Source organism: Triturus cristatus, chromosome 5_1, assembly GCF_964204655.1.
Source record: "Triturus cristatus chromosome 5_1, aTriCri1.1, whole genome shotgun sequence".
Lineage (NCBI taxonomy): Eukaryota > Metazoa > Chordata > Amphibia > Caudata > Salamandridae > Triturus > Triturus cristatus.
Window position 1 is genome coordinate 15,927,847 of NC_140587.1, and position 144,179 is coordinate 16,072,025.

Here is a 144,179-nt window from a genome sequence, read left to right on the forward strand (position 1 = left end):
TGATATGCACTTCAATCATGAAGTCAATATCAACTAGCAAGATCTATGTAGACTTGCTACAACACAACCACGAGAATCTCTAAAAGATCGAGTACTTTACATTCCCACGTATGTGAATTATATTCACTACGCTGCATGCAACTTCACCAGCGGATACTTTTGAGTATACACCATCCTTCTGACGCTCAAATCCTGGCGTAAAACTACCCTATGAATATGGCCACGGCGCCGACTGCTTCCTTTCTATAATAGTAGTAATCTCGATATATACATAAACATCACCGCGCCAACGTTTAGCGCGTAATAACCACCACTAACATCACATTAGCACTAATTAGGAAGGACTCTTACGAGACAGTCTGTCTCCCGTTTCTTTGAGCACCATGTTTATATAACTTTTTCCGGTAACTTTATTGAAGGTCATTTTGTCAAACATACAAAAATTCTAAACGAACCTTGACTTTGACGCTTCAGAGACTCCCGTGAGCACCATGGTAACACTACACAGGGCGCCTCCGCGTCATCTCTCGGCCTCAATGATCTTTTTGTGATTACCATGACTACCACTTACGGAACGTCATCACGTCACTCTCCGGCGTCTCAGAACCGCCCCGATCTGGTATTCATCGTCTTTGAGGATTATACTTAAAAGGCATTTTTTCTCCCCCCTTTAACAATCCCGGCGCTGTACGGAGGAGGGGTAGGTTACCACACCCAGGGCGAACGAGCACTTGTAAGTACTTATCCGCTATGGAGAGGCTAGCGTCCTCTCTTTTTAATTGACCGACACCAGGTAGACTTATTTTCGATCTCCTTTAGTTTCTCTTTCTGCCACCTCCGAGACGCTGACGGACCCCTTTCCCTACACTCTAAGGGTATGCTATATTTGTCCTCTGGTACTCCATCTGTGCTTATGATATGCTCTTCCATTCCTTTGATAGCATTTGAAATATGCACAGGGTGTTATCTTAGGAGTTGTTTGTGACACAGGTTGCTGGCCGCTTTTGGGGATGTTTTTTTTTTTTTTTTTTGTATGGCACACGATCTCGTTAGATTGGCTAAACAAAACTTCACTTGCACCCCACGTAGCGGTCCCCTGCACCTTGTTTTAAAAGATTTTTTACGGCATGAAGTTATTCTTCCTGCATGTGAACTATTGAAGCATGCCTGTTGTGAAGGAACACTTGTTGTGCTATAGTGCAGTGAACTCACAACATGTTATGAATTATGATTACGATAGATGCCGTGTTTTTCTTTCCCCTTTTTTTCTGTCCATGTGTGTGTTCGTCCTTGTGTTTACCTTACCAGGTTGGGTTTAGGTTTCCTAAAAGAAGGAGTACCTACCAGCGCGAGGACGCTATATCCCCTTACTATTAAGGTACCATAGGTTCACAGCACTGTATTTCACTGGAACCTGTTTCAAGAATTCACAGTTTTTACACTCACTTTTGATTTGGTCCTGACGAAGCGCTATTGGATCCCTTATGGACCCCACTCTGAAGCGCGAAACATGTTGACCCCATATCAGTAGGACTTTCACCCCTTATCCACTCCTTATCCTGAGAGCAGCAGTTAATTTTATACCTGCCCTCATTATTTTGTTTCATGAGGAGCCCCAGGATTATTTTTAATCTTTACTAGTCAGAGCCGTGAATAAAGGTCTTGGTCTCTACCTAGTAGTTTTAACGCACCACTCACTTTCTTCATAGATAGGCCCACACACCCCCATGCACAACTGCGGCGTCTCCAACAAAAGATCTCCGACAAAGAGCCCTCTTGCGGGGCCAGTGGGGGACTGCAGCGCCACCCCCACGAGGAGCAACGCCCCATGATGAAGCAGGACACTCGAAAGGGTGTGTGAGGGCACTATATTTCAAAGGAGAAATTCCTCACACTCATTTAGCCCGACCATAACTAGAACACACACAACCGTTTCTCTCTAATCTTTAGGAACAGCTACCCTCTCAATATTAACACGTGATTTTGAGGGAGCATGGGTACTGGACCTATTCTCAAATTATGCTCCCGGTCCCCCATTCTTTATGTAGTATGACATATCTGAATACCTTCTCGATGGAATCAAAGTAAAAAACTGAAAGCATTTCCTACTGAGGAGACTGCAGTAAATGAGGAATTTAGGAAACCTCATAACAAATAAATCTCCTAAGATGGCCACTAGAGACAAAAGAGCCCAAATGCAGCACAAATATCACCTAGATGTAGCCCACATGTAGCCCAATGACATAAATTTGCAAAACACTTATTTTTTGTGTTTTTGTAGTTTTATATACTGCAGACTTGTCAGGGATTGGAGTGCTTTACATGAGCATTGGTTACATCACACAAGATCAAATTCATTTTGGTTGTAGACATCGGGAGATTAAGTGATTTGACCAGAATCACAGTATGTTGAGCTGAAGCAGAAAGTCCAACCTGGTTCCCCAGTTGCAAAGTCTGCAGCTCTGGAAGTAACACCACATCCTCTCCCCTAAGTGCAACATTTAATCAAGTGGTCAACTGGATAAAAAAACATAAAGATAACAAATAATTTAAAAGTGCTTTGTCGCTATTTGAAAACTCAGAAAATATGTCCTCATTTTAGTGTTTTAGAGCACTAACCATAATTTTGATGCAAATAAGACCCTCTCATATATGTAATTTCTAAAGGAAATGCTCTAGGTATTACAGTTTTGATTACATCAAGATGACGTCAGGCGTTCCACACTTTTGTAATAAATATAGAATGTTAGCAATCTAGTTGTTCATTAGGACACTGATGAGAGGCAGAGGCCAGGGGCACGGACTCGGAAAACTGAAGGCAGGTAGGAGGGTGCAGAGGCAACAATTTGATCACACTAGGCAGGCAGGAAGGGCAGTGGCAGCACAACAGACTATGGAGGGCAGTGGAAAGGGGGGCAGGGGCTAAAAACCAACAATACAGGACTGGCAAGAGAGGCTGTGGAAATATAATAGACCATTGTGGGCAGAAGGAAGAGGCAGTGGTAGTACAACCATACATGCCAACAGACCCGATTCAGCCAGGAAACGTCCAATGTTTTTAAGCTCAGATGGGCTTTATTTGATCTGTCTTCTGTCTACAATCTCCTCTTTTTCAATGTAACTCAAAGGGAAAATCAATACCCCAGTTTTTGTTTCAAAATCTCCCTCTTACCAAGTTCAAAATGTTCGCAAGTATGGTACATTGGATCATGGAAGGCTGGAGGAATTGGGGTAGGGACATGGACTCGGATAACAGAGGACAGGAGGGACATGGGGAGGTGCACCAAACTGACCCTAAAGGGCAGGCATCAGGGTTTGCAGCAGCACAAAACACCACACAGGGCATGCGGGACGGGAGTGCAGCACAACAATCCATAGAAAGCAATAGGGAGGGGACAGGACCATGCACATGGACAACAGAGAACAGAGGGGAAAGAGGCAATGGTAGCTAGCTGACCATAATGGACAGACAGGAAAGAAATCTGCAGCATAACATATATCATAAAGGGCAGGAGGGAGGGATCAGGGGCATTACAATGTGACAGACAAGCCAGGAGGGAGGGAATAGGGGTCTGCACATGGAAACAGAGGGCTGGGGGCAAGGGGGCAGGGCAGGAGCAGCAAGATGACCATGGAGGTCAGGCAGGATGGGCACTAGAAACAAGCCACACCATGGAGAGCAACAGTGAGACTATGATGGCATACACACAGACCATGGAGGGAAGGTGGGAGGGGGTCAGGGGCAGCTAGCTGACCACACAGGGAATGTGGGAGGGGCAGTGGCAGCACAGAAGACCATGCATGGCAAGTGGGAGGGTTAGTGGCAGCACAATGGCTATGATGGGCAAGAAGGAGGGTGCAGGGGCATGCACAAAGGACCATGGAGGATAGAAGGGAGGGTCAGGACCTGGTCACAGACAAGAGAGTTCAGGGGAAGGGGCCTCACAACAGGCCACGCGGGGCAGGCAGTGGGAGCAGTTGCAGCACAACAGACCAGGGAGGGCAGAAGGGTGTGGCAGTAAAATGGACCATGGAGGACAGGAGGAAGGAGATAGGGGCATGGCATGTGGACAGGCAGGGTGGAGGTGGCAGGGACAGGTTACAGTCATCTGACAATGCTAGGCAGGTGGGAGGGGAGTGGCAGCTCAACAGAACACTCAGAGTAGATAGGAGTGGCAAGTCTATGGAACATGGTGGGCAAAAAGGATGGAGCAGGGGCATGCACAAAGACATCGGAGGGCAGGGGGAAAGAGAATAGGGGCAGCAGGCTAAGCACTGAGGTTAAGCAGGAGGTCAATGATGGGGCATAGAATTGGGAAATGGAGGGCAGGAGGAGTGGACTGGTACATCATGCTAAATGGAGGGCAGTGGCAGCACATCAGACCATGTATGGCAGGAGGGAGGAGGCTAGTCAATGGATTCAGACAACAGAGGATAGGGAGGAGGTGGATGGGCCAGCAAGCTAACTGTTCAGAGAAGGTGGGTATTAGGAACTTTATTGTTTTTAAAATGTGTGACTGTGTGAACTACTTAAAATATGAACAAGTATACAGCATAATCTCACTTTTATTCAGGAAGAAGAGGACGTTTGTAACTGACTCCAGGCTCACTTGGCAGAAACACCCACTGACCCTTTACCCGCATCGCAAAATGTAATGGCCGTGAAAAGGATAGGTGAACGCAGTCTTATATAGAACATAGTCCTGAGAGCATGATTGAAAAAGAAAACTAGATATAGTGTATGATATAAACTATACACCAAAATGTGTGATATAAGATGAACCAGGACGTGAAATATAATATGTAATACATTGTGCGCAATGACAGATTCATTGGAGAGCGCGAGATAGCACAGGCACTAGCGCGTGCTATGCGATATGCGCCTTGGAGTGTAATATACACAGGGCAGTGTTGTGTAACCTAACTAGTCTCTAAAGTTGTAATATAAAATGTGTGCTGTGGAGTGTAACGTTGCATATGCACTGTGACAAAGATATGGATCCCAGATTGTAATATGTATGGCATTGCGCTGTGTGTTATAACATAGGCATCGAGGAAGGCACGTTAGATGGGGCAATATAACGCATGCCTATGCAAGTGTGGCATGACATATTCACGGGGTGGTGTTACAGTGCACATGGGCGAGAGAGTGTCATAGCATACGCACTAGCTGGTGGAATACAACACAGAGGGATGTGGTACTCCGTGGGCACTGGTGGGTGTAACACAGCATTGGACTCAGCCAGGAGCACGCTGTGACTCTCAAGTGAGGTATGTCTACTTTCCAGAGAGTAAAATAAAAAGTATTTCACATCCGGCGGTGGATGTGTGTTTTATTAACCGTGAGGGGGGTTTCTTGCATAGTTTTTGTCGAATGTTTGTCAAATCCCCTTTGAATGGCTTGGTGTGCGTGTGTATTAAATGTGCCCGTCAATAGCTACCCATGTTTGTATAAATAAACGACAAGGACTTGGAGAGTACCCACCCGCGGGGGGGGCGGGATTAGGCACGGTAGGGTGTCTGACACGTCAGAGCTTCACTAGCGGTGTAAATACATTCCATGTGGATTCCTCGAATGCATAGTCGCCTTTTAATTAATATCACGCAAATCGTCATGTTGATAGGTACATACGGTTTGTCCAGCATGTCTTAGGTGTTTCTATAAATATATTTAAAGTTTTTTAAAATAAAAAACAAAGGCCAGCCCCGGGGGATGGGGTCCCTGGGGCCATAATTGGCCTGAGGTGGGGGGCAACGCAGCCCCCCTCCTAAAGAAATTCAACAAACAAAATTAGGGGGCAGGGCCTGGGGGATGGGGTCCCCATGGCCAAAAAATTAGAAAAAGAAGGGGGGCTGTGTGGCCCCCTGGCGAGTTGTAAGTTGGGGAATTAATTCCCCTTCAATACTGAGGGTCCCTGAGGGCCAACTAGCCCAACAGGTATCTCCAGTATTAAACATATTTAAAATTTACAGAAACACACACTCACTGGATGATGTAATCAGTGATGTCATCAGTGATGTTGTTTCAGATGTCATCAGTGATGTCATCAGTGATGTCACTGACCATGTCATGAGTGATGTAATATGTGACGTCATCGGCAGTGCATTGCGGGGGCGCGAGTTATAGTTAGCTGAACTAACTATAACGGGGGAATTTCTAGGGTTTTGTACGAGGGAAATGTCCAGCTAACTATAACGCCCCTGAAACCTATGTTTTTTTCAGTGAATTTCTAAGGTTTTTTAAATGCCAATTCCTAACTATAACGCCAATGAAACCTATGGTTTTTTCAGTGAATTTCAAAGGTTTTTTAAATGCTAATTCCTAACTATATCAGGCCTGAAACCTATGGTTTTTTCAGTGAATTTCAAAGGTTTTGTAAATGACAATTTTGAATGTATTAATTGTTATACTGATTTTTTTTATACTGATTTACTATATTTTTTAAACTATTTATTTTTAGATATATTGTTTTTTAATTACATTATAATTACATTATACATTACAATACAAAATATACTTTCTCAGAATGAATTACTTTAGTTTAAATACTTGGCAAATAGGCAACAGACTTTTAAGTACAGTAGTTACAGTTGTTGCAATGGGCAACACAATTTCAAACACAAAGCAATAGCTCAATGTGAACTTCTAGTGAAATGCAATTAGTTACTTTATGGATTACTTTTCTAACCACAGGACTGGATCCTAGATTCAGTCCTTGGACATCTCCTGTAAACAGTTGAGTAAAAGCGCTTTGGTTACAGTAGTGATTTTTAAGGAATATTATTGTATTTTAAAAGTTGACAGAAATTTTTTCACATAGAAACACCAATGTTATCCTATGGCAGAAAATTCACTTAGCAGGTAAGTAGTGTTATCGTTACTTTTTCTTACTCAGTGGTTGATCCTGGTTCCAACACTGGTGCATCTCCTGTAAACAGTTGAAAGAATGTGTTTAAGTCATACAGACGATTTTTTAGGAATATTTTTAGTTTTTGAAAATAGACACTTAGAAACTTTTCTGGTGAAAACCACACAATGGATTCCTATGGAAGGAAATACAAGTAACTGGTAAGTACGCTTAGAATTAATTTTCAGGGTCAGTTCTGGGCTAAAAGATGCAGCTCTGGGTTCTCTCCTGATAACAGGTGAGTAAATCGGAATTCGTAGTTCGGCTGATTTTAGAGGAATATTTGTACGTTTCAAAAATGGACACTGAAAATTTTCTGGTGGAAACCACACAATGGATTCCTATGGAAGGAAATACAAGTTACTGGTAAGTACGCTTAGAATTACTCTTCAGGGTCAGTGCTGGGCCAAAAGATGCAGCCCTGTGTTCTCTCCTGATAACAGGTGAGTAGATCGGAATTCGTAGTTCGGCTGATTTTAGAGGAATATTTGTACGTTTCAAAATTGACACTTAGAACATTTTCTGCTGAAAACCACACAATGGATTCCTATGGAAGGAAATACAAGTTACTGGTAAGTACGCTTAGAATTACTTTTCAGGGTCAGTGCTGGGCTAAAAGATGCAGCACTGGGTTCTACTCTGATTACAGGTGAGTAAATCGGAATTCGTAGTTCGGCTGATTTTAGAGGAATATTTGTACATTTCAAAAATGGACACTTAGAAAATGTTCTGGTGAAAACCACACAATCCAGAGGTTCACTAGGGGCCAACTAGCCCACCAAGTACCTCCAGTATGCGTCAGGTTGCTGTGTTGCAGAGCGGTGTTCAGAGACCATGCCCCTTTTTACAACACTCTGCAACGCAGCGCCATGGCGCTTCCTGGAGGTACCTGGTGGGCTAGTTGGCCCCGAGGGGAATTCTGGATTGAACAGGAATAAATTCCCTAAATTAAAACGTGCCACAGGGCGTGTTTGCACACATATCACCTCAGGCCCCGCCCCCTACCTTCACCACTGTGCAAACGCACCCTGTGGCGTGTTTTAAGTTGGGGGATTAAGTCTCCTTGAATCCTGAGGTCCCCTGGCGGCCAACTTGCCCACCAGGTACCTCCAGTATACTCCAGGGAGCTGCATTGCAGAGAGGTGTTCACAGGCCATGCCCCTTTTTGCAACACTCTGCAACGCAGCTCCGTGGCGCTTACTGGAGGTACCTGGTAGGCTAGTTGACCCGTAGGGGACCTTTCGATTGAAGAGGAATGAATTCCCCAACTTAAAACGCGCCACAGGGCATGTTTGCACAGTATCACCTCAGGCCCCGCCCCGTACCTCCACCACTGTGCAAACGTGCCCCGTGGTGCGTTTTAAGTTGGGGGATTAAGTCCCCTTGAATCCTGAGGTCCCCTAGCGGCCAACTAGGCCACCAGGTACCTCCAGTAAGCGCCACGGAGCTGCGTTGCAGAGAGGTGTAAAAAGGGGTGTGGCCTCATTACACCTCTCTGCAACGCAGCCCCCTGGCGCATACTGGAGGTTCCTGGTGGCGTGGCCCCCCTCCCACATGGACAAGTTGCCCCGGGGGGTGGCGGTCCCTGGGGCTGGGGGGGCCTGAGAACCCCATCACAAATACTTTCAAGCCCCGGGTGGTAGCGGTCCCCGGGGCTGGGGGGCTGCGAGCCCCCCCACCCATTTTCTATAAGCCCCATGGAGTGGTGGTCCCCGGGGCTGGGGGGGCCGTGAGCCCCCGCATATAGTATTTCTGAGCCCCCGGGGATGGCGGTCCCCGGGGCAGTGTGGGGGGGATTGGGACCCCCCCACACTTTTTTATTTCTGCCCCCGGGATTTGGCCCCCCCGGGGGCCAATTACCAAAGAAGCGCGGGAGCCCCGCGCTTCTTTTTTTTATTTTCGGATAAAATTCGCGCTGGGTGCGTGAATCTCGCCGAATTTTTTGGGCCCTGGGGGTCCTTGTGGGACCCCCTGAGCAGGCCTAGGGGGTCAGGGTGTTTCGGCACTGCCCCTTGTCGCGTATTGCGCCTTTGTTTTTGTGCTTTCTTGTGCCTCGATTCTACCGAGGCACAAGATGGCTGCAAACACTTCCTGATTCAGAGTGTTGGCAGCCAATTAGCATTCAGCTCGTGCTCGGGAGGGTTCGCAGAGGGTGCGGGGAGGATCCGCGGATCCTCCCCGGCCATAGATATATATGTACTTTTGCTTCTAATTTTCTCAGGAACTCCTTAACGGATTTACACCATTTAAGCAAAAGGCACGAGTCTGAACTGAGGACTACCTCTTTGCCAAATTTGGTGTAATTCCATTCAGCAGTTCGGGCTGTAGCTGCGACAACAGGTCCTATGGGAAATTGCATGGCGAAAATGCATTTTGGGACCCCCCTTTTTTCTCGGCCCCCGCTTGACAAATCACCATGAAACTTTCAGGGTAGGAGCAGAGCGGAGCTGGCCAACAGTTTGGAAAATGTCGAGAAGATTCATCAACCGGCGCCAAAGATATTCCCAATAGAATGTTACGGATAATATATATATATTACCTACTGGCGGTCGCCAGTAGGTAGTTATAGTTAGGATGGTAACAATAAATAGTGGGGGAGGGCCGAAGGGAAATATTTTTAATGACCCTAGGGTTACTAATCCCTAAACCTTACATATTATAACAAAAAGAAGTAACCTAGGTCAAACAATCAGAGCCTAATAATGTTGAAAACATATTAAGAGAGAAAAAGCACATGTGAGTAATACCATCAATGTTGAATCCCATCAGCCACTGTGAATAGCGGTTATCATCATATGGAATTCGTCCACACACAATACTCTTACGTTAGAGATATGTGTAGTGTGTGAAACCAGGGACAAACAAACAGATTCATAGAATTATTTTACCCTGGTATGTTATGATGTCGCTACTGATGAGTTGAAGGTGGCTATAGGTTTCGAAGCAGTGCAAAAACAAACAAAAGTGTGTGCAAATGTTAAAAACAACTACTGAGTCAGTCCCACAATTTTATTCATGACTGACCGAGTGATGTGGTTAAAAACAGTGCAAAAAGCAGTTCGAAAAAATAACTGCTATTGTCCCAGAGGTGGTCTACATGTTTCAGCCATTGTGATTGAATGTCAATCTGGCTTTCGTCAGGACCGATTATATATGCTACTGCTAAATAATGTATTAATCCAAACAGTGAAAAGGAAAAGGAAAAAATACGACCTACTTGCGTGGTAGTATTGAAACACTCCCGACTATGCGTGGAGTGAGTTACAAATCCTAGAAACAGAAAAAGGATTGTCAATCATCAGAAATTTACTGGAAAAACAACAATGAAAATCAACAACGTGGTGCACAGGCTTTTGCTCAAAATTGATATGTAGATACTATATACATGGTTCAGGCTCTCGTTGTCAGTTAAACTAACTGTAGTGTAACAGACATTTAAAACAACTTAATTGTCGAGATAGGAGACACCAATTAATATAATCAATCGGTGTTCCGGCTTACCCCTCAATGTAGGGGGTCACGCCTCACCCCACCTGGCATCCGCTCAGATGTATACTGATCTGCATACTGTGCCACTTCCTATAGAGCCTCGCATGACAACTCTGTTTACCTATTGTAAGAAAGCTACTCACACCTCTTTACATTATAGTATCATTTGTAATGAGATGCGATTACGAACATTCAGGGACTTCCATACAGATTGCTGTTTTCAAGTAAAAACTATTACTTTAGACACAGCACGTAGTACTCGGACATGTTTATGAGCACGGATGACTCTTCATCCGAGCCGAGATTGAGAAAGTACTGACAACTGACACGCAACTCCAAATACCAGGAGCCTTTGCAGATACTGACGAGTGCGTCATCAAGACGCGCATCTATTTATGAGCGCCATACACAAACATCGGTGCCTCCCCGTCCAGCTCATTTCAGCCGGAGGTACCGACGGAAAGGTAAGCGCTCCTTTTGTGCAATTCTTTTGTTAAAACTTTAACTATGACACCTTAATACCGCCTCAGCATGCCGCCCCGTATGTGAAAAATCGTCTCAGTTTACCCTTGAGACACATCCACTGGCACTTTAATAGGCCGGGATATTTACACAAACGCCGCCGCTACTGAGCTTTTAATAATCATAGTTCAGACAACTGTAGTCCTTTACCAGTCGGTTTGTTTTTGGCCATGTTGCTATCGTTTGGATATAAGTACAGAGATAACATTTTATTTTGAGACCAGCAACTATTGCTAGGTATATACATCACAGCATCCGTTTGTTTCAATACAGAGCGGGGCCTCGTTCATCTGAGCGGATGCCAGGTGGGGTGAGGCGTGACCCCCTACATTGAGGGGTAAGCAGGAACACCGATTGATTATATTAATTGGTGTCTCCCATCTCGACAATTAAGTTGTTTTAAATGTCTGTTACACTACAGTTAGTTTAACTGACAACGAGAGCCTGAACCATGTATATAGTATCTACATATCAATTTTGAGCAAAAGCCTGTGCACCACGTTGTTGATTTTCATTGTTGTTTTTCCAGTAAATTTCTGATGATTGACAATCCTTTTTCTGTTTCTAGGATTTGTAACTCACTCCACGCATAGTCGGGAGTGTTTCAATACTACCACGCAAGTAGGTCGTATTTTTTCCTTTTCCTTTTCACTGTTTGGATTAATACATTATTTAGCAGTAGCATATATAATCGGTCCTGACGAAAGCCAGATTGACATTCAATCACAATGGCTGAAACATGTAGACCACCTCTGGGACAATAGCAGTTATTTTTTCGAACTGCTTTTTGCACTGTTTTTAACCACATCACTCGGTCAGTCATGAATAAAATTGTGGGACTGACTCAGTAGTTGTTTTTAACATTTGCACACACTTTTGTTTGTTTTTGCACTGCTTCTAAACCTATAGCCACCTTCAACTCATCAGTAGCGACATCATAACATACCAGGGTAAAATAATTCTATGAATCTGTTTGTTTGTCCCTGGTTTCACACACTACACATATCTCTAACGTAAGAGTATTGTGTGTGGACGAATTCCATATGATGATAACCGCTATTCACAGTGGCTGATGGGATTCAACATTGATGGTATTACTCACATGTGCTTTTTCTCTCTTAATATGTTTTCAACATTATTAGGCTCTGATTGTTTGACCTAGGTTACTTCTATTTGTTATAAGTTATAGTTAGGACCCATAGGAAATCCGCAACATTCTATTCCCAATAAGTCTGACGCCGGTTGACGAATCCTCGTGAAATTTTCCAAACTTTTGGCCAGCTCCGCTCCGCTCCTACCCTGAAAATGTTGTGGTGATTCTAATTGGCTGTCGAGTGTCTCTCTACATTCGAAACCAGGAACTGTTGGCGGCCATTTTCTGCCTCGGTAGAAGCGAGGCTGAAAAAGCAAGGGGAATAAGTGTGTAAAACATATAAAGGGGGCAGATTTGAAATACTCTGACCCTCTAGAGGTGCTTAGGGGGTCCCAGAAGGACCCCCTGGGGCCCCCTTTTTTGAAGGAAAAAGAAACAGCGAAATGCGCGCGCGGTGCGCGGATCCACAGATTTTTTTTTAAAAAAGACTAGAAATCATTGGTTGTATGACTACTTTGTACACTGAAAGGTAGGGTGTATATTTCTGTTTTTTAAAGGTATGATTCTTATTGGTTAACAAAAACAGATTGTAAGGAACACTATATATGATTAGCTGATATGTTGAAAAGTGAAGCCCACTTCCTCTCTTGTGTAGGAACATTGTGTGCTGAGCTTGTGACCTGTGTGCTCAGTGCAGTGTTCCATGACCTGTTTCTATGGTAATAGGCAGAAGGCAGATTGGGGGAAGGGTTGAAATGTATTTCAGTTGGAAAGGGTTGAAATGTCTAACCAATATAAATGTGTGTTTGCTTTTGAGTTTATGTGTGAAGGATTGTGATTTGATGTTTACATGTATATGTGTGGAAAATGAAAGGGAAACTTTTCCTTTCTTTGTTTTTGCTGAGAGGTGCACAGTGCAGAGATTCTGTAAAAGAAAATATGGTGAGTGACTGATATACTTCTTAATCTACAAAAGAACTTGAAAGATGAGTTATTTAATTGTGAGGGGATGTATGTAGACTATTTTGATTTTAATCAGACTAATGTATTTCTCCTGCTAAAGTGTAGGGAGTACTTTTTTTCTCTACAATCTTATTCACAGTGTGTGTGTATGTAGAAACCATTCTGTGATAAGTATTTGTGTTTTTCATGTGTTTGCAGACAGATAACTGCTGTTTTTATATTTTGGTAGAATTAGAAACCAGTCATTGTTTATGAATTTGTGAAATGAGTTATGTTATGTTTCTATACTAAAATGTAGTACTTCTTCTAGATGAAGAAATGTGTTTTGGTATAGTGCAAGGGATAGTGTTGTTTGTCTAGAATCACACAGTGAGTATGTGTGCATTTGGGAACCACTGTGAGAGAAGCAGTTGGTAACATTGTGTATTTTCTGACAGATAACTGTTTTAACCTGTCATGTTGTGAAGTTTATTAGAATTAGAAGACAGTTATGGCTTAGGATTTGATTAAATGAGTCAGGCTTTGACAGAAAAGTGCAGTCCTGAAATATGTAGATTGTGTGCAGTTCCCTTACCACTTGCACTGAAGTGAATGAGTTTTGGTAAACTCCTAGGGATAGTGGTGCTTGTCTAGAATCACAGTGTGAGTTAGTGTGTATTTGGGATCACTGTGAGAGAAGCATTTGGTGACATCATGTATTTGCTGACAGATAACTTATTTAAAACCTGTCATGTTGTGAAATTTTAGTAGCATTAGAATCCAGTCTTTGCTTATGCGTTGATTAAATGAGTCATGCTTTGACACTGATGTGCTGTACTTAAATATGTAGATTGTGTACAGTACCATTAACTCTTCTAGACTAGTGAATGAGTTTTGGTAAACTCCTAGGATAGTGTTGATTGTCTAAAATCACACTGTGAGTCTGTGTGCATTTGGGTAAGGATTGCGAGAGAAGCATTTGGTAATATCGTGTATTTGCTGACAGATAACTGTTTTAAAACCGGTCATTTTGTCAAGTTTTAGTAGCATTATCAATCAATCAATCAAAGGCATTTATAAAGCGCACTACTCACCCGGAGGGTCTCAAGGCGCTGGGGGGGGGGGGGGGGGTCCGCTACTGCTCGAACAGCCAGGTCTTGAGCTTCTTCCTGAAGGAGAGGTGGTCTTGGGTCAGGCGTAGTTCGGTGGGGAGGGCGTTCCAAGTCTTGGCGGCCAGGTGGGAGAAGGATCTACCTCCTGTAGTCGCTCTGTGGATGCGGGGGACGGCTGCGAGGGCGAGACTGGTCGAGCGGAGGTGGCGTTTGGGAGCGTAGAAGTTGAGGCGGCTGTTGAGGTAGGTCGGGCCTTGGTTGTGTAGGGCTTTGTGTGCGTGGGTGAGGAGCCGGAAGGTGATTCTTTTGTTGATCGGGAGCCAGTGCAGGTCTCTCAGGTGTCTGGAGATGTGAGTTCGTCTGGGGACGTCGAGGATGAGTCTCGCCGAGGCGTTCTGGATCCGCTGGAGTCTCTTCTGGAGCTTGGCGGTGGTACCGGCGTAGAGGGCGTTGCCGTAGTCCAGTCGACTGGTGACGAGGGCCTGGGTGACTGTTTTCCTGGTCTCGGTGGGGATCCACCGGAAGATCTTACGTAGCATGCGCAGGATGTTGAAACAGGACGAGGAGACGGCGTTGACTTGTCTGGTCATGGAGAGGGAGGAGTCCAGGATGAAGCCCAGGTTGCGTGCGTGGTCTGTCGGTTTGGGTGCGTTGCCCAGGGCAGGGGGCCACCAGGAGTCGTCCCAGGCGGAGGGTGAGGAGCCCAGGATGAGGACTTCCGTCTTGTCTGTGTTCAGTTTCAGGCGGCTGGTCGTCATCCACTCGGCCACGTTTTTCATCCCTTCGTGTAGGTTGGCTCTGGCGGTGGCGGGGTCGTTGGTCAGGGAGAGGATCAGCTGGGTGTCATCGGCGTAGGAGATGATGTTCAGGTTGTGTTGGCGTGCGATGGCCGCAAGGGGGCTCATGTAGACATTGAAGAGGGTGGGGCTGAGCGAGGAGCCCTGAGGGACGCCGCAGGTGACTTCCGTGGCTTCTGATCTGAACGGGGGCAGGCGGACTCTCTGTGTCCTTCCGGTGAGGAAGGAGATGATCCATTCCAGTGCCTTCTCCTTGATCCCGACGTTGCTGAGGCGCTGCACTAGGGTGCGGTGGCAGACAGTGTCGAATGCCGCGGAGAGGTCCAGGAGGATGAGGGCCGCTGTTTCTCCGTTGTCCAACAGGGTTCGGATGTCGTCTGTGGCAGCGATGAGGGCGGTCTCGGTGCTGTGGTTGGCCCGGAAGCCTGACTGGGAAGGGTCGAGGGAACCAGTCGTCTCGAGGAAGGCTGCCAGTTGCTTGTTGATGGTCTTCTCGATGACTTTGGCTGGAAACGGGAGGAGCGAGATGGGGCGGTAGTTCTTGAGTTCGGTGGGGTCCGCCGTTGGTTTCTTTAGTAGAGCGCTGAGTTCGGCGTGCTTCCAGCTCTCAGGGAAGGTGGCGGTGTTGAGGGAGGTGTTGATGATGTCCCGCAGGTGGGGTGCGATGACAGCGTCGGCCTTGTTGAAGATGTGGTGAGGGCAGGGGTCGGTTGGGGAACCGGAGTGGATGGAGTTCATCGTGCTGATGGTGTCTTCGAGGGTGATCGGTGTCCAGGCGTTGAGGGTGGTGGTGGGGGGCGTTGGTTTGGTCGTGGGGAGCGTTGGTTGTGTTCTGAAGCTGTTGTGTATGTCAGCGATCTTGTTGTGGAAGTAGGAGGCGAGGGAGTTGCAGAGGTCTTGCGATGGGGTGATGTCGTTGGTTCCGGCGTTGGGGTTGGAGAGCTCTCTGACGATGTTGAAGAGTTCCTTGCTGTTGTGTGCGTTGTTGTCCAACCGGTCCTTGAATGCTGTTTTCTTGGTGGCGTGGATCAGTTGATGGTGCCTTCGGGTGGCGAGCTTGAGGGTAGTCATGTTGTCCGGCGTTGGGTCTCTTCTCCATGCTTTCTCGAGGGCTCGGCAGTTCTTCTTGGAGCTCTTGAGTTCGTCGGTGAACCAAGGGGCCTTCTTGCTTCCGGGTCTGCTGGGTGGGGTCCTCAGAGGGGCGAGCTCGTCCGCGCAGGTGGAGATCCATTTCGTGAGGTTGTCGGCGGCTTGGCTGGGGTTCGGTGAGCTGGCGGGAGGGTGCTGGCTCAGGGATGTGGTGAGTTGTTCGGCTGTGATCTTGTTCCAGCTTCTTCGTGCGGCCTGTTGCTGGTGGTGGTGGACCGTGGTTCTTTTGAAGGTGAAGTGGATGCAGCTGTGGTCCGTCCAGTGGAGTCCAGTGGCGTGGCTGAAGGAGATGTCTTTGCTGGACGAGAAGATGGCGTCGAGTGTGTGTCCGGCGAGGTGGGTGGGGGTGGTCACCAGCTGCTTGAGTCCGAGGGTGGCGAGGTTGTCAAGCAGGGTGGTGGTGTTGCGGTCGTTGTTGTTCTCCAGGTGGAAGTTGATGTCCCCGAGGAGGATGTAGTCGGCCGAGGGGAGGGCGTGCGGGCTGATGAAGTCGGCGATGTCTTCGCTGAATTGAGTGCGTGGTCCCGGGGGTCGGTAGATCAGGGTGCCTCTGAGGGTGGTCTTGGGGTCGGTGTGGATCTGGAAGTGCAGGTGTTCGGCGGATGTCAGGGTGTTGTCGGCGTTGGTCGAGATACGGATGGTGTCTCTGTGGATGATGGCGATGCCTCCTCCAGTCTGGTTGTCGCGGTCTCTCCGGATGATCTTGTAGCCCTCTGGGACGGCGATGGCGATGTCGGGCGCTGAGGAGTCGTTCATCCAGGTTTCCGTGAGGAAGGCAACGTCAGGAGCTGTGGTGTCGAGGAGGTTCCAGAGTTGAACGGCGTGTCTGTGGACGGAGCGGGTGTTGAGCAGGATGCACTTGAGGTGGTTGCTGCTGGTGTTCGGCTTGGCGGGTGCTGGTGCGGGGCAGGTCCGGATGCAGGTGAACTTGCAGGTGAGGCAGCTGAAGGGTCCGTGGGTGCGTCTCGGAGTGGCTCGGTAGCACCCGGGGGTTCGGCCGGTGTTGAGTGCGTTGAGGGTGGCGGCATCGTAGGTCCTGCGGGGGGGCTGGCAGGCGCGGGGGCCAGGGGGTCTGGCGCTGGGCGCGGTCCAGGCGCGGACGGGCGCAGACGGGCTTACCTTTGGCGCACCTTCGGCGCTCATTCGGTGCTCCCGCTGCGCGCGTCCGCTGCGCGGTCGCTCTGGGGGCGTCATAAGAGGGGAGCCGGGAGGGAGGGTCTGCGGGGAGGCGGGGAGCGCGGGAACCAATCGGCGGGCGGGGGGGCGGGGTCTCGTGGGCAGCGGTGGGAAACCAGGGGGCTCGGTGGCGGCGCTTGGCGGCCCTGTGGCGGCTGGGGCGGCGCTCGGCGGCCCTGTGGTGGCTCAGGCGGCAGGCGGCAGCAGGAGGTCCAGCAGGTAAGGAGCAGGCGGGAGGTGTGTGAGCGACCAGGCCGAGGGCACAGTGGTCACACCTGGGACGGGGGAGAGGGTCCCCTTAAGAGGGGAGCCGGGAGGGAGGGTCTGCGGGGAGGCGGGGAGCGCGGGAACCAATCGGCGGGCGGGGGGGCGGGGTCTCGTGGGCAGCGGCGGGAAACCAGGGGGCTCGGTGGCGGCGCTTGGCGGCCCTGTGGCGGCTGGGGCGGCGCTCGGCGGCCCTGTGGTGGCTCAGGCGGCAGGCGGCAGCAGGAGGTCCAGCAGGTAAGGAGCAGGCGGGAGGTGTGTGAGCGACCAGGCCGAGGGCACAGTGGTCACACCTGGGACGGGGGAGAGGGTCCCCTTAAGAGGGGAGCCGGGAGGGAGGGTCTGCGGGGAGGCGGGGAGCGCGGGAACCAATCGGCGGGCGGGGGGGCGGGGTCTCGTGGGCAGCGGCGGGAAACCAGGGGGCTCGGTGGCGGCGCTTGGCGGCCCTGTGGCGGCTGGGGCGGCGCTCGGCGGCCCTGTGGTGGCTCAGGCGGCAGGCGGCAGCAGGAGGTCCAGCAGGTAAGGAGCAGGCGGGAGGTGTGTGAGCGACCAGGCCGAGGGCACAGTGGTCACACCTGGGACGGGGGAGAGGGTCCCCTTAAGAGGGGAGCCGGGAGGGAGGGTCTGCGGGGAGGCGGGGAGCGCGGGAACCAATCGGCGGGCGGGGGGGCGGGGTCTCGTGGGCAGCGGCGGGAAACCAGGGGGCTCGGTGGCGGCGCTTGGCGGCCCTGTGGCGGCTGGGGCGGCGCTCGGCGGCCCTGTGGTGGCTCAGGCGGCAGGCGGCAGCAGGAGGTCCAGCAGGTAAGGAGCAGGCGGGAGGTGTGTGAGCGACCAGGCCGAGGGCACAGTGGTCACACCTGGGACGGGGGAGAGGGTCCCCTTAAGAGGGGAGCCGGGAGGGAGGGTCTGCGGGGAGGCGGGGAGCGCGGGAACCAATCGGCGGGCGGGGGGGCGGGGTCTCGTGGGCAGCGGCGGGAAACCAGGGGGCTCGGTGGCGGCGCTTGGCGGCCCTGTGGCGGCTGGGGCGGCGCTCGGCGGCCCTGTGGTGGCTCAGGCGGCAGGCGGCAGCAGGAGGTCCAGCAGGTAAGGAGCAGGCGGGAGGTGTGTGAGCGACCAGGCCGAGGGCACAGTGGTCACACCTGGGACGGGGGAGAGGGTCCCCTTAAGAGGGGAGCCGGGAGGGAGGGTCTGCGGGGAGGCGGGGAGCGCGGGAACCAATCGGCGGGCGGGGGGGCGGGGTCTCGTGGGCAGCGGCGGGAAACCAGGGGGCTCGGTGGCGGCGCTTGGCGGCCCTGTGGCGGCTGGGGCGGCGCTCGGCGGCCCTGTGGTGGCTCAGGCGGCAGGCGGCAGCAGGAGGTCCAGCAGGTAAGGAGCAGGCGGGAGGTGTGTGAGCGACCAGGCTGAGGGCACAGTGGTCACACCTGGGACGGGGGAGAGGGTCCCCTTAAGAGGGGAGCCGGGAGGGAGGGTCTGCGGGGAGGCGGGGAGCGCGGGAACCAATCGGCGGGCGGGGGGGCGGGGTCTCGTGGGCAGCGGCGGGAAACCAGGGGGCTCGGTGGCGGCGCTTGGCGGCCCTGTGGCGGCTGGGGCGGCGCTCGGCGGCCCTGTGGTGGCTCAGGCGGCAGGCGGCAGCAGGAGGTCCAGCAGGTAAGGAGCAGGCGGGAGGTGTGTGAGCGACCAGGCCGAGGGCACAGTGGTCACACCTGGGACGGGGGAGAGGGTCCCCTTAAGAGGGGAGCCGGGAGGGAGGGTCTGCGGGGAGGCGGGGAGCGCGGGAACCAATCGGCGGGCGGGGGGGCGGGGTCTCGTGGGCAGCGGCGGGAAACCAGGGGGCTCGGTGGCGGCGCTTGGCGGCCCTGTGGCGGCTGGGGCGGCGCTCGGCGGCCCTGTGGTGGCTCAGGCGGCAGGCGGCAGCAGGAGGTCCAGCAGGTAAGGAGCAGGCGGGAGGTGTGTGAGCGACCAGGCCGAGGGCACAGTGGTCACCAGCCAGTCTTTGTTTATGCTTTGATTAAATGAGTCAGGCTTTGACACAAAAGTGCAGCCCTGAAATATGAAGATTGTGTGCAGTTCCCTTACCACTTCCACAGTAGTGAATGATTTTTGGTAAACTTCTAGGTATGGTTGTTGTTGTTGTCTAGAATCACACTGTGAGTCTGTGTGCATTTGGGAACAACTGTGAGAAAAGCATTTGGTAACATTGTGTCATTTTTTTAGCAGACATGTTGTCAAGTTTTAGTAGCATTAGAAGGCAGTCTTTGCTTATGCATTGATAAAATGAGTCAGGGTTTGACACTAAGGTGCAGTACCATGTACTATTCTCTTCACTGTTGCAGAACTGAAAATTTAAAAGTTTTACCTAAGCACTGTCCTAGAAGTAGTCTGATTATTTAGTCAGTTTCTAAGTACCAAATAGATTGCTTCCAATGTCTATGCAGTATGCTTGTAGTGTTCTAACATACTATGCACTTTTCTTTTACACCTTCAATTCCCTAGTCAGTATCCATACAGTTCCAGGAAACACCCTGTCACTCCCTTTGCAGTCCTCTAGTGACCCATTCAACACCATGTACTAATCCATTCACTGTGCCAAAACCCAAACACTGATAAATTCACCAAGACACTCTCTTTCCAGTACTCTAATGGTTCAGTCACTGCCTAAGTATTCATGCACTGAGCCAGGCCTTAGCACATGGACTTCTTCAAACCCCTATCCACTATGCATGCAGTCCTCTAACCACCTACACACTTGTCTTTCACACTTTCAATTCCCCAGTCAGTATCCATACACTTCCAGCAAACACCCTGTCACTCCCCTTGCACTCCTCTAGTGATCTTATTAAGCATCATATACTAATCCATTCACTGCGCCAAACCCTAATAAATTCACCCAGGCACTCTCCTTGCAGTACTCTAATCATTCAGTCAGTACCCAAGTACTCATGCAGTGAGCCAGGCCTTAGCACATGGACCGCTTCAAACCCCTATCCACTATGCATGCAGTCCTCTAACCACCTACACAATTGTCTTTCACACCTTCAATTCCCTAATCAGTATCCATACACTTCCAGGAAACACCCTGTCACTCCCTTTGCAGTCCTCTAGTGACCCATTAAGCATCATGTACTAATCCATTCACTATGCAAAAACTCAAACACTTATAAATTCACCAAGATACTATCTTTGCAGTACTCTAATCATTCAGTCAGTGCCTAAGTATTCATGCACTGAGCCAGGCCTTAGCACATGGACTGCTTGAAACCCCTATGCACTATGCATGCAGTCTTCTAACCACCTAGACACTTGTATTTCACACTTTCAATTTCCTAGTCAGTATCCATACAGTCCAGCAAACATCTTGTCACTGCCTTTGCACTCCTCTAGTGACCCATTCAGTACCAAGTACTAATCCATTCCCTGTGCAAAAAGCCTACCACTTATAAATTCACCCAGACACTCTCCTTACTGTACTCTAATCATTCAGTCAATACCCAAGTAGTCATGCAGTGAGCCAGGCCTTAGCACATGGACTGCTTTAAATGCCTATGCAGTATGGATGAAGTCCTGTAATCACCTACATAGTTGTGTTTCACACCTTCAATTCCCTAGTTAGTATTTATACTTTTCTAGAAAACACCCTGTCACTCACCCAGTGTGTCTCCTTATAATACTGTATTCATTTAGTCAGTTAGCATGTAGAGTTTTAGTGAGGTAGGCTTTAGGGCAGAGGTCTTCAAACTTTTGTAGGTTGAGCCCCCCCAACTGAATTTTTTGAAATGTCGGGCCCCCCCACCACCTGACAGAAATTTTTGGTATCTTGTACACTACATAATTGACTGCCACCCGCATATCCCGGGCCATATCCGGCAAATAATGTTCAACGCAATGGGAGTTTAGTGAACTGTAGGTTTGTGAGTGGGTGTGGTTAATGACAGGCTTATTACACAGCTCAAAACAAACAAAATGTTCCAAGATAAAATGTGTGCAAATTGTTTTTACTAGGATGCTTTGTTTTACACATGACGAATTGATAATAACACCACCAACATTAATGTGACGGGTGTGCCTGTTTTTCACCACAGAGACGGTCAATCTGTGGATGGATTTTTGCTACTGCCGACGGTGAGTGTAAAAATTCAGGACAAAGGGTCAAAATTCAGGACACAAATTCAGGACAGGAGGTCAAAATTCAGGACAAAACTTCAGGACAATAGGTACATTTTACAGACACATCAGAGGAGGTCACGCCATAGTATATAAGTAAGCCTAGCCAAATCCAAACATATTCAACCATTTGCAAACCTATCCATCACGTATTCTTCCATCTATCATTTCACTCAACCATTCCTTCATCCATCCTTTCACTCATCCATCATCCATCCATCCACCCTTTCACCCATCTGTACACTCATCCATTCATTCTTCTACCCATCCATTCACTCATCCATCCATCCATTTACCCTTTCACCCATCCAGCCATCCTTTCACTTACTCATCCATCCACCCAGTCACTCATCCTTCCACCCATCCACCCTTTCAGTCATCCATCCTCCCTTTCCCTCTCATCGACCCTTTCACTTAGCCATCCTTCCTTCCATCCATCCAGCCACCCATCCATCTACTCATCCACTCATTAATCCATCCATTGACCCTATCACTCATCCATCCTTTCTCTCATCCATCTATCCTTTCACTCCTTCACTCATCTATTCATCCTTTTATCCATCTACCCTCCCTTTCACTTACTCATCCATCCTTACATCCACCCTTTCACTCATCCTTCCATCCATTCACCCTTGCACTTATCAATTCATCAATCCATCCAACATTTCACTCATCCATCCACCCACTCACTCATCATCCACCTTTTCACCCATTCATCCTTTCACTCATCCATCCTTTCACTCATCCATCCACCCTTTTACCCATCCAGCTACCCTTCCACCCATACATTCAGCTATTTACCTTTTCTCTCATCCATCCTTCCACTCACTCATCAATCCATCCATCCTCTCTCATTCTCCATCTATTCAATCTTTCATTCATCCATTCACCCTTTCACTAATTCATCCAGCCATCCACCCATCCCTTCACTCACTCGCCCACCTTTTCATATTAATTTTGAGCTGAGCCTTTTTGAGAAGAGGCCCATCAAGAACTTCACCCTCGCTGCAGGAGCCATTCCAGGACTGGGACAAGATCCACCAGGGTGGGCACAGGGGTGGGCATGCAGATTTCAAGTATTCCAGGGAGGGGTAGGGCTCCTCACCCCCTCCTGGACAAGACAACGAGAAGACAGGCTCTCTTTCCAAAATGTTAGTTTTGCCATCCCCCACTGTGATGTACAGAACTTAAAGGAGATACTCCAAGAGAACTAATTTAACTGATTGTCCTCCATACTTTGTTTAATCAGTGTGGGTGCGATTGTGCCATTTCATTATTTTATTCCAATTATAGACTGCATGTTTGCAGAACCGAGGTTTGCTTACAATTTAGTGACAGTAATTAAGCTCTGTGAAGAGAACCACGTGCTGCCTCGGGGTAATCAGGGCCGTTTGGGGCCCTGGGCAGAAAGGGAATGTGTGAGGCCCCTCTAAATTGCAGAGACGCATTTAGGGCTGTTTGCATCTGAATAGATGCCCCTGCGCCTGAAGCTGCAGCCCCTCCCTCTCAGTCACCTTCAAGCACCTCTTAACAGCTCATCAAGGGCTGAAGGTGTGAGGGTTGCCATCCCGCTGTGTTCAAAACCTCCGTCTTATCAGCCATCAGATTTTCGTGTGGAGTGAGCCCCCCCCCCCCCCCCCCGGGATGGTAGCGCGCACCCCCTGGGGGGCGCGCCCCACAGATTGAAGAACACTGCTTTAGGGCATGAACTGCTTCAAAGTAGTATGCACTATGCATGTAGTGTTTTAACCATCGTCACACTTGTGGTTCAGGGACATAGTTTCTTAGTCAGTATTTATATAAAATGTGTTTGTACAGTAATGGAATAGTAATTTTGAAAGTTATTAATATACATTTATTTGTGATTCTTTTTTACAGATACAGAATAGGAGTGTTTCTCATCTGTTTGCACTCTTCTCGTGCAAGATTGTTTGGATGAAGGGTCCTTAGGTGTTTCATCATACTTGCCGTGCCGTACGAGTATTTCTTGTTAGGATCCCCTCGTGACAGAAATCTTTTGCAAATCTTGCACGTGACCAAGGTGGCATTGGTCTTTGTTTGCCCCTTGGGAAAAGTAAAAAATTTCCTCACCACTGAAGAAAAACGTTGTGGACGTGGTGCCTTCTGCAAAAAAAATTCCTCAGATTCGGTTGATATTTTAAAGCGGCAACATTTACAGGTTTTGTAAGTTAAACTTATAACATTTTGTTAGCTGTATGCATTTTATATATCTGTGATTTGTTTCTTGTGGTATTTTGTTGAGAATAGCATGTTGTTTTTTTTTTAACAATCTTTCTGATTTTCCAGGTCTGTCGTCGACATCTATGGTCCCCACAGGAGTGTTCCACCTTGTTGTTTTGTATTATTTTTGATACATTTTGTTTATTAGTTTATCGTTCATATATATGTTAATTAAAAAGTAAAGTTTGAAAATAGTTTATCGTTTTCATATTTATGATTATAAAAAATAAAGTTTGAAAAAAAAATTAATAACGTTTTTGGTTGTTCTCTTAATTGCTGTGTGACTCTTTCTTGTTCTTATTACTGTTATTTGATGGAGTCCACCATAGTGTTAAATTTTGTGGAACTTATCGCTGGAATACTGGTGATATCTGCAGTTTGCACCAACTTCTGAATAGTGTGTTAGATTTATCTCAACTTTACTTCCGTTAAAGTGCTGATAATGAAATGGAGACTAGCCGTTTCCGTGCAAAAAGACACGAGGTGCACCTATCCGATTAATTCTAAATACTAAAATCCTGTATTGAATTGCACTGAGGTATTGGCTGCACTTACAGTGTACACACAAAGGGCCTTATGTAGGTGGGCTGGCATTTACCACTTCATAAATACCGAATCATACCGATTCGGTATTTATGAAGTGGTAAATGCAATGTAGGTAATGAGTCGGTAAATATTACCGATTCGGAAAAATTCGGTAATTACAGAATCGGTATTTACCGATTCGGTAATGAGGCATACCTTCCCATTGATGGGAAGGTATGCCTCATTACCGAATCGGTAAATACCGATTCGGTAATGGGGAGCACATGCAAGGGTGGCAGGGTGTCACATTGACACCCTGTTGCACCCCTGATTCGGCCATGTGTGCACATGTGGCGCACATACATTCCCTAAGGGCATGTATGTCTGCCACATTGCACACTTAAACGTGCTCAAAAATGCTTTTTTTCACCTATTCGTCATTTACCACCAACCTTTAGTTGGTGGTAAATAACGAATCCCCACACCCACCACACACTCCCCCTACATCTCATTTCATGATTCGGTATTTACCGAATCGGTAAATTTACCGAATCGGTAATATTACCGATTCGCTAATTTTACCGATTCGGTAAATACCGAATCATGAAATTCTCCCCCTACATCTCAAAAGCCAAAATACCGGTCGGTAACGGTATAATTACCGAAAATCGGCCGAAAATCGGCTTGGCTTCCTACATGAGGCCCCTAATCTATTAAGAAATCTTATTGTATTTATATTGATTGGGAATAGTGCATCAGGTGCTGGATCTTGACGAGATACACTGCTCAGTTTGTATATTGTTCTGCACACGAAAAAAAACACATCACAACTTTCACACCAATTGCAATACGAAACAAATTCCGGCGATAAGACACGTTAGCAACAGGGATTTTACACCTGCTTTCTGCTGGCGTTAAGCAGGACAACTACCTGCACCATGAAAGGGAATACAGCCAAGAGCCACACCAGAACACCCACAGGTGCCATAGAGTCAATGAGCATGATACAGGGATACCCATGAGGGCCAGAAGACTCATCTCAACAACTCCAGGATCGCCAATGCCCCCCAAACCCACATCTTAGCAAGTGTGTCACTGTGGTCATTGTCTTAGCATGATAGGCACGAGCCCTGCAACATCACAGTGTGCTGTCACCTCAGCGTTGGCAGTGAGCATGGACGTGTAGCTATGCACGCATCCTCCTGCATGCACAACTGGCGTGTGCTGGTCTGGGGCTCACAGGTCAGTGCAGGGGTGTGCCTATCCGGCAAGGGGAACGGGGTGTCTCGGACAAGTCCGTGTACAGGAAGTGCGGTAAGTGTGTCTCTGTGTTCTGGTGTGGCCTGCTAAAAGAGCCGCAGCAGTCGATGTTGTAAAGTGGCATGTACCACCTCCAAACGGCACTGTGATGGTGTAGTTGGAATGTAGCAGGACATGCGCAAATAGGAATTACAAATGTGTGCCGTACAAGAGCACGAGATACAACAGCGCACCTTACAAAAGTGTGGGGGCTCGTGGGAAGGAGGAGCAGCCATTTGGCAACATAACACACAGTGAACTCGGCCATGTGCCACATGCTGGGCATCTCATCCATGCTGACCGCGGTCGCAGACATCCCACAACACCAACGACTGGCCTTTGTACACATCCTGTATGAATGCAGCGTGGTTTTCACTTCTATGCTCGTTCAGTGGTGTGATGTTGGTGGGTTGTGTGACTTGTGCTCCTTGTTGGTGTGTTTCATTTTGGCCATTGTAAGTCTATATGTGTGTTGTACTTAATTGTGCATGTGTGCCATTCTGCCCATCTCCCCCTCTCCGCCCACTCCCTGCTTCTTCCTCTTCCTGGTGCTGTTGTGTCTATAACTTTGTGGCTCCACACATAAATACATGTAAAGAATAAATTAGAATAGTTCCTTGATTCCTTCTCTCTATTGGTTTCTTTTTAATTTACCATATAAACCGTTTTTTTAATATTCAACAACACATAGAAGTCAGAAGTGCAACGTATTCTATCAACACACTTTCTAGAACATTCTACAACACGTGCAGGTTAAAAGTTCATCAATTTTTTAAAACATTTAACGACACGTGCAGGTTAAAAGTTCAGGATTGTTTTAAGTTCGAACAGTGCCTTCCAAATGCAAGTAGCAAGTGTGGTTGAGCCGAGCAAATTTTATCCTATGATATGTACTCCACGTTGAAACTGCTATTTCTTAACCAATCACAAAGATGCTTTTCCACAAAACTAATGTGCACCCTACTTTTAAAAAATAATGCTTTTCATGATATCTTTAGAGAGAAGTTAGAGATAGGAATTAGCATTTAAAACACCTTTGAAATTCACTGAAAAAATCATAGGTTTCATGCACATTATAGTTCGGAATTGGCATTTAAAAAACCTTTGAAATTCACTGAAAAAACCATAGGTTTCAGTCACGTTATAGTTAGGAATTAGCATTTAAAAAACCTTAGAAATTCACTGAAAAAACCATAGGTTTCAGGTGCGTTATAGTTAGCTGGACATTTCCCTCGTACAAAACCCTAGAAATCCCCCTGTTATAGTTATTCAGCTAACTATAACTCGCGCCCCCGCAATGCACTGCTGATGACGTCACATATTACATCACTCATGACATGGTCAGTGACATCAATGATCACATCTCAAATGACATCACTGATGACATCACTGATGACATCATCCATTGAGTATGTTTTTTTGAACAGTTTTAATATGTTTAATATATATAGGGAAAGGCCTGTTGAAGAATAAGTGGGTGTACAAGTGACTGAATGGATGATTTTCTAGGTGCGTAACTGACTCTATAAGTGAGTCATTAAATGTATCTTACTGCAGACTCTTGACTAAACTGTGTGAATGTCTGTATGTGTCTATGTGTTGGTGTATAATTGGCTGCATGGTTTTGTGAATAGCTATATGAGTGTCTATATGGGTTATTGATTGGTTGTCTGAGTATCTGTATGGGTGCCTGAGTGTTTGTGTGGGTAGGGTGTGTGTGACTCTGTGACTAGATGTGTGAGTGGGTGATTCAGTGGGTGCATGGTTTTAAGAGTGCATCTGTGATGGACTGTATGGTTGGGTGACTGTATGTAAGGGTGTGTTAGTGATGGAATGTATATCTCAGTTGTACATGTGTCAGTAACTACATATGTGAAACACAGTGTATATGTGTTAAGAGTATATAACTATCTATATGTGAGTGTGTGTGATTTTGGGAGTGGCAGTATGCGCCATAGTGCAAGGATATCTGTGTCATGTGCTGTTTGTTTTTCTGCAGGAAGACACAGAATTTGTTAGTATTTTTATGAGTAAGTGAACTTGAGTGTGTTTAACTGAATAGGTGAGTAAATTGGACTGTGATTAGTTATTTGCATGACTGACTAGATGTGTCAGTACCTCAATGGATGATTGGCGGTGTGTGAGTGTCTATATAGGTGTATAAATGCACAGAGTGACTGTAAGTATGAGTGACTGTACAGGTGAGTGAGTGGACATGTATGCAGACCTAAAAGTCAATGAGTGGGTGTGTAGTTATTGGTATTGGAGTATCTATGGTTGTCAAAATGGCCGTCTGAAATTTTGAGTCGGTGTATCAAAGGTTATATTAGGGTGTGAGAAGGTGCACTAATTTGTCACATGGTTGACGTCATCAGTGATGTCATCAGTGATGTCATTTGATATGTCATCAGTGATGTCATCAGTGATGTCACTGACCATGTCATGAGTGATGTAATATGTGACGTCATCAGCAGTGCATTGCGGGGGCGCGAGTTATAGTTAGCTGAACTAACTATAACAGGGGAATTTCTAGGGTTTTGTACGAGGGAAATGTCCAGCTAACTATAACGCCCCTGAAACCTATGTTTTTTTTAGTGAATTTCTAAGGTTTTTTAAATGCTAATTCCTAACTAGAACATGCCTGAAACCTATGGTTTTTCAGTGAATATATATATAATATATATTTATAAAAATGTATTTGTCATATTATTACATTAAAAAAATTGTAAATTATAATTTCAATTTAAATTATTAGTTCAATCATATTTTAAAATTAAATATATGTAAATAAATAAGTATAATAATATATATGTGTGTTTTACTTTGTTTCACTGCATTGGTGACTTCTTAGTGCAAGTTCCTCAGTACATATCTGAAATGAGCGTGTCAGTCCCTTTTTGACTACGGCTTTGCATATTTAATGGAGTATGTTTGTATATGAGTGGCTCTCTACTGACTCTCTCTCTGTGTATGGAGGAAGCTGCATGAAATGACTATTAGGTGTATTACAGAGTATTGGGGTATGTAACTCTGTGTGCAACTGCCTCCATGATACATACTTACATAACAGCTCTACATGTGTCTGGGAGTGAATGCAGAAGTGCCTATGTGCATGTCTAACTGGGTGTGTGAGAGGCTGTATCCTTTTGGAGTTCGCTATCTTAGTTTCAGAACAGCTGTGAGAATGGATCTATAACTAGATGAATGAGTCTGTAAGGGCAGATGTGAGTCACTGAAAAGAGGCAGTATGTATCCTATGTTTTAAATACATGGCTCATTGCCTATGGGCTACAAGCAGACTACCTAAGAGATGACTTACATATAGTGGGACAGGACTTTTTAGATTTGGGAACTTGTTTGAAATGTGAACTATGCCTCCGACTAAACCTGGCCATAGAGGCTGTGCAGTAGCAGGCCTGAGATATGTTCAAAGGGTAAGTGGTCCGCAGGGCAGACTTCTTGGTGTCAGTATCTCAGAACATACATGAAGGAGAAAGCCAATCCCTATTTGACTGTGTCTTTGTACATTTAAGGGACTGTGCTGGTATATGAGTGGTTCTCCTCTGACTCTATACATCTCTAAATGTGTATGGAGGGAACTGCATAGATTGGTTATTGGTGTGGTACAGAGAATTGGGGTATGTAACTCCGTGGGCAGATGCATGCATGAACCGTAATTAAATTAGAGCTCTACGTGTGTCTGTGAGGTAATGTAACAAAATTGATGTACCCCTGATCGGCACATTTGATTTCTATATACGTCCCTAGTAAATGGTTCTAGGTGCACCCTTGGCCTTAATATTAAACGCCACCACTGACCTGGAGCACTCATTGTGCCACCCATTGCAGTATCCCTGCAACACCTAGCATTGTAGCTTGGCTGTGCAGTTTTTAAACTGGCAATTCAACCTGGCTAAATAGCCCTTCTGACAGGCCTAAACTTTCCCTTTAAATATTATTAGGTATTCCCTAAGGTAGGCATTATTGTCCGAAAGGCAGGGTGCACAGAATTTAAAATAGGGCAGATAGAAATGTAATGTTACCTTACAGTGAAAAAGCCCAAAGATCTACTTTCACTGTAACATGGCTGAATGTCCCATAAGAAAACACTGAATTACATTATTACATTTAATAGTGCTAATTTCAGTATGGTAGCAGCAGGGTACACAGGAAATGCTGCAAAGTGGGTAGGGCTACCCCAGGGAACTTCTACCTCATTTGTTGTGGAAGGTCCAGGTGTCACCTCCATCCACTCTCAGAAATAAATTAGGCCTGGGCGTAGTTCGTGGAGCTTTGCTACGCGGAACTCCGCAAAGTTACAAAAACTCAGCGAAGTTACGCGAGTGGCGGAGTGCAGTGCAAACTGCAGTTTTTGCTGGTATTCCGGCAGCTCGGGTAGAAATTCTATCCAAGCTGCAGCTCGGGCTTGTGAACTTGCTGTTTGCGATTGCGAACTTACCATTCGCGATCGGGGAAAAAACTCCACTGCACATCACGAAGCGGTGTTTTCTGCACTCCGCGAGCTACGCTGAGTGCGGAGTGCAGAAAACTCCGGCAACCCCGTGAACAAAGCGAAGTTTACCGCCCAGGCCTAGAAATAATAAGCTTGATCCATGAAACGCCCTCAAAAATATGGGAAGAGCAAAATACCAGGAAGGGATCATCGATATGAAAAGAGAGTCGGGGAGAGCAGAGGTGGTCTGACACCACAGCATTTCTTTCAGTTGAGAGGGTGAAGACCAAGGAATGTGTATAGGCTTTGTGTCTTTTTCGATTGTACCTCAGTAGTGGGAAGGCACCAGCTACATAAAATATCTGAAACCGCTCTGAAACACCAGCCAGCATCCTTAAACAAAGTGATGTGGTCAGGGCTGGACTGGGCAGCGAAACCAGCCATGGCAAACTGCTCGGCCAGGCTCCCTGGGGGTGGAGTGGGGGTGCGGCTGAGCTGTTTTCTCGAGACGGTTTTGCTGATTTTGTTACAGGGAGCCGATGTTGCAGGCCCCTGGTAACAAAAAAGTCTCCCTAGAGGGCTAAAACCAGCCCCCACCCTAGCGGCCCACCTTGGAAATGCCCGGTGTCCGCTACGGCCTTTCCGGCCCTGGCTGTGGTGGAATCTTGGAAAGCTGTGCTGTGAAGGATGGGGATGGAAAGAGTTTTTGCCTCAAGGGGTAGTTAAGACTCCTCACTAGCTGTTTGACACTTGTCTGGATCATACATGTGGACGAGATGTTTCTTGAAAATATTATAAACGTCTTCTGGGAATACAGCTCTAGGAGATAAGGAAGGCGCTGACTTGAGGCGTTATAAGTGTCTGGCTTATTGTATTCCCAGCTATGCCTCCCAAGCAGTAGTTCCTCTAAGTCACTTAGTAATTTGCGTCAGTTCCTGTACATTAAATCTGCAATGTAAGAGGAGGGGTTAAAAGAACCTACATGCAGTCTCAAATTTGTGGAAGAAAATGTTGCAGAGAGTGAGGTTTTATTTAATTTGTGCTTTTATAGTGCTGCATGATGACCTGTTGGTACTTTGCTTAAAAACAGGGGAGATGATTAATATTTAATGTGAAAGTGATGATCCGTGGAATGATTGATAAGCCCATCTAAAGAAGATTGACAAGGATTTAGTCTGTTGGTGATCAATACAAGCACATCACCTTGATTTCCTGTACTCTGTGGGTGTCCAAAGTGGTTGGTTACCAAAGATTGATCTTTGGGGCTATGAAAATATTCCAGAAATAGATGCAAATATTGAAGGCAAGCGCATTGAGACCCTCACGGGTGAGTAGATGTGTTTTACCAACGCTGATTGATTGACTGATTGACGCTCTCACAGTCAAACCTAAAACACCATAGGATATTTTAATACCCAAATAGAGATATTGCATTGGCTTGCAACAGATATGTGACCTTCTACTTCTGGTAATGCCCAGATACCCACTCCAAGTCTGTTCGGCCTTAAAACCAACATAAAAAACAGGGAAAACGTGTCAGAGTGGGCGAGCCAATCAATTAACAGGGAGAGCCGGGCCAGAGTCATGCCAATGGTCTAGCTCAACTCTAGGAGCCCATTGCCCTGTAACTCACGCCACAAACACCATGTTACAATATGAAGAGCTGTCTTCAATATTCAATAAAGTAAACTTCTTTAACACACAAAAGCGTTTCACTTTAGTATGTTGGATTATTTGAAAATGATTTATTAAGAAGTGAGAATTTTTGAAAATGCGCTAAGAAATAATCCTGCTCCCGCCCTGATGACAGTGCTATCAGTGAGGAATGAGGCAGGGGCTCACAGGATGCTGATCTGGGGCCGGATTTGAACCCTGCTCCCAAGACACATGGATGGCAGCCATAACTGTGAGGCTCATCACCTCCCGTGGAAGCGTGGCTTGTTTGGCGCTTGAGGCCCAAAGAGGACCTTGAGCTGATCCAGAAACAAGCATCAAGTTTCAGCCTTGCTCGAGCTGCAGCAGCTCTCCCACCTCTGTTCAGGAGAGACCCATTCAACAAGGATGAAAATTGCATTAAACATCCTACACGGAGTATGGATGCACGGGAAGTATGCAGGCTGGCAGAAAGTGAACCAGATGTCTTATGGGAACAGTAAGAGGGTGACCCGGGACAGTAAACTAAAAAGAAAAAACATATTCACACCACTTTTAGATTGACACATTTTAACTTTTTACTACTTCTAAACTTTCATTTTTAGGTCTCGCCTAGCATTGCAGTGCATGCGTTGCTTGCTTTGCGAGGCATGTGGTATACACTATAGCTGGAAGCTTTGTGGAAGCTCCGCCCACTCTCTGTCCATATTTTTCATTGGCTTGTCTCTTAAATGCTGCCTTTGAATTGGTTGTAGACTTGTTAGTGCCTCCTTATGACGAGCATGTCGTCATTTGTGTTGTTCCATGGCTACTGGCCCCTTTACTGCCAGCACTATTTTCATCCTGTGCCTCCTCCCCCTCCCGCAGTCTGTGCCCTCCCCGTTCATGCCTTCTCGCTCCCTGCCCTCCACCTGCACTCCAGTTTTCAATGCAATAGGTCTTGTATAATTGTGAGCCCTGTTGCATTGCAAATGCTTGTGTTCTGTTCCTAGTACATCCAATTGAAATGAGTGTTGCTAGTTTCAGAGCAGCTTGGTGCCATGGCAGATTTTGTTAAGGCTGGGAGAGGAGCTGCTGTCAGTTCTCCAAGGGGAAGCAGGGTTCAAAATCTACAGCTAGGCACTTTCCAAAAACAGGGTCAGTTTTCACTGCGAAAATGTGGTGTGACCATGTTGAGTTTTGGGCAGTTGCATGTCATGGGCACCAGGCCTACCCACACAAGTGGGGTACAATTTTTCTCAGAAGACTTTGGGGAACGCGGGGTGTGTGAAATTTTGAGGATTCACGCAGAATCCAGAACTTTCCACCACAGAAATGTGAGGAAAATGTGTTTTTTGGACATATTTTTAGGTTTGCAAGGGATTCTGGGTAACAGATCCAGGTCATGTGTGACCTCCTGAAGCTGTGACCTCAGGCTGTGTAGTCAGCAGAACTTGCAAGTAAATGGAAAACTAAGAGCCCCGGAGACTGTTTGCTAAAAGCCAGGAGTGGCTGACGGGGTCACATGACGGGTGCTAGGTTGTTGTGCAGCACGAGGAAGCAGTTATACATATATTTACAGTACTGCTGTTTCCTCCGCTTGGCGTAAAACACAAACTATGCTGAAAATGCAATAATATCACCTATGTGTCCTCGTGAAGACTGGATCATAGATCGGTATGAGTGAAATGCCTTGATGGGCATGGATTCACTCATCCTTCCGTTGCTTCCCTGGGAAATGGATCCAAAAATACACAATCCCGGGAGTGGTGCGCGCGCCCCACATGAGATGTGTTTTCAATTATCACGACTGTGTCTGGGCACGATAATTGAAACCACACGGCCTATTGGTGTCTATTACGCGCACCAAGCACTTAATAGACACCAATAGGCCGTGGGCAGAGCAACGCGCCCGCCTTTGACCAATTGCGTGCAGTCTTTTATAAAAAGACGCATGCAAAGGCCAATAGGGTAGCACAAAAGGAATCGCACATGCACAAGAGTGTGCAATTCCTAGGTCAGTGCTAAATCCCCGTTTTTCGCCTACTAAATGTCTCGCTGCGCGAGCACTGCAGCGCAGTGCAACGCAGGCGCGAGACCTAAAAAAACACTGATGCGATCCTTAAAAGCTATATAAATATAAAGAGGTGACTTACTCCAGCTCCATTATATATCGATAAACTATGGACAACATGGGAGTCTTCAGAAATTAAGTCATAGGAAAGCACGTGTATCAATCCCCAAGGGCAGAGGAAAAAAACCTGAACAATGATAGAAAAGAGTGAAGAAGTTAAGCATCAAAGCTAAAAACCTACAATTACAGGTATGCAGTCTTCCCACTACAAAGTATAATGCAGTGGATCTAATGAGAAGTGTAATGCTGTAGAATGAAGCTGGGATAACTTACGTAATGTTTTTTAAAGAGGTATGTAGCCACAAAAGAAAAAAAGGCATTGAGGATCGATCGATATAGAGGTTTAACCTACCTATATTTACATAGGTTTATTCAAGCACGATGATTTAAAAAGGTTTGAACTTTGAGTTACTAACCATTTGTGCTACATTTCATTTGAATTGTACTTTTTCTCTACTGTGTCTTTATGGCTGACGTTGAAATCCCACCGCATAGTAGGGTGGCCGCCCGCAATCATTTGCAGATGTATGGCGTCACCTTGGAAGGTATGGCTGTTGTTTTTGTGGTGAGTGCTGAAGCTGCGTTCCCATTTGAGCTCTTCTACGCATGGGTTATGTTTCCTGTGGTTAATGCAGCTACTAATACATTTCATGTTTACACTCTCACTGCCGTGCCTATGGACTACACTCAATATAGGACGCTAGAGATCCCTATTACTGATTGGCAGCATCTGGTTTGGGTTGATGGCGCCCTTCCCCAATCGGTAACGGCGGTTCGGTTAGGTCCTTTGTCTATTCCCGTGGCCACGTGGCTGGTTTTGGCCGGTTACACACTGCATCTGTGCTTTCTGCAAGTCACTTTAGCTGAGTTACGTGTACTCTACGCCTCTTTAGTTGGAGTACATAGGGGCTTTAGTGCAATATGCTACAAGCAACATCCAGGTGGGGGCACCTGGTGCTGCGGCGCAACCAGTTGGACCGGCCGGGATGAAAATTAATCCCGTCATGGTGAATTCGGTTGTGGGCAAGCTGCCCCAAGATAAGGAGATATGCCTTTTTGAATACAAAAAGAAACAAACGACAGACCGAGGTCCAGCTCCACCAATCCACATGTACCAAAAATAATACGATGGTGCAACACTCTTCCTGCACCCGTCGTTCAAGGGTGCGAATTGCAGCTAGAATTTTTCAAAAGAAGATGGAAGGTGCACTCTTAGCCAAGTCAAACACGTGAATAATTTATTCCGGAAATATTTAAGTATTTCCAGAATAAATTACTCACGTGTTTGACTTGGCTAAGAGTGCACCTTCCATCTTCTTTTGAAAAATTCTGATATGACTTTTTGGCCTGCTGAGAAATTTACCAACTGGAAGCAGTGTTTCACAACACGACTCCTGTTGAAAAGCACAGGATTTTGACAATTGGTTTGCAGAAAGACTTAATACCAGAGGTACCAGATTGTGAGACCTGTGGTAGAATATTTGTGGCAGTCTATGCTAAGTGCTTCAGCACTCCGTCCATGGCTGTCCTGCCCTCCGTGATTAAACGTGTACAAGATGAATACGGTGCGGAGGCGGCTGTTGAATTGGGAATGAGACTCGTTGGAGTGTTTGACGTAGTTTCCTTGCTAATGTTAAGGGAGATGCGGTGAACTTCCAGGTGCCTAATGCTTTACGCGATATCCCCGATGCCGATAAACCCAGGCGGTTACCGAAAATCATTGCGGTGGCTTAGAAGACCGTTGGCCGCAATACAGGGGGCAAAGTCTAATAAAGATGATCGCCCGAATTTTCCAAAGCAGAATTGGAAAAAAATAAAAAGCAGGGAAAACAGCAACAGAAACAGGGGTCACGTCCTGCGTCGCCAATACCTGTGTCTACTGAGCGCACATATGATTTGCGCGACTGCGCTAATATTAAGTCACCTAATCGTTTTCAGGTTCCTGACCAACGTTCTCCTCGCTCTTTACAGGATACATCGGTCTTACCAACCGGTGGAGGAGACCACGGCAGAGGCCGGGGTGCCCAACAAAGCCGTGAGCAGCCCTGCCAGACGGAGGGTAAAGGCAAGCAAGACGACTTTCCACGTCAACAACCCCAGTTTCAGAAGAAGAAAGTTGCCACTTTATCAGTGAGGGATGCCACGGATAGTGAGAACACAGCTTCGGAACCCGACATGGGTGCTGACGCTGTTAGCGCTAGCAAAGGGGATAATGGACGGAGCGTTTGAGCGAATAAAACTCTCACCCATTGTCAACTGATCTGGGTTTAATCCATCATCATTTTTTAGCTCACTCCAACACCCCAGGTCAGGCATGGCCATTTGCAAATTATTCTGACCCCGTGCCTCATGGGAACAGTCCAGCCCGAACTGCCAAGCCATGTTTTCCCTTTTACGGAAACAAGCATCCTGGGGCCAGTTTCGGGTTCATAACCCTCATCAGCCAGGCTATCTTGAATCCAGTGGCAAAGTGAGCAAGGGACCCACGTCTGGGCATACCCTGCGAACTAAGGGCGAACAAAGCGATAGCAAAGGGGATGCTGGACGGAGCATTTGAGCAAATGAAACACTCACCCCCAGTCAACGGATCTGAGTTTAATCTATCATCATTCTTTAGCTCACTCCACCACCTCAGTTCAGACATGGCCACATGCAAATCAGTCGGACCCTGTGCCTCATGGGAACAGTCCAGCCCGAACTGCCAAGCCATGTCTTCCCTGGACCGGAAACATATACATAGGAGAAGATTATATTGCGATCGCAAACACTGTTTTTTTGCTATTCGCAGTGTTTGCGACCTCAAAATAGCTTGATACATATTTTCCTGTGTGTTTTATACTTGTTTTCCAGACAGGAGATCTGGATCCACTTTTGACGATTCAGAACTTATTTGGGGGGTTTCTTTTTCAATTATCTTTTTCTGGCTGTAGTTCAGGCAGAGCCTTTGTGCCAGGTGATGGCTTTCACAGCAGTAACAATAGTGTTGACTCCAAGCAGAAGTATCCAAAGCAAGGACACAAGGAAGCATGAGATCTCAGCACCTGGATGTCATTAGAGCCCAGCCCTAAAAACCATTAAAAGGAGGATCACAAACTTAAAAACCACTGTATGTGCACGTAAACATCTATGTAGCATGCTTTAAAATCATACTCTTTATTCTATGCGATCAGTCAAATACTCCTAAACCGCACCACAAACAATCTGTTTGCCATATCCTGAAGCACCTTGTTTGATTCCTGCAGTTCTTATTTGAATATTAAAATAACATGTGCCTTTATTCAAAATTGATTTTAATGGTATTCATTTATAAACAGCTTAGCTTAATCATGCAGTTATCTGTGTACAAACTATATTTGTCTATGTGCTTAGCTTGAAATGCGTCATACATGTTCCATCCCCATTACAAGATGACCACCACCCTACCACTGCCTGGTGTCCCTTTTTTCTTCATACCTGGTTAAATAAAGACCTGCTTCACACTGTTTATCTGGCTGACGGTCAAATTGTACATCCTCTCTTCTATATAGCCCTTGGCCGCCTATACAGCAGAATTTATGTTCTATGTTGCCGGTGGCCAGGTAAATAGTCTCTTCCTTAGACATTACTGACTTCCACAGATAAATATAGATCATGTATTGACCTGCAGCATCCTTTTCTTCTTCTTCCTTCATTTGATCAGTCAGTACCAGTTTCTTTTGAATTTTGAAGATGGAAGACATATTTTGTAGAGAGGCTGATGACAGGAATGCTTTTTAGTTTGGCTACTCTTGGTGCGCTTGGATGGGCTATTAGTATATCATTTTGGTCGTCTAGTTCACCTGCTAAGGATGTCATCCTTTAGTCGTGGTACAGGGTGTGTTGATAACCAGTGTATGCAAGTGCTTCATCTCATCTTAAGGTTAAACTTGTCAATTAAAAGATACTGATAAGTTATTGACCGTACATAGGAATAGGTCAGACAGCCCATATCATATTGTTAGGTCTCGCCTACGCAGCGCGCATGTGCTGAATAGGAGGAGACCTTTACCCATCAGTTCCTGTTTTCGCCCAAAGACGTGCACGCGTTCCATTGCCTTCAACGGCAACGCAGGCCCGTCTGGCGATTTCCTTGCGGGAGCGAGCGGCAGCGCCATATGTTATCAATTATCGTGCCTTGCCGCTCGCTCCCGCAAGGGAATCGCGCTGGACCCCTCCTCTCTCCCCTTCCCCTGCTGCCGCGCGATGCGCGCACGCTTTTGCTTGTTTATTTTTTGATACCTGCTTCTTCACTTGCTTTCACACTTTTCCCACTCATTTGTCTTTGTCCCGTGACACACTCTTACACCATTTTCCAGCTTTTTCATCCTTACTCACTCACACACTCCCATACTTTCGCTGCCCTATCCCTGTCACTCACTAATTGTTCCAACATTTTTAAATTTTCTCTTGCTTTACTCGTCATGTTCTCTCAGTCTTCCTTCTCTTTCTTGTCATCGACTCCTTCCATGCTGTGACACTTTTTTCCCACCCTTTTGTCCTCACTTTTGCACACACTCACACTTTCCACTTCTCCTTCCGTAGCTTAGGCGGATGCAGGAGATGCTGCAGAAGATGAAGTTACAGATGCAGGAGCAGTGAGGACACACTCCCTCTGGTCTCCCAGAACCCAAGGACCCTCCACCTTCGACCCAGGCCCGCTGGGAACACAGGCAGCACATGGCACAGAGACTTGTGGGCATCGCCTTCCCAAGGGCACCTTATTAATTCTTAACGGCGGTGAGAGCATCCCCTTCCTGGATGGCAGTGGTCAGATGGCGGTCGTACAGGAAGCTGGTTTTGTTTTTGCCAAGATTCTTGCACTGCGCCTCCACCGCCTCCGTTTTCAGTTGTACTAGAAACTCATTTTTTTATCTTTTATTGTACATTATTTAAGTTCTTGTTTTTACTGACTTTGGACTTGATTTGTTTTCCTGCACGTCATTGGTTGTTCACAGTGCCCGTTCAGTATTACCAGCCTGCCTTCCTAATCCAATGCAGCTACATCCGGTGTCAGCCTCCGCCAATCCGAGCTCGTTCATATCTGCTTCACCTCACCTGTGGCGCATTTATTGGCTAGTCTAGGGAACTTTTCCGCAACCTCAAGATGGCCTTGAGTATGTGTCTCAGTATGAGTGTGATATTTATTTCACATTTATAAAGCCCAGGGCCGGCCTTGGGGAAGGACGAGCTGGGCCCAGGCCCGGGGCACCAATATGCAGAGGGGCGCAGCAGGGAGCTGCCTAACTTAATGCGATGCAACCAGCAGCTCGTCCATCACACTTGGTCTCGATCGGGTCCCGTTAAAGACTTTGTAATCAGCCCTTAATGTCCCTCAGCGTATCTGTTAGCACCCCATCAACACCCTGCCCTCCTCCCATCTTCCTCACACCTCCTGCTGCTACGAGCCCCCTCAACAAACACCACATTTTCTTCTTGCCCAAGGCGCTGTCCCAGTCAACCTGATTTAGGGCCGGCCTTGTTTGAACCAATACCATTGGGTCGAAAATTAGCAACTATTAAGAGTTTTCCCCAGTGAAATTGGAATTGCTGCAAGATTTTGGGTCATTTTGCGCCAAAATACACATTTCCTGATACATTCTAGGGCCCCTTCACTAGTTTGACCTGCTAATATTTATCTAGGGAAAACTGAGGGGTGTGGAAAACTTTCACCTGCTGTGATTGTGTCATCTGCACAGGAAAGGTTTTACTGAGGCATTTGTAATGGAGGCCTGACTGTGTCTAGGCCTCAAATCCCTCCCCAAAGGGGCGTGGGTACCATTGTATGAGGACGTGAGACCAGCGAACAGACCATTTGTCTCTAAAATGGAATGTTTCTCTGTCTGGGCCCTTCAAGGGTGTTACTGATCATCGCTTGAGATATTTGAAGGTATTTATGAGATAAAGATCCCCAACCACAACACTGGACTATTAGACACCACACAGTGACGTGAGACACACGAGGCTTGGCATGGCTTGGGTATGCCCAATTTGGGGGTACCTCAATCCCTAATTTGGATGATTTCCAAACACCCCCCATCCTTCTAAGCAACATTACAAAGTGTCCCTGTTACTTTGACTGTTACCTCAAAATGGTCCTTTTTCCCCGACTCACCGCCAAGCACCACCCACCATCTCAAAACCTACAAGTCATTCTACTGCCACTCCAAATCGTAATTCACTTAGTGCTCTGCCCTAATGCATTTACAAAGCCTGTCTGCTGCCCTGCCCTACTGTTGTTACAAAGCATGCCTGGTGTCCTGCCCTACTGCAGTTGCAAAGCATGTCCAGAATTCTTCCCTATTGTGATCATAAAAGACACCTGACGTCCTGTCCTTCTGTCATCACAAACCATATCCAGTGCCCTGCCCTCCTGTTATCACAAAACATATCTACTGTCCTGCCCTCCTGTCATCACATAACATATCTACTGCCCTGCCCTCTATCATCACAAAACATATCTACTGCCCTGCCCTCCTATTATCACAAAACATATCTACTGTCCTCCCTTCTATCACCACAAAACATATCTACTGTCCTGCCCTCTATCATCACAAAACATATCTACTGTCCTGCCCTCTATCATCACAAAACATATCTACTGTCCTCCCTTCTATCACCACAAAACATATCTACTGTCCTGCCCTCTATCATCACAAAACATATCTACTGTCCTGCCCTCTATCATCACAAAACATATCTACTGTCCTCCCTTCTATCACCACAAAACATATCTACTGTCCTGCCCTCTATCATCACAAAACATATCTACTGCCCTGCCCTCCTGTCATCAGAAAACATATCTACTGTCCTGCCCTCTATCATCACAAAACATATCTACTGTCCTCCCTTCTATCACCACAAAACATATCTACTGTCCTGCCCTCTATCATCACAAAACATATCTACTGCCCTGCCCTCCTGTCATCACAAAACATATCTACTGCCCTGCCCTCCTGTCATCAGAAAACATATCTACTGTCCTGCCCTCTATCATCACAAAACATATCTACTGTCCTGCCCTCCTGTTATCACAAAACATATTTACTGCCCTGCCCTCCTGTTATCACAAAACATATCTACTGCCCTGCCCTCTATCATCACAAAACATATCTACTGCCCTGCCCTCTATCATCACAAAACATATCTACTGCCCTGCCCTCCTGTTATCACAAAACATATCTACTGACCTGCCCTCTATCATCACAAACCATATCCAGTGCCCTGCCCTCCCATGATCACAAAAAACATGTCCACTGTCCTGTCATCACAAACCATATCTAGTGTCTCCAACTCTGCAAACAGAAACAGGTATGCCTGCGGCCCTCCTCATTCAAAGCCTACCTAATGACCCCCGCCCCTACTAAAATGACACAGCACAGGGGGACCCCCAATACCATCAGCCCACTACATACCTGGTGCCCTCCCCCTTTCAAAAACCACTGACCTTTCTGCCTCTCCATTACACTCTTAAAAGATGCCCCGTGTCTGTCCTCCCATCAGTTGAAAGCAAAGCCCAAGTCCTGTCCCGCCCCTACTCAAAGCATAAAGGCAGCCATGGGGTCTTCTGGTGGCCTGAGCCAATAGAAAGCCTAATTGGATGCCCTTTGAACTGGGCAATACGTCATTGTAGGGCCATTATTTGTATACACCAGCTGCCACTTAAAATGATTCAATGAGAACCAATTGTAGTCTGTTTGTGACGTCCGCTCAGTGGCAGTGCTCTGACACCATGTGTTATTTTAGGCAAGAGCGCCCCCCCCCCCCCAATGTGGAGAAATGCGGTCTTGCTGTCAAACAGAGGCCAGATCACACCGTGAGTCTGAGATTAGCGCCCCACTATCGCCGATGAGTGCTCCAACATTCCGGTTTTTATGAGACATTTACAAAACATATTGGGGCTTATTTACAACCCCCTTGCGCCTCTTTTGCGTCACTTTTCCCATGTTAAAAGTGACGCAAAAGTGGCGCAAGGGGCTTATAAATCTGCCCCCTTGTGTTCATGTATGTTTCTAACATACTTATTCTCAACCAACCATAATAAAATCGTGCATTACTTAATTTACAAGGTGCTGCTGGAGTTCTGTAAGCTTTCGTTTGTTCCAGAAAAGCATCGAGTTATATGAGGGGGCTGCTGGCCGACAAGCAGGTTCCATCTACAGCGCGGGATTAAATGTGGTTCAGAAAAGGGAACAAAAAATAACAGCAAAAAGAAGAGAATTTATACATTTAAAAACATTAATTTACTCAATACAATCAGAGTTCCACCAGTGACGTGTGTGCATTAAAGGTGCCTAGAAAAAGGCACCACACAGGGTACCACGTGTTGAGCGTACATTTAATGTAAATTCAAAAGGGAAATTTACAAGCCCCTTGCGCCACTTTTGCGTCACATTTCCCATGTTAATAGTGACGCAAAAGTGGCGCAAGGGTCTTGTAAATCTGCCCCAAAGAATTTAAGAGCTGGTGCAGGAAGTTTCTCCCTCCAGTGGTGACAATTTTGAGTAACTATGGCTCTGATTTGTCCAGGATGACACAGTATGATCATGGGGGGAAGCCAGGATTATATCTCAGGTGCCCCTCACTTGACTGCCATCAGACAGCAACCCCTGCCCGTGAATGCTGGAAGAAGCTTTCCCAGGTTCTCAACTTCACTTGCAGGAAAAGAACGTAGACAAAATGTTTTTGCAAACTGCTTTTCTCTCAAAAGTTTTGCAAATAAATGTTTCAGGTAGAAATATTTTTTTTTTCACCCAGGCAATTTCAAAACTTTTTTAAAGAAATCCACGAAGTTTCAGAGGCAAAGGCTTTGGAACATCACATGCCATGTCTGCGTCAACGCAAATGGTCACATTGAAACGGTTCTTGGGGGAAGACTTAACCACCAGTTCCCCTGAATTCCCTTACTGAGGAATTCTACCTGCAGTGAGCTGCCTGCTATTGATGGGGCCCTCTGAGTGATTGTGTGTCGCTGGGAGCTGGAAGAGCGACGCAACAAGGACGAAGTGTGTCACCGCCGCAGCTACTGGTCGCATCGCCGAAGAAGCGTGCCACTGCCGCTGCCAGTTGCATCACCAAGGAAGCGCGGCACATCACCGGAGAAGCGTGCTGCCACCGCAGAGGTCACCATCGCATCACCAGAGAAGCGTGTCGCAGGGCTGTCGTGTCTCCAAAGTCATCGAGTTCGCTGCAAGGCCATCGGGCGTGCACGCATCGCATCCACGTTGTCGCATTGCATTAAAGACGCCATTTTATCGCATCGCACTGGATCGTCACATCCCATCGAGGCGCCATCTTGTCACATTGCAACCGGGGCGCGGTAAGAAACTGATGCATGACCTCCACACGGAGTGCAGAACCCGATCTATCACATCCTCTCCGGTAAGGAACCAACGCATCACATCCTCTGCACTGCAGTAAGGAGCCGACGCATCACATCCTCCAGAGCATGGGTACTCACAAACTTTCTCTCGAGGCCAAATTCACAGTGTGGTTTATGGCCGAGGGCCGCACTGGTGGGGGCGGGGGCAATGGGGGTGGGGAAGGGGGTAGAGCAAAAAAAACTATGCTCTCTCTCTCGCTCTGTCTCCCTCCCTCTCTCTATCTCTCCCTCCCTCTCTCTATCTCTCCCTCCCTCTCTCTGTCTCCCTCCCTCTCTCTATCACTCTCTCTCTCCCTCTCTCTTTCTGTCTCACTCACTCTGCTTGTCTCCCTCCCTCTCTCTCTCTGTCTCCCTCTCTCTCTCTGTCTCCCTCCCTCTGTCTATCTCTGTCTCCCTCCCTCTGTCTCCCACCCTCCTCCCTCTGTCTCCTGCTGTCTGTCTCCCTCCCTCCCTCTGTCTGTCTCCCTCTCTCTGTCTCCCTCCCTCTCTCTCCCTCTGTCTCTCTCCCTCTGTCTATCTCCCTCCCTCTGTCTGTCGCCCTCCTCCCTCTCTCTATCTCTCTGTCTCCCTCCCTCTCTCTGTCTCCTCCCTCCCTCTCCCTCTCCCCCTCTCTCCATCTCCCTTTGTCTCCCTCCCTCTATCTCCCTCCCTCTATCTCCCACCCTCTGTCTGTCTCCCTCCCTCTTTCTCCCTCCGTCTGTCCCCCTCCGTCTCCCTCTATCTGTTTCCCTCCCTCTGTCTCCCTCCCTCTGTCTGTCACTCTCCTCCCTCTGTCTCCCTCCCTCTGTCAGTCTCCCTCTCTGTCTCCCTCCCTCTGTCAGTCTCCCTCTCTCTGTCTCCCTCCCTCTGTCTCCCTCCCTCTGTCTCCCTCCCTCTCTGTCTCCCTCCCTCTCTGTCTCCCTCTCTCTCTGTCGCCCTCCCTCTCTATGTCTCCCTCTCTCTGTCTCCCTCTCTCTGTCTCCTTCCCTCTCTCTGTCTCCCTCTCTGTGTCCCTGTCTCTCTGTCTCCCTTTCTCTGTCGCCCTCCCTCTGTCTGTCTCTGTGTCCCTCCCTCCATCTCCCTCTATCTGTCCCCATCTGTCTCCCTCTGTCATCTCACCCGCTGCTCTCTCTCCCTGCTGCCCTCCGTCACCTCACCCGCTGCGCTCTCACCCTGCTGTCCTCGTCACCCTCTGTCACCTCACCCCACGTGTGGCACCCCGGGCTGAGACTGCTTCCTGGGCAAACACACAGCCGCACCCGAGTACTTCACAGGTCTTTAAACGACCATTCACTTGTTAATGAGGCTTTATTGTATTTCACCTCTTCTTAGCACCCCTGCATCTCCACTCAATCAGAGGGGAGATGCAGGGGCGCTAATAAGAGGTGAAAAACAACAAAGCCTCATTAACAAGTGAATGGTCTTTAAAAGAATCGCCCGGCGCCTATAGCTCCGCGCTGCTGACACCGGCGGTGTTTGCGGACACTCTTTAAAAATAAAAAGCACAGGTAAGATGTCTGCAAGATCCGCGGGCCGCCAAGAAAGGCTTGCCGGGCCACTGGCGGCCCGTGGGCCGTACTATGAGTACCCGTGCTCCAGAGCAAGGAACCGCCGCATCACTGTTCTTGCATGTAAGGAATCAACGCATCACCTTCTCTGCAACCCTTTTGGTTGTTTTGCGAGACGCATCTCAGTTACTTTGTTGCAAAAGTGTTGCATTGACCATTTAGCTTGTATTGAACTATTTCTACCATTTGATAGTCTATTTTTGATTACAGTATTGTGGATTTTTGTTGTTTGGTCTTGTGTTAAGTCTAGTAAAGATTACTTATTTTTCTAAACTGGTGTGGTGTCCATTTGTAGTGTTTTCACTGTATTACTGTATGTGTTCACAAATGCTTAACACACTGCCTCTGAGATAAGCCTGTCTGCTCATGCCAAGCTACCAAGGGGGTGAGCAGGGGTTATTTTAAAGAATAGCCCCTTACCATGACTAGAAGCAAAGGTCCCTATTTGGACAAAGGTACCTACCTTTGCCATCTAGAGACCCCCAGTTCTAACATTGGTGGTCAGCGGTGAGGATTTGGGCTTTGCATTTGTGACTCATATACAGTGATGGGTGTACACTACGAGTGAGTGCAGGCCAAACGCAACCACACACTGTTTTTCTGGTTTCTGGTGCCCGCCTTGAAGTATTGTTTGATACTATGACTCTGGTTAGTTGTTGCAAAATGGAACTCGACTTCTGGCACATGTTCATCTACTCAATGAAGGAGCTACATGTGTATGGCAAGGAAGGGGGCTGCCTGTGAGGAGAAGGTCCAGGGAGGACCTCGAGGCATCCCTATTTCAATATGAGTTACCCCACTGGAAGGCAACACTACCAGTTGAGTCTAAGGAGGAGGAGTCCTCTAAAAGTGAGGAAGAAACAGAAAATGAGGCCTGGTTTCTGGCTAATGACCAGAGGCTGAGAGAGATTGACGAGGAGCTGAGAATGATTGATGAGGCCCAAAGGGCCTTAGCCCAAGAAGAAGAAATTTGTATAGCTCAGGAAGTGGGTTTTGCTGGGTTGGAGGTGGAGTCCAGCTCAGATGGTGGCAGCAAAAGTGTGCTATTTAGTGCTGAGGGAGAAGAACACACACCCAGAGATGTGAAACCTGACTTGAAAGAGGGGGTTAACATACACCAAGGGGTTCAAGGAGATGAGGTAGCTCCAGTGGTGCGCAGTGTCCCTGAGGTCAATTGGGAAACTGACGCAGGGTTTCTTGGTCCTAGTGGTGGGCGGGATACTCTATTGACTCTAGATGAGAAATGCAGGGAGAGGGATTCCCCCATGGTTGAAATCCTGGTGTATGAGTGTGGAGACCACCCAGAAGAGTGTGGGTTGAGTGACAGAGACAGTCAGATACTGGCTTGCCAATCTCAGAAAAAGTGGTGTGGAGTGGGTGTACGAGGCACTGGATGGTGAGGTGAAGGATCGTTTGGTTAACACCTGTGGGGGTCTATGTGATCCAATTGTGGGAGAGCATATTGTAAGTCCCTGTTTTCCAGAGCTATGCCAACACGTGTTGGATTGTGAGTTCTCTGACCCCAGGGAGCTCACCAGGGAGGCAGACCTTTTGATGGATTCCAGACGGTCTGAAGAGGCATTGGCGAGTGACCCTAAGAGGATTGGCTCAGGTATCTTCCAGCACAGAGTGGTGGGAGAGGTTCAGAGTAGCCCAGCTAGGTCCCGGTGTAGTGGGAGGGTTGTAGGTCCTCATGTCCTGTCTCCAAGGAGAAGGAGTGAGACTGGGATGTATCCCGACGTGCCCCATCCTCTGTCTCAGGACCTGGATGTTTCCTTAAGGGAATACCAGGTAGGGAGCTTAGACTGTCCTAGTGGTCCATGTGAGGTAGATCTCCTAATGTCAGTTGAACTGGGAGTGTCTGTAATCAGACCTCCATCAGTTCAGTGGAGGGTACAGAAGTCCAGATTGAGGGGTGAGAGTCCCTAGTAGAACAACCAGTGGGTCAGGAGCCAGCCAGAAGGGCTGAACCCCACTGGAGTGACCATGGTGACACCACTTCTGTCCTGGGGGATCTTCAGGCACTGTCAGATGGACAGGGGTCGGGAGATCTGCACCAGGCAGACTGTCACACAACACAGAAGTTATGTGTTACCCTCAGGGGGGGCATGCGTGCTCCCATGGAAGTCCTGGTGCGCCGGGCAAGTGTTCAACCACAGGGTTTGGTCCCTGGGTTGCGAAGCCAGGTTCAGGTGTTGCCTTACCTGGAGGAAGGGGCAACTGTAATGAGTGTCCCAAACAGTTTGTCTTCTAGGTGTACCACTCCAAGTGGAAGGGTGCAGAACTCTGGAAGGGGGTGCAGAGGGAGGGAGTCCTCGCCTCTGAACCCAGTTCAACTGGAGGGTTTAGACCTTAGGTTGGAGGGCCAGGTTCAGGGTGTCATCCCCGACCTGGAGGAAGGTGCAACTGCTAACAGTGCCTCTACCAGTTTGCCTTCTGGGGGCACCTCTCCAGGTGGGAGGGTACAGGGCCTCAGTAGGGGAAGCGGGGAGAAGGCAGCCTCCCCCCTATCCTCTGCCGGTTCTCAGGGTACAGACCCTATGCTGGGATCCCAGTTGTAGGATAGAACCCCATAACTGGTGGGTGAATTGTGCAGGACACCTGCTACAGGTACCCTGACAATTCTGGAAGGGGGTACTGCTCCAGGTGGGAGGGTGCAGAGCCCCGAGGAGGAGGACAGGGTGTGGGAAAGCCCAACCCAGTATAATGTCCAGCAGCCGGGTAGAGGCAGGGGCTGGTGGGTCAGTGTCAGGATGTCATACCTGACTTGACAGGAGGGAGAGTGGACAAAGGGTGGCAGGCACCTGGGGCTACTGCCGCCTGCTCTCTGGCACCACAGAGGTTTGAGAGTCCTGAGAGGCATAAGGCCTGGGTCTCATCCCTGACCACTGTCAGTGACCACTGTGGCTTGCTGTCTGTCTGTTGGGTCATACCTGTGAGCAAGCTAAGGTTAGGTGCTGCATAGATGGTGTCCACAGGTGAGGAGAAGGGTTCCCCATGGGTTAGCTTGGTGGGCCCTGAGAGTATGACAGATTGGCATAGAACTGGAATATGCCCCTGCTGTTGCGGGCCAGGGTCCGTGTTCTATCACCCAAAGCAGAGAAGCCCATCAAAGTAGTGATTGGTCTACCCTGCATTTTGTCTGGAAGGTGGTTGTGTTGGACTTGATCCTTGTTGCAGGGTCATCCCTGAACTTTTTGCATTCCTCTTGTATTTTTTCTAACCTGTTGTTGGCTGTTTTATGACTCTGGGCACTTTACCACTGCTGATCAGTGCTAAAGTTTATATGCTCTCCTTGTAAATTGATGTATAGATTAGTGACTCCATGATTGGCTTGTTTGATTTAGTGTAAGACCCTAGTATAGAGCACCGCCTGTGCCCAGGGCCTGTACATCAAATGCTGCTGGTGAGCTTGCAGCACTGGTTGTGCCACCTACGGGAGCAGCTTGTAAAGTGTGTCTCAGGCCGGCAATTGCAGAGCCTGTGTGCAGTCTAGTACTGCCATGTCGACTTGGTTAGTGCACACACTTGCCAGTCCCTAAACCTTCCCTTTTCTACATGTTAGCCACCCCTAAGTTAGGCCCAATGGCAGGGTGCATTGTATGTAAAAGGACATGCCCTGATGTGTGTGGCATGTCCTGATAGTGAATTACACCGATTTTGTTTTTCACGATTGCAAGGCTACTTGTTCACATAAGCCAGAATGGGCAGTTTGAATATAACATTTTATAATCCCTTTTGACTCAGGGAACTAGGTAGAAATTCAAATTTAGTATGCCTGAACTCAGAATCATAAAATACATCTTTTAGTGAAGTTGGTTTTAACATTTTGTGTTTGAAAATACCACTTTTAGAAAGTAGGTATTTTCTTGCCTAACCATCCAGTATGCTCTGCTGTTTTGTGTATTGACTGTCTGGTTTTGGAGGGACAGGAGCTGGGGAGGGCAGGGTGAGTCAGCACTGGGTTGAATGGGAGATCTGCATTTGGAGTAGGGGGAAGAATTTTTACTTGCCTGAGCCCACATACAATAGAGAGTATGGGGAGGAGTTGTTCCCTGACCTGAATAGGGCTGTGGCAGCCCAGGTGAATGCTGGATCCCACCCCCCTGTGATGTGTCTGATAGAAGACCCCCAAGCTGACAAAGGAAAGAAGGAGTCCTGTAAACAAAGTGCTTCAGGACTGCACAGAACTGGTTTAGACTAGGCACAGACACTCTCTGCCTTCAGAGACAAAAGATTTACTGGTATAAATATTGATGCCCAGAACCCAGGACTTTACATCACTTCTGAGAGTCAAAACAACTCTTTGCCAAGGAGAAGAACCAAGGAAGCTGAAGGAGGAGACGGCCCCTGAGCTGTGCTGTTGGCCTGCAGTGGTTACTTCATTGCCAAGGAAAGGAGAAAAGGAGCTTGTGTGGCTTATTTATGAGGTGGACATAGTCAGCCTAACTTATGTAGTGATCACTAGCACATGATAGGACGTGCAGTGACAACTCAGCAATGTAAGTGTCCTCACAGACCCCTGAAACATGTGAGTGTTTATAAAAAGCTCTTCATAGGTGACAGGATTCCCAGTGCTGAAACAGGTGTGTGACTGCGGTTCTGCTTGTCCCCCACGAGGTGATCTGATGACCAGAGCAAGAATTGCAAGAGTGCATAAAATAAGTAGCAATAAGTGATGCAAGTGAACTGGTTGCCCTCTTCTATAATACAATGTTGTCACATCCTCGGGAATGGGGACCCAGGGTGTCAGAGTCACCGCTAAGGCTGCACAATGCCACCTGGTCATGTTGGAGAGCTATTGCTGGGAAAAGGCTTTTGGGCCCAGTCTGACACTTGCAGGTTATTCACATTATTAATTTGAGGAAAGATAGAGGGCCTAGCCACAAATTGCATTTTGTAGTAGGTAAAATAGTACTACAGCAGAACAACTAATGTACTCCAAAATGCTGTTCACAGACCTACTGGTGGAAAACTCCACCATAGTCTCTTCTACCTTTTTTTATGCGGGGATCGCCGCATATTTAGATACACTTTTCAGAATTACGTATGGACAAAGGGAAGTGGCTGGAAAATGGGGAATACTTAAAACTAAATGGCAGGAATTAAGTACATTTAAGGAGGGGTTTCATGAGGAACAGGTTAATACAAACAAACATCCACAAAAGTGTAAGACCATTCTATTCACAAACTACGCTTCTAAAGTTACTACACCTTAAAGGTATTGAAAAAGGTGTAAACAATCTTCAGCCTTGGAGTAAGCTGAGCACCACACATGGTCAACCACTGGTACTGCAACACACACCCATAGAAAACAAAGGGGCATATCAACAACAACCGGCGATAATTATCGCTAAGCGCACTTAGCGCTAGGATAATTATCGCCGGCTAGCGTTGATTTTTATCGCTGAGATAGCGTGCTATTAGCAACGCTTATCTCAATAGCGATAAAAGTCCTCACGCTAACTGGCTAACGTGAGATTATCGCTGGAAACCCAGCGATAATCTCACGTTAGCTTGTTGATAGGGACAGACAAACTTAGCCATGATATCCTCCTTCCATAGGATATCATGGCCAAGTCAGAAAAATACCAGACGTAAAAAAGAAGCTTAGCTGCTTTTTTTGTCTCTAACAGGGTTAGCGACATTCTCCTATTATTTTACTCTGGAACGCCCCCTTTGCATCTCATTAGAGATGCAAGGGGAAGTGTAGAGTAAAAGGGTGCTAACATGCGGATTTGCATGTTAGCACCCTGTTGTTGATAGGGTGCTAGTTTTATCGCTTTTAAAGCCAAAAAAGCAGAGATAAAGCCCTTGTTGATATGCCCCAAAGAAACCATAACATCCCATAGAGGAACTAATGCTTCTGACTTGTGTTGGTGTCTGTCTCCATTTTTTCAAAGAAAACAAACCTCTCACCCCTTGCAGCTCATTTGTATTCTGAACGGCTGCTCTTCGCTCCCTCTCAAACATCCTTGTTTTCTTATGTTTCAGAGTGTAGGTGCATCTGCTCCCGTTACACTCCCACTCTGTTTGTTCCACCCCCTCCCCGGCCTCTCTCCTATTAAACAGCAGTAGGTATTACAGCACCCAAAATAATATGCTGCATTGCTAAATAATTGCAAGGTCCCAAAGAAGAGACCGATTGCATTGCAAATGCTTGTTTTTGTAACTGCCCATTACCAGCAGGAACTCCACAGCTCAGCTGGCAACATCCTTAGAACACCTCTCAGAAGGAATACCTCGTTATTATGAAGCATCAAGTACCTCGATCAATTGACAGCAATACTGGCTTCTCAGCAGCCTTTACATATGTAAATTTATGAATTGTGCACATTTACATTTTTTCAGGCACCCTGGCAAGAAGGCAGTTTAGCAACCTTTCCCTCCCTTGGCCTCACAGGAGACTTCCTTCCCTCTTAAGCTGCAGAAATTTTAGTTTTTGATTTAGCCTGTCTTTTTTAACAGAAATGCTAAAGTTACAGACAAATGCTGTTGGTTTAAACAAGAGTCACAGACAGTGGACAAAAGGGCTGACATACGGACAGTCTGTGTAAATTACAGACGGATGGTCACCCTAGGTAAATACCTTCCCTGAGAAAGGGTATTTACCAGCTTTACATATCCCAGTCATGCAGTACCAAATGATTGATTTATCACATGTACAGAATTAAAAGTGACACCAGTCGGAATCTCAGGGCCCGATTCACAAAGGTAAACTGAGACGAAAGTCTAACTTTAGAACTTTCGGTATTCACAGAGGGCCTCTAAGAGTAGTAAAGTTAAACTTTTATCTGAGTTTAATTTAAATTTTGGTCTCAGTTAGACTTAAGATCAAAACTTAAGTTAAACTGAGACAAAAATCTAACTTTAGTACTCGAAAATTCCCTGTGTGAATCCCAAAAGTCATAAAGTTAGACTTTCATCTCAGTTTAAATTAAGTTTAGGTCTCAGTTAGACTTAAGACCAAAAAAGTTGTAGCTTGAGACTTTCATGTAACTTTCGTCTCAGTTTACCTTTGTGAACTGGGCCCTCAGTGTGTTCATCTTTTCGCTGCAGCTTCTCGGTGGGCTTAGAACATGTCCCGTAGCAATGCTGTAGCAACTTTGTAGACTGCCTGTGCACCTGCGTTAATCACTCCCTCAAGAAGCGCTGCACCTACTGCGAGAACATTTTGTAGAAAGGTCTCCCCCTCTTCATTGATGCGTTTTAATATGGTTTCCTCCACTCTCTCCGGGACAGCTTTTAGTTCGTCTTCAAGTGAGTCTTCTTCTCGGTTCCATTCCAGCTCCTCTTGCGTTATCTGCCTGTTGTTTGCATTCTTCCCCCGTTTGATGGATTCTGCTTGTCGTGCCGCTACCTTTCTCGCCCTCTGTTTTTTGATGTCATCAATAACCTGTGCCTCTATTCTCTTGAAGGCCTTCTCAGCCTCTACATACATTTCTTCTGTGTAGTAGGTGTGTCCGTTCGCTGCTACCATCTTCTCTATCATGCTGATAAGGTCCCTCCTTTGTTTCTTATTTTCCTCTTCAGTTGCTTTGTTGTTGAAAGTGATGTACCGGTTTCCACATTCCTTCATCAGTTCCTTAAGTTTACCGTCTACATCCGCAATAACTTCCTGTATCGTTTGACCCTCCAGGTCATCTTTCCGGGTGAAGACAACGATCGTGAACTTTTTGGCGTCTCTTCCGAACAGGTCTTGGATAATCCTGGCAGCGTCGGCCTCTTCTGACGTGAACCGCCCCACCTGGAGCACCAGTATGATGGCGTGAGGTCCTGGGGAGCTGAGGATGGCGCACCCAGCAATCTTTTTAATAATCTCCACGTTACTGATGCTGGTGTCGAAAAACCCAGGCGTGTCCACGACCTCCAGGCGCCTGCCATTAGATACGCAAGTCTCTTTCTGGCACACTTTGGTCACTGAGCTTGATGAAGCTCTGGACTCAAATGTTTTCTGCCCCAGGATAGCGTTTCCGGTGGCGCTCTTCCCACATCCTGTTTTCCCAACGAGGATCATCCTGAAGGTATCACCTTGAAACAGAAAAATACAGTTTTAAATCAGATGTGATAACCCAGTTGGATTTTTATGTTCAGAGCAGCATATAAAACAATCAACCAGTATGGCTTACCTATAAAAGCAGCAACAGGAGGGGGTGGGTGCATGACTGGTATTTCAGTATCCCAGTTTGGCCAAACCCTTAAACAGCACACATGTATTAAGTAGAAGAGGATCTAACAAACTCTACAGTGATTAGGTAGTATTTTATCAGTATCTGATTAGTAAGAAAAAGGCCAATATACCTATATCAAGGGCAATGCTTTTTCAAGGCAGTGAGAGTGTATTTTAGGAAATGAGGCAAAACCCTCCTTCAGTGACCTCGATCCTGCGACGACAAAAGTGGTGATTGCCTTAACAGGCTATTGCAACCATTAAAACTCACCTCCAATATTAAAGGCCTGAACACAATGCATGGGCTCTTAAGAAGGGAGTGGACCTTTAAGACTATGAAAACATTCCGCCCCATGAGGGCAGCATGCCTTAAAACAAATTTTAAAAAATAATTTCCAGAGACTAAGACGGTTGAAACTACCATATGAATTTGAAGCCTTTTTTGCACAGCTGTGTACAGGGCCACATGTGGTAAGAATATTAGTTACTCACTGTTGCAAAACGAGTCATTAGTTGTGTGGCCTGCACAAGTAATGGGTCTACGTTTGTCCTCCACTGGGAACCAAACACCCCATTGTAGCGCTTGACTCTCACAGGTTAGCATTGCTGAGCAGTCCAAGGTCTACTCTAGGGAGGTGGTGTTGGCTAATAATCTCAATTCACAGATACCCAATAATGACACTCAATAAAGGATTGTCCAGTCTTTGCATTTTTTCTTAAAAAGAAAAAAGTACATTTATTACACACACTCAGTGCTCAATACTATGCAGCAATTTACAAATATACACAAGTGGATGGTACTGCTAAGGAGGTAAGGAGTAGGGGTCTAGTACCACAACTCACATGTGTAAACATTGTCTTGTCCCTAAATGCCAAGGGTTGAATATATCTTTGAGTGAGTTCTCTTACCACTGGCACCAAGAGAGTGGCTGCCCACCGCATTATTCCAACCAGCATTTCTGTACATGAATAAATGCAATAACTACATATAACCCTGACTGAGAGCACCTAATGCTGGCAGTAAAGCATACAACTATGACTCTCAAGTGGCTGTCAGTCTCATAATTCAATTAAAGCATTTCCAAGAGTACATGTCTAAACATGACTGGGAGTGGGGGGCATTTATCATAACTGATAGCATGAAACACACAATTCAATGACAGCCCCTAAAAGGCATCACATTTATACCCAGACACTAAGCAAGAATAACTCCTACACACATAAAGGATGCTTACAGTATTCACTTAGAGATAACAGCTAGGATAACATAATGCATATGATTCACTTTTGTAAATGCACACCTGTGCAATTATCACTTTCCACCCCTAGCGGATGTCCACCATATGAAAACTCATTTTAGCCATCTTCATGCCAACTGGGCATAGCCAATCTCTTCATCAACAGCAAGTACAGCCTTTCAACTATAAAACAAAAGTTCTGGTCTGGAGAGAGCTTGACAACATCTAAAAAAACAAAAACCCTTGAGGGGCTATTTCCTTAAAGTCCCCAGAGATTTAGTGTGGGGACTTTCAATTCTTTGTAGGGTCTGCGCTGCTCCTGCAGCCCCCCGTATATTTGCTTCACGATGGTGGAGTACCCATATTCCTGACCAAAAATTAGCCATTTCCATCCACACATGCGGCCAGGCCTTGGGGGGCATTATGGGGCGCTCCTTTGTATGCTTCAAACGCGGCTCCACCACTGCTCTGGGAGAGCCATGCTGGAATCCCTGGCAGTGAGTGGGATGCTCTACCTTCTCTCAGGTTGACCGGTCCTACCCAGGCATGCTGCATGCATTTCTGGTGTTAGAGAGCAGTGGGAGGAGCATACCTCACTGGCTCCTCATGTGGCTAGCATGCTGCCACAGGAGTCGGCCCCCTCTCTTCTGGTCTGCCCGCTTCTGGGGGCAGACACGTGCAGGGAGGGAGGACCAGTGGCCGCCAGGAGGAGTGTGGTGGCACTCCCTCCTCCTCTTCTGTTCGCCGGGGCGAGGGGATGGGATCCTGGATGTGGGAGAAGTTGCTCCGGAGGAGATGTGAAAGGGTGTTCTTTGGATTTGGTACACAAGAGACAGAAACATTTCCATTTAAGTTTGTGTGTCTTGTTAGTTTGATGAACTCTAGGGTGTGTATCTGTGTCATGAAATGGCGCACCCACCTGTCGGATGTTGTGTGTGACCATTGGTGAAGGTGATTTAAAATTCAGCCTCCAAGTTGTGGTGGTGATTTGTGGGGGCAGCCAGCACCATGTAGAGGTCACTGCTTTCTGGCAGTGTCTCGGCCTCCGGAAGATATTTTTCCACTCATTGTATATTTGTACACCCCTGAAGGCAGTTGGTGGTATTGCTGCTGGTAGGCTTGGTATCCTCCTCTAAAGGAGTAGGAACCATTGCCCCTGGATCCCTGAAAGGGCTGTTTCCTGAATTGCCAGGTTCCCTGGGGCTTTGCCTTATTGGTGTCAGTTTTAATGGACTGAAGCTCATCGTCCACATGTTTTCTGAACAGTGATTCGAAAGGCGTGTCTAGTATTTGGCTTTAAATGTCTCGACGGAAAGACGTGGCTTTCAGCCATGCTTGCACCTGCCAGTTGTCTGAATCCCGTCAATGACATCAGTAGCGCAGTAAATAATTTCTGCTGATATCCTTTCCCCTGATTGCTAAATGTTTGTAGCTTCAAGTTTTGCTTCCGCTGGTATAGGGTCAATATATGTGATGGTATCTGACCACATTTACTGGTCGTAACGGCCTAGAATTGCCAGGGAGTTTGCTGCTCCAATGGTCTTGGCTGCCATGGAAGAGAACTGCTTCCTGATGTTGTGCAGCCTACGGCCATCCCATCCGGTGAAGTGTAAATGGGAGTGGATGGATTTTTAGAGTAACGCTGGGCGCATGTGATCTAATTGAGTTTAGTTTAGGTTGGCCAATTAAACATGCAAGGGCATCATCAGGACCTTTATATTTGTTATCCAGCCTAGTGAGGACTGCTGAAACCGTTGCCAGATTTTTCATGGCCTACCAAATAAAATTGACAATAGAAATATCCAAAATTCATAGGCTCTTTAAAATCATCAGGGAAACAATTGTTAGTAGTTATCAGAAGTTAGAATTGTTTGGCTGCTATTTCCATAAGACTATGGAAGCTACTGATGTCCTCTGGTGTGGAATCCACTGATGGTAGCACTGGAGGGCATGGTTTAGTCATCCAATTCATTGGGAACTGAGGCAGTGGCTCTAATTTCCCCTTCCTCCCTGTCATCATCAGTGGAAGGTGCATTGTTAGATCTGGGGGTCTCTAGTTGGCAGGGTAGGTACCACTGTCCAAGTAGGGACCCTTGCTTCTAGTCAGGGAAAGGGGGATACACTGTTAAGATAACCCCTGCTCACCCTCTAGGTAGCTTGGCCTGAGCAGTCTAGGCTATCAAAGGCAATGTGTAAAGTATTTGTACCAACTCTCACAGTAACACAGTGAAAACACCACAGATTTACTCCACACCAGTTTTAGAAAAATAATGTATCTTTACTAAAAACTTCACAAGACCAAATACTACAGACAAACCAACATATACTTCAAAAAGGTTACTTCAAAGATAGTTCAAGAGTTTGCAGAAAGTACTCCAGGATGTCAAAATCAGTGTCCTGCACAATGCGACTCTCAATGCACAAAATGCGACACTCTCGTGCCCAACAGTACCTGTAGTTGCGATAAGGTTCCCAAAAGCTATAACAAGGAAGATGGCAAAGGCGATGCGATACTCCTGAGATCCTGGGGAGGCTTTGCAGCAGCCCTGCTTCACGCAGCAGAGGTGGATGCGCCGGCTCCGATCTGTAGGGGGAGGATGCGATACCTTTGGCTTTCCTTGCGTAGGTTTCTTGGGGGGAAGCTTCACGCACAGGTTCGATGCGACACTCTTCGATGTGGTGCGATGCGTGGCGCAGCGTTGCCTTCCGGCGCCGCAACTCTCGATGCGCCACGAAACGGGACTCTGCGTCGACGCACTCGATGACTGGAGACTTTTCACGCACCGGCAGTGGTGCGGCCCGCAAACTGGTTCTGCGACAACCCTCGCAATGGCAGGAATCTTCACGCTTCGGGACGATGCTCGACGCACTCGGCGATGCGGGGACCCTGCGTGTTGCGATGGTGCCGCGATGAAATTTTCCTCGCACTCTCGTTCTTGCAACACGCAATCGGATGATGCGTTGGGTACCAGTCACTCTTGTTCACGCTTCTGCTTCCCAGCTCCCAAACACAGCAAAACGACCTCCTGAGGCCCCAAGACTGGGCAAGCACTCCAAGGCAGGTCAGAACTCTCTCAGCAGAGTTCCAGGGGAGCTGGTGGTGAAGTCCTTTTGTTCCTGGGACTTCTTAACAGGGAGCCAGCTCTTCTCAGGCCCTTGGAGATCAGAATTAAAAGAAGGGGACACAGCAAAGTCCTTCCCCTCTCCTTGGCAGCAAAGCAAAACAGCAAGCAGGCAGTCTTCTCCTCTTCAGTCCTTTTCAGCTTTCTCCTTGGAGAGGTTTCTTCTTAGTTCCAAAGTGATCTAAAGTTTTAGGTGTCTGGGGTCCTCTTCTTATACCCCTCCAAGCCTTTGTCTCTCTTTGTTCCAGTGGGGGGATTCCCCTGCTCAAACCGGTTCCTGGGTGTGCTCTGCCCTGGAGCACCTGGTTCCTTTCAGAGTGAGGGGCAGGGTCGTTAGACGCTCAGCAGGAGGTGGAGCCTTCTTTGTGCCAGCAGAGGCAGAGTCCTCAGCCTGGCCAGCAGGGGGTGGAGCCAGCTTTGTGTTTGTCAGGGGCAGCCCTATTCAAACCCAGGGACTACTCCTCCCACCCATCTAAAGCAGATCTCCCTATTCACCCTTCTGCTGACTCATCCAGGCTCCTGGAGCCACCTGGCCCATCACATGACACCCTTCAGCCAACCAGCACACAGGCACACAGGAAGGTTAAACAGGAGAATAGCTACTTTCTAAAAAGTGCTATTCTCACACAGTGAATTTAAAAACCATCTTGCTAAAAAGATGTATAATTAAATTCTGAACACAGAGATACCAAACTTGGATTTTCTATCTTGCCCTTATGGGAAGATAGGCCTATAAACAGCCTTCCCCATTCTATCCTATGGGCAAGATAGCCTCTCAGCAGTGAAAAACGAAAATGGCTGTAATTCACTACCAGGGCATGTTACACACCTCAGTACATGCCCTACCTTTCAGATACACTGCACCCAGCCCAGGGGGGTACCTAGGGCCACCATAGGGATGCCTGACATGTACAGAAAGGGAAGGATAAGGCCTGGTCAGTGGGTGCACTGGCCAGGTCGACATGGCAGTCCTGGACTGCACATAGGCACTGCAAGCAGGCCTAAGACATCATTTTAGCGCTACTCCTGTGGGTGGCACAATCAGTGCTGCAGCCCACTAGTAGCATTTGAATCACCAGCCCTGGCACACGCAGTGCACTTTACTAGGGGCTAACAGGTGAAACAAATATACCAATCATGGATAACCAATCAATATAACAATTTACCAAGGGAGCACTTGCACTTTGACACTGATCAGCAGTGGCAAAGTGCCCAAAGCATCTAAACCAGCAAAAACGAAATCCAGCATAGCATCAGAAATACAGGAGGTAGAGGCAAAAAGTCAGGGGTAACCACGCCAAAGATGCCAGGTCTAACACGTGTCCCCTCCAGCTGAAAGTGGGGAGAACTACCCACCCTCTTGGGAGTTCTCATCGCTAAGGCGGAAAAACCTGGACAGACCATCAGCGTTGGCGTGTTCTGTACCGGGGCGGTGTTCCACCGTAAAGTCCATCCCCTGTAGGGAAATGGACCACCTCAACAGCTTAGGATTCTCACCCCTCATCTGCATCAACCATCTGAGGTTCCTGTGGTCCGTCTGAACCCGGAAGTGAGTCCCAAACAAGTAGGGCCTCAGCTTCTTCAGCGCCCAGACCACAGCAAAAGCTTCCCTTTCAATCGCACTCCACCTCTGTTCCCTGGGAAGTAGCCTCCTACTAATGAAAGCTACAGGTTGGTCCAAGTCCTCCTCATTTAGTTGTGAGAGCACCGCTCCCACTCCATGCTCAGAAGCGTCTGTCTGCACTATGAATTCCTTGGAGAAGTCAGGCGCCTTGAGTACAGGTGCTGTACACATGGCCTCCTTCAGGGCATCAAAAGCTTCTTGGCAGGCACTGGTCCAAATCACTTTCTTCGGTAACTTCTTGGAAGTTAGTTCTGTCAAGGGAGCCACAATGGTGCCATACCCCTTGACAAAACGGCGATAGTACCCGGTGAGTCCTAAGAAGGCTCTCACCGCTGTCTGGGTTTTGGGGGGTTCCCAGGCCCGGATGGTATCTATCTTGGCTTGTAGGGGCGCCACCTGGCCGCTTCCTACTTGGTGTCCCAAATACACCACCGAACCCTGCCCTATCTGGCACTTACTGGCCTTGATAGTGAGGCCTGCACTATGCAGAGCCTTCAACACTGCGCAGAGGTGTTGCAAGTGTTCTTCCCAAGTGGAGCTGAACACAGCAATGTCATCCAGATATGCGGCGCTGAATTGCTCCAGCCCGTACAGTACCTGGTTGACCAGTCTCTGGAATGTGGCAGGGGCGTTCTTCAACCCAAAGGGCATGACACGGAACTGGAAGTGCCCCTCTGGCGTTGAGAACGCAGACCTCTCCTTGGCCCCATCAGTTAAGGCAATCTGCCAGTACCCAGAAGTTAAATCAAACGTACTGAGGTAGTTGGCAGCTCCCAACCGATCCACGAGCTCATCAGCTCTGGGGATGGGGTGTGCGTCAGTCTTCGTGACAGCATTGAGCCCACGGTAGTCCACACAAAACCTAAGTTCTGGAGTGGCACCTGGCGCAGCAGCTTTCGGTACAAGTACCACTGGGCTAGCCCAGGGGCTGCTGGAGGGCTCAATCACCCCTAGCTCCAACATCTTAGAAACCTCCTTCTTGATGCTGGCCCTGACCTTGTCAGCCACCCGGTAAAACTTCTGTTTCACAGGCATGCTATCTCCCGTGTCCACATCATGGACACACCAGTTGGTGATACCGGGGGTCAGGGAGAACAGAGATGCAAACTGACCCAGCACATGGCGACAGTCCCTCTGCTGTTCTGGGGTCAGGGTGGGCGAGAGGACCACTCCATCCACTGACCCATCTTGCTCCTTAGCTTCCAGGAGGTCAGGAAGAGGATCGCTATCCTCCTCCAGCCCTGCATCTGTAGCAAGGAGCATTGTGATCTCAGACCTCTCAAAATGGGGTTTGAGGCGGTTCACGTGTAGGACCCTCATGGGGTTCCTGGGAGATCGCAAGTTGACCAGGTAGGTCACCTCACTCTTGCGCTCCACCACCTCATATGGCCCAGTCCACTTGTCTTGGAGCGCGCAAGGCTCCACTGGCGCCATCACCCACACCATCTGCCCAGGTTGAAATTCCATCAGAGTGGTATGCTGGTCATACCACCTCTTCATCTCATCCTGGCTGGCTTCCAGGTTCGCCTGAGCGAGGGCCCGGAAGCGCTGTGTCTGGTTGCGGATGGCCAGCACATAGCTGAACACATCCTGGGGGGTTTTCCCAGGGGATTTCTCCCAACCCTCCTTCACCAGACTGAGAGGTCCTCTAACAGGGTGCCCGTACAAAAGCTCAAAGGGACTGAACCCTAGAGACTTTTGTGGTACCTCCCTGTAGGCAAATAATAGGCATGGCAAAAAGACGTCCCACTTCCGTCTCATGGGCTCTGTCAGCCCCATGATCATGCCTTTCAGGGTCCGGTTGAACCTTTCAACCAACCCATTTCCTTGAGGGTGGTAAGGAGTGGTGAACTTATAAGTTACCCCACACTCCTCCCACAGAGACTTCATATACCTGGAGATGAAGTTGGTACCCCGGTCAGATACCACCTCTTTGGGGAAACCCACACGGGAAAAGATCCCCATCAACGCACGGCCCACCACCGGGGCTGTGGTTGTCCTGAGAGGGATAGCCTCCGGGTACCGGGTGGCATGATCCACCAGGACCAGGATGAACCTGTTGCCTAAGGCGGTCCTGGGGTCCAGTGGCCCCACAATATCTATTCCCACCCGCTCGAAAGGGGTGCTCACTACCGGAAAAGGCTGGAGAGGGCCTTTGCATTTTCCTCCAGCCTTGCCACTTGCCTGGCAAGTCTGGCATGATTTACAAAAGGAAGCGACGTCCGTCTTCATCCCGGGCCAGTAAAAGTGGGTGGCAAACCTTTGTCGGGTCTTGTCCTGCCCGAGATGTCCTGCAAGCGGCACGTCGTGAGCCAGACCCAGTAGGAAGTTTCTGAACCCTGCGGGTACCACCAGGGTACGTGATCCACTGGGTTCAGCAAACCTAGGCTCACTGTACAATAAGTCATTCTCCCAGTAGAGAAAAAAGTTCTTCGGATCAGCACCTGCTGCCTGGTCTGCAGCCTGGTGCCGCAGACCTTCAAGAGTAGGGCATGTCTTCTGCGCATGGCAGAACTCCTCTCTGGAGGGACCACCCTCTTGCTGCCAATGGGTCAGCTCAGGTATGTCTCCCAGCTCCGCTACCTGTTCCCCTGTAGGCTCCAGGGCATCCCCCTCAGGTTCTGCTCCTTCCTGGACCGTGGGAACAGCGGGGGTGGACGCACCACGCCCCTTGCTCTTCCTCTTTCTGGCAGGGACCTGGGCCACTGTTTCAGGCTCCAGGTCTGCTTCACAACCCTGTCTGGCTGCCATGGACCGAGTGGTCACACAGACCCACTCAGGCAAACCCAACATCTCCAAATGAGCCTGTCGTTCCACCTCCTTCCATGGGGAACTCTCCAGGTCATTACCTAGCAGACAGTCTACTGGCATGGATGGACTCACAACAACTCTGAGAGGACCTGAGACCCTCCCCCACTCAAAGGGAACATGTGCTACCTTGCAAAGGCGCACAGAGTTGTCAGCTGACACTACTGGGTGAAGTACGTCTGGAATGATCAGCTCCTCAGGGACCCACTGACACCTGACCGTAGTCACACTGGCTCCAGTGTCCCTGAGAGCCTCCACCCTCCTCCCATTGATGGTCACCCACTGCCTGTACTTCTTAGTGTTATCAGGGACAGGGGTTTCCTGGACCATCTCTGTGTCTCCTAAAGAGACAAGGGACATAACTGCTAAACCCTCCAAATCACTAGAAATTAAATCCCCCCCAAAGGCTACACTAGCTATACCCGGTGTTGGGGCACCAGTGGATGTCTGGGATTTATTGGGACACACAGGAGCTTTGTGACCCAATTCCTGACAGTGATAACACTTAATGGGACCCTTGTTATCCGACCTGCCCTTAGGGGGCCAGGTTGGTTTGGGTTTTGACTTGGGGGGCTGGGACTGGTTACCCTGGGAACTATTTTGGGGCCCTTGTGAGAACTCCTTTTGGTTACCCTTGTCCCCCCCACTCTTCTGCTGGGGACCCTGCCCACCTTTGGCAATGGTACCCACAATTCCTCTGTGGACCCTGGTACTGGTCCAGCGGTCCGCCTCCTTAGCAAGCTCAATGGGGTCCGTCAACTTGCTATCTAAAAGATGCTGGCGCAGCTCTGGAACACATAGACTACTCAAGTGCTCCCAACTAATTAAATGTAACAACCCCTTATAATCAGTTACCTTGCTGCCCTTCATCCAACCTTCCAGTGCCCGCGAGTACAGATTCACACACTCCATCCAAGTCTCAGACTCTTTCTTCTTGGAATTTCTAAACTGCAGTCTATACTGCTCTGGAGTCAGTCCATACCTGAGACATAGGGCCTCCTTCATATTGGGATAGGTCATGGTACCTGCTAATTCTAAGGGCTCTAGAGCACTCCTCCCAGAAGCCTCAAAATGTTTCCACAGGCCCGCCCCCCAATGCTGTTCAGGCACACCATTCATCCTCAATGCAATTTCATACGATGTGAACCAGGCATAGATATCCTCACTCCTGTTATAATTCTGCACTAAATCTTTGGGGATATATACTTTACCCCCCTGCACCGGCTGTGCGCTGCCACCATTTGAACCGGACTCCACCTGCTTGGCCTTGATGTCCAGTTCTCTCATGCTCACTTCATGAGCCAGAAGCAATTTCTTCTCCTCCAAGGCACAGGCATTCTTGCTCTCCTCCGCCGCCTTGTCTACTTCTGATTGCTTCATTTTCATTTTCATAATTTCCAATTCATGGTTTCTCACCCTTTGATTCTCCTCCAACTCCTCTGGAGTGAGCCCCCTACTGGAATGGGAGCTGCCAGCCCTTGAGACTGGTCTACCCACAGGCAGATCTTGGGGAACAAAACCATCCTCTTCATTTGCATCACTTTCCTCTTGGGCCTCCCACCAGGCCTTCAGGACTCTTTGTAGCACATCCTTTCTAGCTCCGCTTTTAAAAGAGCAACCACGGTCTTTGCAGAATTGCTTGAGATCTTCAACTTTGTATGAATATAAATCCGCAATGGAAAACTCCAATTCTGCCCTCTCACTTGTTGCCACCTGAGACATGATGCTCTTGAAGAGTTACTCAAAAATAGAAAAAATAATACAGTATGTGGTTGTCTATTGGTCTGCACTCCTAGTGATGTACACCAATTACTGTGGGTCAAGTACAAATACAAGTTCAATCCTCACCGCTGACCACCAATGTTAGATCTGGGGGTCTCTAGTTGGCAGGGTAGGTACCACTGTCCAAGTAGGGACCCTTGCTTCTAGTCAGGGAAAGGGGGATACACTGTTAAGATAACCCCTGCTCACCCTCTAGGTAGCTTGGCCTGAGCAGTCTAGGCTATCAAAGGCAATGTGTAAAGTATTTGTACCAACACTCACAGTAACACAGTGAAAACACCACAGATTTACTCCACACCAGTTTTAGAAAAATAATGTATCTTTACTAAAAACTTCACAAGACCAAATACTACAGACAAACCAACATATACTTCAAAAAGGTTACTTCAAAGATAGTTCAAGAGTTTGCAGAAAGTACTCCAGGATGTCAAAATCAGTGTCCTGCACAATGCGACTCTCAATGCACAAAATGCGACACTCTCGTGCCCAACAGTACCTGTAGTTGCGATAAGGTTCCCAAAAGCTATAACAAGGAAGATGGCAAAGGCGATGCGATACTCCTGAGATCCTGGGGAGGCTTTGCAGCAGCCCTGCTTCACGCAGCAGAGGTGGATGCGCCGGCTCCGATCTGTAGGGGGAGGATGCGATACCTTTGGCTTTCGTTGCGTAGGTTTCTTGGGGGGAAGCTTCACGCACAGGTTCGATGCGACACTCTTCGATGTGGTGCGATGCGTGGCGCAGCGTTGCCTTCCGGCGCCGCAACTCTCGATGTGCCACGAAACGGGACTCTGCGTCGACGCACTCGATGACTGGAGACTTTTCACGCACCGGCAGTGGTGCGGCCCGCAAACTGGTTCTGCGACAACCCTCGCAATGGCAGGAATCTTCACGCTTCGGGACGATGCTCGACGCACTCGGCGATGCGGGGACCCTGCGTGTTGCGATGGTGCCGCGATGACATTTTCCTCGCACTCTCGTTCTTGTGACACGCAATCGGATGATGCGTTGGGTACCAGTCACTCTTGTTCACGCTTCTGCTTCCCAGCTCCCAAACACAGCAAAACGACCTCCTGAGGCCCCAAGACTGGGCAAGCACTCCAAGGCAGGTCAGAACTCTCTCAGCAGAGTTCCAGGGGAGCTGGTGGTGAAGTCCTTTTGTTCCTGGGACTTCTTAACAGGGAGCCAGCTCTTCTCAGGCCCTTGGAGATCAGAATCAAAAGAAGGGGACACAGCAAAGTCCTTCCCCTCTCCTTGGCAGCAAAGCAAAACAGCAAGCAGGCAGTCTTCTCCTCTTCAGTCCTTTTCAGCTTTCTCCTTGGCAGAGGTTTCTTCTTAGTTCCACAGTGATCTAAAGTTTAGGTGTCTGGGGTCCTCTTCTTATACCCCTCCAAGCCTTTGTCTCTCTTTGTTCCAGTGGGGGGATTCCCCTGCTCAAACCGGTTCCTGGGTGTGCTCTGCCCTGGAGCACCTGGTTCCTTTCAGAGTGAGGGGCAGGGTCGTTAGACGCTCAGCAGGAGGTGGAGCCTTCTTTGTGCCAGCAGAGGCAGAGTCCTCAGCCTGGCCAGCAGGGGGTGGAGCCAGCTTTGTGTTTGTCAGGGGCAGCCCTATTCAAACCCAGGGACTACTCCTCCCACCCATCTAAAGCAGATCTCCCTATTCACCCTTCTGCTGACTCATCCAGGCTCCTGGAGCCACCTGGCCCATCACATGACACCCTTCAGCCAACCAGCACACAGGCACACAGGAAGGTTAAACAGGAGAATAGCTACTTTCTAAAAAGTGCTATTCTCACACAGTGAATTTAAAAACCATCTTGCTAAAAAGATGTATAATTAAATTCTGAACACAGAGATACCAAACTTGGATTTTCTATCTTGCCCTTATGGGAAGATAGGCCTATAAACAGCCTTCCCCATTCTATCCTATGGGCAAGATAGCCTCTCAGCAGTGAAAAACGAAAATGGCTGTAATTCACTACCAGGGCATGTTACACACCTCAGTACATGCCCTACCTTTCAGATACACTGCACCCAGCCCAGGGGGGTACCTAGGGCCACCATAGGGATGCCTGACATGTACAGAAAGGGAAGGATAAGGCCTGGTCAGTGGGTGCACTGGCCAGGTCGACATGGCAGTCCTGGACTGCACATAGGCACTGCAAGCAGGCCTAAGACATCATTTTAGCGCTACTCCTGTGGGTGGCACAATCAGTGCTGCAGCCCACTAGTAGCATTTGAATCACCAGCCCTGGCACACGCAGTGCACTTTACTAGGGGCTAACAGGTGAAACAAATATACCAATCATGGATAACCAATCAATATAACAATTTACCAAGGGAGCACTTGCACTTTGACACTGATCAGCAGTGGCAAAGTGCCCAAAGCATCTAAACCAGCAAAAACGAAATCCAGCATAGCATCAGAAATACAGGAGGTAGAGGCAAAAAGTCAGGGGTAACCACGCCAAAGATGCCAGGTCTAACATGCATCATCAGCTGGAGGATCTGCTAATTTAGCAGCCAGTATTGGTAGTGGGGTTGCAGGTGCAGTAAAAAGTCGAGATGGACGTGCAACCATTGAGTGGGCCTGAGGGGATAGTATTGGTTCTTTTATTTGTGGTGGAGGAAGTGTGTTCTCAGATTTTAGGAACATGCGACAATAGACTTGGAGCATGTTTTGTAAATTGCTCACTAGCGACATTGGCATTTGAACTGAAGTTTCTTTTTGCTCCTGTTGACCATAAGTGGAGTATTCTTCTAGGTATTGGTCAGACTGGTCCTCTGCAGTACAAACTGTGAACCTGGTTCTAAAACCATGTGCATCTTTGCACCGCGAACAAAGGGACCTGTCCCTGGTGTAAATTACAGTAGTTCCGGTTCCTGAAGGTAAGTAAGTAAAAAATGTATTGTTTAGTTAGTTAATTAAAACCATAACAGAAATTGCAAATTCATGGAGAAAAAATAATAAATCAAGTAAAATGACAAGACAAAGTTATCATGGATTAAAAAGCTAAAATTTCACATTTTATACGTAGCGCAATTTGACCGTGTGGTCGAAGTAGTTTTTTTACTTTGGAAAGTTAACTTTCACTTTTTGAGTGTCTGATAGCAGCTAGGCTGCCAATGTCAAAGCCCGATAGTGCAATTTGAGAAGCTTAAGTAGCTTACAGTTCATTTGAGGGTCCTTTCATTATGGCCGCTCTACAGGTCCTACCCCTCTGTCAATAAAAGCAATTCTTAATAAAGTTGCTCGTGCTTGCTGTAATTTCGGGCATGTACATATTAGGTGGGTGAGATCTTCTTTTTTACTGCCACAGAGGCGACATGCTGTGGGGCCTTTATATCTCCAGCTAGGTTGGTCCGCTATTGATGGGAGCTTTCCGAGGTGGAGAGCCACCATGTGATGCAAAGGTGATGTTTAGGCAAGCTGCTGGAGCGAGGGTTTTAGAATTGTTGATCACCATTCAAGCATGTGACCTATGGGCGAAAGTGTTTTTATCTAATAGCAGAGAGTGAAATTTAGCAGATTTATTTATGGCTAGTTTAAACATCGTATAGGCCAAATTTTTGTTCCAAATCTCCTCCGTGCATGTGATTACTAATCCTCTGTGTAAATATTGTTTGAATGCTGTTTTTTTTTTATCTTTTTTGACTTCGGAACACAATGCTTTAATGAGGGCAGAAGACACTGGATTTTGTTTAAGTCTGTACCAAACCTTTATTGTGGAGTACATTCTCCCTATATTTTCATTCATAAACCCAAATTCGAGCCGGACTTGTGCCGGTGATGCAGATTGTGGCAACTGAAAGACTTTTTTGTATGTTACCAGCTTGTTCATTAAATTCGCCTCTTTGCCATGTAGCGCAATGCTAGCATATGATATTGTTGGGAGCATTTTTGCCGCTATTACGGAGAGCAAAGGTTTATAGGGAGGGCCCTCTAGTTTTTTTGCCAAAGATGTAAACGCGAAAGTTAGTGCGCTGGTTCGCTGTGACATGTACTTTTTTTGTTCCTGGTGGTTCAATCTGTTGTCTATGTAGTACCCTAAGTATTTATAGCATGTTACTTCTTCCTGGGGTTCCCCCTCTTCTCATAGGTTCAATTGGGGGGGTAGGGTGATTACTCATGGTCATTGTTTTGGTTTTAGAAGCATTAATTTCTAATTTGTTTGGTGAAATATAATCCAGTGTTCCAGTGAGTAGTTTATGGAGGCCAGTTTTCGTTAAAATGATAAGAACCACATCATCTGCATATATCTTCAGTGGATGGGAATTGATCTCATTAAGCCTTTGGGACAAGTCGGACATAAACAGGTTGAAGAGATGCGGAGCAAGAACACATCCTTGTTTCAGGCCTTTACTGGTATGAACCTTTCTCAAGACTCTGGAGCCGTCAGCAAGTTTCGCTCTTAGCCAGGTTTCAGAGTAGATTAACATCATTCCTTTCAGTATTCTTTCTGGTATAGTCCAGTGTCTCAGTTTCTTTCAGAAAAGTTGCCGGTCCACACTGTCAAAGCCAGCTTTTAGGTGTATAGAACAAAGATAGAGTTTTTGTGTTTTTTGCTTGTATTTTTCTACAATAAGGGAAAGTGATAAAATGTTGGTTGTTGTTCCTACCCCCTTTCTGAATCCAGTCTGATTTACAGGAATCAAGTCCGTCCAGCTAGAATCAAGGAGGCATGATACTTTGCCTCTACGTCTAGCAACGCAATGAGCCTACAGTCTGGTGGATTGCATCTTTCCCCCCCTTTGAATATGGGTGAGATGATTGAGCCTTGCCAGCTGGAGGATATTTGATTTAATTCTTCTCTCTTTAAAGAGTGTAGCCAGATGGTTGCTCCAAAACTCTGGGTCGTGTTTGAGCTTTAGGAATCCCATTTGGCCCGGGAGCATAGTCTCTTCTCCCTTTTCTTATTATGTTGGTTATTTCGTCTACTAAATGGAGAGGTGAATCTGTTTTGTTTTCGTTTATTTTGGCTGTTGTGTCTGTCTGCAGTAGTGCTATGTTAGTGTTCTTGTTGACAACACACAAGCTTGCCGGTTGGGGTCCTCTTGGAATTTTTGTGGAAGTTTTACAGAAATTGTATTATCCTTGAATTTGTTGATAAGAATTCGACCCAGACGTGTTCTTGGATGTTAGAAGCGATAACATTCTCTGGTCTGTTTAAGTTGTTTTTCATGTCCCAGAAGGAGCTCGAGTTGGTTTGCCTTGCTCTAAACAGTCATTTGGTCCAGAAAGTGTCCTTGCTGTTTCTTTTATCTTCCCAAAGTATTTTTTGTAATCTTTCATCAATTGCCGTACTGTCTCCCATGCCGTGTTGTGCACCGGTAGGGCTCTTAATTTCCTGATAGCTTTTTTTAGCTCTTGTTTCGCTGTTTGGACTTTACTTGGCACTGCTTTATGATTTGTCTTTCTGGATGCCTGATTATTTGTTTTTGCCGTTAAGGATGTCAAGGGTGATAAGAAATCAGACCAAGATAATATGTTGTTCAAACGCTCATTCCCAGTAATTCTCTTATAGTGTTTTGTATTTCCTGAAAGGTTTTGTTTGTCCATTTCAGGGGTTTCAGATCAGTCGTATGAATGTTGCCCTCTATTATTGTTGTTCTTTGAAGTTTATACTGCTGAATGTTAAAATAAAGATGTTGATATGAGCGGTCGCTCAAGGTTGTGTATTCAATTGAAAGCTGTGAAAGAAGTGGAATTGATGAAAGCAAAACTTCAGTAAAATCAAGTATGAATCGTGCCTGCGTCCCATAATAAGTAGATTTTGGAGGAAAGTCTTCAACTAATCTACCATTCGCTACTCTCAGCCCCAGGTATTCAGGGACCAAGTGCATGAACCTTTCATTTAGCGCCTCGCAATTTGCGACACATTGCGAGTTGCAAATTGCGAGGTGCTAAATGAAATATGCAATAGTGTGTTTACACTGTTTTGCGATTCCCAATGGGGTCGCAAATTGCGAGGCTCATTAATATTAATGAGCCTCTCGTAATTTGCGAGCCCATTGTGAAAGCCAGCCCTCCCAGGGATGGTGGCCTGCTGGGCTCAGCAGACCACTATGTCTGGGACTGCTTTTTCATAAAGCAGCTTTTTTTTTTTAAATGCAGCTCGTTTTCCTTAAAAAAAAAAATGAAATGTTTTTGTTCCATTTTTCATGGGCACGCAGTGGTCCCTAGGACCACTGCCTACCTTTAAAAAATTATTTCGCATTTTCATAAATTATCGTTACTGTTTGCTCAACTCACTATCCACATTCTTGATATGTTGAGCAACGTGTATAACTAAAAAGATGCCTTTCAACCTCTAAACAGATTTCCTTTCCCCCTGTTTTAGAAAGTTTATCCTTATTTCAATTACGGCTTCATCTTTATCGTGATTAGCCATTCCTGAAGTTTTTGGTCTTCCTGAAACTTTAAAGGTAACATTCCAGTCTGGCATTTGAGCATCTCTTTTCTTTCTTACATTTCTCCACTATACCAGTAGTGTAATTAGGAATTTTTATTTTATTTTTTTCACAGAATTTACTTTTCACTATTGGGTATTGCAACTATTGTGGAGTCCATGTTTTTGATCAAAGAGAAGATGGTCCCCCATGCATTCTGCCCCGTAGTGTGAGCAGACAACTCAGAGAGCCAGTGTGAGGTGTCTCAGGCTTCCTTCGAGTGTGGGGGTCTCAGGAACTCTTCAAGTGACTGTGAGGCCCGCCATGCCTGTAGACTGTCTGTTGGGCAATGATCTAGAAAACTATCCGTGGGCTACGCTGGAGAGAAAGTTTCATTTGGAAATGGTGGGTCTGCCTGAATCGGTCCATGACAGCGCAGACAGGTGTTCAGGAGGGGCTGGAGCCTGAAAGTATGGCCCAGGCCACTGCCTTAAATAGAAGAGGTAGGGGGCATGGGAAAATGGCCCCCGCCGTTCCCACAGTCCCAGAGGGAGCAGACGTTGAGAGGGATGCCCTGGAACCTACAGGGGAACAAGTGGCCGAACTGGGGGACCTACCGGAGCTGACCCATTGGCAGCGGGAAGGGGAGCCCTCCAGGGAGGAATTTTGCAAGCAGCAGAGAATCTGCCCTTCTCTTGAGGGGGTGCGGCGACAGGCCACCGCCCAGGCAGCAGGTGTCCAGTCAGGGTCACATTGGATCTATTGGGAGAATGATCTCCTTTACAGCAAGCCTAAGGTCGCTGAGCCTGGGTCAGCCCGTGTGCTGGTGGTACCCCAGCGCTTCAGGACCTTCCTACTGGGGTTGGCTCATAATGTACCATTGGCCAGACATCTGGGGCAGACCAAGACCTTTGAGAGGCTGGTCACCCACTTCTATTGGCCCCAGATGCGCAGGAGCTCAGATGATCACTGCAGGACGAGTGAGACTTGCCAAGCAAGTGGAAAGAGTGGGGGGAAGATCAAGGACCCACTTCAGCCCTTCCCCGTTGTGAGTACCCCATTCGAGAGAGTGGGCATTGATATCGTGGGGTCTCTGGATCCCAAGACAGCCAGGGGCAATGTAGGACTTGGTCCTATTTGCAGGGTCATCCCTGAACTTTTTGCATTCCTCTTATATTTTTTCTGACCCGTTGTTGGCTGTTTTATGACTCTGGGTACTTTACCACTGCTGATCAGTGCTAAAGTGCATATGCTCCCTATTGTAAATTGATGTATGAATTTGTGATTCCATGAGTGGTTGATTTGGTTTACCTGTCAGACCCTAGTACAGTGCACCAGTAGTGCCCAGGGCATGTAAACCAAATACTGCTGGTAGGCTTGCAGCACTGGTTGTGCCACACACAGAAGCAGCCTGTAAAAGTGCATCTAGGGCCTGCCATTGCAGAGCCTGCATGCAGTCTGGTACTGTCATGCTGACTGGGCAAGAACACCCACTTGCCAGTCCCTAAACCTTCCCTTTTCTTCATATCAGACAGCCCTATGGTTGGCCCAAGGGCAGGGTGCATTGTAAGAATAAGGTAGGACATGCCCTGGTGTGTGTGGCATGTTCTAATAGTGAATTACAGCCATTTTCGTTTTTCACTATTGCAAGGCTTCCTGTTCTCCATAGGCTAGAATGGGCAGTTTGATTATTACATCTTATAATCCTAACTGACTCAGGGAACATGGTAGAAATTCGAATTTAGTATGCCCGAACTCACAATCATAAAATACATATTTTAGTGACGTTGGTTTTAACATTCTGTGTTTGAAAATGCCACTTTTAGAAAGTAGGCATTTTCTTGTCTAATCATTCAAACCTGCCTCTGCTAGGCTGTGTATTCCCTGTCTGGAGTTTGAGTGACAGGGCTGGGGAATTCCAGGAGACAGGGTGAGGTGTTCCAGTGGTGAATAGAGAGATCTGCATCTAGATGGGTGGGAGGAGTTGCACCTGGGATCTGAATAGGGCTGTGCCTTCCCTCCACAATGCTAGCTCCACCTCCTGTGGTGTGTCTGATGTCTCTGCCCTGCACTCTGAAAGGAAAGAAGGAGTCAGGTAAACAAAGTGCTCCAGGACTGACCAGAACCGGTTTGAACAAGGCAAAGGCCCCTCTTCCCTCAAAGGACAAAGGATTTTGGGGTATAAGTATTGGAACCCTGATTCCAAGAATTTAGATCACTTTGGGAAACAAGAAGAAACTCTGCTGAGGAGAGGAACCAAGAACAAACTGAGGAGAGACTATCCCTGAAACTGGGGGATTGGCCTACAGGCGATGCCTACTGCCAAAGAGAGGAGAAAGGAACTTTGTGTGTACTTTTGCTCAACTTGTGAAGTATCTCCAAGGGCTTGGAAAAGAGCTTGCCTCCTGCTGAAGTCTCAGGAACAACAGACTTCACCCCCCAGCTCCCTAGAGTTTTTTGGAAGTGCCTGCTGCTGTTGTTGGGCCTTCTGTGGGACTGTGTGTCGCAAGTAGCTGGAAGCGCGACTCGAGAAGGAGAAGCGTGCCGCCGTCGGAGCTTTTGTCGTCGCATCGCGTAAAGTGTGTCGCCGCTGCAGCTGTCACATCGAGCGGAAACGTCTCGCACCATCCAGGAAGTGTCTTCCAACTCCGAAGAAGAAGAGAAGAGTCTCGCATCGAGGAAGAAGCGTGTCGCCATCGCAGCCATCGTAGTTGTCGCTTTGCACCACATCAAGAAAAGCGCCTCGCATCCATGGAGAAGCGTGCCGCCGTTGGAGCTGTTGTCGTCGCATCGCGTAAAATGCTGTCGCCGCTGCGGCATCGCATTGAGCGGAAGCGTCTCGCAACGACGGAGAAGAGTGTCGATGCCAAGGCCACTGTCGTCGCATCGCGTAAAGTGTGTCGCCGCTGCAGCTGACGCATCGAGTCTTCTCGTAACATCGGAGAAGCGTGCCGCATCGGGAAGATCTTCACGTCTTTATTTCTTTGCACCAAAATCTTCAACGCATCAACATCGTTGCAACACTTTTGTTGCCCTGCGTGTCGCATCTAAAAAGGTACATTTACTTAAAGTGTCGCATTTAAGAACTAAAGAGAACTAAGCACAATTCTACCATCTAAAGTAACAGTATTGTGTATGTTTGTCGTTTAATGGTCTTGTGGTAACTCTATATAAAGAATACTTATTTTTTATAATAAACCAGTGTTGTGTCCATCTGTAGTGTTGTCACTGGATTACTGTATCTGTTCACAAATGCTTTACACACTGCCTCTGAGAAAAGCCTGTCTGCTTGTGCCAAGCTACCAAGGGGGTGAGCAGGGGTTATTTTAGGAGTGCACCTCTTTACCCTGACTAGACGCGAGGGTCCCTATTTGTCACAAGTGCATACCTGTGCCAAATAGAGACCCCCAAGTCTAACAGGCAACAGGTTCATCCTGTTCTTGGTGGACCATGCCATCCGGTACCCTGAGGGCATCCCGCTCAGGACAGTGATGGCCCATGGTGGGACGGGCACTGATGGGGATTTTCTCCTGTGTGTGATTCTCCCGAGAGGTTGTGTCCGATAGGGGGACTAACTTCATCTCCAAGTACATGAAGTCTCTGTGGGAGGAGTGTGGAGTAACGTATAAGTTCACCACTCCTTACCACCCCCAGGGTAATGGGCTGGTTGAGAGGTTCAACCGGACCCTTAAGGGCATGATTATGGGCCTAGAAGAGCCCTTGAGGCATAAGTGGGAAGTTCTCTTGCCATGCCTGTTGTTCGCATACCGTGAGGTGCCCCAGAAGTCCTTAGAGCTCAGTCCCTTTGAACTGCTCTATGGTCACCTGGTAAGAGGGCCTCTGAGTCTGGTCAAGGAAGGCTGGGAGCAATCTCCCGGGAAACCTCCCCAGGATGTGTTTAGTTACATGCTGGTCTTCAGGAACCAGACTCGGCGTTTCAGGAAACTTGCTGAGGCAAACCTGGAAGCCAGCCAGAAAGAGATGAAACGCTGGCAAGATCAGAATGCCACTCTGATCGAGTTTAAGCCTGGACAGAAGGGTTGGGCCATGGCCCCAGTGGAGCCCTGTGCACTCCAGCATAAGTAGAATGGCCCCTTTGAGGTGGTGGAGCGCAAGAGTCGCTTTACCTACGTGGTGGACTTGCGGTCTCCCAGGAACCCCTTGCTGGTCCTGCATGTTAACCGGCTGAATCCCCACTTTGAGAGGTCTGAAGTGGACATGCTTCTGGCCACAGATGCTGGGATGGAGGAAGGGAGCGAGCCCCTTCCTGACCTCCTGTGTGTGGGGGAGCGAGATGGGTCAGTGGAGGGAGTGGTCCTCTCCACCACTCTGACCCCTGAGCAGCAGAGTGATTGTCGCCAGCTGTTGGGGCAGTTCAGTGATCTGTTCTTCCTGGTGCCTAGTGTCACCGATTGGTGTGTCCATGACGTGGACACTAGGGACAGTCCCTCCATTAAGCATAAGTCCTACCGAGTGAGTGACCGGGTATGGGCATACATTAAGGATGAGGTTACCAAAATGTTTGCCCTTGGGGTGATTGAGTCATCTAGCAGCCCTTGGTGCAGCCCAGTGGTCCTGTTACCAAAAGCTGCAGCACCTGGCACCAACCCGGAACTCCAGTTCTGCGTGGACTATCAGGGCCTCACTTCAGTCACGAAGACTGACACGCACCCCATCCCCAGGGCTGATGAGCTCGTAGATCGGTTGGGGGCAGCCAAATACCTCAACACCTTTGATTTAACATCTGGGTATTGGCAGATAGCCTTGATCGAGGGAGCGAAGGACAGATCAGCATTCTCCACACCAGAGGGGCACTACCAGTTCAGGGTGATGCCCTTTGGAATGAAGAATGCTCCTGCCACCTTTCAGAGGTTGGTCAACAGGGTTTTGGTGGGGCCGGGAGATTTCAATGCCTCCTATCTGGATGACATTGCGGTGTTTAGCTCCTCTTGGGAGGACCACCTGCACCACCTCTGGGAGGTATTGATGGCCCTGCGGAAGGCAGACCTCACAATCAAAGGCAGTAAGTGCCAGATTGGGCAGGGCAGTGTATGGAGAGCCCCTTCAGCCCAAAATTGAAACTATCCTGGCGTGGGAACCCCTCAAGACTCAGACGCAGGTGAGAGCCTTCTTAGGACTTACGGGTTACTAGAGGAGGTTTGTCAAAGGGTATGGCAACATTGTTGCACCCTTGCCTGAGCTGACTTCTAAGAAGCAGCCAAAGAAGGTAAACTGGACTGACACCTGCCAGAGAGCTTTTGACGCCCTGAAGTCGGCCATGTGCACCGCACCCGTGCTTCAGGAGCCCGACTTTTCAAAGGAATTTGTGATCCAGATAGACGCCTTAGAGCATGGCATAGAGGCTGTTCTGTCACAGATGAATGAAGAGGGACTAGACCAACCTGTAGCCTTCATCAGTAGGAGGCTACTGCCACAGGAACAGAGGTGGCGTGCAATTGAGCGTGAGGCATTTGCTGTGGTCTGGGCACTGAAGAAGCTGAGACCATACCTGTTTGGGACTCACTTCCGGGTTCAGACAGACCACAGGCCCCTCAGATGGTTGATGCAGATGAGGGGTGAGTATCCCAAGTTGTTAAGGTGGTCCATTTCCCTACAGGGTATGGACTTCATGGGGGAACACCGCCCTGGTACCATACACGCCAATGATGACGGTCTGTCCAGATTTTTCCGTCTTAGTGATGAGAACTTCCAAAGGGATGGCTAGTTCTCCCCACACTTCAGCTGGAGGGGACACGTGTTAGACCTGGCATCATTGGCGTGGGTCTCCCTTCCTCTTTTCGCTTCTTCTCTCTAATGTTAGCTGGATTTTTAGAGGCTCTGGGAGCCGTGCCACTGCTAATCAGTGCAAAAGCACAAATGATCCCTGTATAAAGATGACTGTATGAATTGCACCTTCCCTTCGCACCATGTAAGACACCCCTCTGGCAGGGTGCATTGTACGTCACATAATAAACATGCCTAGGCCTGGTCCGCATGTCCCAATGGCAAGTGACCCTCCATTTCACGGTGTACTGTTGTGAGGCTACCGTTCTTATAGGCCAGAATGGGCAGTCTGAGTATCGCTTGCTATACTCTTACCTGACCCCAGGAACCTGCTAGGAAACTCAAATTTGGTATGTTTAAGCTCAGGGTAGAGAGATACATCTTTTGGTAAGGATCATTTGTATCCCCTGTGTTAGAAAATGCCTCTTTCAGAAGCAAGGTATTTTTGTGCCAAAGCTTTCCCATAGGCTTTGCTAGTATGTGTATTAGGCGTCTGGTTTTGGAGCAGCAGGGCCAGCTGGGTAAGACCTGGCTGGAGGGAGAGACCAGCATTCAGCGCATGGGAAGGGGTGACTCTTTGATCCAAGCAGGGCCGTGCCTGGCAAGGTGAATGATGGCTCCACCTCCCACTGGGCGACTGATAGCAGACCCCCTCATTCTAAAAGGGCAGGATGTCGCTTCGTAAACCAAGTGATCCCCGACCCCACCGAACTGGTTCTGGCTGGAGTACATGATTTGTGACTGTAGAGAACAAAGACTTTCTTAGGTATAAAACACTGCGCAACAACCCTTTTCGGTGTGTTCCCCCTGGATGTCAAGACAAAACTCTGTCCGAGTGAACAGAGGAAAGGACTTTGAAACTTTCCCCAAGCTTGCTGGAGAACTACCCGAGGGCCTGAATTGAGAGCGCCTCCTGCCGAAGTCTCAGGGACATAAGACTTCACCCAGTCAGCCACTTGAGTTCCTGTGTGAGGAAGTCTACTCACAGGTGAGGCCTCCGAGTAATCCGGAGCCTCTAGGTCTACTGCGAGGAACCCTTGTAAAGTCTGTGTGGGCCGCTGCAGTTAAGAGAGAGCTGTTGCCACTGAGAGCCCGCCTTACTGTGAACCTTTGGAACCTTCATTGAATCTGTGTGGGCCGCTGCAGCTAAGAGAGAGCTGCTGCCACTGAGAGCCCGCCTTAACCGGAACATTTGCTAACTCTGTGTGGGCCGCCGCAGACAAGAGAGAGCTGCTGCCACGGAGGGCCCGCACTCTTACTAACTCTGCACCTCCGTGAGTTGTCCTGTGGGCCGCCACAGCTAAGGGAGAGCTGCTGCCGCTGAATGCCCGCACTTTTGGTTACTCCGCATCATCGTGATTGGTTCCGTGGGCCACCGCAGCTAAGGGAGAGCTGCTGCTGCTGAGTGCCTGCAACCTGTGCTACCTTTGCATCATCGTGATTTGTCCTGTTGGCCGACGCAGCTAAGGGAGAGCCTCTGCCGTTGAGTGCTCGCACCCTGTGCTACCTTTGCATCATCGTGATTTGTTCCATGGGCCGCTGGAGCTAAGTGAGAGCTGCTGACGCTGAGTGCCTGCACCCTGTGCTAACTTTGCATCACCGTGATTTGTCCCGTGGGCCGTTGCAGCTAAGGGAGAGCTGCTGCCGCTGAGTGCCCGCACCCTTTGCTAACTATGTATCATCATGAGTTGTCCTGTGGGCCGCTACAGCTAAGAGAGAGCTGCTGCCGCTGAGTGCCCGAACCTTTGCAAACTTTGCATCTGGTGGATTGTCCTATGGGCCGACGCAGCTAAGGGAGAGCTGTTGCAGCTGAGAGCCCATCATGGAGCTGCACGACGAGAGTCGTCGCCACCACCAGCCCGGGACGCTGAAGCCACGTGCCGCTGAGCACCCACCTGTCCCCGAATGCCCGAATAATTGCGGGTGCATGCTGCGGACCACCGCGGTCAAGAGCCGAGGTCACTGGGAGTCTGCCTGTCACCGTCTCATCTTCTTCGAGAAGCTGCGTGCTGTGCCCCTTTCCCATTACAGGTATCTGGTGCACAATGGGTTGCTGAGGCCCAGGCCTTGAACTAAGTCAGTTAGTGCCACGTTCTAGTGAATACGTAATTGCCGTTTTAAGTCCATATCGAATTACGTGCGTTGTGGCTGATTACCACTCTTTGAGAGCCTTGTGTTAAACCTTAGATAAAGATATTATTTCTCTATACCTACTTGAGTTGTGTTCTTTTGTGGTGTTGTTATTGCCTTATTGTGCATGGTCATAAATGCTTCACACACTGCCTCTGAGATAGGCCTAACTGCTCATGCCACGTTACCACAGGGTTGAGCAGGGGTTATCAAAGGAAGTAGCCCACTTGCCCTGACTTAGGGTCCCTATTTGGACATTGGTGCCAGCCACTGCCAACTAGAGAGCCCCATTTCTAACAGTTGTATTTATTTTTAGAACCATGCAGCACTTGGCACAGGTAAATAGAATTTCACTTTTCCAGACAGATTGATCAACAAGCAAGCTGGTTGAGAATTACTTTTGTTACAAGTTTGTGCAAAGAGCCATTGAAATTACTTTTGGATTACTTTTCATATTACTTTTTATACTCAGTGTGATATGCCTAGATATCACACTGGGACATTTCCTGGATAAAAGGTGAGTAAAACAGTTTTTATCAAAACACAGTTTCTTAGGTTTCCATACAAAGCACCCTCACCACTTTGAAGTTTTTCAGAGGAAAACAGTCAATGCAATCCTAAGGAGAAAAATTAGGTTATCGAATTGCAGGTAAGTAAACGGTCTTGAGGGTTGAGTTTCTGGGGATTAGAACAAGGGTTCCCCCAGGATCAAGGATGCACTCAAAGAACACCCTCAGCGGCATTGGGGCGACCGGGTGCAGAGTGCTGAAGCCCAATGTTAACCATTGGGGCTAGTGGGCCATCGGTTGGTGGCTGCTCACGAGTAGGCCACTTGGTTGAGGGAGCAAAACTCCTGGGGTTAAGCTCAGGGCAAAGGGGGATCCAAGCTAGCACACAAGTTTCACCCACAGAGGCACAGGGGTGGCTGGATGCAGGGTGCTGGATCGACGTTGGGAGCCCTGTTGGTTTCAGTAGGGAATCTCCGGTCAGAACAAACACTGCAGGCTCGGGCACGAAGATCTTCTGGAGGCTACCACTGGTTGGAGAGGTAAGTTGAGATGTAGGCAGATGCTGGGACACTGGCAGTTAGGCCACCCAAGGCAGTGGGGCATCAGATGCAGGTGTGACTTTTGCCATCGGGTTTTCTTTACTGGCTCTGCTCGCGGTTGGGGGGACCCTCCAAATAGAGGCTGAAGGCGTCATCTGGAGGATGGAGGTAGGTCAGCGATCGATCAACAGATCCCATGTCAGGATCGCCAGGGTGGCCTCCTCATGGTGTTGGGCCACTTGAACTCGGGCCTTTGGCATCGGGTGCAGAGTGGTAGAGACTCGCAGACTTGGCTGGAGCCAGAGTCTGTTTCTTGAGCAAGTCCGATGCTCACGTGAGACAAAGTCTTTGTAGGGAAGGCGGGGCAGGTCCTCTGGGTTCTGGGGTGCTGCTGGTAGCAGGACATGCCGCGATTCCACTGGAGGAGGTCGAGATCGGGACAGGCCGGTAGGGCTGGGGCCAAGGCAGTTGGTGTCCTCCTCTTCTTCTTTCAGCACTAATCTTCAGCCCTTCTTCTTCTTCTTGCTTGACTGAGGAGACAAGGTTCGGGGTTGCTCCTAAATACTAAATTTAGGGGCATTTCTGGTAGGTAGAGGTCAGTAACAATGGGTACCTTCCTTGGGGTGGGTGCCCCCCTATTATGCCACCCTCCAGTGCAAGGGGGGCTTAAGCCTCACTCTGGCTGGCTGGGTCCCCCCATCTTCAAGATGGCGGGGACAGAGAGTTGTGCTTCGCCTCACCTCCCCCACCTGAGGAGAGGGGTTGGTAGAGGTGGGCACACCTCTCCTCCTATCTTGGTTTTCCCGCCGATTCTCCCACCCTAAGTGGGGGTCAGAACCGGTTGGGGCCAGTTGCTGGGAGCAGCAAATGGCTTGGTCATCTCACAAAGGTGGCAAGCCTTTGAAGCTTCCCCTTCGTGGACTTACATGTGGCTAGAGAGTTGCCAATTGGGTTTGCAACAGTACAGTTTTAGGTAAAGAATATAAGCCCTGGGTACCTGGTTGGCAGGAACCCCGGGCACACTCAGTCAGAGAGTATCAACATCGGGCAAAACGTGGGGGGCAACCATTCAAAAATGGCAATTTATCTACAGGCTCAATATCAGAATTCAGGGTGTGTGGAAATGGAAGTCAATACTTTTGAGAAACTTTATACCTTTAGATGGTGATTGATTAACCAGAGGTAGTAAAGTTACTCAAACATGTAAGAGTAAGCTATAGATTCTCACCTGTAAGTATTCATTTTTGAATAGCCCCTATTGAGTTTACTTGAGGAAATCCGCTGCAATATTTTCCCTTTCCTTTTTTTAATAGCATTGTTAAAACAACCCCATCACCAACTTTGTATTGCTTGACAGGTTAGAGAATGTCCCACGCAAGTGCATTCTGGGAATGCAGAGGGTTATATATTATACTAGAAGTTTATTGACATGTATGAAAAAGAATCATGCCACCAAAAAGGCAGATTACATTAAAATTTAGATTTTTATGCACGCCATCTCTAACCCACCGACTGAACACTGGTTTAGCTATAGACTATATCTGCGTCATCACACGCTATGGAAACACCAACAAAGTGATGACGGAAGGGCTGAGCCAATCACTGTCAAGGTGACCCTTTGGGCCATTGTTTTTATTGTCTATGCCTCTCAAGACAGACACCAGATTAACAGAATCATTTAAAGGGTCATCATTTCTCCAGGCAACATTACCACTAGCAGTATGCTCTTACCGGCTTCAGGTCTATGTCTATTGTTAAGCTGCAGTTGATGGAAAAGGAAAGGGAAGACATACGTTTAGAAGTTGAGCAGGTACATGTCTTCTTCGGTCTTCTCATGTGCTTAATTAGTTATTACTAATTATCATTACTGTTTTAAACGTGACTAAAAATGTCAATTTATATGATTAGATTATGAGCTGTTCCAACATGTTAATTTTCTTTTTTTTTTAAATTGTTTTTATTATTTTCAATGGCAGAGGCAAACAGGGTACAAGGATGAGAAAAAAAAAAAAAAAAAAAAAAAGAAATAGGAACAACATTTTAAACAATGACAATCGATCACACAACAATTAATACATTAAATTAACTTAAATCCAGTTTTCGATAGGAGACCAAAGTTTCCTAGCAAATGTCTTCTTTTTATGTCCTTTCAAATTATACACAGCTTTATCCATTCTGTAAACATTTAACAATTTTCCCAGCCATTGTTCAAATGATGGTGGATCAGAATCTAGCCATCTTGAAGTAATACATGAACGATAAACAGACATTCCGATGAAAAGAAAATATTCTTGATCATCGGTTAAACTTTCAGATGGAGCATATAAACCAAGAATAATCACAGATGGACATAATTTAATATTAACATTGAGCAGATTGGTCAAAAACTTTTCTATCCTATTTAAAAATACAGTTAATTCAGAACAGCTGAAGAACATATGACAAGAATCAGCTGCTAGAGTTCCACAGCGGCTGCAATTAATACCTTTCGTAACTTTCCATTTAGCCAGCTTTGCCGGTGTATAATAAAGATCTAAAGATGCCATGTAATGTTGACTTTTAAGAGAGCTGTTCACTAGTATTTTATTACTGATCTCAAATGCCCTTGAAAGATCAATGCCGTCTGTGCACAGTGTCTTTTCCCATTTCTGGGTTTGAAAATCAAGATCATCATGCAACATGGTGATCATTGATTGGTAAATTGTGCCAGTACGGCTATCCCTCCTAGCATTTTCCAAGACTATATTGGTCTCCATCGCATTAGTATGTAAGAGGTGTTTTTTTTCCAAAAAGCTACGAATTTGTAAATATTTAAAAAATTCGTTTCTAGAAAGACCGAATATATTTTGGAGATTACTAAAAGACATTAAAGCTCCATTTTGGTACAGTTGCCCAATTGTGTGAATCTGTCCCAGACGGAATCGATTCATAGGAACGTTTTGGGAAATGCCAGATAAAGAGAGATTGCAGCAAATTGGTGTATAAAAATTATATTTTAGAGTTATCCCTAGAGTTTTATTGATTTGCCTCCACACCAAAAACGCAGAAAAAAAAACCTTAAATCTTGTTTTTTTGTAATAACTTGGCTCCATGAATATCAATAAGGATTGGCGCACCTGACCACCCATAAGCATCTCAAAGATAGATGGTGACAAAAAAGTTTCGTTAATGTGATCATGAAATAATAAAACCTTTATATTTTTGAGGGTTATAGCCCAATAGTACATTCTGAAATTCGGAAATCCTAACCCACCGCGTCCTGGCGGTAAAGTGCACCATTTTAGAGATCTTCTTGAACGACGGTAGCCCCATAAAAATCTGGACAACATCCTATCTATTTTGTTAAAAAGAGACATAGAAAAGAATAATGGAATAGTACGAAAAAAATAGAGAAATTTTGGAAAAATCAACATCTTGATAACATTAGTCCGTCCAAATAGGGATAAATGTAAATTATTTATCCTTTCTAAAGTTCTATTGGTGGATATGAGTAAAGGATCCAGATTTAATCCAACAATGTCATCTATTTTAGATGAAATGGTTACACCAAGGTATGTAGCAGTATCACTTAAAACAATATCAGTGGGCATACAAGTTTTAGAATGTATAATTTGGGTTTTTGAAACATTTAGTTTGTATCCAGATAATTTACCGAATTCACTAGCAATTTCTATTATTTTGGGTAGGGCAGAAGAAGAATCGGAAGTAACAATGGCCACGTCGTCTGCATAAGCTAAGACCTTATGGTCTATCTCATGGAGCCGTACAGGTGGTATACCGGCCTCTATAATTAATCTGTTCAAGTAGGGTTCTAAGTAGAGTGCAAACAAAAGAGGAGAGCAGGGGCATCCTTGTCTGGTCCCCCTAGTAATTGAAAATGAGCTGGATATATCCGTGCCTAATCTTATTACACCCTTTGCATTAGAATAAAGTGACTGAATAGCTTTAATAAATTGTGGTGGAAAACGCTTCCATTTTAATACGGACCAAAGGAACCCCCAGTCTACTCTGTCAAACGCTTTTTCAGCGTCGAGTAAGATAACTCCGACTGGGGATTCCTTTGCTTGGGCCCAATCCAATATTGCAATAACACGTTTAACGTGATCTGTGGTGTCCCTGTGTTTAATAAACCCATGCTGGATATTAGAAACCAGGCCCGGCATAACTTCGTTCAATCTATTTGCAAGGATTTTGGAAAAAATCTTACTATCAGCTGTTATCAGGGAGATAGGACGATACGAGCCTAATTCCTTTGGGTCCTTATTCTTTTTAACAAAAACAACTATAGTAGCTGTAGACCAGGAATCAGGAGCTTTCTCTTGAAAAGCTGCATTAAAAATTTTAAGCAGCTCTGGTTTTAACAAAAGTCTAAATGTCCGATAAAATTCTAAAGGAATCTGATCGGGCCCCATAGCTTTACCAGCTGCAAGACTCACAATGGCCCTTTCAATCTCATCCCAGCTTATTAATCTAGAAAGTGAGTCTATATCTTCTGTGCACAGAAATAATTGATTGAAGTTTTGTAAATACTCTTTGGGATCAAGGGTCTTATCGACTTCATTGTTAAAGTCGTTATACAACGTCTTATAGAAGCCCTGAAATGCCTCTAATATTCCCTCCCGGCTATCATGAAAAACCCCATTTATATCTTTAACACAATATATTTCGTTAAGAGAAGATTTTTGTCGTAGACGCTGAGCTAGAATTTTACCCGTGCGTTCGCTAAGTTCATAGCGTTCCGTTTTGTATTGTTTAAATTTTGCAGCTACTTCTTCAGCCATATGTGTGCGAAGACCTGAGCGTTCAATAGTTAAACGTGTTTGTACATCCTCTATATTAGCATTATTTTTACATGCAACAGATAATTCCATCTCCACCCGCCTTATCTTATTTAGCCTGTCCCTAAAGTCTGCTTGGGTTTTTTTCCTCTTATAGTTTGCAAAACTAATTGTCTCGCCACGTATAGTGGATTTAAAAGAGTCCCAGACTATTTGTGGAGAAGCAGTATCGTTATTTGTCGAAAAATAATCTTTAATAATATTAACCATAAATTGAAGGTATTCTTCGTCTAGTAATAAATTTCTTTGAAATGACCAAGCTCTAATTGAATTTGGATGGTCAGTGGAAAATTGCATCTCTGCGATTATAGGATTATGATCTGAGATAACTTGAGGTAATATCTCAATACGAGTTTTCTCAAGAAAAAATGACGATACAAAAAAATAATCTAAACGAACGAATTTTTGATGAGGAGTAGAAAAGAAAGTATAACCGGGGTCGTTGTGATGGAATTTATTCCAAACATCAATTAATCCATTACTTAGAACCAGGTCTCTGAGTGCTTTGTAAGTTTGAACCTTTCTACCCACATATCTCTTCTCTAATTTAATATCCCAGTCAGCTGACATGTGTATGTTTAAATCTCCACAAACTATGATAGGTTGTGTCCAAGTAGATAGTTCTGCGTTCATAGTATTAAATAATTCTGCATCATCCAAATTGGGACCATAGATACAACATAAAGTAAATTTACAGCTTCCAATTTTGAGCTCAACCAATCCCCATCTTCCCCATTTATCAGAATGAGTTTTTACACATTTCCCTATTCCCTTTCGCATGCAGATTGCAACACCTCTTTTAATACCCATTTGCTTAGACGTAATCAAGACTTCTAGTCCCAAATTATTCAAGAGACAACGTTTATCCCATGAAATATGAGTTTCCTGTAAACATAGGATATCGATATTCAACCCTTGAAGCATTGTTCGAAGCATGGCAATCTTCTTTACATCATTGAGACCATTAATATTAATGGAGCATATTTTCACCTGTTTATACATTTCCAAAATAATGAAAACAAATTATCGATCGTCAACAGACGTATTTGTTCTTCGATAATACCATTTGAATACCTTATAATCATCCCTGTATTGAGCACCTCTGCCTTACACCCCCACCACCAACCCTTACCCTTACCCACCCCAACCCCTAGACCCAAAACCCCTCCCCCCACCCTCCCCAAAATATGAGGCACAGGAACTGTCAGTTCCTGAAGCGAATGGATGCCGTGCCCCCAACCCGTGGCGTCCCTAAAAAAGAAATAAAGCAAGAAAGAGAAGGAGAACAGATATAAAGATATAGAAACGTAATAAACCTATAGTCAGATAATTATTATATAGTACAATACTATTATTACGCCCCGGTTCTGTGTCTGACATACTACACATCCAAAAAAAATCGTTTTATCTGTTCAAAGAGACTCCAGATACTCCTTAGCTTTGATTGTAGAAATAAAGTATTTTGTCTGACCCTTAAAAATTGTCTTTAGTTTTGCAGGGCCTTGCAGGAATACTGCCACTTCTTTCTTCTGGAAGTCAGGAATTAATTGCTTCAATTGCCATCGTTGAGCCACAGTAGCTTGGCAATAGTCTGGCCGGACAAAAAACTGAAACCCTGGACCATCTGCTTTCTTGTCAGGTCTAGCATTTGCAAATATCACTTCGCGAGCAAGGAAGTTGTTAAATGATACCAAAATAGCCCTGGGATAATTTTCTTGACCTTGCCCTTGTCTTGATTTCCTTATTGTAAAAGGAAATCTATGTGCTCGCTGTATTTCCCGAGCCCAATCCCAATCAGTAATGTCAGGAAAAGCGTCTTTTAATAAATTAATAATAAACTTCCTCGGGTCCCCTCCTTCTTTATTTTCAGGGATTCCCAAAAAACGCAGGTTGTTTCTACGGGCCTGATTTTCCAAACTAGCTAATTTATCAGATAAGTCATCCTTTTGAACTCTGAAATCTCCCACTTCCTGTCTTTGAGCCATACATTCTTCTTCTAATACAGATATCCTAGCCTCGGCCTCCGTGACCCTATCAGCAGTCTCAGAGCATAATTTAATTGCACGTCGTACTGCATTTTTAACTTTAGCACATGTCATTTGCGTACGTTGGTTTTCGGCCTTGCTCTCTGCTCTGTGACACATCATAGTATCGAAAATTGTTTTCAGCGTGATCTCTTCGTTATTCACTTGCTGTGGCCCAGAATCAGGTGTCACGGTATGGCTGGGCCCTGGAGTATTATCAATAGCAGTGGCAGAGGCAGAGGCAGTGATTATTAAGTTGGGAGATAAGGAATTTGAAGCCACCTCTTGGCTTGTTGTACGAGAAGATCCCTTCTTCCTCAGCTTCTTTTTTATAATAGTTCCCACATTAGTTTTGTCAGGGTTCATGCTGATCTCGCCCTCAGAAGATAGACTTTCTCCACTAAAGTCTGCCCAATCTTTATTAGGATCAGTTGCTTCGTCAGATGAGAGTTCTGATAATGAATAGAAATTTTCAGGGAGCTCTGGATTATATTGGTGCCCACTGGGTTCTTTTCCAATTGATACTTCATTTAATGCTTCATTTAGTAATAATGCCGATGATGAAAGAGAGCATGCGCTGTCAGTGATATCTCGATCCGGAACTGCAGGTCCCATAACCCCCTTCTTCAGCGAGTCGGTCGGAATTGGATCAGGTGTCAGAATAGAAGGATTATTAGAGACATTCGAATTATCACTACTTGTAGGTACCTGACTGGCAGTCTGACCTGGGGTTGTATCAATGCTTTGGTTAGCTTTATCACTTATTTTCTTTTTTGCAGCATGCTTTACGAATAAGTCTGGCACAGTTTGTAAATTAGCGCTTTTAACGGCAGCCCCTTTATAAGTATTCTTACCCTGTTTGAAGGAGGGTTTGCCAGGAAGCAATGGCGTCGCCTCTGCCATTTCAGTTTCCTCGTTTCCTTGCTCCGTATTACCTGAATCGGGTCCCGAAACAGTGTTTCTATTACTGCGTGTGGCTATGGAGGATGGAAGTGGTGTCCTCTTCTTCTTCCGTGATCCACCTCTTCCAGGAAAAACGCTACTCTGTGGCCAACACAGACAGAGTATACCACGCCACAGCGGAGACCGCCGATTAAGTTCGAAGAAGTTTAGCAACATTCGTAAGCTCAGCAGGAAACCAGGATATTTTGTAGCAGGATATAATCACTGAGTGCTGAAGCGCAACGATGATTCTCCGTCTTAATGCTGAGCAACCTGTCCTACAAGGTCTGCACCCTCCCGAGGCACACACGAGACGAGCCAAGCTCCGAGCCTCAGATCCAAACAATCGTAAAGACGAAGGCACCTCTCCTCCGCCACTGAGTCCGCCAGAAAGCGGTCGATACCTTACTGCCTCTCCGCCTCGCCCCCCCGGGGCGTCACTCCGGATTCGAGCCCAAATTCAGGTCCGCGGTCACTCCACGGTCAGGCAGAGAAAGAGTCCCAGGTTTCACACAACACCGCAAGATTCCGTCTCCTGCCTCTCCGCGCTCTCCCAATGGCCGGCCAGAGCAGCTTCCTTGACCGCGGCAGTAACGGCGGCAAACCGATACCAAGCAGCGTGGTCACCGATAACAAACACAGGTGAGCGGGATCGTAATTAACAATACGAAAGCCACATAGCCAGTTCTCGATCAATTGAAGAGCATCTAAGTTTCTCCTTCTCAAGTGGAAAAACAGTAAAGCGCCAGGAGCCAGGGAGCTAGCTGCCTACACAGCCTTCCTCACGGCAGCCATCTTGCCTCCCAACATGTTAATTTTCTAAAACAACTCTCTGCGGCGAGTTAGGAGTTTGGTTAAAAAATTGCTTTTCCATTCAAATGCCCATAATGATCTTTGACCTCTGCTACAGCAAGTGAATGGACTAAATGACATCAGACTTCCAGGAAAGTAGAATTGTATTCAAAATAAGGTCTTTTGTGGCTTGGTGTAAATCCATTCAGTACATTTTAACATGTTGGTGTTACAAAAATGAGTCAGGTGTCCTTTAAAGAAAATTAAATGTGTCTCCTGATAGGTAGTTTGTTGACTCTGATAGAGTGGACATTTCTTATCCTACTTAGGGGTGCAACATAATCATTGTAGTCCGCACCCGCATATTATTCGCTGTCCATGGTTTACTAGATTGTAGGAAAATGTACCTAATTCAAGTGTGTTCATGAAATATGAATCAATTCGATGTAAAGCTCAATGCTTGTTTTAAACAATTGTAACACACAGTTCATAGTAATGTGCTTTACTGACATCCTACACACATTTAAATGTTTATGAGAAAGTGAAGTCATTAGCATGGTTCCTTGAAAGGTGTTGAGCGAGCGGGTAGAAGTCTTGTTGCAAATAGAGCGTCGACCTCAAAGCTGGGGAACGGGGTTCGAGTCTCGGCAACGACGCTGAACATCCTGTGATTCTGGGCAAATCACTTAATCTCCCCGTGCCTAACAAACATGAATGTGTCCATCTGTAATGAAACTGGTGCTCTGTAAAGCGCTCTGATACCTGATATGTTCGGGTCTAGTTTGCGCTATATAAAACTCCAAAAAAAAAAAAGAAAAAATGACGTGATGCTCTTGTTATGTTGGCTTAAGTCTGAAAACTGAAATCACAGTATTTAGAAATTGCTGTGTTTAGACAAGTGTTTGTATTTCATGCGCGTGCTCAATGCTTTTTCCTTTCTCACGCTGGCATTGCAGGTGGACGGGCCTCTGTCAGAGAAGACTTGGGCTGCTGTACTCTAAGTCCATGGAGGAATGAAGCAGACACAGAGGGCTTGGTGAGAAGAACATCATTCACACGGGAGAGAGCGAAGGAATCAAGGACGAATTCTTGCAAGGGGCGCGCATGGAGAATAGAGTGGAAAACATCACCGTAGTGGAGTAAATTAAGTCTATTGTAACTCAAGGGAGCAGGAAGAAAAGCGTTATGGAATACTTTGCAGAAGTGTCATTTTGCGTTTGATGTATTGACGAGAGGGGCAGTCGCCCTGTCCCCTCTGTCTTTTGGACAGAGTGTATCTGACTGCTAGCCTGCTATTCCCTGCTATAGCTTCATGCTGTTTGACCCATCAAAGGTGGAGAGACCTCTTAGGAAGACTCCATCACTGACACCTTCTCTCTCTCAGAATCTTTTCGCCTAGATATTGAAGTAGGGATGGCACCTGAGGATTTGAAGTAGGGATAGATGTTCAAATGCTTTTCTTTTAAGAGGTTCCGATGCAGGGTAACCTGTATTTCATGGGTACTCACAAACTTTCTCTCGGGGGCCAAATTTACAGTGTGGTTTGTGGCTGAGGGCCGCACCGGTGGGGGCGGGGGCAGTAGGGTGAGGGGGCGGGGCTAGATAAAAAAAAAAACTATGCCCATGAGGTTGCACACAGGCCCCTGCAGCGGACGCCTTCGTCCACTGAGCCACCAGACCCAGCATACACACACCTCTCTCTCTATTTATCTCTCTCTCTCGGTCTGTCTCGCTCCCTCCCTCTCTCTATCTCTCCCTCCCTCCCTCTCCGTCTCCCTCCCTCTCTCTATCACTCTCTCTGTCCCTCTCTCTCTCCCTCCCTCTCTCTCTCTGTCTCCCTCTGTCTCACTCACTCTGCTTGTCTCCCTCTCTCCCTCCCTCCCGCTCTTTGTCTCCCTAACTCTGTCTCCCCCTCTCTCTCCCTCTGTCTTTCTTCCTCTGTCTCCCTCCCTCTATCTCTGTCCCTCTATTTGTCTCTGTCTGTCTCCCTCTGTCTGTCTCCCTCCCTCTTTCTCCCTCTGTCTGTCTCCCTCTGTCTGTCTCTGTCTCCCTCTGTCTCCCTTCGTCTCCCTCTATCTGTCTCCCTCCCTCTGTCTGTCGCCCTCCTCCCTCTGTCTCCCTCTGTCTGTCTCCCTCCCTCTGTCAGTTTCCCTCTGTCTGTCCCCCTCTGTTTCCCTCTCTCTGTTTCCCTCTCTCTGCCTTCCTCCCTCTGTCTCCCTCCCTCTGTCTGTCTCCCTCACTCTCCCTCCCTCTGTCTGTCGCTCTCCTCCCTCTCTCTATCTCTCCCTCCCTCTCTCTATCTCTCCCTTCCTTTCTCTCTCCGTCTTCCTCCATCACTCTCTCTCTCCCTCTCTCCCTCTTTCTCTCTCTGTCTCCCTCTGTCTCCCTCTGTCTCACTCACTCTGCTTGTCTCCCTCTCTCTCTCTCTCGGTCTCCCTCCCTCTCTCTCTCTGTCTCCCTCTCTCCGTCTCCCCCTCTCTCTCCCTCTGTCTCCCTCCCTCCTGTCTCCCTCCCTCTGTCTCCCTCCCTCTATGTCCCTCTGTCTGTCTCCCTCCCTCTGTTTCCCTCTGTCTCCCTCCCTCTGTCTGTCGCCCTCCTCCCTCTGTCTCCCTCTGTCTCCCTCCCTCTGTCAGTCTCCCTCTGTCCGTCCCCCTCTGTCCGCCCCCCTCTGTCCGTCACCCTCTGTCTCCCTCTGTCTGTCCCCCTCTGTCTCTCTCTCTTTGTCTCCCTCTGTTTCCCTCTGTCTGTCTCTCTCCCTCGGTCTCCCTCTCTCTCTGTCCCCCTCCCTCTCTCTGTCTCCCTCCCTCTCTCTCTGTCCCCCTCTCTCTCTGTCTCCCTCCCTCTGTCTGTCTCTGTCTCCCTCCCTCTGTCTCCCTTCCTCCATCTCCCTCTCTCTGTCCCCATCTGTCTCCCTCTGTCTGCCTCCCTCTGTCACCTCACCCGCTGCTGTCACTCCCTTCTGACCTCCTTCACCTCACCCGCTGCTCTCACACTCTTCTGTCCTCATCACCCTCTGCCACCTTACCCCACGTGTGTCACCCTGGGCTGAGACTGCTTCCCGGGCACACACACAGCCGCCGCACCTGAGTACTTCACAGGTCTTTAAAAGACCATTCACTTGTTAATGAGTCTTTGTTGCATTTCACCTCTTCTTGGCGCCCCTGCATCTCCACTCAATCAGAGGGGAGATGCAGGGGCGCTAAGAAGAGGTGAAATACAACAACGCCTCATTAACAAGTGAATGCTCTTTAAAAGAATCGCCCGGCCCCCATAGCTCCGCGCTGCTGACACCGGAGGTGTCTGCTGACAAGCACAGGTAGGATGTCTGCAAGGTCCGCGGGCCACCACGGAAGGCTTGCCGGGCCGCTGGCGGCCCGCGGGCCGTAGCATGAGTACCCGTGCTGTATTTGGTTGTCGCCTCAAATTACTGTGTAGCTCTGAGTTACACTGTATCTGAATTGACTAACAAAATTTGCCTCCCTTTTACACTTCCATGCTGCTAAATAAAACATCAGACTTTAATGGGCTCCGCTCCTTCAACTCTCAGAAGGTACGCAAATGGAAAACGGTGTGAGGGTCACATAAATATGCAGATGTATTTGATTAAACCTGGAATGAAGAAAGCAGTCTCAGTGGGGTAGACATAAACACAGGCTTTGTCACAGATTTTGAAAATAAACTCCTAGGTTCACAGGCCCGGGCTAACAGCCAGGATGGGGGATGACAGAAGTGTGCGGCAGCAAATGCCGCGTGAAGTGGGCAATTACTCCAAATCCATTGGGTTTGGCCGAAGGTTGTGCACTGCTAATTATGTGGGAGAGCGGATAACACTGAGTCTGGCCAGAACTTAAAGCAAATGGCCAAGGTGGAAACTTTGAGCAGTGGATTTTATGGGTTTTTATGCTTTGATGGCCCAGTGCATGAATAAACCCAGACCTGCGCCTTCTCTCAGAGCCCTCTGAGCATGGCCAAAGGTCACCACTGCCCATCCCCTGCCATGTCAGTCTTTGTTTCCTGTGCTTTCTGTATTTTCAGCGACATGGATTGAATTGCACGTGTTGCATACCATGATTGGTCATGTGTTATCAATGTCTCTATGTACCTACCACCTGTCTCTTTTCGTCAAAACCCTGAATGTGCCATCTAAAATTATGTTTGAGGGATCACTTTGATTTGTAAATCCTGCACTGGTTTCTGTATTTGGTCCTAGTGTCGCTTGAGGTTTGCTTGCCTTTGGGTGCCTCACGGGTACCGTCATCTCTCCACTGCTGTAGTACAACTTGAAGACTAACACCACATGGCTGTAGGAAATGTTCTTCCACCATGACATATTCACAAATCAGAATCAATTTGTGTTTTTTTAGATGACGGGAAAACAAATACAGAGCCCTTTTCTAGCCAATCACATTTATAAGAAAATACAAACTATGATCGACAGGCGGTGCAAATCATTATTCATAATTTTTAATGACAAAGAAATACAAAAGTTTTAACCATTGTCACCCACATAGTACTTTTTTAAAAAAGATATCTAAAAAACTGCTGAATGGATTAACACCAAATCAACTAAAGCAAACTTTCTGCGACTTTTATGCCACATATAGGGTCAAATGATTCAGAGGTTTTGCCTGCAATTTTTTTTATGTGAGCTGAAAAGGATACACTTCGTTTTTCACCACACCTACAAAAAAGTTAACTGGTCAAAACGTAGCATGCCTTTGCCAAAGTTGGTGCAAATGTGTTCAGCGATTGGCAAATCAAACTGCAGTAGTCTCCATTCCTTTACATCACATATAGTAATAGTAATTTTGTGAAGGACTCAATTTAAGGCAAGTATTGGGAAAGACCATCAGGGGCCGTATTACAGATGGTGCCCCGGGGACACAATGGGTGGTTGGTATTATAGAATGGGGCGCAGACGCTTGTGCTTCCCCTTTTATAATACCAATAGCGCTGGTGCACTTAAAGCACCAGCGCTATCAACAGGGGGTGTTCCCTCATTTGCATAGGGGCGTTCCCTATGCAAATGAGGGAATTCCTTTGACTCTGTGCCCTCGCCATATTACAGACGTGGGAGCAGAATCAAAGAAGCCCTATTAAAAGGTGGCGCACTCTCAGTGCGCCTCCTGACAGCAGCCCTCGGCAGGGGCTAAAGGGGGACCCATGGACCGCCGCAGACATTCCCTTGCAGGCAGGTGCAGTTACTGACTGCACCCACCTGCACGGGGATCTCAAATCCCCTTTGAAAGTGAAGGCGGGTGCCGCCTGCACTGTGAAAACATGGAGCAGCCGCTCTGTGTTTTCACATAAATGCGCTGTTCGCGGCTGCCCTGGGAGCAGCCCATGCACCATAACGGGATGCATTTGAATTGTTTGTCAAAGGTGCGCCGGACACAAACAAGGATAATGTGCACTACGGCACCCGATATCCCAGGATGGCATAAAGATACAACACTTATGTGATTAACCCTAACATGTACCCTCTCACATCCAGTGGACAAAAAACAACAATAGATTGTTCATTCAAGTCATCTGTTTAACAACAGTTTCTTCTCTAACTCCCATACCTAGATACTCACTTCTTGCTGCCATCCTGATGATTCAAACTCTAGCTTCTTCCTATGAAATTAAAGAAACAGAAAATCAGTGCCTCCCAACAAGCTAAGAAAAAAGAACAGAGTACAACCTGCCTACAAAGAAACAGATGTGACAAGAGAAAAGAAGCAGGGCCTGACTACGACTTTTGGTGGTGGAGGGCGGGATGCTTGCCACCACAGCACCCCTACACCGCCAGATTACAAGTATTTTGTAGTCTGGTGGGCGGGCGGTTCCGCTGCTGTGCGTCTTTCACAGGCACCGCAATGGGACCGCCACATGGGGTTTCTGCATGGCATGAACTCAAAAATCCATGCCGTGCAGGAATGTGGGTGCATGCTCGGGGGGGGGGGCACATGTTTTGCCTCCCCACTGCATGCATCCGCAGGCTGAAGGGGCACAGCCCCCCTTGTCTCAGCACCATCAGCCTTTTCATGATGGAAAGACCTCCATGAAACTGCTGGCGGTCCTGAAACTTGTAATAGGCATGGCGGCGCCACAGAGGCACCACTGGCATATCACATAGCCTCTGAGCGCAGCGACACCACCAGGGAACGGCAGTTGCCTGGAGGAGCCGGAGGTCCAATTACGTTCCGTCTTCCCAAGTCATAATAGGGCGGTCGGACCTCCGATGCGGCGGTGGCTGGACTGCCATTGCCGCGCCACCATGGGTTTGGCGGTCCTCTCACAGCCTGCCTTGTAATTTGGCCCTTAGTTGAAGGAGACGAGAGGCAGTAAGAGATACTAAATATAAGATCATCAAAGCATAGGAAGACAATAGATGGCTGTCGGCTAGAAGCTCAAACTCCCAATAAAACATTAATGAACCATTAAGGAACCAAATAATTATAGAAACAGGACCCAGGAATAGAGTGATGCTCTTTGGAAATCTTCTCTATGAATAGGATGAAATTATGGGAAATCCATACAAACAGGATACTTGATTACAGAACCCCTAATGCAAGATTTTCGTCTGCGAATACTATTGCCATAAAAGAAGATACGCACTTCACATTGCTTTTGCCGACTAACGTCCTATTCAGAATGATTAACTGGCCCAACGCAATCCATTCTCTAAACTCTTTCTTCAAGGTCTATGCTGACTGCTATCATACTAATGCATAGTATTATATAATGCATGCAGGCAGGATCTTCTGTGCCGTATAGATGACATCATCATGTCGGTATATGTACTCATATCTCTCCTTCCTCTGGGCCTTTCATCTCCCTGAAAGTGGTGACAGGGAACTTGCATTGTCTACAGTGGAAATCAGGTATAAATCTGATTTTGAAACCTGTCAAGCTAAAGGTCTGAATATTGATGAGGAGACTGCTATATAATTAAGTTAAATATCACCGTTTAATGCCTAATTGGGCCTCATATGACAGTAATTTACCCCAATTGCTTTGACACTTTATCAGGCCTTGCTGATATTGATTGACTGCTAGCTTATCATAAAGAGGTAGCCGAGGAAGGGGGCGTGGCACAGGCAGGTAACAATCTAGGCAGTGTTACTGATGTGGTAGAAACTGTAGACACAGTGCGTGCATCTTTAGTACTTCCCATACCCATTCCCCCCACTAATAGAGTTAGGGGTACAGAAAACCAGGGAAATCTACCCCCTGCTTTAAAATCATCTTGTGGAATATTGCAGGATTACGTTCTAAGATAGGGAATGAGGAGTAGCTAGGGTATATCGGAGGCTTTGACCTCATTTGCCTCCAGGAAACCTGGTCTAAAGATGATATATCCTTGGAAGGCTATCGCTCCTTCGGTGTTTCTGCATTACCTTCTGCCACAAGAAGGGTTAAGGTTGGGATTACGGTTTTTATATCTGAAAAATATAGATCTCTAAAAGTCATTGTTATAAGCTCATCACCCAGGCATCAACTAATTATGATCCATAATTTAAGTAAGGCCAAAGTACTCCTGGTGAATTGGTACCACAATATCTTTGAACCAAATAATTGTAATGCCATCGAGACTCACATCATGAGATCATGCAAATCACTGGGATGTGGCAGCTGCTATGCATTATCAGGGATGGGGATTTTAACTGTACAATTTGTAAGCACAGCTCTCAACGTGTGTGTAGGCTGGAAGACACGGAGGGACAGCCCCAGACCCATTTTATTCACTCATCCCAGGGAGAAGCCCTAAATTCTGTTTTAATAGGGAACGATTTAAGCCTTATAAATTGTTGGGCCAAGGGCCTTTCACTGCAGTGTCCCACTTCTGTTGGCTGTGGCAGGGCTAGTTCCATAGATTCTATGCTAATATCTAGAAATGTCTTTAGGCTCGTCACTGCCCGAGTGATCATAACCCTCTTATGGTCTCCCTCAACTAAAAGACCCAGGTGGGGAGGGCAATGATCGCCTGATCCATTACCACCGGAGCAAGGGAGTCAGGCGGAATTGGGGTAAGATCGATCTGCTCAAATTTGAGGGAGATATTATAAAAGACTACTCCCACTTAATTATGGGGTGTTTGAAGTCAAACTCTCCTCCAGAGGATGTTGTTCGGGAGTTTGGGTCACTATGCGCTGAGGTCGCCATGAGGCTGACAAGGAGTCCCAAGCATGGGGCCCGGTGGTTTAATTCCGATTGTTCTAGGGCCCATAAAGATTTAAAAAGGGTGCTTCATGTTATTCCCCGTAACAGAGATCTAGTTAAAGCAGCAAGGCACAAATATCAAACAATAATTGAGGGTAGAAAACCAGAACTGAGAATTCTAGCATGGGAAGATCTAGAGAGAGCAGGAGCCTTAACAGACACAAAAGATTTTGGGGACATTATAAATCGCCCATTATTTACTGAAGAAGCTAAGCAGATGGATTCACTGATCCTGGGAAACGCTTGGGGAGACCACTTTACTGGCATCTTTAAGCCCCAAAATTAAAGGGTTGACGAATACCTTAGCTGTGGCATCAGTAAGCGAAATTGGCCTGTAACAAGCCGGGTCACTTCTATGGTTTCAGGAGGGGGCTTGGCATGACCAAGCAATGCCTTAATTTGTCCTTAATTATTAACAAGTATATGAAGGGAGTGGGAAGCAAACTACTGACCGCTATCGTGTGTTTATACTATACCAGAAGCGGGAAGCGAAGTACTCACGTCTACCGAGCTGATTGCTGTAAAGTTATGAGCTCTGGGCTCTCATATACTGTTTGAAGTTATTTAGATATATTTTGAGACAAAAAAAAAGGGAATGGCGTCCCCGGCACGACAATATACGTCTGTGACGTAACACAGGGCCTGGCGGCGTCCACTCCTCGCATACGCAACGTGCAGCAGGTGCAACCCCATACGTACATGACGTAACGCGTGATTTGGTACGGCGTACCTGTCGGAAACCAAAGTAGCAGCTGGGGCGTCTTCATGCGTATATGATGTTATGCGGGACGCGGTGCCACAAACCCATCGGATACGAAATGCGCATCATTTACGAGTTTAGCAATATGGTGGATGGGTTTCACGTGGTGATGGAACTTGGTACGCTACGGGTATGGGAGTGCAGTTTTCTCAACAAAAAAAAAGATATATATATTTTTGGGGGAATATATAAAACACTACATAATTTTTAAATTAAAAAGAAAAGAAGTATAATAGAGTTCTAAAATATTTTTAAAAAAATTGAAAACATATAGGTTTTATAAATATTAAAATATGAAATTGACATTTAAAAACCACTGAAATTCACTGAAAAAACCATAGGTTTTACAGACGTTATAGTTAGAAATTAGCATTTAAAAATCCTTAGAAATTCACTAAAAAACCATAGGTTTCAGGGACGTTGTAGTTAGTTGAACATTTGACTCATATAAAACCATAGAAATTCATCTGTTATAGTTAGTTAAACTAAAAATAACTCGCGCGCCCGCAATGCACTGCTGATGATGTCACATATTACATCACTCATGACATGGTCAGTGACGTCACTGATGCACATCTCAAATGACATCACTGATGACATCACTCGTGACATCATCCAGTGAATGTGTGTTTCTGGAAAGTTTAATATGGTTTATATATATATGCCAAGGTGTATTGAAGAATGATGCATTTACAAGTGCCTAAAGGCATTATTCCGTAGGCGCGTGACTGACTGTATAACTGAGTCATTGAACATGTCTTACTGAATGCATGGGTTACTGAATAAACTGTGTGAAAGTTTTTATTAGTCTCTCAGTTGGTGTGTAAGCAACTGCATGAAATGCTGAATAGCTACATGAGTGTCTATATGGGTTATTGATTTGTTGTCTGAGTATGTGCACGGGTCCCTGAGTGTGTGGATGGGTATATGAGTCTGTGCAAGTCTGCAGTGTGGGACGGGGCAGTGCGTCATGTAACGAGCGGTGCCCCCAAACCACGGTGCAGGCAGATTCTTCCCAAGCAGTATACCAAAGCAGTGCAAAAAGAGTCAGCCCTTTTCCTCCACTACAGATAGAAGCTGCAACTGCAGGCCAACCAACCCCTTACTCAGAAAACATGCTGGTGTCAGATCCCCAAAATATATACAACATTTTCCTTTGATGTTGGCACAAGCAAAGGTACTCTGGCACACATCCACTAGTTCAGCCTGGCTCAGGCCAGGTTCACCACAGGAGGTGGAGACAGCTTTGTGAGAAGCTTCCACAGTTCATTCAGGTGAAGTGACAATTCCTCCCACTACTCTAAATGCAGCCAGGTTATAAGCCACCCAGGAAGGGCAGGACATACCTCAACCTCCCGCCTTGTGTCTGTCTTGTGTGAATGCACTTCCCCTGTTCTTGTCATCCCAAAGCCAGACAGGGAATACACAAATGGCAGACGCAGACAGGATGGTTTAACAAAAACATGTTCAAACACTTAATATAAAAATCATCTTTACTAAAAAATGTAGCCTAAACTCCATTTTCCTATCTTGTCCCAATGGAAAGGTAAACCTGTAATGTGTTACAAGGCAACTTCCTTGCTAAACTATGAGACAGATAGCCTTGCAGTAGTGAAAAACGAAATGCACAGTATTTAACTATTAGGAAATATCACAAACATCAGTACATGTCCTACCTTTCCCTCACACTGCACTCTGCCCACAGGGGAACCTTCAACCTACCTTAGGGATGTCTTGTATGGGAGAAAAGGGAAGATTAGGGCCTGACATGTGGGTGCACTTGCCTGGTCAACATGACAGTAAAACTGTGCGTAATCACTGCAGTAACACGTCTGAGAGCCCCTTAAAAGATGCTTGTGTGGGTGGCACAATCAGTGCTGCAGGCCTACTAGCAGCATTTGAGTTATATGCCCTGGGCACACACAGTGTGCTGTACTATGGACTTAGTAGTAAATCAAATAAGTCAATCATGGAAACGTCAATCCATAAACACAATTTACATGGAAAGCATTTGGATAGCGGTGGTAAAATGCCCAGAGACCTAAAACCAACGTAAATTGGGTCACAAATAGGAGGCAAAAAAGCAAACTGTTGGGGACTAAACCAGCTGAAAAAAAGCCAAGTCTAACATAAACCCCTCACAGCCTAAATCCAGGTTACACTAACAAATCCCTTGATGGCCTTCCCTGCTTGGGGCGGTAGAACATAGACCTGGCCCATAACAGCGGGTGCACGTTCTGGTTCTATGCCTTTCTGAACCCAGTTGGATCTCCCTGTCCATACTATCAGGGCCCACTAAGATAACTCTTGGGGAACCCTTCTCCTCATCTGTGGACCTCATCTGTACAGCACTTAACCTTAGCTGGCTCACAGATGTGTCCCAGCAGGCAGACAGTACCACCACAGCCAACACAGTGGTGTGGCCCAGTCCAACCCCAGGGTGTGACTCCTGTCCCCCAGGGGCCTTTCTGTCTTCCAGGACAGCCAGCCATAGGGGCCACTCCCAGCTGTCAGAGAGGAGGCCATGCCACATGCCTCTCAGGCCTCTCTAACCCTTGTGGCATCAGAGAGTGGGGGGTGGTTGCCCTTGGTACCTGGCACACTTTGTCCACCCTCCCTTCTGCCAGGTCGTGGATGGCATCCTAACACTGGCCCACCAGCCCAGGGTCTGTACCCTGAGGCTAAATAATCCTTTACCCCCGGGGCTCTGCACCCTCCCACCTTGGGCAGTACCCCCAGAAGACTCTATAATTGTCAGGGCACCTGGGGGAGGTGCCTGTCACCCCAAACACCGACGGGGAATACGCAAATGGCAGAGGCACACAGAATGGTTAAGCAAGAAAATGGATACTTTCTAAAAGTGGCATTTTCAAACACACAATATAACAAGCATTTGCAATGCAATAGGTCTCGCAATTACGAGAGTTTGAGCTATTGGCATTGTAAATGACAATGCCTTTTATTTATGTGCTGTTTTTAAAACAGATAAATAAAAGGCATTATCATTTACAATGCCAATAGCTTTATCGCTTGCAAATGCGAGACCTATTGCATTCAAAATTCTTTTCTGTTTGCACCCGGCACAAATGCTTAAAGATGCCCTATGGCGCAAACAGGAAAAGTGCGCCCTATCTATAATTGGGCCTCAGGTTTGTGAATGAGCTGGTTCTGGCAGAAGCATTTTATATTGCTGTTTTTCATATGCTCGGCTACTGCACAGCTCCTGGGGACCCTGTGGTCCTATCAGCATAATCCATCTCCCATAAAAAGTATGCCTTAGTCAGGAATTTAACAGACGTTAAATTCCTGAGTTAAGGCTGAGGTAGCGTGATTTTTTTTTATCGCTGCATCTCCTTGTTAATTTTGCTAAGCTGCCTTCACGATATTAACATGCGTTGTTTTCACAGCCACGCCTTCCTTGCATCTCATTAGCGATGTGAAGCGAGGCTGTGAAAAAACGTGCTCTACATCAAGGAAACACACGCTAGCGTGTCCTTGATGATATTGCAATATAATTATCGCCGCTTTTCACCCAAAAACGGACGCTAAAGCAGCGATAATTATATCGCCAGCCCTTGCTAATATGCCCCATAGTGTGTTATTATAGCGATGTTTAGTCCCCACAGAGATAGTGCATGAAGGTGATTGTGTTTAAGTCCTCAATAGGGCCCAATTCACAGAGGTAAACTTAGACAAAAAGTTTAACTTTACTAATCTTCGATATTCACAAAGCCCCATACAGAGAATGTGAAACTGATTATGTTCAAGTCGAAGCAAACACAAGCAGATGATGGACAGAGTGCTGAAACTTTTCAGTCACTCACCTCCAGTCACAGATCTGGGTTAAATCCATCATTGTTCTTTAGCGCACTTCGCCTCCCCAGTTCAGACCCAGATATATGCAAATCAGTCTTGACCCTGTGCCTCATGGGAACAGTCCAGCCCGAACTGCCAAGACATGTCTTCCCTGGACAAGAAACAAGCATCCTGGGACCTGTTTCAGGGTAACACCTTTCATCAGCCAGGCTACCTTGAATCCAGTGGCAAAGTGAGCAAGGGACCCACATCTGGGCATACCCTGCCAACTTAGGGCGAACAAAGCAAACACAAGGAGATGATGGATGGAGTGCTGTTCAATCACTCACCCTCAGTCACAGATCTGGGTTGAATCCATCTTCATTCTTTAGCTCACTTCACCACTCCAGTTCAAACCCAGCTATATGCAAATCAGTCTTGACCCTGTGCCTCATGGCACCCCCTGGTGCTTCAAGTCAAAACAGAGCTTGTGTTTAGTTACAGGAATGCTCGATTCCCCACAGAGATGGTATAGTTTTATAGTAATGTTCAAATCCCCACAAAGATAGTGTTTTATTTTAGTTTTTTCAAGCCGCCACAAAGATAGTGTGTTATTATAGCGATGTTTACGTCCCCACAGAGATAGTGCATGAATATGATTGTGCTTAAGTCCTCATTAAAATAGGGCCCGGTTTGCAAAGGTAAACTTAGACAAAAAATCTAACTTTTTTTTACTTTTCAGTTTCACAAATGTAAGCTTAGACCAAAAGTCTAACTTTACTACTTTTCGGTATTCACAAAGCCCCATACAGAGAATGCGAAGCTGATGATGCTCAAACCAAAACAGAGCTTGCGCATAGTTACAGTAATGCTCAAGTCCCCACAGAGATGGTGTGACTATAGTATTACCACGGTTACCAAAGAGAATGAGCGTGATTATAGACATGCCCAGGTCCCCACAGAGATAGTTTGTGATTATAGACATGCCCAGGTCTCCACTTAGGGGCCGATTCCGATCCGGGTCGGAAAGCACTCCAACCGAGACAGATCCGGAGTGTTTTCCAACCGAGGCGGAGTCCTGCAGTCCGACCGAGCGAGTAGGATGCAGCCGTATGCTGCCGGACTCGGTTAATTCGGACTCCCATAGAAGTCAATTGGAGCCGGTCGTATGACGCATACATGGGCTCCCATTAAATGAATGGGTACGTCGCGGACAAGTGCGGCCCCTACAGTGGGTACGCATCAATGCCATCCGCACCATACATGCCTGTGTTGGGGAGACCCATGGGTCTCCCCCTGTGTCCGAGTCGTAGGGCTGCGGGTGACAGGGGATCTGACACGGACCCCCAAAGGCAACCACCCGGGCGATTTGCAAGTCGGACACTCTGTCTTGCACAGGCTGTCCGACGCGTGCATCGTACTGGCTCGGTCATGAATCGCATCCCACCCTAAACCCTTAAAATCCACTTGCCTTCCAAAAACCCATACACACCCTCAAAAATCCCTTGCCACCTAAAGACCCATACAAACTCTACACCTAAACGATTCATTTCCACCCAAAAACCCATACCCAGCCTAAACCCAAAAAAGATTCCGGACCAACCAAAAATCCATACCCACCCGAAACCATAACATTTCCCTTGCCCCCAAAAACCCACACTTAAATGATTCATTACCACCGAAAAAAACATTTCAGCTCTAACCCCTAAATGTTCCCTTGCCACCCAAAACCCATGCCCACCCTAAATCCTAAAATATCCCTTTTCCACCCAAATACCCACACCCACCTTAAACCCTAAATATTCCCTTGCCAACCAAATAACCCATAACCAACCTAAACCCTAAGACGCCCTTATCGCCTAAAAACCTATACTCACCCTAAACCCTGAAAGTTCCCTTGCCACCCAAAAACCCATACCCACCCTAAACTCTCAACATTCCCTTGCTACCCGAAAACACTTACCTACTCTAAACCCTAAGGCAAACCTTATAACGCAAAACCCATAACCACCCTACACCGTTAAATTCCTTATCACCCAAAAACTCATACTCACCCTAAACCATAGGATTTCCCTTGCCCCACAAAAACCCACATGAACCTAAAACCTTAAAAATTCCCTTATGACTCAAAAACTCATACACACCATAGACCTTACAAAATCCCTTTCCATCAAAAATACCACACCCATCCTAAATGCTAAAAATGCCACTGAAACCCATATCCACCCTGAACCCTTTCATGCGTCACTCCATGCTTGAAAGTGTTTTCTTTTGACGTATACTGGGTGCTCCCTTGGGTCTGGACAAAGCTATACCTCTCTGAAGAGCTCTAATGTGAACGAAACGCGTGCCAGGGGTTGCTTTTATTCATTTCAGGTGGGCTTGGATGGTATTTCACCAATCCAGAGCTGTAATACTGTGCCTGGAGTGGTAAACGTCTTTGGCCATTTTTAACGGTCCTGCATGGATAGCACTGTGCTAATCCTACGCTTAAAGACTTTGCTGTGGAAATGTGAAAACACTATGGGGCTCATTAAGATAGGGGTGAATCCGACAACGGCAGCCTGCCGGTGGCGGATTCACTGCCAAATTGCAGCCATTCTCCGCCTGCCATATTATGATGGCAGGCGGTTTGCTGGCGGACAGGAATTCCGTCTGCCAGGCAATCGTTCCGATTGCCTGGCGGACCCGGAAAGCATTCCCAGAATTCCCACAATGCTGTGACAGTGTTGTGGATGCCACAGGTGACTATAGGGACCATACTGCACTGCTTCATGGTTAGACCGGGCCTAGCACTGTGGTGTTTTAAAGAGCACTTCTTTTTCCTTTTGCTCTGGACACAGTGACAATGTTTTAAGTGCTGAAGAGAACTACAGGGGCCATACTGCACTGCTTCCTGGAGGACGTGTGGCCTTGCAGCACAGCGCTTTAAAGTACGCTTCTGCTTCCTGCTGTGTGGGATGCTGCGGGTGTTTTATGGGTCAATGAGGACTACAGGGGCCATACTGCACCGCTCACTGAGGAGCTGGGGCCTTGCACAGCAGAGCTTTAAAGTGCACTTCTGTTTCCTGCTGTGTGGGATGTTGCGAGTGTTTTTGGGGTCAATGAGGACTACAGGGGCCATACTGCACCGCTCACTGAGGAGCTGGGGCCTTGCACAGCAGAGCTTTAAAGTGCGCTTCTGTTTCCTGCTGTGTGGGATGTTGCGAGTGTTTTAGGGGTCAATGAGGACTACAGGGGCCATACTGCACCGCTCACTGAGGAGCTGGGGCCTTGAACAACAGAGCTTTATAGTGCACTTCTGTGGAGCAGGTCCGTATGTGCCCGTCCAAGGCCGTAAGGGGCTAGGTTGGGCCACGGCACCATAAGCTCCACCACTGACTGTTTTTTAGAGTGTGCAGTGGGAGTCCTATTAAAAGAAACCGAGCTTCCTGCATGCCACCTTTCTATTGATGGCATAAATCATGCAAGTATTATAAATGGGACACCCTCAGCTCGTCACTATAATGGAAATCTTTCTTCGCTCCTGATGGATATTTCTGCTGTTAATACCCTCAACTCAAAATTAACCAACAGCTAAGTATGAGAGGAAAGCTGCAACTTTCACAAAAACATTGGCTAAATGTGTAAAGACCTCCATGGAATTTTTACCAGATCAAGCTTTTCAACAGTCCGTTTTTGATGAGTTGCCTTGCATATTAGATGCAAAGTTTGAAAAAGTGGTCCAGTCTCTTCTTGAGCAAGTTAAGCGCATTGAATTGCATCTGGTAAAGGCATTAAGTTCCACAATTGTATAATTGTACAGCCTGCTTTGCTCAATTACCGTTTGCCTTGGCACTGACCTTTGCCCCCCCTCCCCATCTTAGGATAATGCACCATCTTCAAAGCCACCTAATGCCTGTTCTTAGCCTTGTCCATTAATTAACTTTGCGTAGTGGGCTGAACGTAGAAGTGACTGACTCAAGGCCAAGTTGCGAATCGGCTCCTTCAATTGTCCCCTGAGCTTTTATGCTATTATGCACCCCCAACCGTAGTCCAGTACAAACCATGCCATCTGTTGTTAACTGTGTGGCTCCACTGGAGACAGCAGTGAACCCACGTAGGAACACACACACCATCCGAGATTCACCACCAGTGGCATGCCTGTATGTGGTGATATAAATAAACTCTAACATTACTCTAAACACCATTTGCCACTACCTACCATAAACCTTAAAATTACCCTTCCCACACTTCACCACTACCCACTCCATAACCCTAAAATTATCCTTAACACCCCTTACCACCTTAAACCCTAAAATTACCCTTTATACTCTGTGCCATTAGTCACGCCAAACCCCCAAATTACCCCTGCCACCCTCTACCACTAACTACCCTTAAACCTTACAAATACCCTTACCACCCCTAAACCCTAAAATTACCCTGCCTGCCGTTTACCACTAACCACCCAAAACCCTAAAATTACAAAGGCAAAGCAACATAAACACTGTGGATTCCTGGTAGAAGCATTAAAATATAACAATAAGCATTGACGCCTCTAAGTTAGATGCCAAAAATGATAAAACCAGTTTATATTGTATCGCAGCATAGTGCACTGTCACTTTTTAATTTCAGTTCAGAATCAAACCGCATTAGTGACGTATGTTGGAATGCGAAACTGACCCAAATTGCTTTTAGCAATATTTATAAAACTAATAACAACATTCAAATTCAAACAGGCTAAATAAATACTTCAAGTAAAAAAAAGTTTTCATTTATCAAATAGAGAAAAGGTTAATTTACATGAAAAATCTTTGCATAACTAGGCTTATACAGGTTTTCCTTTGAAATGTCCGTCCTTTCTTCTGCTAGAGTGACAAATGCCACATGAACTGCCTCAGACTCTTTCGTTAAATGTAACCTGGGAGAATGAGTTGTCACTTATAGGGCATATCAGCAAGGCGAGGCGATAGAAATATCGCCGCTTTTGTGGCCGTTTTCGGCCGAAAAGCGGTGATAATTTTATCGCATAATTAGCAAGCTCACGCTAACGCGTGAAAACTTGCGTTCGCGTAGGAATTTCTAACGCCTAGCTTTGCAACTCTCCTGAGATGCAAAGTGGGCGTTCCTGACCTAACATGACAGGAGAAATGTCGCTAAGCGACATTTCTCCTATCATCAAGCCCCACGCTATGAGGCATAGCGTCAGGAAAAGTAGCGATAACCCCTGTTATCGCTACTTTCCTTACACCTGCTTCAGGACTGACTTAGCCATGATATCCTATGGAGGGTGGATATCATGGCTAAGTTTGTGGGGCCCTATCAACAAGCTAACGCCACATTTCATGAGATTATCGCTGGGTTTCCAGCGATAATCTCACGTTAGGCAGTTAGCGCTAGGATTTTTAGCGCTGAGGAGATAAGCGTCGATAATAGCACGCTATCTCAGCGATAAAAATCCACGCTAGCCGGCGATAATGATCCTAGCGCTAAGAGCGCTGAGCGATAATTATCGCCGGGTGTTGCTGATATGCCCCATAGTTAGTTATGGATTGGGAAGCAGAGAGCCATTTCCCTGCTAGATATGCAATGGCTGAGTTTTATTTTATATTATTTTTTCTTTAATGAACTCTTTGACATTCTCACCTGTCCTTTGTCCCGCCTGATCTGGTCAAACAGGGGCGCACAGAGCTCCCATTGACCCTCGAGTCCCCGGGACAACACGTCTCTTGACTTTACCGAAGTCTGTTTCAGACTTCGGGGTTCACCCATTCAATTACACCGGCAGCGCGCCCCGTTTTAAAAAGCACCCCTCTTTGCTGCTGGCTGTGAAGGCTTCATGGAGAGTAGAATACATGTTTAGCAAATTCAAAGAAACCCCTGGTGTTAACTCTCCTGCGCGTTGCATCTCCTTTAATAACGCAACTCGATCAAAACGCGTCCGGGCTGCGAGAGAGAAACATCTGAAAAGACTCAAATGACTGCCTGCGATCGCCTCGGTCCCCTCCCCACCCCCATGAACTGAGATCCGTCCGACTGACTCCCTCAGGGCCCTCCTTACTCACCCAAGGAGCGCGCGCTGCCTTTCCTGTTCACTGGATGCTTCTGCGTGTCTGCTCCATGAAACCCTTCCTTTAAATACCAGGCGCTGGAAGGAACGCCCTTTGGTCACTTTCAGTTCAAACACAGTTGATGCCTGCACAGGGAATCCACACGATGGCGCCAAATCCCAAGGAGTCCACTGAGCAGCACAGGGCACAGACTGAAGAACTTGTGACATCGAGGGGCCGGTGGGCCATCTGATAATCGCTCTTTCAATTTTTTCTTTCAGATTGAGATAGCGCGGACTCGACCCGAAGGTATCGGAGCGCTTTACATAGCACCGTATTTACATTACACATTCAGGCATATGCTTTTCACTCCCCATGGCTGTTACTCCTTTGTTGTTGCATATTTATATAGCGCGGACTCGACCCGAAGGTATCGGAGCGCTTTACATGAGCACCAGTTACAGTTCCACAAGGACACGTTCATTCTTCGGTTGGCACGGGGAGATGAAGTGATTTGCCCAGAGTCATGGAGTCGACCCCAAGGCTTGAACCCTGGTTTCATATCTTCGGCAGCTCTATCCGTGAGACCACACCTTCTCAAAACAACGGTTTAAACCCCTTTTTTTCGAAATCTAGGGGCATATTTACAATGTTCAAGCCTTCTTGCTGCGCTGCCCTATGCCGAAAGAGAGAGGCGGGAATGCACCATATCTATACGCTATGCCGCATTCCTCTCCTTTCAGCCGGCGCACAAACTGCAGCAGCGCGCCAACGCAGGCGCCACTCCACCGTGGTGCACGGGTAGATATATTGTTGGCAGGATTGTTTGTGGGCAGGAAGTAACATCTTTCTGCAGAAAAACAACCGAAGGAGGTATTTTCCCTCTTCTCGATGTGCTGCTGAATTCAGCGCACATGGATGGAAATAGGAAAAAACAAGGAGAAAGGTAACATTTCTCCTCATCACACCTGCTTTTTGATGGCTTTAGTTTGGGTGCTGCCCCAGATTTACACTATGTCACAAGTTTGGGGCAGTGTCAAAAGCAATTGGTGTTGTGTAGAAACACCCACGGCAACGCCCATGGAACGCTCCTGCACATTGGGACATATTTACAAGGGGATTGCGCCACCGCAACGTCACTTTGTCCAACGTTCCAGTGGCGCAATGTCCTGCTCCATATTTACAAACTGGTGTCAATCCACTGTGGGTGGGTAAATGCTGCTTCGTAAATATGGATCCCTCTCACACAAACATCTGCATCAAAGGGGCGTGCAATGGTTGTTGCAGTGGGCGTTCCCACAACACCCATTGCATTTCATGCTGCCCCAGATTTACAAGGAGGCGTGAATCTGAGGCAGCGCCAAAAACTTACGCCATGCAAAGCAGGAGTTCGATTGTTGCAACGAGGAGAAATACTTCCATTTCTCCTCGTTTTAGATATTTCTATGTGCGCTGCATTCTGCATTCTGCAGCACACATGGAAAGATCAAATCACCTTTAAAGAAGGTGTCCCTTCCCGCACATAAACAACCACGTCCTGCAACACAGACACCCTTGCACCATGGTGCAAGGATGCTTGCACTATGGTGCAAGGGGGCCTGTGTGGCAGAAAACCATCCCTGCAATGCAGGCACCGTTGCACTATGGTGCGAGGGTGTCTGTGTTGGCTCTAGGCAGGTATTCTTAGCACCAGGACAAAAGAAAACACAGGGGTGCGCCGTATTCTTGTAAATACGGCGCATCCCTGCGATTTTTAAATGATGCAGCACAGCACTGCAAAATGTGCTGCAACTCCGCGCCGCACAATTTCCATGTAAATGTACCTCATAGTAGGACTCTGTGTGGGCTTGTAAATATGGGCCGGCACACTGCGCCTCCGGAGCGTCACAAAAGTGGTGCTCTGGTGGGGTAAATGTGCCACGGGGGCATTGTAAATATCCCCCCGGGGCATGTTTACAAGATAATGATACAGAGCAGTGCTGCGAGCCATCGTGCAGCACCGAGCTGCATCATAAGGAAAGTGCAGGGATGTGTCATATTTACAACAGTACAACGCATCCTATGCTTTCCTCTGCGCAATAGGCTGCCTAGCGCCAACGCAGGCACCCTTGTACCATGGTGCAAGAAATCCTGCATTGCAGGGATCATTGTTTGTGTGCAGGAAGGATACCTTCCTGCATAAAAATATTCATTGATGGTGATTCCATCCTTCTGTGTGTGCTGCAGACTGCAGCAAACATACAGGAAAAAATGAGCAGAAATGAAGGTATTCCCACAACCACATACACAGCACACACTGACAGACCTGTGATCTCAAACAAACACACACCTATCACACAGTAACAGACGTACCCAACTCCCACAATGCACAAAGACAAGCACCAGACACACAGACTCGCATACGCAAACCAAACATATACACACACGCACACACAAAAAAGCAACATGCAAAAAGACGCACATCCACTGCCATATGCACTCAATGAATTCTTTCTTCAGCTTAAATAGACCATAAAAGCACATGAAGAAATGAAACATCCACAACTCATCTGGCATTTTAATGACATGTGCAGGCATATCTGAATTAAATTACTGCACATTTTTAAATTGCAACCTTTGAAAAGATAGAAGTGCAGTGCTAAAAAAGCATGCATACAGCAAAACATCTCAAGAAATACTGTATAAAAGGCGCCGGGGCTTATCCTAATAAAACCTAACAAACACAAACCTCCATATCAGGGTCCGCTATGTAAGTAGTGAGTAATAGGAACCCCCTAAAACCATTAATCTCATCAAATGTTAACCAATTCACATGAAAAGTACATTTATTAAATAGCTCATGGTCACAGTCAATTTTTTCAAGTTGTCAAAATGCACCCCTGCCAAAAACCGAGCTAAAAAGCAACACATGTTTGGCGATTCCAAGACTTGCAAGGAAAATAAGGCTGGTCTCGCTTGATAAAAATCCAGGGGAACAACAAGGGGGCGATTATACTTTGGTCTTAAGGCAAACAGTTAGGGCAAATAAAAACAATGTGCAAAGTGTCTAGTGCAGAAATCATGTCACTTGTGCAAAAAGGACAGTCTGATGGCTTATGCCACCCTATCAACAGCTGTGGAAATAGGTTTAAACAGAAGTAAGTTAGCCGTCTACTGTGATGGGAAGTCATGTTTCAAGTTAAGTACATTTTCATTGTATTCCCGGATTTCACCATCTCAGTGCTTATAGCTATCTTTGGATTGAACTACTTGTAGCCTAGCTTCGCAACTAGTTAATCTAAAAGCCTCTTTAGCCTAATCTATGTCCGATTTACTAATCAACTCTGGGGTACTTAACAACTGAGGTTTACCCACTGCCCCCAGGTGTTTTAACGTAACTTAACCATGGTATGCGATGACTTAGTACCAAAATTATGCAATTAATTACAATCCTTCTATAAATTCCAATTCACTCTTAACCCATATTGAGAGCCAAAGAAGTGCACTCACTCACTAATACACACAAAGAACCATACCACACACACTCAGTGATCTCTTACACATACACACAGACACACCCACTCACCCACTCGTCCATGCACACGCACTACTTAGGGCCTGATACCGATTTTGGTGGTGCAGGGCAACCACTAAACCTGTGGGGGAGGTGTGGTGGCGGGGGTGCATCAGTGGTCCGATCGCTGTATTATGAGTATGACCGTCAGACCATTTTGGGACTGCCACTTCTTTCGGGGAATCGTGATCCCCAGTGTGGCAGTCTTGAGGCCACAATATGTTTGGTGGTGATGCTGCGGCACTTTCAAACATATTACGAGTTTCCTCAACGCAGGCTTAGCCACTGCTGTGAGCCCCGCATGGAAAGGGTGTGGTTGATAACACAAATGGGGCCCTACTGGGCCCCCTGTTTCCTCAAGGCCTGGGTATGGATGCAGTGGGGCACATGGAGTGCCCCCTCTGTGCATGCACCCCCTTTCCTGCATAGCATGGACTTCACAGTCCATGCAATGCAGGAAAGGGCTTTGGCGTTCCCATTGCATTGCCATTTCGAAAGGCACCGCTGTGGGAATGCCAAAGGACCGCGTGCCAGACCACGATCTAACCTGTAATCTGTCTGACGGCCGGTGGTCGAGTTTGGCAGTCCTGCAGTGGAGCGGCAGTGTGGCAGCCCACTTCAAGACTGCCAAACTCGTAATCAGGTCCTTAGTGATGAGCGCCAGTTGGGAGGAGGTTGCACCAGGAAGCAGGATTGTGGTGACCACAGCCTTTGGATTTTTTTGCTTGGGATCCTTGTGTCCTAAACAAGCCCCACTACTTAAACAAGAAATACCCACCTTGGGGGTCATAGATGTAAACACCTCTGGTAAGTGCATTCTCCTTAGCTGGTGCTGATCTTTTCAGTGGCAATGGTAAACTTGTCTGTAGTCCAATAACAGAAGGTGGTCAGAATTTCCTAGTTGCTTCTTGATGCTCGCTAGATATTCATATTGGACCCGCACCCTGTTGAGTTCTCCAATACCCTCCGACTCAGGTATTGATTAAGCTGCCTACTCTGCACGGTTACTTCAAGGTCTCTCCCAATGTCAGCTCCTCTCCTTTAGAGCAAAGCCTTCTCAGACAAAGTACCCTCCAAAGCTTCTCTAGAAATGTGAATTAGTTCCGTCCCCCAAATCAGGGTCCATGCAGGCCGTTGGAGACATCATTTTAAAGTTTTCCAGGTTACTGAACACAAACATTGCAAGTGGAGTTGGGAGTAGTTACCCCAAAATCTGTAAATTGGTAGAGCCCCAAGCTTCTTGTCAGGAAATATGTGTACACTGGCTGGAACTTTCTGTTCCACCTTTATACCAAATTTCAGGTGCCAGTTCTTGATAGGCTGTTTCTAGATGTGCTTATAGAAGTTAAGGAAGGTAAACTAGCTACTAGCTTAGTTAGGAAACCCTCGACAGCCAACTGCCTTCTCGATACCCTCAGCGGCCACCCAGAAACTCTCAAATGGGGTATCTTTTATGGGGAACTGCTGATGGCTAAGAGAAACGGAACTGTGAGCAGGAAAACATGTTACATAGGTTTTGGGCAAGAGACTATCCAGAATGGGGACTTGATAGAGGTGTTGCCAGGGTGAGGAGCAAGTATGGAGATACCATGCTTTTTCGGCCCATGACACTGGTGAGGCTGAGCTTGTGAGCTTAGCGCCTCCCTACACTAACAACTGGAAGGTAGAACAGGACATTTATGGGAAATTAAATATATTTTCAAGTCACCTGGCAACTGGGCTCTTAATGGAGGATAAACCATGGTTTGCCTACAGAAGAGGCCGCTTTTAGAGATATCTACTAGTTCGAAGTGACATCACACAGGAGGCTAATGTTAGGTTAAGTTTCTCTGTGGCTTATTTCTATGTAGTGGACAGCAGGTTAGAGTACCAGATGCCATACGGTCAAGATGCAAGGATACTCACACAAATCCTCACCTGTACTACACAGTTTCTGACTTATCTTCTAGAATGTTCCTGTGACAAGAGATATATTGCAACCAGCCCAGAAGAGGATCCTACAACACATGTAAGCGATAGACAATGGAGACTTAGACTGGCTGATGGTTAGACATTTCAAGGAGATAAACTGTAGTGACAGGAACAAATTGTCTTCCCATTGAGCATGTGTTCCGAATGATTAGAGGAGGAATTAGATGACAAACTCTCATATGTAAGGAATCCAGCTACCTGGAGACCAAGGGGCTGCTGGGCAGGAGCACAGAAGATGAATTGAGGATTCACCAGGGCGATGGTTACACCTCTTTTTTATATTGTTTGTTTTTCACTCCCTTTCTGTTCTTTTTTTCTGTTTTTAACCTTGGACTTTTATCTGAATTTACCCAAGCATAAAATTGGTCCAAAACAGGGTAATCTAACGAGTGTGGACTTTCCAGGGGCAAACACCTAAAAAGGTGATGGGCACTCACACAGCTGCATGTCTGTGTGTGTTTACAAACCTTTTCAAGGTAGTTGCCCAGTTTGAAAATAAGAGAGAACTGTTAGAACTGGGGGTCTCTAGTTGGCAAAGGTAGGTACCTTTGTCCAAAAAGGGACCCTTGCTTCTAGTCAGGGTACGGGGCTACACTTCTAAAATAACCCCTGCTCACCCCCTTGGTAACTTGGCAAGAGCAGACAGGCTTATCTCAGAGGCAGTGTGTAAAGCATTTGTGAACACATACAGTAGTACAGTGAAAACACTTCAAATGGACACCACACCAGCTAATAAAATAAGTAATCTTTACTAGACGTAACACAATACCAAACAACAAAACTCCACAATACTGTAATCCAAATAAGTCTTTAATATGGTAGAATTAGCTTAGTTCACTTTAGATTGTAAATGCAACACTTTACTCTCACAGTACCGGGGATGCATAATACAAAACAAACAAAAAGGGTCGCAGGGAAGTTGATGCGCCGTTCCTTACACTCAGGGGAGTGGATGTGTCAGTTCCTTACTGCTGCGCAGGGAGTTGAGGCTCGCTTCCTTACTGTGTGGGGAGTTGACGCGCTGATTTCTTAGTGTGATTCGTTGCGATGTCGCTCCGGTGCGATAAGACAAAATGGCATCTTGGTTACGGTGCGACAATGTAGATGCAATGCGTGCATGCCCGATGGCCATGCGGCGACTCGATGAACTTTTGAGCCTCGTCAGGCCCTGCGACACGCTTCTCCGGTGATGCGACGGCGACCTCTGCTGCGGCGACACACTTCTCTTCATTGAGTTGCGCTTCCAGCTCCCAGCTACACACTGTCTCTTTGAAGGCTCAGGACAACAGCAGGCACTTCAATTCCCAGCAAGGGAATTCAGGGCGGGCTGGTGGTGAAGTTTTATATCCCTGAGACTTCAGGCAGGAGGAAAGCACAGTTCAAGCCCTTGGAGATTCTTCTTCAAGATGATGAAAGCACACTCAATCCTTTTACTCCTTTCTTTGGCAATGAAGCAACCACTGCAGGCCCACCACCCAAACACACAGCACAGGGGTAGTCTCCTCCTTCAGTTTCTCTGGTTCTTGTCCTCAGCAAAGGGTCATCTTGATCCCTAGAAGTGATCTAATGTTCTGGGGTCTGGGCCCCAATATTTATACTACTATTCTCTTTGTTCTCTGAAGGCAGAGAGTGTCTGTGCCTAGTCCAAACCTGTGGGAGCCGGCCTCGTGGCGTGGTCCTGTTTCCCCGCGCTAAGCCGCACGAGGTCCCATGCACCTCGGGGCTCCTCCATTTTGGATTATACGTCACTCCACATGACCACCTGCGTGACCCTGCTCTACCCGGCCTCGGTCCCAGCGAGGCCCGACATCGAGACGCCAACCCCTGGCCCGGGGGATACCACGTGAGCCCTTCCAACTCCCGGCGGAGGGCAGTATCGATGGGACCCCCAACCGTCCTTCCACACCTAGGTGCGATTGCCCCACAGCTCTCTGGGGCCTGGCGCCTCTCCTGCTGGGCGTCTGGCCGCTCCCTACTCGGCCTCTCCGCCCCCTCTGGGCGCAAGGGTCCGGACATCAAAGAGCTCCAGTCCTATATCTGGGGCGACCCGACAACAGGACAGCAGTTGTATCCTGGAGTCAAGAGCCCTGCTGATCGGATCGCGGCTGACCCTACGGAAGAAGACTCACCCTGAACCCACCCTCTGAGCCCTGCTGACGACGTCGCGGCTCCACCGTGCTTAAAGACCTTCACGAACCTTTGGGGCCCTGCTGACACTGTCGCGGCCCGACCTTGTTGAACATTACCATCAGAGCCCAGCTGACCTCGTCGCGGCTCCACCGAAGCGGACCTACCACCGGAGCCCTGCTGACTGTGTCGCAGCTCGACCTAAGCGGAACTACCACCCGAGCCCTGCAGACGCTGTCGCGGCTCCCCACGTCCGAGCCGCTCTGAGACCAGCACTCAAGGTCTGGCGCAGAGCCCTCCCGTACCTGGTTGGTACTAAGACTGTCCCGCTACCCTATCCCTCTAACAGACATTGAGACTCTTATAGGATCCCTCGATCCCACTGTAAATATTGAACATATTACTGCTGATAAAGAACCAAGTCACGCAACTGATATTGAGTCCTGTGTGGTGGTATTACTGGGCCTAGTACGATCATAGGAGAAGGATCTCCCCGAGGGGGCTTCTCAGCGGCGCTCGGCTATAACTTTGCGGTAGGAAGGTGCCCCGGAATAGTCCCTCCGACTACCCGGTGGTCCTCCCTCCAACATTTGGTGGCCAGCGACAGGATCCGAGCCAGACGCAATCGTACAGGCAAGTAACGCACCCACTACCTGACCAGACGGAAAAAGAAAAAGGGAACCATGGACGGCCAAGAAGCAACCGTGGCCGCAACCTTCCAGTTGGAAAAACTGGAAGAATACACCCACAAAGAACTCAAACAATTCTGCAAGGACAAAGGGATCCCAACCACAGGATTGGGCACCAAGGAGGAAATGCAGAAAGCCCTGAAAGCCTGGGCAGAACCCGAGACTACTCCACCCCGAGCCAAAGGGACCTCGGCCCGGGACGGAAACCTGCCGACCTCGACCCCGACAGATGGGGAGCGAACCGTCCCAGAAACCAGCCTTTCCCATGAAGAAATACGAGAACGGGAAAGGGTCCGGACACACGAAATGGACCTCGCCCGACTCCGGCTGGACAGTGAGCTCCTACTGGCGGAGAAGAAGATAGCCTTGGAGCAACTACGGCTGCAAGAGGAAATCGAGAAAAAGAAACGGCATCGGGAACTAGAGGAGAGACGGCTAACCCTCCAGCACGAGAGGAGCCTTAAGGAACTTGAACTAAAAGCTAAAACAGGGGAGACCAGCAACCCCGGAGCACGGGACGCTCTGCCCCTGACCGAGCCAAAGGTTCACATCCCCAAGGATGTCGTCAAGGAGTACTATAAAAATGACGACATCCAGCAATGGTTCCGAGCGTACGAAGTAGCCATGACCTCCCATCGGGTACCCCGGAAGGATTGGGGTGCCGGCCTATGGGGGAGGTTCCTCAACGAGGGCCGGGAGACCCTGCTGCAATTCCCCGACGCGGTGATGACCTCATACGACCACATGAAAGAAGCCCTACTCACACGCTACGGACTATCAGCCGAGATGTACCGGCAACGCTTCCGGGACTGCAAGAAGCTCCCCGGTACCACCTGGGTCGAATACGTGGACTTCTTCAGCCGAGCGTTGGAAGGATGGATAAAAGGAAGCAAGGTCACCTCCTATAATGAACTGTTCGACCTCATTGTCTGGGAGCACCTCGCCAACAACTGCTTTGTTGAACTAAGGCAACACCTCCTGGACAGTAAACTGACCGAGCCCCGGAAGCTCGCCGCCGAAGCGGACCGATGGGTCAACACCCGGGTCCCCCGGAACCCCGTGGGGGACTACACACGGAGTACCACGGGACCTCCCCGCCAGCGAGGCGGAGGAGGGGGGTCCCACCGCAGTCGAGAATTCCCGGCCGGGCCGCCCAGAAGCCCGCCACGAGGTCAAGCAACCAACCACACTTCCCCGACCCAGGGCCGAAGGGGGACCCCTATCGCACGGCCTGGACCACGACCGACAGTGACCTGCTTCGGCTGTCAGCAGACCGGCCACTATGCAAGTGACCCGGCCTGCCCCGTGAACCGACGGAACGGGACCGCTGGGCCCCCTCCCCGACAAATAGCAGCCCTGGGGGAGGGAGAAGACGAGGAGGAAAACCGCGACGACGGGTCCCCCGAGTGGGAACCAGCTGCCATGTCACTTGTATGCCTGGTTTCCCGAGAAATGGTGCCCCGAGCCGCCATCCCAAGCAACACCCAGAAGTACCAACAGTGGGTCACCATCAATGGGCGACGGGCCGGGGCCCTCCGGGATACTGAGGCCAGTGTGACCGCTGTCCGCTGCCATCTGGTGACCCCCGAGCAAATCCTGCCGCATGTCCTATGCCCTGTCCGGACCGCGGACAACACCGAGAGCATGTGCCGGATGGCCAGAATCCCCTTTGAGTGGGGAGGAGTGTCCGGCACCCTAAAAGTAACTGTCCGCGACGACGCCCCAGTGGACTGCCTCCCGGGGAACGACCTAGAGAGCTCACCCTGGGCACAGGTGGAACGCCGAGAGCATCTGGGGATGCTAGGACTACCCGAGTGGGCCTGCGCCACCACTCGGTCCATGACCGCCCAACCAGCCGCTGCCACGGCCCCCGACAAGCCGACGGGCCCCGAACTATCACCCTCCTCCGGCACGGAGGAACCTGACGAGGAGGCCGGGCCATCCGAACTTTCTCCCAACGAGGCCGCCCCCCTCAGCGAGATCCCCGAGCTGGCACAGTGGCACCACGACGGGGGCCCCACCCGCGAACAATTCCAGCAAGAGCAGAAGGCCTGCCCGTCCCTCGAGGGGGCCCGACAGCAAGCGGCTGCCCAGGCTGCGGGGGACCCCACTGGGTCTATTGGGACAATGACTTATTGTATAGCGAGCAGAAAGTCGCCGAACTAGGGGCCGGCCGGGTGCTGGTGGTCCCCCTCCGATTTCGAGAGTTCCTCCTGAACCTGACACATGACGTGCCCCTCGCCGGACACCTCGGGCGGGACAAGACTTACAGCCGCCTAGTGACCCATTTCTATTGGCCCCGAATGAGAAGAGACGTGGACCAGCACTGCCGGTCCTGCTCGACCTGCCAAGCTAGCGGGAAGACTGGGGGATGAGTGAAAGCCCCCCTCCAACCATTTCCAGCCGTCCACACCCCGTTCGAACGAGTGGGAATCGACATCGTGGGGCCCATCGACCCACGAACCGCCCTGGGGCACCGCTTCATCCTGGTACTGGTCGACCACGCCACCCGGTGCCCAGAGGCCGTCCCCCTCCGAACTGTGACAGCTCCAGTGGTGGGCCGGGCCCTGATGGGCATCTTCTCCAGGGTGGGGTTCCCCCGAGAAGTGGTGAGCGACAGGGGTACGAACTTTATTTCGAAGTACATGAGATCCCTCTGGCAACAATGTGGGGTCACCTATAAATTCACCACCCCTTACCCCCCCCGGGGAACGGACTGGTCGAGCGGTTCAACCGAACCCTGAAGGGGATGATCAAGGGCCTGGAAGAGCCCCTAAGGAGGAGATGGGATGTCCTGCTGCCCTGCCTCCTGTTCGCCTATCGGGAGGTACCACAGAAATCCCTGGGCTTCAGCCCATTCGAACTGTTGTATGGGCACCCCGTCCGAGGGCCCCTCAGCCTGGTCAAGGAGGGCTGGGAGGCGAACGTCCAAGATGCCCCCCCCGACGTCTACCGGTACCTCCTGACCCTGCGGAACCAGACTCGGAAGTTCCGGGCCCTGGCAGAAGCCAACCTCGAAGCCAGTCAAGAAGACATGAAACGCTGGTATGACGAAAATGCCTCAGCCATCGAGTTCGAGCGGGCCAGCAAGTCTGGGTCATGTCACCCGTGGACCCCTGCGCCCTGCAGGACAAGTGGACCGGGCCCTTCAAGGTAGTCGAGAGGAAGAGCCCCGTCACCTACCTGGTGGACATGGAGTCCCCGAGTAACCCCCTCTGGGTCCTGCACGCCAACCGGCTCAAGCCCCACTTTGCCCGAACTGAACTAAGCCTACTGCTGGCTACCGACGATGGGGGCGAAAGTGACTCCGAGCCCCTACCAGACCTCCTGGGGTCCTCGGGCCAAGACGGCTCCTTGGAGGGCGTCCGCCTCTCCGCCACCCTGACACCAGAACAGCGCCATGATTGCCAGAAGCTGCTGCAACCCTTCGCTGCCCTCTTCTCTCTCACGCCCGGGGTGACCCCCTGGTGCGTCCACGACGTGGACACGGGGGACAGCCCCCCTGTACGACACTGCGCTTATAGAGTACCTGACCGAGTCCGAGCCTGCATACAGACCGAGGTCGCCAAGATGCTCGCCCTCGGAGTCATCGAGCCTTCCGACAGCCCGTGGGCCAGCCCGGTAGTCTTGGTGCCGAAGGCCGCCACCCCCGGCACTGCCCCCGAACTCAGATTTTGTGTCGACTACCGGGGCCTGAACGCAGTCACCAAGAGCGATGCCCACCCCTTGCCACGAGCAGACGAGCTGATCGATCGCTTAGGGGCCGCCCGCTACCTAAGCACCTTTGATCTCACCGCTGGGTACTGGCAGATCAAGCTCACTCCCGGCGCCCAAGAACGATCAGCCTTTTCCACCCCCGATGGGCACTACCACTTTCGGGTAATGCCCTTCGGTATGAAGAACGCCCCAGCGACCTTTCAGAGGCTAGTAAACAAGGTCCTGGCTGGACTAGAAGCTTTCAGCGCGGCCTACCTCGACGACATTGCTGTCTTCAGCGACCACTGGGCCGCGCACCTAGGACACCTTGGGGAAGTCCTGGCCGCTCTCCAAAGAGCCAGACTCACCATTAAGGCCAGTAAATGCCAGATCGGTCAAGGATCTGTGACCTATCTGGGCCACCAGGTGGGGAGTGGCCAGGTGGTGCCCCTCCAGTTAAAAGTCGACGCCATCCAGGCGTGGGAGCCCCCCGCAACCCAAACCGCTGTCCGGGCCTTCCTAGGCCTCACAGGCTACTACCGACGATTCATCAAGGATTATGGCAGCATTGTGGGCCCCCTTACGGAGCTCACTTCAAAGAAACAACCCAAGGCGGTGAACTGGACGCCCCGCTGTCAGACCGTGTTTGATGCTCTCAAGGCGGCCATGTGAGCTGCCCCTGTGCTACAGGCCCCTGACTACAGCAAGGAATTTGTAGTCCAGACCGATGCCTCGGAGTACGGGGTCGGGGCGGTCCTCTCCCAGCTGGACGCCAAGGGCCTCGACCGACCGGTGGCCTTTATCAGCCGCCGACTGCTGCCGCGAGAACAGAGGTGGAGCACCATCGAGCGGGAGGCCTTCGCTGTGGTATGGGCTCTCAAGAAGCTCCGGCCCTACCTTTTCGGCACCCACTTCAAGGTCCAGACTGACCACCGGCCCTTGCAGTGGCTCATGCAAATGCGGGGCGAGAACCCCAAGCTGTTACGCTGGTCCATCTCGCTGCAAGGGATGGACTTCACTGTAGAACACTGGCCCGGCAACGACCACGCCAATGCTGACGGCCTGTCCCGATTCTTCCGCCTCGGCGAGGAGAACCCCCAAGGAGATGGGTGACTCTCCCTGCCTTCAGCTGGGGGAACGCATGTGTGAGCCGGCCTCGTGGCGTGGTCCTGTTTCCCCGCGCTAAGCCGCACGAGGTCCCATGCACCTCGGGGCTCCTCCATTTTGGATTATACGTCACTCCACGTGACCACCTGCGTGACCCTGCTCTACCCGGCCTCGGTCCCAGCGAGGCCCGACATCGAGACACCAACCCCTGGCCCGGGGGATACCACGTGAGCCCTTCCCACTCCCGGCGGAGGGCAGTATCGATGGGACCCCCAACCGTCCTTCCACACCTAGGTGCGATCGCCCCACAGCTCTCTGGGGCCTGGCGCCTCTCCTGCTGGGCGTCTGGCCGCTCCCTACTCGGCCTCTCCGCCCCCTCCGGGCGCAAGGGTCCGGACATCAAAGGGCTCCAGTCCTATATCTGGGGCGACCCGACAACAGGACAGCAGTTGTATCCTGGAGTCAAGAGCCCTGCTGATCGGATCGCGGCTGACCCTACGGAAGAAGACTCACCCTGAACACACCCTCTGAGCCCTGCTGCCGACGTCGCGGCTCCACCGTGCTTAAAGACCTTCATGAACCTTTGGGGCCCTGCTGACGCTGTCGCGGCCCGACCTTGTTGAACATTACCATCAGAGCCCAGCTGACCTTGTCGCGGCTCGACCGAAGCGGACCTACCACCGGAGCCCTGCTGACTGTGTCGCGGCTCGACCTGTGGAAATTTAGCTTGTAACTGAACATTATCTGCGCCATCTTGCCTCTCCCCAGCGCCACGCACAGCGAATGCACGGCCGCCATTTTAGGCACCCCACTCTCTCCCCGCTCATTCTCGATCGCCAGCGCTTTCCCCTGGCGCTGCGAGCATCCCCCGCGCGCCGGCCACCCCCGCTCTCTCATACACGGGCCATAAACCCTCTCATTCTGCGCGACCCTGCCATGGAACCACATCCCACGCCTGACCGACATCCCATACATGGTCATGCCTCTCTTTGATAACCCCCTTCCTCTGCGCCCCATTGTCCGAACCGATCCCAGGCCATCACCTAGCCCTGCGGATGCAGTTTATTGCCCCTACTGTAAGGGAAACACCCCACATCAAAGGGATTACAGTGGATCAAAAGCCCCTACCCCCTGAGACCCGGCCGGTTGCACACACCCCCGGGAATTGGCGGAATGTCCAGCTGCGTGATAGCCATCTCCTACTGTAGATGGGGTGGGGACTTCTACTGTAGATATGTGTGAGAACGAGCTTGAAGTGGGGGTTCCAAGGATGTCTTTCCGTACATCAAAGTCTCAATAAGAATGTACCATGTGTAATAAAGCAATAAACCTGTGTATAAGAGGCCAGGCCTCAGAGATGCAGTTAGAGCACCTCGTGACGATACCTTGCTGTCTGATCTGATGTGTTCTGCTCCGACGGAATAAAACTTTGTTTCCTGCCTTCCAGTCTCCGGCGCCTGCCTCTTTCATTGGTAAATTATCGAGTGGTATGAGAGGCGATTACCGCCGGGCAATACTTGAAGGGTTATCGACTGAAATTGCCGCTACCATTTAACAATTGGCGTCCCAAGCGTGGGGCCCATCAGAGACACGTGGATCCAGTGGGAGAGGTCCTGACGACAGAGTGAACGACTGCAACGATCGGGAGAGCTCCTGCCCAATAGACCCTTGTCTGGCAGCCGATCATCCGAACTTCACTGGTTCCGAGCAGACCTCTCTCGAGTGATCTACGGTCCTGACTGGGAACCATCAGGAGTGCCGCAGCAATAACGGAGAGTAGAGGACGATCGGGTGCTGGAGGCGGAAGACGAGAAACTGTCCACGCGGTCCGGGTAAGGTCGTGATACACGACAAATTGCGAAATAATTGATTGATTGTTTGAAGTTTTGAAAATACTAGTATTGCTCATTGATTGTTCTCTTTGAGATATTCGCTGTCTACAAACGGGGAGGAGTAGAAATACTCTCTCTCTCTCCCTTTGCAGATAGTGAAGGGTAGGTAACGCAGACTTTTGTCCCCGTTGAAACCCGTCGTGCCTATCTTTATCTCCCCACTGATTGATTGTCCGAACATTGATTGTTTTGAAGAATAGTGCTCTTTGAGATATTCTCTGTTTGCAAATAACGTAGAATAGAAATATTCTGTCTAGTCTTTGCAAATAGTGAAGGGTAGGTAACGCAGACTTTTGTCCCCGTTGTAACCCGTCGTGCCTATTTTTATCTCCCCATTGATTGATTGATTGATTGTCCGAACACTAGTTGTTCGATATTGGTTCTTTGGAGGTATTCTCTGCTTACAAATAACGAGGAATAGAGATATTCTGTCTAGTCTTTGCAAGCAGTGAAAAGATAGGTAGTGCTGACTTTTGTCCCCATTGAAACCCGTCATGCCTATCTTCTCCCCACTGATTGGTAGTTGGTTCTGCCCGGACCGCTTATTAGAGGTGGACCATCCGGCTCCACTGGAAGGCACCCCTAATAAGGACATGTTCACTAAATATGGACTAGTCGCCGTAGCTTATAGCAAGCTATGGCATAAATATACAAGGAAGGACCCCGAGAGTCAGTGGCCACTGATGGGATCCTTCGACGACCATAAGATAGAAGTGCTAGAAATGGCTCTGCGTAGCAATAAGACGACGCCTACTATGCTTGACAGTATCGGCATGTGGCGCAAAGAAGCAACGCAACGGAAAAAGAGGGAAGAAGTAAAAACAGAAAAGGAATTATGAAAGGCAGCTCACCTTGCCGCTAGAAAGTTAGAAGAAGAAATAAAGGAGAGAAGGGAAACTAAACTAAGACAGGAGCCCGAAACCTCAGGCCAGTACGCTGTTAGGACCCCCTCTATGCTCTACCCTGAGTTGTCCTCTAAGCAACGAACGAATGACGAATTACTATTAGGTCCCCCAATCATTTACATGCCCCCTCCATACGCACCCTCCCAATCGGTAGTGCAACACCCACAACCCCCAAACACGAGCGAAAGCAGTACAGGGGCCTCGGTCCTCACGGCCTCCGCGCCGGCCGAGCCTCTTGTACTGAACACAACGTCGGCAACGACGTTGGATGACCCTGAGATAAGAAAGAAAGATTCCACCAGAATGAATCGATTAACAAAGGATGAACGAGCAGGAATTGACAAGATAGTAGGGACACTGGTGGTGCGGAAGGAAAGTGAGGAGTATATAACAGACGTGTATAACTCGTATGCCGACAGCCGCAGACGACACTTTGTCGTACGACTTTGTTATCACGCCCTGAATGCATATGAGGATAGGTACCACGATAAAGGTCCCGAAGGCTTAGCGGCCCTATATAGGAAGGTAGACATTGGGGAAGAAGGAGAGGGCGATGTGACGAACCTCTTCACTCGTACACTCGAGGTCTATTGACACCTTAAAGAACACAGGCAGACAACCAAAACAGAAACCCCCATAGCGGCTAAGCCCCAGGAAGGAAGGACTGATACCATGATGCCCATCAAAGAGGCCGCCCCCTACTGGGTCCCCCCACGAGGTCAGGGAACACATGACGACATCAACCACCAAGATGCGAAGGGGAGGGTTGTATATAATTGGGTCTACCAGCCATGGGACCGACAAGATATTTTGACCTTTAGAAAAACTCTACCCGACTTAAGAAAGAACCCGACTGCCTTCTACACCGAACTAGGTACAGCCTTAGGCTCAACAATAATGACTTTAGCAGATATCGACTTGTTCTTCGGATTATGTCTGCCGGCTGATGTGTGGAAACAAATCCGGAAAGTTGACCACGCTGAGCCGTTCGGATATACCTGGGTACAACTCGATACCATAGATAAACAGCGAGAACCGGGACAGAAACCCCCGAAAGCCATATTAGAGCTCCCAGACAAGATTGTACTTAAGTTGAAGACTCTAATCCCAGAAAGAAAGGTAGATTGGTCAATAGTGACGGCTTGTCGCCAGAAACCCCAGGAGGATGTGTCTGAATACTTCTCTCGGTTCGAGACTGTGTTTTCCGATTATAGTGGCCAGGACATGACCACTGCAACCGGACATCACCTCTTTGTCCAGAATTATGTGAAGGGTCTATCACAAGAAGTTTCTCAGAAGCTGCAGACCAGCGAGAGTAGTTGGGCAGCCTCCAAACCCGCAGCTATCCTCCAGATGGCCCAATACTACGAAAACCAAAAGAATGAGAACGATAGGGCGTCAGAAAGGAAGAAAAAGGAACTAAAGGAGAGGGTAATGATAGCACAGTTGCAAGGGGTGACCATAGGAAGAGAACCCCCGAAAGGGAATTACCAACCAACCGCCCCTAGAAAGCTACCCCCTAGAGACCATACCCCTGCACCCTACAACGGACGGAGAGACTTAGATGGGAATCAATGTGCGTTCTGTAGAGGGTTCGGACACTGGAAATCCCAGTGCCCGGTCCTTCTGGAAATGAACAAAAATAGGGACCCCAGAGACACAGCATATGACCCCAGAAATAGAGGACAGGGACGAGGGTACACGAACGACGCCATCAACGACAGGCCAGGCAGACCAAACACCTTTGATCGCCCCCAACAAAACCAGTGTCAACAGTCCGACTATGAAAGCACCCATGACTTCGCATAGGACCGCCAGGGGCAAGGGAGGGATCCAGTCGAACTCCGTGTTGACCAGCAAGGTCCTTACGTCACTGCTAAGGTCTTGGGCACAAAATCTCCATTCCTGGTAGACACTGGGGCGACACGTAGTGCGTTATCCAAACGACTGATTCCTAGGGCACCCTTGTCTGGCTCACATGTAACCTCAATAGGCTCCGATGGAACGCCCTCCACTAACCCCTTATCAGCACCAATCTCCTTTGACTTAGAAGATAACACCACTGACACGACCTTTCTGCTCTCCTCCAACACCCCCGATGCTATTATGGGACTTGATTTGCTAAAACATTTTCGAGCTACCATCAGATGCTCCCCAGACGGAGTTTGAGTCATCCTACACGATAACCCAGATCTGTCCAGACCCTGTCACACACGGCGTATGCTCTCTATAACCGATGCTGACATGTCCCTACTCGACACATTACCTTCACATCTATGGGCTAAAACCGACTCAGATGTAGGGCGCATGGTGATCGACCCGGTACACATAACCGTCCGACCGGACGCAGTGCTCCCAAAGCTTCCACAGTATCGGATATCACCCGAAGGCGAGAAGGCATTGGTGGAAATCATCGAGTCCCTAGTCGAGGCAGGAGTGGTAGAAGAAGTAGTCAGTAATGTTTGCAACAGCCCTATCCTACCCATTGTAAAGAAGCAAGGCGAGGGAGATGAGAAAGCCTACCGTTTCATTGTTGATTTGCGAGAGGTTAACAAAGTAGTCATACCCCAGTACCCCGTGGTCTCAGACATCACCACCATCCTCACCCTGATTCCATCCACTGCCACCACCTTTACTGTTATTGATCTCAAGAACGCATTCTTTTCCATCCCCATCCACCCAGACAGCCGCTACCTGTTCGGCTTCACTTTAAAAGCCCGTTCGTACAGATTCTGCAGGGCACCCCAAGGCTACACTGAGAGTCCCAGTATTTATAGCCAAGCCCTCAAGAGGCAACTAGATGCAGTCCAACTACCCGATGGAGTGGTGTTGATACAGTACGTCGATGACATTCTTTTGGCGGCCGACACCACTCCACTTGCCGTCACAGCCACCATTCACCTCCTCCGCTTCCTTGCGGAGAACGGTCACAAGGTCTCCAAAAAGAAATTGCAATTCTGCCAGCCCCAAGTAACGTATCTAGGCCACCTACTATCCAAAGACGGGAGGAAACTTACCCCTGACCGAATTCAGACCATCCTAGAAACCCCTGTTCCCAAAACTCAGAAGCAAGTGCGGTCCCTAGTAGGCCTCATCTCCTTTTGTCGACAATGGTTGCCAAACTTCAGTCTTATCGTAAAACCTCTGCTTTCCCTGCTGGCTAAAGATGTCCCCTTCCCCCTCCCCTGGACACCCGAATGTCAATCCTCCTTCAAAGAATTACGAGACGCCCTCTGTTCGGCCCCAGTCCTAGGAACCCCAGACTACACTAAACCTTTCTCCCTCTACACCCACAAAAGGGAGGGATGTGCGTTGTCTGTCCTAACCCAGTCCATAGGCCCTAAACAACGCCCTTGTGCCTACTTCTCTGCCACTCTTGACCCTGTAGCCAGAGCTTTGCCCGCCTGCCTTCGAGCAGTAGCCGCCGCGGCTATCTCTATCCGGCAAAGCGAGGGGATCGTGCACTCAAACCCCCTCACAGTATTGGTACCCCATGCGGTTGACACCCTCCTGAACCAAACCAAGACTCAACACCTGACTAGCGCACGACTGACTGGTTATGAACTGACTCTGCTTGCACCCCACATCACATTGAAACGATGCACCACTCTGAATCCAGCTACTCTACTGCCTCTCCCTGACGCTGACCCCAATGCGTCCCCTATACATGATTGCGTGACCCTCACCGACGAACAAACCAAGAGTAGGGTTGACCTCCGGGATACTGCCTTCCCGGACCCTGACGGAGAACTGTGGGTGGATGGCTCATGCATCAAGCTTCCCGATGGCACCACCTCAGCTGCCTATGCAGTCACCACAGCCCGAACAGTTGTTGAGACAGCCCGCATCACACAGCGATCCGCACAGGCGGCGGAACTAATTGCTCTCACACGAGCCTGCATCCTGGCAGCAGGGACAACCGCAAACATTTACACAGACAGTCAGTACGCCTTCGGGGTAGTTCACCACTTTGGGCTCTTATGGAAAGAGAGGGGATTCTAGACTTCTCATGGCACACCCATCCTGCATGGAGATCTAGTCTCTGCCCTGACCGAAGCAGTCCTCCTCCCCACACGGTTAGCTGTGATCAAATGCCAGGCACACAAGAAGGTGACAGACATTATAGGACAGGGAAATGCACTGGCTGACATTACTGCCCGAACCACAGCCGAGAATAGGTCCACGACCCGTATGTACGTGACCAGGTCACAAACTGAGAAATGGAAGGATGCTAGGGAAACAATCAGGGATATCCAACTAGCCAGCACACCACACAAATTAACTGAATGGGCCCGGGTGGGATTGAAGGACGATGACGGTTGCTGGCGAACTCAAGACTTGAACAAATGGTTGCTACCAGATTCATACTTGATCCCCATGCTGACCATGGCACACTCCCCCGCACACATAGGGTCTGCCCCCATGATCGAGCTCATCTCCAAAGTCTGGCACAACGACAAAATCCCAGACTCAGCCAAACGTCTGGTCCAACAATGCCTAGTATGCCTCCAACACAACCCTGGGAAAGGAACTGCTGTACCCCGGGGAGGGTTTGGGGTCCCCAATCACCCCTTTGAAGTCCTACAAATGGACTATGTCCAGTTAGAAAGGTGCCAAGGTTTGAAGTACGTACTTGTCGTTGTGTGTGCCTTCAGCAAGTGGGTGGAAGCCTACCCAACCCATGACAACACCGCTATGACTACCGCAAAAGTACTACTGAAGGAATTCTTCCCCCGATACGGCCTTTGTCGAATTTTGTGGAGCGACAACGGCCCCCACTTCGTAGCCGAAGTTATCCAACTCATCTTAAAAGGGTTGGGTGTAAAACAGAAATTCCATGCGGTCTTCCATCCCCAATCTGCAGGCTTGGTCGAGCGACACAACGCCACATTGAAGCTTAAGATAGCAAAAATAGTCGCCACCACAGGACTGAGATGGCCAGACGCTCTCCCGCTAGCATTGCTATCAATGCGTTCCACCCCCACTAAACACCACTTAACCCCCTACGAGGTCGTTTTCGGGCGGCCCATGAACCTTTGGGCTGCTCCAAAGCCAACATCCATCCACGACGTCCCGGACGTCCTCATGTCTGACTATTTGTATAACCTAACTAAAACGTTGTCTGTCATCCATCAGCAGGTGCTGCACGCCATTCCCGATGTTTCCAGGGGCCCCGGACACGACATCCAACCCGGTGACTTCGTCTTAGTGCGTAACTTCCAGCGCACCAAGAGTCTGGAGCCCCGGTGGACGGGCCCCCTGCAAGTCCTGATCACCACCCGAACAGCTCTTCGAGTGGAGGGGAAACGCAATTGGCTGCATGCACACCACTGCAAGAAGGTATCACCGACCCTGACAACCACGGACAACATCACCGCCCAAGAAGAACTTCTGGACAAAGACCGACCATCCCTGAGCCGCTGCCCAGATACAGAGACACTCGAGTTAGTAAGATATCCTGATCCCACCGTGCCATCCAAGGAAGGGTATAACTTGCGACGGAAGGAGAGAACTTCGGCTAAGCAGACCACAGGCTAAGTGGAAATCTCAGAGCGGTAGCCTAGTCACCTCAAAGGCCACCAGGAGAGAAACTAAACAAAGTCTGTGGTTCTGCCCGCTACCGAGTCTCTTGAAGGTGATGGAAGCGCCCGACATGAAGATGATGGAAGCAACCGGACGTCCGAAGATCCACTACAAAAACCCAAAGACTGACCGAATGCACAGCTTAAAGACTATTGCACTTTTCATTACCCTTCTCTTTTGCCTTCTCCTCGTGGTCACCTTCTGGATCATGGAGGAGAGCACACCCGCTCATAAGACATTGCTGACCACCGTTCAACCTACCACCACGAAAGAACACCATCTGATCTCACTTTCACCCCAACTCCGAGAAAGGCGTAAGGAGTTCTGGAATAACTCTTTTGTGCAGTTGCTCCACCAACACAATCTTGCCTCCAATGCCACTAATTGCTGGATCTGTGGATTGCTACCACATGCTACTGGACACTCTATCCCTTTCATCCCTTCACCTTTTTCTGTCCATGGTTCCTGCCTCGCCTGGCTAATCCTCCTGCAAGAAAGCTACAAGGACAATGCCACTTCCGGCAGAACCATGTCACACTTCTACCATGGGTTCTGGCTGAACAAAACTGGAAGAACTTCTGCCCTCTTCTGCCCTCTGAGATCGAACACTTCCTTTCACATGGACATCCCTGCCAAAGAACGAGTTGAAATGCAAGTGTTCAACAACCCAGCCAGACCCACCTTCACTTACCTCCGGAAACGGACGGCCGCCACCCTAACAGTGGCACTGTCCGTCATCAACATCACTGGATTTGTGTGCCTCGAAGGCCTGGGTATATTAAAGGAGCAACAAGGGCACCCAAAGGAATTAGACAGGGACCTTGGGTAGATACGTATTGCAGGAAACAGTGGTCCCTGAAACCAAACGATAGAGCAAATAAATGAATATAGTCAAAATTGGAACTATATTATAGCCAATGTCCAGCCGGGCATGGCAACTTTAATAAGTAGAAATTCTTGACAGTAAACAAGGAAATGTAAGTAGAAATTCGGTGGGACACAAGCCTGTATCCTATGACTTACATACCAAGTAGACAGAAAATGACAAAACACATTCAGGCAATTACAGTGATGTTTCTTTGAGAAATAATGAATAGCGAAACATCTGATATTCAGATTGCCACCTTCACATTATATTACATACAGCAATATTTAAGGTGTAGGGTGGGCAACAGAGTCGACGGTGTTTCGATCCTTATGAGAGAGATACAGGATCATCATCAGGACTAAATTAGTTAAATTGCCCTTATTTAGAATGCCTGAGTAAACATCGGACATAAGGCAAACGTACAACCATCATAAATATGGGAAAAACAATGAAAATAATAAAGGGGAGGGAAGGGAAAAAGGAAAATAATAATCAATCGATTTGTAATTACATATAAACATTACATTTCGCATCAAAAAGGTACTACGTCAGATCAAGTGCTCGTTCAAGTGTGCATTCCTATGCAGAAGTGACATCGCAAGCAGTTGTTTTATGGCAACTAATGTCTAAACAGAAATACGAAAATAGACGATTTTAAAGGTTACGTTAAAAAAATGTAAAAGACATCATGACAACCGTGGTTTAATAGTCACTAGTTGCGCGGTACGATGTGGACCCGTGAGGCGCACGAGGACGCTAAGTGAAGAAGCCTGTAGAATCCGAAGGGTCAAAGGAGGGGTGGCGGGGAACGAAGGTGAAGAGGGGGTAAGTGGATGGGGGATTACCTCATGTTGCCATGGAGGCAACGGAGAAGATGCCGATTCACGATAAGGTAACGTTGAGTTAAGGATGCGAGTTTACGGTAGGACAATGCCTGTGAATAAATGGAAAACATAAGAAGGGCGAAGTGTAGTAGTGAATGCGTAGGGCGTGCCGTGAATGAAGGGCTTACCTACGGACAATTCTTCCGGGAGGAAGGACACGGATTGGTCTAGTGAAAGAAAGTGAAAGAAATGAATAAGGATCCAAGTATAAGGAGCGGGACATCTGGATCGCGAGTGCGTGGTGGAAGGGCTTACCTCAATCAACTTGCAGAAATGGGTTCCGTGGCCATGCAGTGTGTACGGACGATGCCGGATCAACTGTGGGGGCAGATAGGTGAAGCTACCTAATGAGGGTGTTTCAGGTCATGTGGGTGGTCACATGGTGTATCATGTGACCAGGGAGCAAGGTCGTGCGAGTGTGAAGGCAATTGTCGGCGGAACCAAGGCGCCATGTTGGAAGGGTAATTAAATAATGAGAAAAGTGGCCAGCGGGTAGCGGGACGAGTGGAAAAGAGGAGGGATTCAGTGAGAAAGTGAATGGTAAACGCAAATCGCATATTACAAAGAATTTACAATATGTACATACATATAAATAAAACATGTGATTTATGTGGAGCAATAACCATCAGACATCCAGTGATGGGAAACGATTACCATTAATCACGGAGCCTGGTGTGGAACCCACGGGGGTGTGACCTAGAGTAGGTATTAGTCATTGTTCAGAAAATTGTAGAGTGAAAATGAATCCAAAAAAGTTCATAGTAAAGAGGTCCAGTCCTCAAGGCGATTCAGCCCACTGTGTATGCTTCCTGTTTTGAGAATCCATTTCAATTCCTCTTTGTTTAGCAGTTGGGCGAGATCAGCGCCTCTGGGTGGGATCTTCACTACAGAGATTACTGTCCAGCGTATTTCATTCTCAGAGTGGCCCTTGGCCTCAAAATGTTCAACCAATGGAGCGTTCGGAGTTTTGCATCTTAATCTGCTTCTGTGTTGGCAGATTCGTACCCGAATTTTTTGTGTGGTCTGACCTATGTAGATCATATCGCAGGGACATAAGATAGCATAAATCACATTACAGGTGTTACAATTACTGAATTGTGTGAGTGGTTTACGTATATTACCATATACAAATTCTTTGCAGTCATTGGTAAAACCACATACTGAACAATTGCCACATTTATTATGACCAGTCAAAGAGGGTAACGACCAATGGTCATGAAGGGTACCAGTGTTTGTGGTGCTGGGGAGAGCTGCTCTGACCAAGTGGTCCTTAATGTTTTTGTTTTTCTTAAAGGCGAAGAGAGGTTTCTCTAGGTTCGGTATTCCAGCATTGATTACATTCCAATGCTTTAGAATGCTTTTCCGTAGTTTGTGTGAGGAGAGGGAAAAAGTTGTAACGCATACTATGCGATTCTCTGATTTTTTGTTTTTGGGTTCCAAGAGAGTGTCCCTGGGACAGTACCAGGCTCTTTTGAGGGAGTTTCGGATCAGTCTTTTGGGATAGCCTCTGGAGGTCAGTTTGTTGCTTAGTACTTTGGCTTCCCTGAAATAATCTTCCTTAAGAGTGCAATTGCGTCTGATGCGGAGATACTGAGAATAGGGAAGAGAGTCTCTAAGAGCTCTGGGATGATTGCTGCTGTATTTCAACAGAGTATTGCGCTCAGTTGGTTTTCTGAACAGGCTAGTGACCAGAAATCCGTCTCTGTGAATTATATTGAGGTCAAGAAAAGGAATGGAAATTTTGTTGTGTGTGAGTGTAAATTTCAAACCACCACAGTTGTTGTTCAGCCAATGAAGGAAATTTTCGAGCATTGCCTGGGTGTCATGCCAAATAAGGAAAATATCGTCTATGTATCGTTTCCAGTGTGACAGGGCAGAGAAAAAAGGATTGAGTGGGACCAGTATACAGTTCGTCTCCAGAGCATTCATGTAAAGGATCGCCAGATTTGGGGCAAAAACTGCCCCCATCGATGTTCCTTTAGTCTGCTGATAGTAATGCCCGTCAAACAAAAAGAAATTCCTGGTCAGGCAGATCTCAAGAAGTTGCAAAATAAAAATAGTTGGAACTGCGTGTGGTCTGATGCGTGTCTCTAAAGTTTCTTCAATAACGAGCAATGCATCTCGTTGGGGGATGTTAGTGTAAAGAGACTCCACATCGAGAGTGCAGAGTGTATCTGTAGAGGGATCAAAACTCTGGTTTTCTACCAATGTAATCATCTGCATGCTGTCTCTGACATAATATGGTGTAGATGGGACGAACTCCTTTATGAAAAAATCTACTTACAAGCCCAATGGCTCTAGAATGGAGCCGCAACCGGAGACGATAGGGCGTCCAGGGGGGTGTTCAGTGTCCTTGTGGATTTTGGGTAGGGTGTAAATAACTGGTATCCGAGGGGCCTTAGCATTCAAAAACTGGTATTCGAGTTTAGAAAGGAAACCTTCGTCTAGGCCAGATTTGGTGGTTTGTTGGATCATTTGTTTGAGTTCATTAGTGGGGTTAGTGGGTAGTCTACAGTAGTGATCTGTATTCCCTAGCTGTCTTAATATTTCGTTTTTGTAGGTAATGGTTTCCTGGAGTACTATCCCTCCCCCTTTATCAGCAGGTTTGATGACTATCGTGTTGTTATTCTTAAGAGTCTGAAGTGCTGATTTTTCTGCCAGTGAGATATTGTAAGGTATATAGTGGTGTTCTTTGGCCAGTTGTGTCAGGTCATTTAACACCAATTTTTCAAAGGTGGAAATCTCCGGTGGGACCATATTGGCCGACGGGGAGAAAGTGGAAGGAGGCCTCAAAGGAGTATTGGGTGCTTTCGGTGAAAAAGGATTTAGCAGGAAATAGCTGTGTAATCTCAGTTTGCGAAAAAATCTCAAGACTTCTGTTTGTAGGTCGAGAAAATTAGTTTTTGTGATGGGTACGAATGACAAACCCTTGCTAAGTATCGATAATTCTGAGTCATCCAAGTGGTGTTCAGTGAGATTGAATATAGGGAGTGAGAGATTGGATTGTATCTGGGTGAGGGAGGTGGTGGTGTCCGTGTGCTCAGATTGGTCTACCAGCGGTAGTAATTGCGTCGGGTTTGCCGTTCGCCTGGTTGGTTTTGCCAATGGGCACGTTTCAGACCCCCTCTCCTTGGTGGCTCGTGCTGGCCACGTCCTAAAAAAGTTATGATACGAATGCTCACAGAGTATTTAAAAGCTGATATTATCCCCGCAGGCCTCCAAGTCAGGAACATACCTGGAATTTTCACCGACATTCCCAAATATATCACAAATTTTAGCTACATTAGCACAACGTGCTCTAGGCACTGGATGGTCCTAGGTATCGACATAGCCACAGAGGAACTTAAAAAACTACTTGAAGAGATAACAGATATTGAACGACAAATAACAAGCAACGACACGATTTCTGACAGTAAGCAGCTGTTGGAACAAGTTCAAAAAACAGTGGAAGAATTCTATAGAATAGAACAGAATAAGAAATCTACCAAAGTAAAGAAAGATATTAAGAGCTATTCTACTGAACGTACTTATCCCTATCTCACCAAAGATTTCTACGTTAATCGATCCTATAATAACCAACGCAACAACCGCCCCTGGGGACGTTTCAACAGAGGACAAACTCTAGTTGGATTCTCTGACACTTCTGTAGAATCCTCTGATAGCTCAGACCCAGGCGAAGGGACTAGTAGTGCCAATAGAACACCAGTTAATCCACAACCTTCAACCTCTTTTTTAGGACGTGGCCAGCACGAGCCACCAAGGAGAGGGGGTGTGAAACGTGCCCATTGGCAAAACCAACCAGGCGAACGGCAAACCCGACGCAATTACTACCGCTGGTAGACCAATCTGAGCACACGGACACCACCACCTCCCTCACCCAGATACAATCCAATCTCTCACTCCCTATATTCAATCTCACTGAACACCACTTGGATGACTCAGAATTATCGATACTTAGCAAGGGTTTGTCATTCGTACCCATCACAAAAACTAATTTTCTCGACCTACAAACAGAAGTCTTGAGATTTTTTCGCAAACTGAGATTACACAGCTATTTCCTGCTAAATCCTTTTTCACCGAAAGCACCCAATACTCCTTTGAGGCCTCCTTCCACTTTCTCCCCGTCGGCCAATATGGTCCCACCGGAGATTTCCACCTTTGAAAAATTGGTGTTAAATGACCTGACACAACTGGCCAAAGAACACCACTATATACCTTACAATATCTCACTGGCAGAAAAATCAGCACTTCAGACTCTTAAGAATAACAACACGATAGTCATCAAACCTGCTGATAAAGGGGGAGGGATAGTACTCCAGGAAACCATTACCTACAAAAACGAAATATTAAGACAGCTAGGGAATACAGATCACTACTGTAGACTACCCACTAACCCCACTAATGAACTCAAACAAATGATCCAACAAACCACCAAATCTGGCCTAGACGAAGGTTTCCTTTCTAAACTCGAATACCAGTTTTTGAATGCTAAGGCCCCTCGGATACCAGTTATTTACACCCTACCCAAAATCCACAAGGACACTGAACACCCCCCTGGACGCCCTATCGTCTCCGGTTGCGGCTCCATTCTAGAGCCATTGGGCTTGTATGTAGATTTTTTCATAAAGGAGTTCGTCCCATCTACACCATATTATGTCAGAGACAGCATGCAGATGATTACATTGGTAGAAAACCAGAGTTTTGATCCCTCTACAGATACACTCTGCACTCTCGATGTGGAGTCTCTTTACACTAACATCCCCCAACGAGATGCATTGCTCGTTATTGAAGAAACTTTAGAGACACGCATCAGACCACACGCAGTTCCAACTATTTTTATTTTGCAACTTCTTGAGATCTGCCTGACCAGGAATTTCTTTTTGTTTGACGGGCATTACTATCAGCAGACTAAAGGAACATCGATGGGGGCAGTTTTTGCCCCAAATCTGGCGATCCTTTACATGAATGCTCTGGAGACGAACTGTATACTGGTCCCACTCAATCCTTTTTTCTCTGCCCTGTCACACTGGAAACGATACATAGACGATATTTTCCTTATTTGGCATGACACCCAGGCAATGCTCGAAAATTTCCTTCATTGGCTGAACAACAACTGTGGTGGTTTGAAATTTACACTCACACACAACAAAATTTCCATTCCTTTTCTTGACCTCAATATAATTCACAGAGACGGATTTCTGGTCACTAGCCTGATCAGAAAACCAACTGAGCGCAATACTCTGTTGAAATACAGCAGCAATCATCCCAGAGCTCTTAGAGACTCTCTTCCCTATTCTCAGTATCTCCGCATCAGACGCAATTGCACTCTTAAGGAAGATTATTTCAGGGAAGCCAAAGTACTAAGCAACAAACTGACCTCCAGAGGCTATCCCAAAAGACTGATCCGAAACTCCCTCAAAAGAGCCTGGTACTGTCCCAGGGACACTCTCTTGGAACCCAAAAACAAAAAATCAGAGAATTGCATAGTATGCGTTACAACTTTTTCCCTCTCCTCACACAAACTACGGAAAAGCATTCTAAAGCATTGGAATGTAATCAATGCTGGAATACCGAACCTAGAGAAACCTCTCTTCGCCTTTAAGAAAAACAAAAACATTAAGGACCACTTGGTCAGAGCAGCTCTCCCCAGCACCACAAACACTGGTACCCTTCATGACCATTGGTCGTTACCCTCTTTGACTGGTCATAATAAATGTGGCAATTGTTCAGTATGTGGTTTTACCAATGACTGCAAAGAATTTGTATATGGTAATATACGTAAACCACTCACACAATTCAGTAATTGTAACACCTGTAATGTGATTTATGCTATCTTATGTCCCTGCGATATGATCTACATAGGTCAGACCACACAAAAAATTCGGGTACGAATCTGCCAACACAGAAGCAGATTAAGATGCAAAACTCCGAACGCTCCATTGGTTGAACATTTTGAGGCCAAGGGCCACTCTGAGAATGAAATACGCTGGACAGTAATCTCTGTAGTGAAGATCCCACCCAGAGGCGCTGATCTCGCCCAACTGCTAAACAAAGAGGAATTGAAATGGATTCTCAAAACAGGAAGCATACACAGTGGGCTGAATCGCCTTGAGGACTGGACCTCTTTACTATGAACTTTTTTGGATTCATTTTCACTCTACAATTTTCTGAACAATGACTAATACCTACTCTAGGTCACACCCCCGTGGGTTCCACACCAGGCTCCGTGATTAATGGTAATCGTTTCCCATCACTGGATGTCTGATGGTTATTGCTCCACATAAATCACATGTTTTATTTATATGTATGTACATATTGTAAATTCTTTGTAATATGCGATTTGCGTTTACCATTCACTTTCTCACTGAATCCCTCCTCTTTTCCACTCGTCCCGCTACCCGCTGGCCACTTTTCTCATTATTTAATTACCCTTCCAACATGGCGCCTTGGTTCCGCCGACAATTGCCTTCACACTCGCACGACCTTGCTCCCTGGTCACATGATACACCATGTGACCACCCACATGACCTGAAACACCTACATTAGGTAGCTTCACCTATCTGCCCCCACAGTTGATCCGGCATCGTCCGTACACACTGCATGGCCACGGAACCCATTTCTGCAAGTTGATTGAGGTAAGCCCTTCCACCACGCACTCGCGATCCAGATGTCCCGCTCCTTATACTTGGATCCTTATTCATTTCTTTCACTTTCTTTCACTAGACCAATCCGTGTCCTTCCTCCCGGAAGAATTGTCCGTAGGTAAGCCCTTCATTCACGGCACGCCCTACGCATTCACTACTACACTTCGCCCTTCTTATGTTTTCCATTTATTCACAGGCATTGTCCTACCGTAAACTCGCATCCTTAACTCAACGTTACCTTATCGTGAATCGGCATCTTCTCCGTTGCCTCCATGGCAACATGAGGTAATCCCCCATCCACTTACCCCCTCTTCACCTTCGTTCCCCGCCACCCCTCCTTTGACCCTTCGGATTCTACAGGCTTCTTCACTTAGCGTCCTCGTGCGCCTCACGGGTCCACATCGTACCGCGCAACTAGTGACTATTAAACCACGGTTGTCATGATGTCTTTTACATTTTTTTAACGTAACCTTTAAAATCGTCTATTTTCGTATTTCTGTTTAGACATTAGTTGCCATAAAACAACTGCTTGCGATGTCACTTCTGCATAGGAATGCACACTTGAACGAGCACTTGATCTGACGTAGTACCTTTTTGATGCGAAATGTAATGTTTATATGTAATTACAAATCGATTGATTATTATTTTCCTTTTTCCCTTCCCTCCCCTTTATTATTTTCATTGTTTTTCCCATATTTATGATGGTTGTACGTTTGCCTTATGTCCGATGTTTACTCAGGCATTCTAAATAAGGGCAATTTAACTAATTTAGTCCTGATGATGATCCTGTATCTCTCTCATAAGGATCGAAACGCCGTCGACTCTGTTGCCCACCCTACACCTTAAATATTGCTGTATGTAATATAATGTGAAGGTGGCAATCTGAATATCAGATGTTTCGCTATTCATTATTTCTCAAAGAAACATCACTGTAATTGCCTGAATGTGTTTTGTCATTTTCTGTCTACTTGGTATGTAAGTCATAGGATACAGGCTTGTGTCCCACCGAATTTCTACTTACATTTCCTTGTTTACTGTCAAGAATTTCTACTTATTAAAGTTGCCATGCCCGGCTGGACATTGGCTATAATATAGTTCCAATTTTGACTATATTCATTTATTTGCTCTATCGTTTGGTTTCAGGGACCACTGTTTCCTGCAATTCGAAGGCCTGGGGGCGCAGCTGGTGGGCCACAGCTCCTGCCTCATCACCCGAACATTGGACTCAGTTGACCCACCCTCCTTTGTTGCCTCCCCGAATATGTACTTCGTCTGTGGTACTAAGGCCTACACCTGGCTTCCGAAAGGTTGGGGAGGCACCTGCTACATCGCCTTTGTCCTTCCTCCGACATATGTGGCTCCAGCTAACCATCACCGACAGAAACGGGCCAAAGACATTGTGCAAGCCGACTCCGCCGGAGCACAGTTCATGGACGCAGTAAAAGGCCTTGTTCCACTCTGGGGTCCAATGGCAAACAGCCGTGCCATCCGCCACTTAACCCAGGCAGTCGAAACGGCGATGAACATTACGGCTGGCGCCCTCGCCAACAACACCGCCGAGCTCCAGGCCGTCCGCTTAGTGGCCCTTCAGAACCGCCTCGTTCTAGATGTGGTTCTGGCTGATCGTGGAGGAGCATGCCGCATCATTGGGTCCAGCTGTTGTACCTACGTACCGGATAACTCACCCTCAGTCTACAAAGCAATTGAACACCTCCACAGGCTGTCCGCAGAGGTCCATCAAGAGCAAGAAGAATGGTCACTGGGGAGTTGGTTTTGGGACACTATTAAAAGTTGGGGATGGAGGCTGTTTTCATTTATCCTAATACCGATTGTGATACTATGTGGATGTTGCTTGGGGATTCAGTGTCTGCCACCTTTATGTTCGCTTTTTATGAACTGCATCTGCCCTAAGACTTTGGACTTTGAAACAGAGCGAATGAAAGCTCTGTATGAGGTGGAAATTCGTAGTATTATGGGGATAGATACGAACTAGACAAGCTGGCGAGATATGTTAAAAGGGAGGACTGTGGAAATTTAGCTTGTAACTGAACATTATCTGCGCCATCTTGCCTCTCCCCAGCGCCACGCACAGCGAATGCACGGCCGCCATTTTAGGCACCCCACTCTCTCCCCGCTCATTCTCGATCGCCAGCGCTTTCCCCTGGCGCTGCGAGCATCCCCCGCGCGCCGGCCACCCCCGCTCTCTCATACACAGGCCATAAACCCTCTCATTCTGTGCGACCCTGCCATGGAACCACATCCCACGCCTGACCGACATCCCATACATGGTCATGCCTCTCTTTGATAACCCCCTTCCTCTGCGCCCCATTGTCCGAACCGATCCCAGGCCATCACCTAGCCCTGCGGATGCAGTTTATTGCCCCTACTGTAAGGGAAACACCCCACATCAAAGGGATTACAGTGGATCAAAATCCCCTACCCCCTGAGACCCGGCCAGTTGCACACACCCCCGGGAATTGGCGGAATGTCCAGCTGCGTGATAGCCATCTCCTACTGTAGATGGGGTGGGGACTTCTACTGTAGATATGTGTGAGAACGAGCTTGAAGTGGGGGTTCCAAGGATGTCTTTCCGTACATCAAAGTCTCAATAAGAATGTACCATGTGTAATAAAGCAATAAACCTGTGTATAAGAGGCCAGGCCTCAGAGATGCAGTTAGAGCACCTCGTGACGATACCTTGCTGTCTGATCTGATGTGTTCTGCTCCGACGGAATAAAACTTTGTTTCCTGCCTTCCAGTCTCCGGCGCCTGCCTCTTTCATTGGTAAATTATCGAGTGGTATGAGAGGCGATTACCGCCGGGCAATACTTGAAGGGTTATCGACTGAAATTGCCGCTACCATTTAACAGACCTAAGCAGAACTACCACCCGAGCCCTGCAGACGCCGTCGCGGCTCCCCACGTCCGAGCAGCTCTGAGACCAGCACTCAAGGTCTGGCGCAGAGCCCTCCCGTACCTGTTTGGTACTAAGACTTTCCCGCTACCCTATCCCTCTAACAGACATTGAGACTCTTATAGGATCCCTCGATCCCACTGTAAATATTGAACATATGACTGCTGATAAAGAACCAAGTCACGCAACTGATATTGAGTCCTGTGTGGTGGTATTACTGGGCCTAGTACGATCATAGGAGAAGGACCTCCCCGAGGGGGCTTCTCAGCGGCGCTCGGCTATAACTTTGCGGTAGGAAGGTGCCCCGGAATAGTCCCTCCGACTACCCGGTGGTCCTCCCTCCAACAAAACCAGTTCTGTGCAGTCCTGGAGCACTTTGTTTACAGGACTCCTTCTTTCCTTTGTCAACTTGGGGGTCTTCTATCAGACACATCACAGGGGGGTGGGAGCCAGCATTCACCTGGGCTGCCACAGCCCTATTCAGGTCAGGGAACAACTCCTCCCCATACTCTCTATTCTGTGTGGGCTCAGGCAAGTGAAAGGGAAAACGTCCCCCCTTACTCCAAAGGCAGATCTCCCATTCAGCCCAGTGCTTACTCACCCTGCCCACTCCAGCTCCTGTCCCTCCAAAACCAGACAGTCAATACACAAAACAGCAGAGCATACTGGATTGTTAGGCAAGAAAATACCTGCTTTCTAAAAGTGATATTTTCAAACAGAGAATGTTAAAACCAACTTCACTAAAAGATGTATTTTATCATTCTGAGTTCAGGCATACTAAATTAGTTTTTCTACCATGTTCCCTGGGTCAGTTAGGATTATAGGATGTTATAATCAAACTGCCCATTCTTGTCTATGGGAGCAGGTAGCCTCACAATAGGGAAACACTAAATTGGCTGTAATTCACTATCAGGACATGCCACACACATCAGGGCAGGTCCTACCACTAACTTACAATGCACCCTGCCCGCAGGCCTACTTTAGGGGTGGCTAACATGCAGAAAAGGGGAGGTTTGGGGACTAGTAAGTGGGTGCACTTACCGAGTTGACATGGCAGTATTAGACTGCATACAGGCTCTGCAATGGCAGGCCTGAGACACACTTTTCAAGCTGCTCCGGTGGGTGGCACAACCAGTGCTGCAAGCCCACCAGCAGCGTTTGATTTACAGGCCCTGGTCACATGCAGTGCACTGTACTAGGGTCTGACAGTAAATCAAACAAGCCAATCATGGAGTCACTAATCCATGCATCAGTTCACAAGAAGAGCATATACACTTTAGCACTGATCAGCCGTGGAAAAGTGCCCATAAACCCAAGGAGATTTTCTCCATAGTCCGCAACTTAGTTACCTCTGATAGAGCCAACTTTAATCTCATCCCCACTCAAGCTTTTTGTTTATCCTTGAATGATTTTTTTCTAGAGAAGATCGCGAAGATTAAATTTAACATTCCTCCAGCATCTTCGCCACTCCCTTCCCCTGCTCTTCCCCCTCCCCTTTCTTCCCTTGATCAGTTCCCCCCCATCTCTTTGGACTCCTTTCTTGAGTTACTCCGGAAAGTGAAGTCAGGCTCCCCGGCTGACTGTGCTCCAGCTCGCATTCTGAGAGAGCTCTTTACTCACTGCCCTGTTCCCCCCCTCTCCCTTCTTAATGCCTCTATTTCCTCTGGCCTAGTTCCGCAATTCTTCAAATCGGCCATAGTCTTCCCCATTTTAAAAAAGCCCGGCTTAGACCCCTCCCTCCCGACCAATTTTAGACCTAACTCTCTTCTTCCATACCTTGGAAAGATCTTAGAGAGCTATATTACCACATGTCTCTCCACTTTCATTGAGGACAATCATCTCTTGGCCTCACACCAAACGGGATTCCGCCCAGCCCACTCCACTGAGTCAGTGGTTCTGTCCGTTCTAGACGAGCTAAAGAGCAAGGCTGATTTAAATCTACCCCAAGCCTTGGTGCTGCTTGATTTGTCCGCTGCGTTTGACACGGTCGACCATTCTATTCTTCTCGACCGTGTCCATGCAGCGGGCGTTCGGGGCACTGCCCTTTCCTGGCTCTCCTCTTTTCTTAAAGAACGGACTCAGGCGGTCCATCTTTCTGGTTTCACTGCCCCCACCCGCTTGGTGTCCTGTGGGGTCCCCCAGGGCTCCTCTCTGTCCCCCCTTCTCTTTAATCTTTATATCTATCCCCTAATACTTTTTCTTCTTGATATGGGGGTCTCCGTGTATAATTATGTGGATGACCTCCAGTTAGTATTTGATCTTTCCTCTCCTTCTGATTCCCTACCCAAATTCCACTCTACCCTAGCTTTCATCTCTGAGTGGATAAATTACAACCAACTTAAACTCAATCTGGATAAGACGGAGTTGGTCCTGACTGGCCCTTCTACCTCCCCTTGGTCTGCCGCCTTTTGGCCCTCCACCTTTGGCCCCCCGCCTACACCAGCGGCCTCTGCTAAGACCTTGGGCATTAAAATCAGTCGGGACCTCTCCATGCATGCCCAGATTAGTTCAGTTGTCTCCTCCTGCTTCCTTTCCCTCCGGATCATTCGGAAAGTGTCCCGTTTTTTTTCTTCTGATGCCCTTAAACTTATCATTTTGGCAATGATTCTTTCTCGTCTTGATTATGGGAATAGCCTCTACGTGGGCATTCCGGCCTACAAACTACGCCGTCTCCAGGCTATCCAGAATCAGGCCGCCCGTCTTATTCTTCACCTTCCCAAGTCCCTCCACATCACTCCTGTTTTGAAATCCCTTCATTGGCTCCCCATTCGTCAGAGATCCTCTTTCAAGATGGGTTGCCTGGCCTTTATGGCACTGCCCCGGCTTTTGTAAATTCCTTCATTAGTCCCTATACTCCCAATTGTGCCCTCCGTTCTTCCAATCAAGCCCTTCTCATTGTTCCGCGCTTTCGCAGATCCAAAATTGGAGGCACTAGTTTCTCTGTACTAGCCCCCCGCTTCTAGAACAGTCTCCCACTATCCATCCGATCTATTTCTGTCTATCCCCAATTCCGTAAGGCCCTTAAGACCTTCCTGTTTTCTCAAGCGTACTCCTGTTGAACCCCTCTTGGCTGACTCCACTCATGTCATTCTTCTACTTTAGCGCCAGGAAGCCGCTTGGTCACAGTGCGCTCTATCAAGAACTTTTAACTTCAACTTCAACTTCAGAGGCCCAACACCAACAAAAACAGTTCAGAAACAAGACAGGAGGAAGGCAAAAAGTTCAGGGATGACCCTGCAACAAGGGCCAAGTCCAACACCTGTCTTGTATCCTGCAACCATATTGGTGAATCCTTGGTAGCCGGCTCTCTCCCTTTGAGAGCAATAAATGAAGACACACCTGTCACAGAATGAAGTGCAATCCTATAAGAACAAATCATTTTGTTCAATTCCTCTTTCCAAGTTATACGATTTGCAATTGACAGCTGGATATTTTCCAGTAAAATGCGATTTACACTTTCAACTAGACCATTAGCCTGTGGACTGAACAGTGAGACTTTCTCATGCACAATGCCCATCTTAAACAAAAAATCCTTAATTCCTGAAGAAGTAAATTGCACTCAATTATTCATTGTCAACACCCTTTGAATCCCCTCTTCCATGAAAGATTCCTTCAAAAATTCCACCACACACTGCGTGCTTATGTGTTCCATGCTCTTCTCGATGAACCACTTACTATGATAATCAACAATCACAGCCAGAAACCTATTCCTTCTTCCGATTCTCTCCACTGGACCAATAAAAACCATAGCCAAATAACCCCACGGTTTCTTGGGCAAAATTCTACAACTCAAAGGTGGTACCCTACATATCTTGCTCTTATCACTGCTGCTACATTGACCTACAATCTCTCACCTTCACCTCAACCTCTCTATCCATTCCGGGCCACCCCCAAAAATTGCCTTAATCTCCGTTTTGTTAAACTCCTTCCCAAATGACCTTCATGTACCATGTCAATTAATCTGCCTCTCAAACTTCTTGGAGGAACAATCCAACCACAGCTCAGTATCTCGAAGCCACTAATACTCAACTCTTTCTTCATCACACTGTACTACTTCACCCTTTCATTCACTTCAGCTTCTCAAGTCTAACCATCACATTTATAATATTTCAACTTATCGTACACTTCATCCTCTGCTCCAGCATTTGCTAGTCTTCTTCAGTTAAGGCAAACTCACCAACATTACAAACTTTAACAACCTTATTTACCCATTCTACATCCTCATTTAAACCATTATCAAATGGTATTCGAGATAAACAATCTGAAACAACCTTTGACCCTGTTCTCCAGGCAGGTCGCTCCCCTCAACGCCATGCAGCCCTCTGTGTGACCTGCATTCTGATCGCTGGCGCTCGTACTAGCCCTCTGCCTTGGTGATATTCCTGCTGTCTCTGTGCCTCTCCCCACCCCTTTTCCTACCGTGCCCTGACTGCCTGTGTCCCTTTTGCCTTCTGTGTCCTGAGTGTTTGTGTCCTTTTGCATTTTGTGCCCTGATTATTTGCACCCCTTTTACTTCTGTACCCTCATTTTTGCGCCTCTTTTCCTCTCCTCGCCACCCGTTTCCCGCCGCTGTGTCCCGGCGGCCCCGCCCCCTTGTCCCCCATTGGCCGCCCCGCTCCCACCTCCCAGCTGCTCCTCCCTCCCTCTGCTCCTCATATGGAGTCCGCGCAGTGGTAGAGAGAGCGACCTTTGACCCTGTTCTCCAGGCAGGTCGCTCCCCTCACCGCCACTCAGCCCCCTGTGTGACCTGCATTCTGATCGCTGCCGCTCGTACTAGCCCTCTGCCTTGGTGATATTCTTGCTGTCTCTGTGCCTCTCCCCGCCCCTTTTCCTACTGTGCCCTGACTGCCTGTGTCCCTTTTGCCTTCTGTGTCCTGAGTGTTTGTGTCCTTTTGCATTTTGTGCCCTGATTATTTGCACCCCTTTTACTTCTGTACCCTTGTTTTTGAGCCTCTTTTCCTCTCCTCGCCACCCGTTTCAAGCCGCTGCGTCCCGGTGGCCCCGCCCCCTTGTCCCCCATTAGCCG

The 144,179-nt window shown here is 47.8% G+C and overlaps 1 protein-coding gene across 1 annotated transcript; it reads right to left on the reverse strand.

The window, feature by feature from the left end:
• Positions 1 to 51,280: 51,280 nt before the first annotated feature.
• On the reverse strand, positions 51,281 to 106,378 carry LOC146829968 (GTPase IMAP family member 7-like). Its single transcript, XM_085604224.1, has 3 exons — positions 106,337 to 106,378; positions 93,109 to 93,148; positions 51,281 to 52,872 (listed from the first exon to the last, which is right to left on the reverse strand). The coding sequence occupies exons 2-3, from the start codon at positions 93,119 to 93,121 to the stop codon at positions 51,914 to 51,916; spliced, it is 972 nt and encodes a 323-aa protein (XP_085460350.1). The 5' UTR covers positions 93,122 to 93,148; positions 106,337 to 106,378; the 3' UTR covers positions 51,281 to 51,913.
• Between the last annotated feature and the right edge of the window lie 37,801 nt (positions 106,379 to 144,179).